Genomic DNA, 136,690 nt, shown 5'->3' with positions numbered 1-136,690 from the left:
AAACTTGTTGGGCCTCTGCTCATGAAAAACGCAGAAGGCCCTTTAGACCATCCTGGTTTGGGATGGAGGTGAAAAGGAATTTAATATCAATGGTAGGATGAGTCTATTAGGACCAAGGAATTCGCAATAGTCAAAATGGAAGAAATAAGTTTGATGTGGCAAGAACAGGCTGAAATAATGGGCCTGAATAACTGCTGAATATTTCCAGCATTTTCTTTTTTTGTTTTAGATTCCTGGCATCTACAGTTTTTTTTTAGACTGAACATTATATGTATCTTACCGGGCCCTTTGAAAACTTTCCCACTGCTAGAGCCCTGTCCAAATGTGTCCTTTTCACCTCTCCTTTAATTCACTATTCCACCAGCTATATTGTCACAATTTCCCAAGCACAGCCTAAGAACTGACATACTAATTTAGCTATTCCCACTACTCCCTTCACCATCACTCCTGACTATTCATCAAATTCTCATCCAAATGCTTATTCATAATTGTCTCACTCCATTCCCAGCCCTCCCGATAATCCCAGAGCTTCTTCAAAACTCTCCACCCCTTTCCATTTATAGTTTTCCCTTGTCCCTAATTCCAGCTCTCATATGCCCTGCACTCATTGTTCCATTATTGTCCTCATTGAAATCATTGCTTCACAACCCCTATTCATTATTCCCATTCTAATCTTCCTTGAAGTCTTTTTCTATATTTCTGGAAATGTATCAGGCAAGTAAAGTGAGTATCAGTGGGAGAGTGTCTCACAGTGACTAAGTTTGTAACGAAGGTGAGCAAAGAAAGGCCATAAATTAATGTCCACCCTCCACTGAACCCGATTTCTTTTTCCCTTCCTGCACTCACATCTCCATAGCTTAGCTTTCAATTAATCTCAATATCCTTTATTCCAAATAACCTTGTTGGCTAATATTTTTAAATGGTTTACTAAGCAGATTCAGCAAAATCTGTGCAATACTCTTGGTACAAAAAGATGGATATAATCCTCAACTTAAATCAGAATCCAGGTTTATTGTCACTGACATATGTAATGAAATTTAAGGTTTTGTGGCAGCATTACAGTGCAAGTCATAAATACTGTAAATTACAATAAATATTGCAAAAGGGAATTTGCAGACAGTGTTCATCAGTTCACAGATCATCCAAATATCTGATGGTGGAGCGGAAGAAGCTATTCCTAAAACACAACATAGGGTCTTCAGGTTCCTGTACTTCTCAATAGTTGTAAACAGAAGAAGGCATGTACCAGATGGTGAGGGTCCTTAATATGGATGTTGCCTTCTTGAAGTGCTACCTTTTGAAGATGTCCTCAGTGGAGAGGAGGTTGTGCCAGAGATGGATGTGGCTGAATATACAGCCCTATGCAGTGTAGTTCAAACCTGTGCCTTAGAGTCTCCATACCTGCTACTGATGCAACCAGTCAGAATGCTCTCCACCTTACACAGAAAACCTACAGCGCAATACAGGCCCTTCGACCCACAAAGCTGTGCCAAATATGTCCATGTCTTTACCTTAGAACTACCTAGGCTTACCCATAGCCCTCTTATTATTCTAAGCTCCATGTACCTATCCAGAATCTCTTCAAAGACCCTATTGTTTCCACCTCCGCCATCACCACTGGCAGCCCATTCCATGCACTCACCACTCTCTGTGTAACAAACTTAGCCTTGACATCTCTATCTACTTTCAAGCACCTTAAAACTGTGTCCTCTTGTGCTAGCCATTTCAGCCCTGGGAAAAAGCCTCTGACTATCCACACGATCAATGCCTCTCATTATCTTGTACACTTCTATCAGGTCACCTCTCATCCTCCGTTGCTCCAAGGAGAAAAGGCCGAGCTCACTCAACCTATTCTCATAAGGCATGCTCCCCAATCCAGGCAACATCCTTGTAAATCTCCTCTGCACCCTTTCTATGGCTTCCACGTCCTACGTGTGGTGAGGCATCCAGAATTGATCACAGTACTCCCAAGTGGGGTCTGATCAGGGTCCTATATAGCTGCAACATTACCACTTGGCTCTGACACTCAATCCCACAGTTGATGAAGGCCAATGCAGTGTATGCCTTCTTAACCACGGAGTCAACCTGCATAGCAGCTGAGAGCTTACATCTGTAGAAATGCTTTAGTGACTTTGCAGAACTCCTAAACTTACAATGAACGTATAGCCGCTTACGTGCCTACTTCATAATTGCATCAGTATTGTGGGCCCAGGATAGATCCCCTGAGATGTTCACTCCAAGGAACTTGCAACTACTCACCCTTTCCACCACTGACCCCTCAATGAGGATTAGTGTGTGTTCTTTCAACTTCCCCTTCTGAAATCTACCATCAGTTCTTTGGTCTTACTGACATTGAATGCAAAGTTATTGCACTACTCAAAAAGCTGACCTACCCCCAAATGTGGGATACTCGACTGCATAATTTGTGGTAGTGGGGGCCTGCGTTCGTGCACTCCCCTTAAAAAGAATTTAAAATTAAAAACAAAAAGCTGACCTACTTCGCTCCTCATCGTCGTCTGATATTCTGCCAACAACAGTGGTGTCAGGTGAATATATAGTTTTTGAGCTGTGCCTTGTCACACAGTCATAAGTGTAGACAGAGTAGACAAAAGGGCTAAGGAATTGAATCAATGTAGTGAGCCCAGGATAGATCCTCAGAGATGTTGATACTCAGGAACTTTAAGCTGTTCACCTTTTCCACCGACACCTCGCTGATGACTGTTGTGTGTTCTTCCAATATCCCTTTAAGTTATAATATTCTGCCAAGAGTTAAGTAATTGAATTTAACATTTCATTAAAACTAGTTTTGTTAAATCTAATGAAATTATTAGATTGTTAATATAAAATATGTGGTTCACTCGTGTCCCTGCCACAAGTCATTGGCCTGAAACCTTAATTCTGCTTTATCTCAGAATTTCCAAATCGTATTGCATTCTCAAAAGGAAGAAACGTAAGACATAGGGGCAGAATTAGGCCATTCGGCCCACTGAGTGTGCTCTGCCATACCATCGTAACTGATTTATTATCCCTCTCAACCACATTATCCTGCCTTCTCTCCGTAACCTTTCACACTCTGAATAATCAAGAACCTATTGACCTCTGCTTTAAATATACTCAATGACTTGGCCTCCTCAGCTGTGGAAATCACTACCCTCTGGCTAAAGAAGTTCTTCATCTCCTTTCTAAACAGACAAACCTTTATTCTGAGGTTGCACCCTCTTGTACTAGACTCCCCCACTATAAGAAACATCCTCTCTATATCCAATCTATCTAGGCCTTTCAATATTTGATAGGTTTCAATGAGATCGCCCCTCAATCTTCTAAACTCCAGCATGAACTGAACAAGAGCTATCAAATGCGCATGTGTTAACCCTTACATTCCCAGAATCGTTCTCGTGAAACTGCTCTGGGCGTTCTCCAATGCCAGCACATATTTTCTTAGATAAGGGGTCCAAGACTACTCACAATATTCCAAGTGCAGTCTGACCAATGTCTCATAAAGCCTTAGCATTACATCCTTGCTCTTATATTCTCGTCCTCTCTCAAATTGTATACTAATATTGCACTTGCCTTCTTTACCACTGACTCAACCTGCAAGTTAACCTTTAGGGATTCCTGTAAGGACTTCCAAGTTACTTTGGATCTCTGTTTTTTGAATTTTCTCCCCGTTTAGGAAATGATCTATCCTTTTATTTCTTCTACTAAAGTGCAAGACCATACACTTTACTATACTATATTCTGTCTGCCATTATCCTAATCTGTCTAAGTCCTTCTTGCAGACTCTCTGCTTCCTCAACACTATCTGCCCCTCCTCTTAAATTTGTATCATCCGCAAACTTGGCCATAGAGCCATCAATCCATCATCCAAATCATTGACATACAATGTAGAAAGAAGTGGTCCCAACACAATTAGTTGGAACACCACTAGTCACTGGCAGCCAATCAGAGAAGGACCTGTTTATTCCCACTCTTTGCTTCCTGCCAATATTCTGGTCCATGCTAGTACCTTTCCCGTAATACCATGGGCTCTTGTTAAGCAGCCTCGTGCAGCAACTTATCAAAAGTATTCTGAAACTCCAAGTAGACAACATCCACTGACTCTCCTGTATCTATACTGCCTGTTATTTCTTAAATGAATTCCAACAGATTTGTCAGACAAGATTTCCCTTTAAGAAAACCATGCTGACTTTGGCCTATTTTATCATGCACCTCAAAGTACCCAAAAGCTCATCCTTAATAATGGACTCCAATATCTTCCCAACTACTGAAGTCAGGTTAACTAGCCTATAATTTTCTTTTCTTCTGTCTCACTCACTTCTTGAAGTGTAGATTGTCAATTGGATCGACTATAGCTCAGCATTTAATACCATTATTCCCACAATCCTGATTGAGAAGTTGCAGAACCTGAGCCTCTGTACCTCCCTCTAAAATTAGATCCTCGACTTCCTAATTGGAAGACCACAATCTCTGCAGATTGATGATAACATATCCTCCTTGCTGACAACCAACACTGGTGCACCTCAGGGGTGTGTGCTTAGCCCACTGTTCTACTTCCTATATAGACATATCTGTGTGGCTAGGCATAGCTCAAATACCATCTATAAATTTGCTGACAATACAACCATTGTCGGTAGAATCTCAGTTGGTGACAGGAGGGCATACAGGAGTGAGATATGACAACTAGTGGAGTGCTGCCATAGCAACAACTTGGCACTCAACATCATTAAGACGAAAGAACTGACTGTGGATGAATTGTGGGTAAGATGAAGGAACACATACTAATCCTCATACAGGGATTAGAAGTGGAGAGTGTGAGCAGTTTCAAGTTCCTGAGTGTCAAGATCTCCCAGGATCTAACCTGGTCCAACATATTGATGTAATTATAGAGAAGACAAGACAGTGGCTATATTTCATTAACAGTTTGAAGAGATTTGGCACGTCAACAAATACACTCAAAAACTTCTATAGATGTATTGTGGAGAGCATTCTGACAAGCTGCATCACTGTCTGGTAAGGGGGGGGGGGGCGCTACTGCACAGGACCAAAAGCAGCAGCAGCAGAGTGTTTTAAATCTGGTCAGCTTCATCTTGGGTACTAGCCTACTAAGTACTCAGGACATCTTTAGGCAGCGGTGTCTCAGAAAGGCAGCATCCATCATTAAGGGCCTCCAGCACCCAGGGCATGCCCTTTTCTCACTGTTACCATCAGGTAGGAGATACAGAAGCCTGAAGGCACACACTCAGCAATTCAGGAACAGCTTCCTCCCTTCTGCCATCCGATTCCTAAATGGACACCGAAACGTTGGACACCACCTCACTTTTACTAATATACGATATTTATTTTTTTAAGCAAACACGAGGAAATCTGCAGATGCTGGAAATTCAAGCAACACACACAAAATGCTGGTGGAACACAGCAGGCCAGGCAGCATCTAAAGGGAGAAGCGCCGTCGACGTTTCGAGCAGAGACCCTTCGTTGAACCAATCTCTTTCACAACCTTGGGGCGTAGTCCCGGTGTTCCAGCTGACTTACCTACCTTCAGATTTTTCAGCTTCCCAAACACCTTCTCTTAGTAATAACGATTACACACACTCCTGCCCCGACACTTTCAAATTTCTGATGCTGTTAGCGCATTCCACAGTGAAGATTGATACAAATAATTATTAAATTCGTCCACCATTTCTTTGTCCCCATTACCACTTCTCTAGCATTATTTTTTCAGCAGTCCGATATCCTCTCTCGCCCCTCTATTTTTCTATCTTTAAGAACTCCTTAAAGGGAATTTATTACAGTATCTTTTTGTATGCGTGGTATCATTTCTTCTGTAAAATGGAGGCAGAAATAGGCGAACTGAACCAGCATCATCACTAAAGATTCTGTAAATGCAGGAAATCCAGAGCAACACAATAAAACAAATGCTGGACAAACAGCATTATCAGATTCTTTATTTTTTAGCCCTTTACCTTTTCCACTTATCACCTTCCAGCTTCTTAATTCCCCACTCATCTATCTGGTTTTCAACTATCACCTGCCAGTTTGTACTCCTTCCCTTCCCCCACCTTACTACTTCTCCAGTGATGAGGAAGGGTCTAGAAACGGCTCCTCGTTATTGCGCTGAATAACGCTGTCTGACCGCTGACTTTTGCCAGCTTTTCGTGCCCCTTGGACTGTTGATGACATCTGGCGTTTCATGCCGAACGCAAATAACCAATAGCTTTGCTCTTGTGGCGTAATATGATAATTTATGCATTTTGGTTTGCACCTTTTCCTGCTACAAATGTGCAAATATGATTTTGATTACAAAGTATTTTGCTCAATATACTATTTAATAACTAATATTATACTAATATATTGTGGTCTAGCTTTGCGGAAAACTCACCCTTAATAATAAGTGGTTCCCAAATTAAATACTTATATATTGCTCCTGCCAGCGCTATCGCTGTGTGGGGGGAAGCTCACTGTAGAGGTCACGTGCTGAGTGTCTAATCACTCATTCGTTCCTCGGGGAAGGTCTGAGACAAGAGCCAATGACTGCCCTAGCAGGGTGTCACCTGATGAGGGTGAGGAAGTTACCAGGCATATGGTCTGGGTAGCAGCAGAAAGCAGGAGAAGCAGCTTCTAACGGGGCTGTGGATGCAGCTTCTACTCGGAGTGGGAACGGCTTCCGGCTGGCTACCTGAGTTCAATGTGTGAGATGAGACAAGCAAGTCTCACAACCCAATTCAGACTACTCTCTCCCCACACAACTTTTGCTTTATCGAAATAATTTCAGTTTTTAAATATATATTTCAATTGGGGATGGAGGATTCAGTAATATCTGTAGCGAAGAATAATTTCAGGCCAAAACCCATTCCTTTTGGGAAACTTTTGTCTCCTTATCACTGGAAAGATGTTATTGTTTTGGATCAGGAGCAGCAAAAGCTGTTGGGGAGGAGAACTATATTGTGGAAAAAGTGGTTAGAGATTACCTTTGCCGAACTCATTTAGCCAGCTGGAAGCCATTCCCAGACAAGGTTGGAGTTATATCCACAGCCAAATGTGAATTCCATCTGATCCCTTCTCTCTTCAGACCTTAGTCTTTATTCTCTGGTGTTCAGAAAACAAAAGGTGACGACATAGAGTTGTAGAAAAGGACAGCACAGAAATAGTCCCTTCAGCCTTACTCCCGTTGACCTGCACGGAGACCATAGTCCTCCATACCCCTACCATGCATGTACCTATCCAAAACTTAACATTGAACTTGAGCTCTCATGCACCACTTGTGCTGGCACACTCATTCCACCCTCAGAGTGAAGAAGTTTCCCTTAGACTTCTTACCTTTCATTCTTAACCCATGGCCTCCGGTTGGAGTCCCACCAGCCCCAGTGAAAAAAACCTGCTTGCATTTACCCTATCTCTACCCCAATAATTTGTATATATCTTATCAAATCTCCTCTCAATCTTCTACGATCCAAGGAATAAAGTCCTAACTTATTCAATCTTTCCTTATAACTCAGGTCCTCCAGACCCAGCAACATACTTGTATATTTTCTCCGTACTCTCAACCGTCTTTCCTGTTGGTAGTTGACCAAAACTGCCCACAATACTCCAAATTAGTGCTCACCAATGTCTTATACAACTTCAACATAACATCACATCTCCTCTACTCATTGCTTTGATTTACAAAGGCCAATGTGCCCAAAACTTGCTTTACAACCTTATCAACATGTGACACCACTTCCGATGAATTATGGACCTGTATTCCCAGGTACCTTTGTTCTACCATTGACTGTGTAACACCTACCCTAGTTAGTCCCACTGAAGTGCAACACCTTGCACTTGTCTGCATTAAATTCCATCTGCCATTTTTCAGCCCATTTTTCCAGTTGGTCCAGAACCTGTTGCAAGCCAGGTGGTCTTCCTTGCTGTCCACTACACCCCCTATCTTTGTGTCATCCACTGGTTTCCAGTTATCTACATGATCATCCAGATAGATGACGAACAACAATGGATTGGCACTCCACTAGTCACAGGCCTCCAGTCAGAGAGACAACCATCTACAACCACACTAGTTTCTTCCACAAAGCCAATATCTAAACCAATTTACGTCCTTATCTTGCATGCCAAACAACTGAACCTTCTTGACCAACCTCCTGTACAGGACCTTATCAAATACTTTGCTAAAGTCATTGTAGACAACATCCACTGTCTTATCTTCATCAACTTTCTGTATAACTTCCTCAAAAACTCTGATTGGTTAGACACGACCTACCACACACGAAGCCATGCTGACTATCCTTAATACCTATCCAAATACTCATAAACTGTATCTGGTCCATAAGAACACCTTCCAATAACTTTCCCACTACTGATGTCAGGCTCACTGGCCTCTAATTTCCTGGTTTATTTACGGAGCCTTTTTAAACAGCAGAACAACATTGGCTATCATCCAGTCTTCTGGCACCTCACCTATCACTAAGGATGATTTAAACATTTCTGCTAGACTTCCAGCAGTTTCTGCACCTGCCTCCTGCAGGGTCTGGGGGAACAACTTGTCAGGCCCTGGGGATTTATCCACCCTAGTTTCCCTCAGGACAGCAAACAGCTCCTCCTCTGTTTTTTGTATAGGGTTCATGAAGTTGATACCCCGTTGTCTTACTTCTATGCACTCTGTGATGTTTCCAAACTTGTTTCCTTTGCCATAGTCTCAGATTAAAAGATTAGAGAGGATTCTACTTTCCAGAGAGGCTTACATGCTCAATCATTGAGGACATTCAAAAATTGAGATTGATAGTTATTTTGGAATTGAGGGATGTGAACACTGTGTTACAAGGTACAGGCAAAAGGTCAGCCATGCAGAGCAGGCTCAAGGATTATGTGATTTGTCCCTGCTTCACTCCTCGTCTAATTTAATAGTCTATGGAGGATCTGGAAACACAAGATATGAGCCAGAACCCACAATTCGAACAAATTAAGTGGTCCTTTCTTCTGTCTCATTAATTCATTGCCAGTTAATATGCTGGTACTGTCTCTACATATGCCTTGGGAAGTTGGAGGCGGAGTTAAGATGGAGCTAAACAGCGACTCGTTTGCTTGCATTTTTGGAAACACCTCTATTTCCATCTTTAATATCTTTATTTTTCACTTTCAGGATTGTTTTGAAGACCCTGACCTGGAGTTACACGCAGACTTTGGTTCTTTGCGGGTATGGGACCCGTTCTCAGGGTTTCAGGACCGGCTGTTGTTGTTCGGCATGCCAAGTGTTCTGCCTGAGAGTCAGCCTTGTTTTTGGAAGCCTAAGATCTCGGGGCTCTGGAGGCGGGCAGATTGAGGGTCACTGTCACGGCAGGAGACGTGTGTCATTGGGGAGGCCAGAAAATCTTTCGCTGTTGGCCCTAAGACCTGAAATCTTTGCGATCTTCAGGCACAGAGCTCGTAAAAAGTAACGGAACGGACTTTTTAACACCGTAAACCAGCAGGTTGTTGTTATGTCTCCCGCTCGGTGTGAAAATGGGGGCCACCTCCCTCTCCCTGTGTGTTGCCGAATGCCGGATGAATTGCAATAGTCTTTGGGGTAACTGCAAGATCTGTGTCTTTGCTATCGTTTAGCTCATGCTTGTGCTCGGTAGCGGGTGCACTTTTTTTGCTGGAGGGAGGGGGTATCATTGCCTTCCTGCTGCTTACGCGCATGAGGGGGGGACTTTAGGGTTCTCACGTTTAACTGTTTTTCATTCTTTGGGGCACTTCTCTGTTTTCGTGAATGTTTGCAAAGAAAAACCATTTCAGGATGTATATTGTATAGATTTCTCTGACATTAAATTAGACCTTTGAACCTTTGAAGAGAACTGGGCTAGAATCACACCATAAAATATATAAGTAAAACTGTCTTTTTATTCTGTATGTTCAAAGGAGAAATGGACTCAATTATATTCCTTCATTAACCTAGGCCTTTCCTGTGCTTTTCTTTATCACAATAGATTACACGACTATAGATGGGAAAGAAGTTGTTTGCTATAACACCACAACTATCGTGGTGAGGGGCAGGTTTGATGAACCAGTTCTTTTCTCTGCCACCATTTTAATCCAGCTGCATGTTCATGCATGGTTTCAATAGTCATCGGCCCCCTGGGAACGAGTGAAACTGCTGAGCTGACTGCTGTCTGCACAGGACAGCATGGGAAAGCCCAACATGTCCGGTCTGCCATCTCATCTGAATGCTACTGCCATCGCCATAATTGCGGTACTTGCAGTTGCAAAATATATCTTACCCCTCAGATGAGAATGAAAGCTGTAAATAGAGCTTCAGGAATGTAATTTCATGCATTAGAGAGCAGGGGGAGACATGATGAAAGGCAAGAGTCTAGTTGGCAGAGGAAAACTCCACATTGTACTTTACTCACAGAGAGTCTACACATCTTCAGATTTTTTGCCTGATGGTCTTTTTGGGATGTTAGTGAGAATATCAGCAAATATATGCAGGTATATGCCTTGGTGGACAAATAAACAATTCTAACTTATGCCAAATCTTATTCACTGTCATATTTCAAAGATTTTAGTTGCAAGATGATGGTAGAATTTCCAAAAGTCCCTATTCTCAGTGGTGAAAATGATCTGAGAGAATAAAGTTAGAGGTTATCAATACCCAGTCACCTTCCCCCTTTAATGAATATATTATGCCAGAAATTAACTAAGGACAGGCTTCATTTCATTATTACATGGCCAAACAATCTTGGAGACATACTCATAGTAGCTATGAACCTCTCAGATAAACTAAAATTTCAGTAGCCTCAAAGGCATGAGTTATGAGGCAATACTGAGATTAGCACCGATGATAAACAAGAGAAAACCTGCAGATGCTGGAAATCCAAGCAACACACACAAAATGCTGGTGGAACTCAGCAGGCAGCATCTGTGGAAAAGAATATAGTCGACATTTCAGGCCAAGGCCCTTCATCAGGACCGGTGAACGTGCCTTATGAGAATAGGGTGAGTGAAGTTGGCCTTTTCTCCTTGGAGCGACGGAGGATGAGAGGTGACCTGATAGAGGTGTATAAGATGATCAGAGGCATTGATCATGTGGATAGTATTGGAGTATAAAAGTTGCATTGTTTGCTGTGTAACCAAAACTATGTAGTCAGCTTTGAGCTTGCTATTTGCTATGTATGTATCCGATTTAGTAGGAGAATGAAATCTTAAGAATGTAGAAGATAATGGGGTGTTAATGAGAGGCTAGCTAAGAGATGTAGATTATAATGGGGTGTTAATGAGAGATAGCTAAGAGATGTAGATTAGAACATGATTAAGTGAATGGGTAGAAACAATAGTGGCGGATGTACTTGTGATACGCAACTGTAGACCGATTGGATATGCTAATACAACTAAACCAGGAGATTGCTATAAAAAATGCTATGTACAAGGATCGGTGGGCAATCGGCTACTAGCTCAATGACTGTCTCAGCTTTGATTTGCAAATTAATTTGATTTCAAATTAAAGTTTAACCCTTCTTGAAGAATCTTGTGCGTCTCCTGGTCGTTTGTGGGGCACGAGAAACCACGACAATAGCCAGAGGCTTTTCCACAGGGCCGAGATACCTAACATGAGGAGGCGTAGTTTTAAGGTGCTTGGAAGTAGCCGCAGGGGGGACGTCAGGGGTAAATTTTTCGCACGGAGAGTGGTGGGCATGTGGGATGCACTGCCAGTGTAGGTGGTAGAGGCAGACTAAACGGGGCTTTTTACAAGACTCTTAGATAGGTACATAGAAAAATAGAGGGTCTGCAGTAGGGAAATTCTAGGCAGTTTCTGGAGTAGGTTACATGGTCAGTACAACATTGTGGGCTGAAGGGCCTGTAATGTGCTGTGGGTTTCTATGGTCTGTGTACACTTTTCCATAGATGCTGCCTGGCCTGCTGAGATCCTCCAGCATTTAGCACCGTATGAGGCAGCCAGCCATTGACAATGCTATAAAAAGGGCTTGGGCCTGAGGTGGATCTTTAAATGTAACCGTTTTTCCTTTAATGTCAGCTGCAGACCATCCCTCTGGAATCAGTCTATTTATAGTTGTGAAGAACTGACAGGGTGTCCAGAAGAGAAATACTATGAGCAACTTAAAGCATTTCTTGTTATTTGAGAAGATAACCCCTTTATTATTTTTTCTGCTTACTTCCTCTGGCATTTTGGAAGACTACCTCACCTGTGGCTCTGGAGTAACATCTAGACTCGGTAAGAGTGAAGACCTGCTTCACGCAAAGGCAGCAGTAATGCACCAGATGAGATTTATGGCAATCTGGTAACCTCTTATAGTCACCTGATTGATACCAGCTTTTGTTTCAGATTTGTGTAATTTCCTGAATGATAATTCCTCAGCTGCAGGAGTGGTTTAAGAAATCATCAGTCCAGTCCTTATTGTATTTGCCCAGTAAGATCCATGGCTAAGTGTATGGAGACAAGACTGCTGCTTATGTGTCTCCATAACTGGTTATAACCTAATTGTAACTTTATGATCTGTCTTTATGATATGAATCCATTCTGTCCTATTGGGACAGAATAATAGATGTTCCTAACTATTATAATACTGTTCAAGCCATTCGATGATTTTAATAGCAAGCAAAAATTTTCTTTTTAAAATCTGAACCAGTTTAGCTTCATTGCTTTCAGACAGAGAGCAAGTGCCCACATGCTTTGATATCTCTTATCCCCTCAGATTATTTTCACATTTCTGGAATTTTTAGGATTTACTGCCTTATAATGAAAATTTGTTTTTTCCAAAAATACATCAAAATGAGCACTATCACAAAGAAGGACTGTTTACTTGGTCACTTCTGAGAATAACTGAAAATGAAGACGTTCAATGTACTTGTTGCTCAGATTGGTACCTAGAGAAAGATTTTTTTAGATAGATAGATAAATAGATACTTTATTCATCCCCAAGGGGAAATTCAACATTTTTCCAGTGTACCATACACTTATTGTAGCAAAACTAATTACATACAGTATTTAACTCAGTATAAATATGATATTCATCTAAAATCACCCTCCCAAAAAGCATTAATAAATAGCTTTTAAAAAGTTCTTAAATAGTTTATAGAACTTTCTCTCTCTCTCTAGCTTGAAGAACTGGCCATTGGTCTTGCATATGAAGGTGATCACCGAGCCATGTACCAGATAGAAAAATTACCTAAAGAGCCATCGAGTCACCGTAAATTCTTGTTCAAATGGAAATTGCAGTTCAACATCTGGCACAGTGCACTGTGGCTATGGTGGGTCTGCACGCTCAGCTCCTTGAAGTCAGGACTACCCAACTGTGGAAGGCCCCACAGCCATACCACTCTTGTCATCGTCCAATGTCATATCATATTACACAGAAGTCACTGGAAAATGTTCACTACCCCCTTCTCAATTCAACTAATTTAGTGTAACTGCATGGAATCAGCTGACTCAGAGTGACCTGGAAATCAGACAATAAGTCTATAGCCAGAATGGATTAGCATTATATTCATGTAGCATCTGAGGTGGTACACTTTTTGAGATGATACGATTTCAGAAGGTAAAAGTTAGAGGAGGAACTTTGTTGATGTTGGTTAGCACTTCTGCAGAGTATACTTGGCTTATGTGGTGCTAACACGCACCACCAGAAAACCTACCAGAAATTATTAACTATGCACTTCTAATATTGTCAAATCAGGTCAATTGTTATATGCATAAAGGCACATATACTCCTTTAATATTCATTTAGTGAATAATCATGTATCACTATACAAATTAATATCACATCATAGGAAATTAATGCTGCAATGTTGAATTATTTTCCCATCTGGTTTATTTGGTTATGTCAGGCCCACACTGGCAGGCACCTCCCAGTCTCCACCCAGCTAACAGAAGTCACCTGCCACTCATTTCCAACTCATCACCTGTAGCTCCCACCCACAGTACTTGTTCAGCCATCGAGCCAGCCAGCCTCAACCAGTTGCTCCTAGCCTTCAGTTACAGTACCTTGTTGCCTGTGGCGTTTAGTATCTGTTCTCTCTTGATTTGTGGCCCCTTATGGCTTGTTACTTTCACAGCAGAGTTTGCTCTCCTGAAGGAAATTGCCTGCTGACATGGCCACACGATCCAGAATGAGCAGAAAAACATTGACTATCTCTGTATACTACAGATCAGGCCTAGGTTGCTTTCATCAGCTCTCACTTGACTGGGCAAGCTTTGACCTGGGCCGCTGTTAACTGGGACAATAAAAACCACCATTTTATGTAAATTGAATTCACTGCTGAGATGTGCCTGGTTGTTGACCATCCAGGAAGTGGAAGTGTGGTAAACCATGTATGTCTGTCTGGACACCCCCCTCTGCTGACTGCTCCTGTGGCTCCTCCCACAGACCCTGGGATCAAGGTGATTGTGCCACTGCTCCTCCCACCGTCATCCGGCATGGGCGTGCTCCATTTTGCTTCTAATAAAAGCCTTTCAGTATTTCCAGTCTTTTGGAGTTATTGATAGTGCATCAGAAAGGGAGACAGCAGATCAGATAACTCGCCTGCATCAAGGCTTGCTCGGTGCTGGATTACACTATGGAATTCAGGACCCTCTCGGTGGAGTGTGGCTAGAATGAGAAGCATTGCTGGACCATTACCATCGCGGCCCCTCGATTGCACAAAAGACAAGCTGCCTATCTGGGAGATATCCACTGACCTCAAAAGCCTCACCACTCTGGCCTTCCAAGTTGACAAGTGTCTAATGGAATGACCCTCCAGATTACCAGCCAAAACCCCAGTTCCAATCCCAGAACCGTTCCAGGCTGCAGGCCCCTCGTAAGCAACACCTTCAGTACCCACTTAATTAAAGGAAGTTCCCTTAACCAACTCCTCCCCCACTTGTGCACTTACTGCAGAGCGGCCCACTGCATCTGGGAAGTGACACTACCAGGTAGAGACGAGAGGCCTTCTATCTGGTAGGTTCTGTAGATTCCGGCGCAACAGGCAGCTTTCCAGATTGGACTTTGTGTGTGCAGTTTAGACTCCCTACGGAGCCTGTCTCTCACCTTCTGCATCACAGCCACTGACAGACATCCCTTGTGTCTGGGATGGTCAAAGCATGCACACAGCCCGTACACAGGAGCATTAAAGAGCACCATGAACCCATCCAATTCCTCCTTATCGACTCACCCAGCACTCCTCTTATCTTAGGTTATCCCCGACTCTCCACTACTAACCCTCACTTCACCCGGTCATCTGGATAACTGCTGAGTTGGGGACCCGCCTGCCTGTAATCACAGTTGACGTCAGCCCGTAAATCCACGGAGATGGAGGAAATCTTCAACCTCACCAAACTCCCACAGGAATGCCACGACTTAGGCATTCCCTCAGCGAAAGTAAAGCCAGCACCCTGCCGCCTCAGCCTGTTTCCAGGCACCAGCCCTCCCTGAGATCCATCTCTCCTCTCCTGAAACACAAGCAATGAATGACTACATCACCAAAGTGCTACAACATGGCTTTACTCAACCATCCCAGTCCCCACCTGCTGCAGGATTCTTCACTGTCGAAGAGAAAGATGAGGGACTTTATCCCTGCATCGACTACCGTGGGTTCAACAGAGTTACCAGTAAGAATTGCTACCCTCTCACCCTGATGGATAGCACATTCAAACACTCCATGGGGCCCAAACTGGATCTACAGTTGGTGTACAACTTGATCCACATTCACCAGGGGGATGAGTGGAAGACAGTGTTCATAACGCTCACTGGCCACCACGAATACTTGGTGATGCCGTTTGAACTTTCCAACAGTCCAGCTGTTTTCAAAGCCTTCATTAATGTAACACTTGCCCAACAGGCTGGTATATGTCTAGGGGAAAAAGAGATCCAGCCACACACCAATCCCACCTCCCGTACACGCAGGTGCTGTGAGAATCGAGTTTATGCCTCGCGCCCGCCCACAGTATCAAACCCACAACAAATACCGTTATGAAATACACTTTAAAGAGTTTACTAAAATTAAAAGAGTATTAGGCAATACAATACATATGCAAGGGAAAAAAACAAAAAGGCGCCAACTTATCAAAGTTCAGTCAGTTTAGTGCACATCGTTGGAGCTCAAACATCGAACCATTCAGCCCCTCGTCGCTTGCCTCCGACCTCCACGTCTTCGCACCTAGGACCACGCCCAATGGTCTTCCGAGCAGTGCAGCGCACATCCACCTTCCTCAACGTCCTCCTCCTGGCTCTCTCCCAAAAGCCAGCAAAAAACCCCTCCCTCAAGTTCCCAGCCTCTCAAGACAAAATAACATTCCCCATTGGTTAACAAATGAATACAATTACCATATCAACAAGTATAAAGCAAAACAACTGAAAGAGAAACACTTATTAGACAAAGAAGCATTCCTACTCTTAACAAACCAAAAAACCCATTTTGAGTAACATACACAGGACATTGTACATTAATGAGACCCCCTGAGACATGCTACACAGGTACGTGTTCTACCACAGCGACATCCTCATCTTCTCTATGGATCTCCAAGACCACGTCTGTCAGGTCCTTTCAGTCCTTCAGCGTCTCCTCGAAAAACAAGTCTGAATGCTCCAGAGGTTCACTTAAAGCTTCTGCTGCCCCACTCTGTCTGATTTTGTGATGTAATCAGGTGAACACCAATGAAAGAATGAGAATCCATGACAGTAAACTTTAGCTCATTTCAGTCCAAAGCCCAAGTCAAGGAGGGAGCTTTAAAGATCTGTTCCACTACCCCACGCTGTCTGATTTTATGTGGAACTCCAATAGAAAAATGAGAATCTGTCAACATGGAGGTGAAAAGTAAAGGTGTCTTCACTTGGGTCAAGGTGGGAGCTTTAAAAATCAGTGCTTCATAGCCATTTTTTCAGAGCCTGAACAGCAACCATTCAGACTTTGGGATTCACTAGCAGGTTCAAATAAAGATAAGGTGGGGGCAAGTAGTACAGCCATTGTTGGAGCAGGACAGTGTTAGAGTGGGGAGGCTTTTGGCTTTGGCTCAACAGGCTTGGCCGATTACAGGCATAGGTGACATGTGTATCCAGTAAGCTTTTTCTTGCTCATTTTTCATCTGTTAGTGCATAGTTAGGGCAGTAAGAGTGGCTCCTGGGGTGGGGGGGAAGGGAGGGTATTTGTTCTGTGTGACGGATGTGGGGATCCTGAAAGATCTGCAGCCTTCCGGACAACTACATCTGCACCAGGTGCACCGAGCTGCAGCTTCTCACAGAACGTGTCTAAGAACTGAAGCTGCAACTTGATTTGGCTCATAAGGAAATGACAGATCGGCGCTACAGGGAGATAGTCACCCCTAGGTTGCAGGAGGCAGGTGGAAAAGTGACTGTCAGGAGGGGGTATGGAAATAGGCAGCCAGTACACAGTGTGCCATCCCCCTCAATAACAAGTATACCGTTTTGAATACTATTGGCGGAGATGACCTACCGGGGAGGCACAGCAACAGGGTCTCTGACACTGAGCCTGCCATTGTGGCTCAGGAGGGAAAGGGCCAGAGGAGGAACACAGCGACAATAGATTCCATAGTTAGAGGAGCAGATGGGAGAGTGTGTGGACACAATAGAGAGACCCAGATTGTATGTGGCCTGCCATATGCCAGGATTAGTGACGTCTTGGATTGTGTCCATGACATTCTAAATGGTAAGCAGTCAGAAATCTCGGTACATATTGATACCAATGACAAAGAGAGGGGGTTCTAAAGAGAGAAATTAGAGACCTAAGTAGAAAGCTGAAAAGCAGGACTTCCAGGGTAACCATCTCTAGATAGCTGCCTGTGCCATGTGCCAGTGAGGGCAAGAATAGGATGATTTGGCAGGTGAAAAAGTGACTGAGGAACTGGTGCAGGGGGCAGGATTTCAGATTTATGGATTATTGGGCTCTCTTCTAGGGAAAGTATAACCTGTACAAAAGGGATGGGTTACACCTGAACCTGAGGAGGACCAATGTATTTGCAGGCAGGTTTGCTAAAGCTGTTGGTGAAGATTTAAAATGATTTCCCATGAGGATAGGAACTGGAGTGATAGGGCTGAGACTAGGGAGGTTGCTTCACAAGCAGAAGTCGTGTGTGGTGTGGCTGTCGGGAAGGACAGGCAGATTGTAGGGTAAAATGGCAGCCAGTGGAATGAGTTGCAGTGGAAAAGGGGGACAAAATTGAAAAGGGTGACAACTACATGACTGAAGATGTTATATCTGAATGCACACGGTATATGAAATAAGGCAGATGATCCTAGCACAGGTCGAGATTGGCAAGTATGACATCATAGGTATCATGGCAAAAAAACAATTATAGTTGGGAGCTTAATATCCAAGGATATATAATCTATTGAAAGGACAAGCAGGTAGGCAAAGGAGGAGGAGTGGCTCTGCCGGTAAAAAATGAAATCAAATCTTTAGAAGAGGTGACATAGAATTGGAGGATGTGGAATCCTCGTGGGTAGAGTTAAAAAACTGCAAACTGCAAGAATACCCTGATGGGAATTATTTACAGCCCTCCAAACAGTAGCCAGGATGTGGTCTACAAATTAGAGTGGGAGATAGAAAATGCACGTCAAAAGGGAAATGTTACATAAGGGATTTCAAGATGCAGGTAGATTTGGGAAAACTAGGCTTGTGATGGACTGAGTTTGTAGAATGTCTCCAAGATGGCTTTCTGAAGCAGCTTGTGATTAAAACCACTAGGGGATCACCTATTCTAGATCGGATGTTGTGTAACAAATCAGAAATGATTAGGGAGCTTAAGGCAATTGGACCCTTAAGAAACCATGAACATAATATGATAGAATTCACATTACAATTTGAGTTGGAGAAGCCAAAGACAGAAGTATTGGTACCACAGTGGAGTAAAGGGAATTACAAAGATATGAGAGAGGAGCTGGTCTAAGTTGATTGGATGGGAACACTAGCAGGGATGATGGTAGAGCTGTAATGGCTGTAGTTTTTAGAAAAAATTCAAAAGGTACAGGATAGATACGTCCCCAAGAAGATGAAATATTCCAAAGGCAGTATGATACTACTGTAGCTGACAAGGGAAGTCAAAGCCAACATAAGAGAGAGGGAATATGATAGAGCAAAAAATAGTGGGAAGTTGGAGGACTGGGACATTTTCAAAAACCAGCAAAAGACAACTAAATAGAAAACATAAGGGGAGAGATCAAATATGAAGGTAAGTTAACCAATAATATCAAAAAATTTTCAATTTTTAAAAGATATATCAAGAGTAGATGCTGGATCACTGGAATATGATGATGGAGAGATAGTAATGGGGGACGAGCAAATGGCAGATGAACTGACTTGGTATTTTGCATCACTATTCAGTGTGTAAGGCTGAAAGTTTGAGAGTGTCAAGGGGCAGAAGTGAGTGCAGTTGCTACTACTAGTGAGAAGGAGCTTGGGAGGCTGAAAGATCCCAAGGTTGATAAATTACCTTGACCTGATAGACTACACCCCAGCGATCTAAAGGAAGTAACTGAAGAGATTGTGAAGGCATTAGTAATGAGATTTCAAGAATCATTAGAGCCTGACATGGTCCCAGAGGACTGGAAAATTGCAAATGTCACTCTATTCTTTAAGAAGGGAGAGAGGCAGAAGAAAGGAAATTATAGGCCAGTTAGCCTTACCTCAGTGGTTGGGAAGATGTTGGATGCAATTATTCAGGATGTGGTTTGGGGGTACTTGGAGGCACATGACAAAATAGACCATAGTCAGCATAGTTTCCTTAACGGAAAATCTTGCCTAACAAATCCGTTGGAATTCTTTCAAGAAATAAAAAGCAGGATAGACAAAGGAGAATTAGTGGATGTTGTGTACTTGGATTTTCAGAAGGCCTTTGACAAGGTACCACGCATGAGACTTCTAAACAAGATACTATTTTGGATCAAGTATTGGTTGATTGGCAGGGGGGAAAGAGTAGAAATAAAGGCATCTTCCAGATTAGCTGCTGGTAACTAGTGGCGTTCCACAAGTGTCTGTGTTGGGATCACTTCTTTTGACATTGTATGTCAATGATTTGGATGATGAAATTGATGGCTTTGGGGCAAGGTTTGTGGATGATATGAAGTTCGGTGGAGGAGCCGGTAGGGTTGAGGAAGCAGAGAGGCTGCAGAAGGACTTAGATTACGATAATGGGCAAAGAGGTGGCAGATAGAATACAGTGTCAGGAGGTATATGGTCACGCACTTTAGTAGAAGGAATAAAAGCACAGACTATTTTCTAAACAGGGAGAAAATTCAAAAATATGAAGTGCAAAGGGACTTGGGAGTCCTTGTGCAGGATTCCCTAAAGGTTAATTTGCGGGTTGAATCATTGGTGGTGAAGACAAATGCAATGTTAGCATTAATTTCAAGAAGACTAGAATCTAAAACCAAGGATGTAATGCTGAGGCTGTATAAGGCACTGGAGAGGCCTCACTTAGAGTATTGTTAGCAGGTTTGTGCCTCATATTTTATTTAAGTAAGAAAGTGCTGACATTGGACAGGGTTCAGAGGAGGTTCACGAGAATGAAAGGTTTATCATATGAGCAGCTCTGGGCCTGTACTTGCTGGAATGGCTACAAGGTGAAGGAAATCAATTGGGCCCTTAAAAGGGCCGAAGGAAAATACAGGAAACTGAACAAGGAGGAACCCATCACTACCGCCTGGTTTCCCTATAATTTCCATGGTTTCTGGAAGGATCACCAGGATCCTGAAGAAGTACCAGATTAAAACCATCCACAAGTCCGTAAGGAAGCTCAAATCGCAACTTATATGGGTCAACAAAGACCTGGGACTTAGGACAGCTGACATTTTCAGGATTCCCTGTGAATATGGAACAGTGTATATCAGCCAAACAGTGCACATGGTGGAAACCCGCATCAAGGAGCACAGGAGGTGAATATGTGTGGATTACCTAGTAGCAGAACTTTGCATTTGCAATGGCTATAGGATTGTCTTCAGCACCAAACTATTGTGCCGTGCCAGTGGCTTTTGGGATCGCCTGGTGAAGAAAGCCATTGAAATTAAACTAGAGAAAAATAATTTTAACAAAGACTAAGGTCTCGCTTCAGCTGGAATTCGATTCTAAACAAGGTGGACAGTGGAAACCTGATGAAGATGACAGAGCTTGTCATCGAAACTTTAGTTAAAGTTGATACTTGTACCCGGCTGGAAGCCTAAGAAGAGTTCATTTGTAACTCACTATTGTCTGTGGATCAAGGTTGGGACATTCTAGTACCTGGACAGTACCTTCATTGCAATCAACAGATAGCTGCTTTAAACTGATTATGTTTCAAACCTACTTTCCTGATATCTTTAACCTCTTGCTTCAGCTTTCTAAGGCACCCACCTTCTTCAAGCAGACTTCAATTATACCGGTGCCTAAGAAGAACGTAGTAACCTGCCTCAATACCACCGTCCAGTAGTACTTAGATCTACTGTGATGAAGTGCTTTGATAGGTTGATGTTGAAACATATCAACTCCTGCCTGAGAAGCGGCTTGAATCTGCTCCAATTTGCCTACCGTCACAGCACATGAACAGCCAGATGCCATTTCATTGGCTCCTCACTCGATCCTGGAATATCTGGACAGTAAAGGTGCACACACCAGGATGCTCTTCAGTGACTATGACTCCGCATTCAACACTATCATTCCCTCAAAATAAATCAATAAGCTCCAAGACCTAGACCTCAGTGCCTCCTCATGCAGACTCCAGTCAGCTTGGATTGGCAACATCTCCTCCACAATCACTATCAGTGCACGTGCACTACGAGACTGTGAGCTTAGCCCTTCGCTCTACTCACTTTATGCTTGCAGCTGTGAGGCTAAGCACAGCTCTAATGCCATACTTATGTTTGGTGATGACACCACGGTTGCTGACTGAATCAAAGCTGGTAACAAATCAGTGGACAGGAGGGAGATCGGGCTCAATGGTACCACAACAACAGCGTTTCACTCACTGTCAGCAAAACCAAAGAGCCTATCATTGACTACAGGAGGTGAAAACTGGAGCCAATCATCATCAGGGAATCAGAGGTGGAGAGAGTCAGCAACTTTATATTCTTCAGAGTTCTCATTTCAGAGGATCTGTCCCGTGTCGAGCACGTACAGTAAGTGCCATTATAAAGAAAGCACAGCAGCTCCTCTATTTCTTAGAAGTTTGCAAAGATTCAGCACATCATCTAAAGCTCTGACAGACTTTTATAGATACGTGGTGGAGGATATACTGAATGGTTGCATTGTGGCCCGATATGGGAACACCAATGTTCTTGAACGGAAAAGCCTACAAAAGGTAGTGTATACAGCCCAGTCCATCACAGATAAAACTTTCCCCATCACTGAGCACATCTACAAGGAGTGTTGTTGCAGGAAAGCAGCATCCATCATCGAGGACCTCCACCATCCAGGCCATGCTCTTTTCATGCTGTTACCATCAGGAAGAAGATACAGAGGCCTCAGAATCCACACCACCAGGTTCAGGAACAGTTACTACCCACAACCATCGTGCCCTTGAACTAGAGGGGTCACCAAACACTGAACTAACTTACAAAGTCCTTGAAAGTAAGTCCACAACCTACGGACTTACTTTCAAGGACTCCTCATGTTTTCAATATTTATTGCTTATTTATTTATTGATATTTTGTTTGTTTTCATTCCTTCTTGTACTTGCACAGTTTGTTATCTTTTGCACATTGACTGTTGTGTTGACTGCACATTTTGTGTGCGGTTTCTCATTGATTAAATTGTGTTCTTTGTACTTACTATGAATGCCCGCAAAAAAGTGAATCTCAGGATAATATCTGGTGACATGTATGTACTTCAATTTATTTCAACTGAGAGGATTCAGTTCACTTTTCAGACATCAGATCCTCAAGTAAAACTGGCAGCAGTAGTTGATTATGTCATGTTTATTCAACAAATTCTTGGAATTGTACATGACCATGAATTTCTCAGCATGATGAATGTGCTAGGAGAACAGGGAACCAAACAAAATAAGAATTCCAAGAAGTCAAATACTTCAAGATATGAGCACAGCTCTTGAGATTCTCAATGTCAAGGGACATCAGCTCGTACTCAGTTTGCATTTCATTTCTTTCTCCCATCTCTCTACATTTTTTTCAGGAATTGATAAGATACTTTTATCTAAGCGAGGAGCCTTCTTTCTGTATGACTCACTGTATAAAAATTAAACAAGACTAAATGAAGAAGTGGATTAAATGGCAAATAAAGGGAAGCCTAATCTGGATATTTGTAGAACGGAATATAGGGCTCATTGAAACATTTTCAACAGTTTTGCTGACACTATTAATTCAGCAACATATGCTATTTGTGATCCTGAAATCTTCAGCGTTGTCTAATTGAGACATCGGTTATAATTTTAAAATTTACAAATTCCAGTGAAAAGCCAAAAGACTAGAGTTAGCCTTTGACTAAATTTTTATTGTGCTGGATGCAAATATATATATATAATTTTAAATGGCAGAAATTTAGTGCAAATAATCTCAAAAGATGTAAGATACTTTGAAAACATAGTCATTTTACAAGTTTCAGGAATACTGATATCCAAATGGTGTATCACATTGGATACAAAATGAATTTAAGATTCAAGATTCAAGATTCAAAACCTTTATTGTCATTCCAACCATACATCAGCCCTGCCAGGCAAAAATGAGACAGTGTTTCCCAGGGACAAGTACAATCATAACATAACAAAAGTAAAAATAAATAGTAAACACAACAATAAATAGTAAAACACAACAGCCAAATGTCGGTTAAAATCAAGTTATAAGTATCCAGTGCAAGTTAAAAGTGTCCAAAGCAGTCAGGTAGAGCATCTATTTAGTAGTCAGACTGCCAGTGGGAGGAAGCTGTTTAGTAGCCTTGTGGTTTTTGTTTTCATACTTTATAATGTTTTATATGGAATATTGACATTTTCCCTGTCATTTACCATCTCATCATTGATCACTTCTCGGTGATCTGTTTTCCCATTGCTGGAAAGTATCGATCCTCAGGATTTAATGACTAGAGACCATTCAATCGAGACCTTTCCTCCACTGCCTCTGCACATGAAACTGTAAGAGCTCTTTTCCATTCATCTCTGTTGGAAAATCTACCGGCAGTAGCTGCAAACAAGATCTAGTTTACTGGCAGATGGTGAAACTCAACTGGTGACTACCTGAGAAGGAGATCAGGCTCACTTGCATTCTTCGCATAGTACTGATTATTTATTCTCATAAAAAAAGAATAGTTACCTGGAGGGTAACTGTACAGTGTTACCACCAGGTGGCTTCTGCGATTCTTATGACAACATTTGATTCGCTTCCTGGATTTACAAACCAAGGCTCTGAAGTTGAAGGCCACAATTCAATCCCTGTATTTAATTTTATCAACAGCCTTATCAATGTTCAGCCTTATCAAGCAATCTACCGAAATGATAACCCCACTCTTGTCAGATAAGTATACACCTGCAGCTAGATACTTGTCCTTATGATCAATATTATCAGGGTTGATATAGGCATCACTGAACTAAAGAGGAAAATAAGTCCTGAAGAAGGGTCGGCCTGAAGTGGCAATAGTTTATTCACTTCCAGTGATGCTGCCTGACCTGCTGAGTTCCTCCAGCAGTTTGCATGTTCTTGAGGAGAAATTGTACAGGTGGAGGGTGGGGCAAGAAAGCAGATATGCTTGTGCATTTTTATCTCTCTGTAATTTTAAGACATGATGTACTTTCAGGAATGTAAACTAACTCTAACAAAGAAAATTCAGCACCACCTTAAACTCATCAATACAAATAAAGCTGTGTGGTGTTAATGATGTAGCTAAAACTTAAATCTGTGTTAATGCAAACACAAGGTGTTAACGGGGTGTGGAGTACCAGTCAATCTGCATTTGTTCTCCTATCCTGAATCCTCCCTATGCCAAAATTAATTATTAACTAAATTAATCAAATCCACCGTCTGAGAGTTTTGATCTTTTTCTATTTAAAGTTTTCTTAACTGTGTGATTAAATTTATATCTCTTTAACTTGAACTCAGATTAAAAGCAGTTTGCTTTCCATGTAATTCACTGTTTATACTATCTTCTAAGGTCACCTCTCAGACATCCTCTTTCTAGCTGGCAGTTAGAAGTTGAATCAATACTGGGTAGAGTTGAGTGTGGTTTGCTGTGCTGTAGTCTGTTTAGGGACTGGAAGAATGTGTTGAGAGTCTGAATGGGGGATAATTAAAATTTCAATCCCAATCTGAGGTGCTCAGAAATCCAATTTAGGCTAGCAGGGATGTGGTGGGTTTGAATGCAACAGCATCTTGCTAAATGTGTACTTTCACCTCACTGGTATATACCAATTTAGGCTGGGAAGCCAGATCTGCATACAATATTAGAGGTGTGGTTTCAGCAGGGCTTGACTGGCCTTTAAATTCATGGCACCTCTGTATCTTGTACTGTGCCTCAACCCCACAGGAGGCATTTTTCCCACTTAGCCTTTAGACCTGTCGATTTATACAGTGCAGCAAAGAGATGCTCCATGAGTTTAGGGTTATAAGTATATATAGAATGATAACAATGATTGAAATGTTCCTGCTCAGCACTTCTCCTCCCCAACTATCTCCGCATCATTACAAGACAAATCCACCAACATCAAAGCCTGAAGGTTGATCAAAAGTTCAGAAGCTGAGGCCTGAAGGCCAGAGCCTGTGACTGCAAATTTCTATGAATCCACCAGGGAAGTCGGGGTCCATTGTTCATGGATCCATGAGACTGCTGGAGGCTGGAGAAGGCAGCCTGTCTTGGGGTTAGTGGACTGTGCCTAGGGACGGATAGATGGGCCTCATTTTGCTGCTGGTGCTTGTTGTATTCTGTTTTGTTGTGTTCTGTATTGTTCTGCCAAGCATTGTGGGTCTGCTATGTTGGTGGCTGGAATGTGTGGTGACACTTAAAGGCTCCACCCAGCCCATCCATGGCTGTTGTTGGCTGTTAGTGCAAATGACACATTTCACTGTGTGTTTCAATGTACATGTGATAAATAAATCTAAATCCACATCAGCTTTCCTGCAGACCAGCAGGATACCGTATTCTGCCTACCTAAGGAAGGACTGGACAAGCAGCTGAAAATTCTCCTAAGGTTTCTGGCAGAGGTTAGGAGTTTTTGGGCTGACTCCTGAGCTCTGGGCATTGTGGTTGCTGGGACACCCAGAGGCGTGTTCAATCAGTAATCAGGAGAGACTCTGGGAGACAATGAGCAGCTAGCAAAGGCAGTGAATGAGAGAAATTTTATTTCCGTCAGTACAAACATAACAAAAAGCATCATTTTCAACAATCTTTCAAATGATAATTTCATAAGACAAAACTAAATAATAAAAACCTTTAAAACAGACCAAAAGGGTGTAGGCGTAAGCTCCAGCTTATTATGCCTACCCCCTTACTTTAACAAAAATATTTGATGTCAATCATCACATCAAGACAAAAAATTTAATAATCTTTTAACACAAAATCCAATTCTAAGCATAATTTATTTACATTACTCCCATTCATTTTAAATCATGTATTCTATATTTGTTCATTAAATTATTTTTAAATAATTTTTTTAACTTGTTAAGTGTGGTGCATGTTTTTAAATTCTCACTACAACTGTTCCATAGATTCAGAGGGGACTGAAATACAATGATTTGTTACATTTGTTCTTACCCTTTGTTTTTGAAATATATATGTTCTTCTCAAATCCTGTTGACTTTCTCTCATTTTAAACAACCTTTGGATACTTTGTGGTAACTGTCCACTTTTTACTTTTTACATAATTTGTATTTTAAAATCTATGAAATCTCTTAATTTTGAAGTGTTTAGCTGAATAAATGGTGGCTTGTTTGGCACATAATAACTTGTCTTATTTACAATTCGTATGGCTTTCTTTTGGAGAAGAAAAATCGAGTCCGTATTTGTTTTGTATGTATTTCCCAATACCTCAACACATTAAGTCATGTATGGGACTATAAGTGAATAGTATAATGTATACAAAGATTCCTGATTTATGAAATCTTGTGCTTTGTACAGTATTGCAACAGATATTGACATTTTTGCTTTGACATAATTTATATGTGGTTTCCAGCTTAATTTACTATCTATTACCACTCCAAAAAAATTTGTTTCAGATACCTTATCAATTTCAACGTCATTTATTCTGAGTTTACTATATGAATTTGGTACATGGTTTCCAAATACTATGAATTTAGTTTTACATAGATTCAGTGATAATTTGTTAGTATCAAACCATTTCTTTGTAATTTTTAGTGTGCTGTATTGTTCTTTGTTCTTTAGTTCTTTCTCCACTGTACCCAAAAGTTGTTTCAGATGTTCCCCGCTATAAAATATAGTTCTATCATCAGCAAATAATATCGTTTAATACAAAATGAACAGCAATGGACCAAGCAATGGTGAGAGTAGTGAGGTGGAGGGATGATAGAAAGCAGGGAAATTGAAAGGAAGGGGAATGCTCAGGATTGGTACAGGGGTAGGAGCCTACAAAATGCCGGTGGGCAATAACGTGCGTGTATCCACATACATATTACACTGAATTACAACAGAGCTTGATCTCGGACTGTCACGTACCTTCTTGCCAAAGGACCAAGATCTCAAGTGCGTGAGTTAGCTGCTATGCTGGTCAAAAGTACTCCTGAAATACATGACTGAAAGTGCCCTGTCTAATTCCCAAATTGATGCATTAAAAGAATTCACAAAACTTCAGAAATGGAAGGACTATTTATGAAATGAACGCAGTATAATTGCAGTGAGTGATAATTTGTATTTGAATCATCCTACAATAAAAGACAAGACACTAATTCATAAATTGTACTTACACATTAAAGTGATTTGTGTAAACTATCCACACTGCTCTGCATGCCAGTACCTTTCAATACGTGCAGTATGAGTCACAAGATGAACCTGCTTCAACACGAAATGTTAAACCTGTTTCTTTTACCAAAAGTACCACCTGACCTGCAAAGTGCTTCCAGCATTCCGTTTTTTTTATTTAATCAAAATAAACTTCATTCATAATTTTAAAAAGTTTACAAGAGGAAATGCCTCTTTGTTCATTGCATTCTAGTCAATGCTTCCAATGCTGTTCTTTAACATTAATTACATCAAAAGCAATGTTGCCACTCACGTGACCTTCTGGGGCAGTCTACCACTACAATAATTGAGAGGCTTCTTCCCACTGCAGGAGTTGCAGTAAAGCAAGGATTAAAGACAACATCCAGGTAAGGATGAATGAGGGAGGTGGTGTATAGTCAAATCAAGACAAGGGAGATCTTTGAAGTGAGATGGCTGAAGCCAACCATGCCATTGCAGACAAGTAAATGAGAATGACAGTGGTGGTGTGCAATCAACCTAGAAGAACATAGCTTCCCTTTACACAGTAGGGAGTGTGAAAGACAGGCGAGATTGCAATAATGGAAGGATGTGAAATTAACTCAATAGCTAAGTAATAATTGCTTTACTTCCTCCAAAATATCATCTGGTGTCAGCCTGAAGTTTTGATTTTGTTTTTGAAGGTCTTGATATCACTCCTTTCACCATGCATATTAGAGTTCCACAACTCAATGGAAATGGGACCTTCACAAAAACATTTTGGGAAACTCAGACACGGACATTGGAAAACGAACGTGGATACTCAATCAATAAAATCTATCACAGAATCAGTAAGAAGAATTGTTAGGAAATGCTTTGCAGCTTCTTACCTTGTACATTTGATGTTAACATTAAACCAACAAAAACAACAAATTACATATAAAAGAGAATCGGTAAAAGGATGATATTGTAATTCTGTCTCATATTTTTTCATTGACATCTCATGACTCTGGTGATTCATGTTGAAACAAAGCTGCTGATGAATTGCTGCAACACTAGAAATGTCTTAGAGCCTGACAGAGAATCAGTGATGCCTTTGTCCTAAATCAATGCTAAATAAGAACTAAGAGGCAACCCACAGTTAGAGAAGAGAAAAGGAACAGATGAATAATGCCTCCAGAAGCAATAGCTTGCAAGCTGATTTTCATTTAGCTTTCTGGTGTGAGATCAGTCCAGAGCTGCTGGACATGTACAGCAGATCAGGCCTGTAACGTACCTGGCAGGAAAAGCCTGATCAGAATCCGATCTATTATCACTGATTTATGTGACAGGCAATGTGTTGATTAGCAGCAGCAGCAGCAGCAGCAGCAGCAGCAGTACAGTGCAAACATAAAATTACACTGCTATAAATGACAAAGGTAAATAAATAGTGCAAAAGAAAATCGATTAATTCATGGACCGATCGGAGATGTGACAGCTTTGTGCTACTCCAAAAGGGGCAGCTAACAAAGACTTGTGGCAAAAATTCTCACAAACACAAGATGGAAGAGTTCTTCAAAGTGGTGTTGGGAAGGAGAATGGACATTAGTAGTTCAGTCAAAATGAATGGGTGTGAAATGCAAAGCCGAGACTAAGTTCTCAGATGCCTTGTTTGTGTGATGCATCAAATTTCTAGTGCAGTGTAAAAGGTCAAAACTACCCATAACATTGGGGTCTTGTGTTTGGCTCTACCATTAGTCTGCAGAATGACGTTTGAAACTGGCCTTAGGAATTAAAGTGAACAACAGCTAAACTATGTTTTGTCAACTGGTTTCTAACCAATCCTTTGTTCTGAAGGATTTTTGATTATGCTTTAGACAAGCTGGAACATGTACCAAGAACTAAAGGGAAAATGTAGTATGATGAAACATAAGCTGGGATGATGCTTGTTCTTGCTGTTGTTGTATATTGCACAGGTGTGTCCCACATCTTCCTCCTCTGCTGCTGAAGTCTCTGAGACACTTTCCATTCCACCTGGGTATTGAAAATGGATCAAGTCCACAGAGATGTGATGCACAGATCTCCAAAGAGAAAGAAATGTATCCATTGTGTTGTGCACTTAATATTTCAGTAATATTGTAAATTAATTATGGGCTATATGTATGAAGTAAGTGAATGGCATACGTCATTACATCACCATGCCATGTGTGCGCACCTTGCTTAAATTAAGAACAAAACTATGATACGAATTCCCAGCTCTGTGTTTTTCCCCACAATTAATTTTATCTTTTAGAGTTACAAAGCATAACACTGGCAATGAGGAAGTTTTAAACAAGCCCAAGATGACTACCACAATATGTTCGTGTTAAAGAAAAGCACAGCAAGACGTTCAAGATAAAAGAATATGGCAGCTCCTGCTCTTTGGAAGGGAAGAGACGATGGAGTTTTGAAAAAGGCAGAAACAGGTGAATGCATGCGTTCATAAACAGTGAGTACCAGGGATAATCATAAATTTTAAAAAGAGCAGAAATGGCTGGTTTGATTGGAAAGTTAGATGCATTCAATTGCTCAAGAGATAATTAGAATATGTATACTAAAGGAATTAAGCAGTATTTTAAAGCAAATGGGAAACAAGCACTAGTTTTGTTGAGTGCATTGGGTGGAAAAGCATACAGTTTGCTTAGAAGTTTGACTGCTCCAACCAAACCAGCTGAAAACGAGCTTAGCTTATGTTGTGGAAGTACTACAGGAACATTTAGAATCAAAATCATTGTTGATTGCAGAATGCTTTAGGTTTCATAAATGGAATGAAAAGGAAGGGGAAGCCCTTTCAGTGTATGGGGCTGAATTGAAGAGATTGGCAGTTCAGCATTGAGCTTAATGATGCACTGAGAGATCATCTAGTTTGTGCAATCTCACAAGAAAGCATCCAAAAATGGTTCCTAACTGAAGCACAACTTGCATTTAAAAGAGTGGTTGAAATAGCTGTATTAGTAGAAACAGCAGACAGACATGTGACTAAATTGCAGTCGGAAATGAAAGTGAGCACAAACAAAACTGCATTGTCTAAACAGAAACCAGCCTGGCTGAACAATTTGTGTTATCATTGCGACAGGGCTCAAATCCATCAGACCAATACAGGTTTAAAGCCCAAAACTTGCAGAAAATGCAACAAAGTAGGAGACATACAAAGGGCATGTGGGGCAGACATAAATAAATGATTGCACAGGGAAGATAAAGATAAAAAGTCAAGTTGCAGTCTCAAAACGAGCACTAATCTGCATGCTGTTGATTAATTAATGATGAGAGTAATAGGATTGAGTAGACTTGAGATTTACAATGAGAAAACTAACAATAGACAAACAATATGGTTTACAACAGAAGTCAATGGCAGATTAATAAAAGTAAATTTGGACCTGGCACGGCTGTTTCAGTCATTTCACAATATGCATTTCAGCAGCATTTCAAAAATATTGAACTGATGCTTGCAAATACCCAACTAAGAATTTATATTTAAAAAAGATAACTCCTGTGAGAATGACATTCATAATAGTGAAATATAACTACCAACAAGCCACTTTGGGCTTGCGTGTGGTAAAAGCAGGGGAGCAGGCATTGTGGCAGCATGGGTGGCTGAGACAGCTACAATTTCATTGGAGATCCAGCCACAATTTGCATGCCACATCCCCTGCAGCAGAGTCAACTGAAAGCTAATTAAGAAGAGTACAGGATGATGCCACAGGATGTTCGAGGGTGACATTGGAAAACACAAACATAACAAGAGTAAAATAGTGTTAAATGAAGATGCCACACTTGAGTTTTACAAAGCCCATCTGGTTCCTTATACCATCCATGATAAAGTAGCCAGTGAGATAGATCACATGGAGGCTGAAAGGATTCTTTCCAAGGTGAGTGGAGCCCATGGGCAACACCAGTGGACCCAGTAGCTGAGAAGAATCTGTGGTGATTTTAAAGTCACCATTAACCCAATATTGAAAGTAGATCATACACTCTACCCTAGATAGAAGATATATTTGCAGATCTTTTTGGAGGAAAACACTTCAGCAAAGTGGACTTAGCTGAGGCCTAGCTACAGAAGGAGATGGAAGAAGAGTCCAAAGTGTTTCTCACCATAAGCGCTCGTAACGGGGTTTATCCCTATAATAGGCTTATTTATGGAGTAGCATCTGTACTTGCACTCTGAAGGACCAGGTGCTGCAAGGCTTCCCAGGCACTCAATGTTATGTGGATGACATTATTGTTACTGGTATAGATGACGAGGAACGTCTCCAAAATCTCTGAGAAAATTCAAGCAGTGGAGGATGCCCCAAGGCCAGAGGATGTGTTATAGTTGGGATCCTGTTACTATAACAGGTTCCTGCCAAATCTGGTCTATGTGCTGCATTCCTTGAACACATTACCACAGAATCACAAAAAATGGCAATGGGCAAAGCAGTGTGAGGGGGCTTTCCAAAAGGTAAAGGAAATGGTGACATTAGATACTGTACTCACACATTATGATCCACATCTTTATGGTTTAGGTGCAGTCATGTCACATGTTATGAGTGATGGAAGTGAATATCCTGTAGCCCTTGCATCATGTTCCCTTACCACAGAGAATAATTATGCATGGATTGACAGAGAAGCCTTGAGTCTGGTTTGGGGTGTAAAATATTTCAACCGTTACTTGCATGGGAGAGAGTTTACCCCATTGCTACTCATCAACCACTGGCATCCATTTTCAATCCACAAAAAGGTGTCCCATTATCAACAACAGCACAAATGCTCTGCTTCTTGGAGGGCACAATTACACGATCAAATTCAATCATGCAAATGCTGGCGGATTGTCCCATTTACCTTTGTAAAACAAAATACCTGAAAAATTTACAAAAGAGGGCACTCCTCTTGACATATTCCCCTAATGCAAATCAAAAGTCTCCCTATTATGCCAGAGGTGGCAATGCAAAATGGCTGGAATGTACAGCAGAAATTCAAGATCCCCATTTTTACCAGCACCAGGATGGACTTGGTGGGGGTTGCCTTATGTGGGGATTAAGAGTTGATGTACCATCCAAGCTGAGAACTAAAATGTTGAAGGAGCTACATGCCAGTCACCTAGATGTGATCCAAATGAAAGTGTTGGCTTGAAGTTTTGTCTGGTGGCCTGGGGTTGATCAGTAGATTAAGCAGCATGTTTCAGGATGCCAACAAGTACAGTAGAAGGATGCCCAGAGCTGTCAGAACCACTTCTGGCACTCCCAGAGTCAAATCCTGAACCCGCCATCAGGACGCCCCAGAACCTGAGAGTGTCCCACAGCAGAGTAACCTCACTGTCAGGAAAGACCTTAACCCACAAGTATAAGAAATCTTCCAGTGATTTAATGTTCACACCTGAATTTATTATGCTGTTATGTAGCTGTATTATATAGATAGATAAGTGTGTGTGTGTGTGTGTGTGTGTGTGTGTGTGTGTATATACGCACGCGCGCGCACATACAAGTTGAGCTGCATTCTATATTGAGTTGTTTATATTTAAGCAGAATGCAGAGGCATGTAGTTAATATTTCAGTAATATTTGAGTAATATTGTAAATATATTATTTATTGAGTGGTCTTTGTTCTTTGCATAATTCATTATGGGTTATATGTATGAAGTATGTGAATGGCATTCATCCTTACAACACCAGTTCATATGTGTGCTTCTCACTTAAAGTGAAAACGTATCTAATACACACATTCCTGGCTCTGTGATCTTGCTTTCAATTAATTTATACTTTGGAATTACAAAACAGAATACATGGGACCCTCAGTCGCTGTGTGTGTATGAAATCGGGTGGCACTAGGCTCTGAGCTGCCATCTGTCCTTGATGTTATGAAGGATAGAGCCAACTGTGTGGTCTTACAACATTTAATGCAGTTGGACCTTGAGGTACCATGTCCCTGTTGGAAATGCTTGCGTAGTAGAACACCTTTGAGCATAAGTCAGTGTGTTAGTGATCTGCATAGGATGTCCTCAGGGCCCTGTGAGAAATGGAAGTGGTAGATCCTGTCAGGTGGTTCCATAGGCAGATTGTCAAAACCATTTGAAATAATGTCTCAGCTCCAGAACCTACAGCCAAGCATCAACATTTTCCTTGTTTGGCTAATAGTGAGAAAAGCTCTCCACATCCAATTGTTCAGGCACAGCTGGAGTGTCAGCTTCACTGCCTCGAAGCAGCTGCAGTGTGATGAGAGCATCATCCGTTTACTGCTAGGAAGAGCTGGACTTTATCAGTGGTCTTTGTCAAGGTTCAAGCCGAACAGCTGAAGTTAGTTTCAATAGCTGCAAAGTTTCTATGGTGAAGAATGACATGTTTGGGCTGCTCTGACATTACACAATGAATAACTGAATCCTATACAAAATCCTTGGACTTTATGCTCAGGGACCATATGCAAAAATAAAAATTGGAGCTGTGATATAATGTAAATCTTGTAAGAAAATGGAACAGTATATCTGCAACTGAGATTGGTATTATAAAAATATACTGTATATTGGTAATTTTAAAATAAAATAAAACCTTAGGGGGAAAAATAAGTCAATGGATCTTTGAAGAATGGGAGGTGATCTCTTTGAAACTCTGCCGTTTGAGAGGAAATGACAATGACGTATTGGGAAGCTATTTCCCCAATCAGTACAGAATAGAGCAAGGGAGGACATCACCTGCATGAAGGGCTGATGTGAAATCTTTGGAATACATTGTCCTTTGAACTGTTCACATATTCTGGATAAAGTGGATAGAATTTGGCTCTTTGAGGCAACATAGGATCAAGTGGGGAAGAGAACAAGGCTGATAGGGAATGCCGGGGCACACCTGAGGGACATAGTGGCCTAATCCTGCTTCTATTGCTTCAGTGATTCAGTTATAAAAATAAAAGGAGTTACGTAGATACTAACATCAACATGTCAGGTTGAGTGCTAAGTAGTTTCTTTACCCCAATTGCTACAGTACTGATACAGTGCCTATAAAAATACTCAACCCCCCAGATGTTTCCATGTTATATTGTTTTACAACATTGAATCACAGTGGATTTAATTTTACTTTCTTAACACTGAGCAACAGAAAAGACTCTTTTGCGTCAAAGTGAAAACAAATTAGTCTAAATTTATCACAATTATTAAACACAATTTCCCCCCATTCTTCTTTACAAAACTTCTCAAGCTCTGTCAGATTGCACAGGGATCGTGAGTGAACAGCCCTTGTCAAGTCCAGCCACAAATTCTCATTTGGATTGAGGTCTGGATTCTGACTTGGTCACTTCAGGACATTAACTTTGTTATTTTAAGCATTACTGTGTAGCTTTGGCTTTATCTAGGGGTCGTTGTCTTGCTGGAAAACAAATCCTCTCAAGTCACAGTTCTCTTGCAATCTGCATCAGGTTTTCCTCCAGGATTTCCCTGTGTTTTGCTGCATTCATTTTATCTTCTACCTTCACAAGCCTTCCAAGGGCCTGCCACAGTGAAGCATCCCCACAGCATGATGCAGTCACCACTATGCTTCACAGGAGGAATGGTTTGTTTTTGATGAGGTGCAGTGTTTGGCTTAGGCCAAGCATAGCGTTTAGTCTGATAGGCAAAAAGCTTAATTTTGATTTCATCAGACCATAGAACTTTTTTCTAGCTGACTTCAGAGTCTCCCACATGCCTTCTGGCAAACTCTAGCTGAGACTTCATGTGAATTTTTTTTCAAATTTGGCTTTCTCATTGGCACCCTCCCATAAAGCTGTGACTGGTGAAGCACCCGGGCAACATTTGTTGTACGTGCAGTCTCTCCCATCTCAGCCACTGAAGCTTGTAACTCCTCCAGAGTTTTCAAAGGTCTCTTGGTGGCCTCCGTCATTCGTCCCCTTCTTGCACGCTCATTCAGTTTTTGAGGACGGCCTGCTCTAGACAGATTTACAGCTGTGCCATATTCTTCTCATTTCTAGATTATTGACTTAACTGTACTCCAGGGGATATTCAGTAACTTGGAAATTTTCGTGTATCCATTTCCTGACTTGTGTTTTTCGATAACCATTTCGTGGAGTTGCTTGGAGTGTTTTTTTGACTTCATGGTGTCGTTTTTGCCAGGATACTGACTCACCAGCAATTGGATCTTCCAGACACAGGAGTATTTTTACTACAATCAATTGAAGCACCCTGACTGCACACAGGTCTCCAAAAACAGATCTCCATTTATGTGACATCTAAAGCCAATTGGCTGTACCAGGTCATATTGGGGGGGGGGGGGGGGGCGGGGTGAATACTTATTCAGTCAATCATTTTGTGTTCTATATTTTTAGTTAATTTAGATCACTTTGTAGAGATTTGTTTTCACTTTGACATGAAAGAGTCTTTTTCTGTTGATCAGTGTAAAAAAAAGGCCAAATTAAATCCACTGTGATTCAGTGTTGTAAAATAATAAAACATGAAAACATCTGGGAGGGGGGTGAATTCTTTTTATAGACACTGTATGTTTGAACAAGTAAGGAAATTTAAAATTGAGTTACACAGCTGCCAATAAGCCCACATACTAGCACAAAGATTTGCAAGACATACACATCCAGAGTACCTTTTTTTATTTATTTCGACAATCTGTTTTATTAAGCCTACCGTAATGTATTATATTGTTAACAGACCAATTTCTACCATATACCAGAATATTAAAATCATTTCTTCCTAACGTACAGTGAGTAATCACCATGAACAATGATGATTTCCCCTGCCTGTTACATAGATATTTCCTCTTTCCATTCATTATAAATGTCTGGAACACAAAGCAATCATTTGGAGGAACTTTGCAGCTTGAGCACCATCTGTGGGAAGAAAGGAACTGGTAACTCTGGATTCCAGCATCTGTCACCTCTTGTGCCTCCATATTAAGTGCATGTGCAGTTCCTGTACATTTTGTTAACTATTCTGCTGAATGTTTGAGTTAGAGTGATTTGGAATAACAAAAAGGAACTAAAAACAATACCTGTCTTCATACAATGCTTTTCCATCTTCAGGATGCCTCAAAGTGTCCCATAGCAATTAAGCATTTTTAAGTGTTGTCAACACTGTAAAGTAGTTAATATGCAGCTTGTTCTATCAAAAGTGCATTTCACTGTTGTCGGTTGTTTCTGATGATGAAAGACAACTGAAAAAACAAATATAAATTATTGCAAAAAAAGATTCCTTGTAAATTGTTTTCAACCACATTAAAACTGTAAAGTACAACACGATAAAGAAAAATATATTTTAAAAATTAACTAATCTTTTAAAATAAAAGAATTGGTAACCCATTCAAATAATACACAAATTCAAGCACACCCTGAAATCAATGTAGCCAATCAGCAGTTCCAAAAGAAAACATCAGCTAACGCCTTCCAGCACTAATTATGTTGACTGGAGGAAATATTTGGATACACCACTGTTGAGTCCTGCTATTGTTCGATGAAAGTATGTCAAGGGATATTTTGTTTCATCCTGAGCTGATAGATAGTTTGACATCCCAAGACACAAAATAACCAAGAAATCTGCATGAAGAACTTGGTGGTTAACTCCTACACAGAGATCCCTCGCTACTGTGAATACAGTGTTAGATTCCCACCATTCACTCCATTCAATGGTCCTTTTCCAGAGTATTAAAAACTATTGATGATAGTATTTATTAAGGTAACCTAATACACCCATGAAAGTAGCAAAGGACAGTCATATGATCGTATTAAATATTCTTCATAACATTGGCAATAACTCTTGAGACAATATTCAATTTGGACCCTATTAGATCATGTCAGAGTTCCTTGGATATTAGATGCAGTGTTGAATTACTGTAAATGTATTAAACTGTGTTAACTTAATTACTGCCTGTTTGTTTGATGGTTTTACATTAAACAGAAGCATTGCTAAATTCTTTTGAGATTAATATCAATAGTGATAAGCAAATTAAATAGAGTATCTGGGACAAACAAACTTATTGAATACAAAAGCAAAGATAAATTCTCACGACATTTGATAATAGATAATGATAAATCCAATAAGATACAATCACGTTAAATAAGGTGTGGCAGTTACATCATATTTAACTGAGTACCGTATTGGAAAACCTTAAACCTCAGTATAAACTGGTTTACAAATTTAATTATGTGTAGTGTCAGATAATAAGGAACTGATTAAATATATTCATTTCCAAACATTTCTTTGGATACTTTGCAAAATAAAGACATCAATCAGATGTCGATCAAAGGTTTTACATTTCATTCATGTGAAAGATCAAATTAACGTTGCAATAACCAGGTTCTCCTTTTTTCCTTGTGAACAGGTCTCATGCCAGGCAGTTTCATCACTATCAGATTTTCTAAATATTAATTTTCAGAATTTGATTGTCACTGGCAAGATCAGAGTTTATTGTCCATCCCTAATTGCCCTTGAGAAGGTAATGGTGAACTCCGTCTTCAAATTCTGCAGTCCATCTGGTGAAGGTATTCTCATGGCACTGTCAGTCAGGGAGTTATGGTATTTATATCCAGCAATAAGACCATAAGACATAGGAACAGAAATAGGCCACTCAGCCCATCAAATCAGCTCCACCATTTCATCATGGCTGATCCCAGATCCCATTTAACCCCACACATCTGCCCTCTCACCATATCCCTTGATGCCCCGACCAATCAGAAATCTATCAACTTCCATTTTAAATATACCCACAGACTTGTCCTCACCCACAGCCTGTAGCAGAGCATTCCACAAATTCACCACTGTTTGGCTAAAAAAATTCCTCCATACTCCTGTCCTCAAAGGTCACCCTTCAAGTTTGAGACTGTGCCCTCTAGTTCTGGATAACCCCACCAAAGGAAACATCCTCTCCACATCCCCCCTATCTAGTCCTGTCAACCTTCAGTAGGTTTCAATGAGATCCCCATGCATCCTTCTAAATTCCAGCGAGTGAAGGCCCAAGGCTGCCAAACACTCCTCTTATGTTCACCCCTTCATTCCTGCAATCATCCTCCTCTGGACTCTCTCCAATGATAATACATCCTTTCTGAGAGAGAGGGCCTAAAGCTGTTGACAATACTCAAAGTGTGGCCTGACCAGTGTGAGGGACCAACAATTTATCTTCACATTAAATGCAGTATGATTTAAACGACATATAGGCCGAGGTGTCCTGATCTGCATGCTTCCTTTGTTCTTAATGATGGTAAACGTCACAGACTTCTGAATAAGGAGGGTGAGTAACACAGTGCATTTCGTAATTGTTACATACTGTTGGCAGTGGAGGAGAGAAAAATCATTGATGAGATATCAGTCAAGCGGGTTGTTTGGTCTTGGATGGTATCAGACTTCTTTGGAGTTGTTTGTATTACCATCACGCAGGCAAGTAGAAAGTTTTCCATTATGTTACTGTTGTGCTTTATGGATGACGGGATGGTCAAAGGATGTCAGAAATGAGTGGTTCACTTCAGGATGCTCGGCCTCTGTCCAGTACATGTGATTACTATATTTAAGTTATGTTTCTGGTTGACAACTCCTCTCAGAGTATGGATGGTGGCAATGGTCATGCCTTTGAATGTTAAACATTTGTAATAAGACCCTCTTTTATTAGAGATGGCCATTGCATGGTAAAATGTACATGCCATTTATGAGATATCTAGGTCTTGCTGCATATATACATGGGTTTGTTCAACCTGCTTATTATTTCTTAAAAGAATTCCAACAGATATGTCAGGCAAGATTTCCCCTTGAGGAAATCATGCTGACTTTGGCCTATTTTATCATGTGCCTCCAAGTACCCCAAAACCACATCCTTAACAACGGACTCCAACATCTTCCCAGCTAATGAGATCAGACCAACTGGCCTATAATTTCCTTTCTTCTGCCTTTCTCCCTTCTTGGAGAGTGGAGTGTCATTTGCAATTTTTCAGTCCTCCGGAACCATGCCAGAATTTATTGATTCTTGAAAGATTGTTGCTAATGTCTCCACAACCTTTTCAGCAACCTCTTTCAGAATCCTGGGGTATAAACCATATGGCCCTGGTAATTTGCTTATCTTCAGACCTTTCAGACCAAGCATCTTCTCCCTAGTAATGCAGCTTCACTCAGTTCTATCCCCTGACACCCTCAAACTTCCGGTATACTGCTAGGGTCTTCCACAGTGAAGACTGATGCAAAGTACTTTTTCAGTTTGTCCACAATTTCCTTGTCCCCCATTACTAGCTCTCCAGCATCATTTTTCAGCAGTCTGATATCTACTCTCACTTTGTTTTTACTCTGTATATCTCTGAAGAAACTGTTGGTATCCTCTTTGATATTATTGGCTAGTTTACTTTCATATTTCATCTTTTCCCTTTTTATGACTTTTCTAATTGCCTTCTGTTGATTGTTAAAAGTGTTCCAATCCTCTAACTTCCGACTAATCTTTGCCCAATTATAGGCCCTCTCTTTGTCTTTTATGTTGGCTTTATCTTCCCTTATCTGCCAAGATTGCATCATCCTACCTTTAGAATACTTCTTCTTTGGGATGTATCCATCCTGCACCTTCTGAGTTGCTCCCAGAACTTCCAACCATTACTGTTCTGCTGTCATCCCTGGTGGTGTCCCCTTCCAATCAATTTTAGCCAGCACTTCACTCATGCCTCTGTAATTCCCTTCACTCCACTACAACACAGATACATCTGACTTTAGTTTTATCCTCTCAAATTTCAGGGTAAATTCTCTCATATTGTGATCAGTAGCCACAAAGAACTCCTTTACTTTAAGCTCTCTAATCGATTCTGGTTCATTTCTCAACACCAAGTCCAAAATACCTGATCCCCTACTGGACTCAACTATGAGCTACTCTTAAAAGGCCACCTTGTAGGCATCTTGCAATTTTCCCTGTTGGGATTCTGCACAAAACTGATATTCCCATTCTCCCTGCATATTGAAATCCCCAATGACTATCGTAACATTGCTCTTTTACATTGCAACTTATCCCATTGACTGAAAATTTGGCCAATCAACAGCCTGTCCTCACTAACTGTCTCCCTATACACAGCCTCTGTTTGTAAACCAACTGCCCCATCACTCTGGATCCCATCCCCCTGCCAAATTAATTTAAACTATCCCAAACAGCTTTAGCGATCCTGCCAATGAGGATATTGGTCCCCCTCTGGTTCAGGTGTAACCCATCCCTTTTGTACAGGTTTTGTACCTTTCCAGAAGAAATCCCAATGATCCAGAAATCTGAAGCCCTGCCAGCTGCACCAGTTACTCAGCCATGCATTTATCCACCAAATCTTCCTATTTTTACCTTCACTGGCACATGGCACAGGGAGCAATCCTACCCATGAGATCCTGCTTTTCAGCTTTCTACCTAGCTTCCTGAAGTCTCTTTGCAGGACCTCATTGTTGGCAATGTGCCTCCCCCTGTCATATACTGTGAACCTAATCTGAGACATCCATGACCCTGGCACCTGGGAGGCAACATACCATCTGTGGGTATCAATTGTATCCACAGAATCTTGTCTCTATTCCTCTAACTATGGAATCTCCTATCATTGCTACAGTCCTCTTCAACTCTCCTCTTCTGATCCACAGCTCCAGACCTGGTCACTGCTGCTCCCCCAATAGATTATCCCCCTCAACAGTATCCAAAATGGTATAAATATCATTGAGGGGAATAGCCACAAGGGTATTCTGCACTGGCTGTCCATTTCCCTTCCTTCTCCTGACAGTCACCCCACTACCTGCCTCTTGTAATCTAGGGATGGCTGCTTCCCTCTAGCTTCTGTCTATCACTTCTGCAGTTTATGTGCTGAAGATCATCAAACTGCAGCTCCAGTTCCTTAACATATTCTGTGAGGAGCTACAGGTCAGTGTGCCTGTTGTAGATGTGGTTATCTGTGAGGTTGGGTATCCACATCTCACACAAAGAACACAACACTGCCCCTGGAGCCATTTTCACTGCACTAACTGTGACCTAACAGACTAGGAATGAAGAAAGAAGAAGAAGAAGAAACTTAATAGATACTTACTTCACCTGAGCTGGATCTTGACTAAGCCTGATGAGCAAAAGCCAATCTAACACTGCCCCACTCATACAATGGCTGCTCTGTTCGCCCTGCCTTATTTTTATTCGCCTTTGCTCATGAAGACTGTTCTATGATTGGGCAGTTTTCAAACTCTGAAAACTGTTAAGATGCACTTTATTTTTTAACCTTGAATCACAAACCTGTGTGAAGTTGCCTCTTCTACTCGCACTCCCATTCCCTGATTGGGCACAGTTCCAACTCCCAATGACTAATACCAATTCTCCTCAAACTCCTAATGAAATATAACTGCTCTCATTCCTTTCTCATGATTGCATTACTATGTTGGGCCCAGGATGGACCTTCAGTGTCACCCAGGAAATTAAAACGGCTCACCCTTTCCACTGCTGGTCCATTGGATTCCCCTTCCTGAAGTCCACAGTCAATTTCTTGGTCTTAATGACATTGAGTTCAAGGCTGTTGCCGTGATACAACTCAACCAGTTGATCTATCTCACTCCTGTACCCCTCCTCATCACTGCCTGAAATTCTGAAACAATAGTTGTGTTGCTGCAAATTTGTAGATGGGGTTTATTCTATGCCTAGCCACATCATCATGTACGTAGAGAGAGTAGAGCAGTGGGATAAGCACAGATCCTTGATGTGTGCCAGTGTTGATTGTCAGGGAGGAGATGTTATTTCCAATCCACACATTTTGTGATCTCCCAGTGAGTAAGTCAAGGATCCAAATGCAGAGGGAGGCACAGTGGCCCAGGTTTTGAAGCTTGTTCATTAGAACGGACAGTATGATTGTGTTGATGCTGAGCTACAGTCAATAAACATCAGTCTGACGTGCATTTTTCTATTGTCCAGGTGATCAAAGGCTGAGTGGAGAGCCAATGAAATTCCATCCATTGTAGACCTGTTGTGGCAATAAACAAATTACAGGGGTTCCAGGTCCTTTCTTAGGCAGGAATTGACCCTAGCCATGACCAACCTCTCAAAGGACTTAATCACAGTAGATATGAGTGCCACTGGACGATAGTCATTGAGGCAGTTCACCCTGCTCTTCTTGGGCACTGGTATGATGTAGGTGGGAACTTCTGACTGCAGCAGTGCAAGATTGAAGATGTCCTTGAACAGTCCCGCCAGTTGGTTTGCACAGGTTTTCAGAGCCTCACTAGATATACCTTCAAGTCCTTTTCTTTTTAAATCTTTTTATTAATTTTAAACAAACATAAATGAAACATGAATACAGAGAGTTTGAGAGTACATAGTTAATAGTTTAAATAGACATTCAAATATATAATAATCAATATATAATAACCTCCCAAACTCATAGTATTTATGAACAAAAGAAATTTTTTAAAAAACCCCCCCAAAAAAGAGGGGAAAAAAAACACTAACCAACATGGGCCATTACTTAATCAGAATCAGAATCAGACTTTAATCGCCAAGTACCATGTGCACGTACAAGGAATTTACTTCCGGCAGGTGGTGTCTCTCTGCTCATAACAATAATAATGATAAATATAAATGAAAATATAGATTATACATACAAGTAGTGCAATCCAAGTAATAGTTAGCCGACAGTTAACTGGCAGTTAACTGTACAGCAAAGTGACCGCAGTAGGGAAAAAACTTCTCCAGTACTCAAAGCAGTCCTGTAGGCATTCCCGTAGGCATTCCCCTGCCTCACCTTCTTGGTCCTCACACTGATGCTGCAGTCTTTAGTTTCTGCCTATGCGCTGGGTGTAGAAGTACAGCCAGGTGATCAGACTTTACAAAGCATGGGCATGGGCTGGCACAGTAAGCATTCTTGATGGTGGTATAACAAGGGTCAGGAGCATAGGGTCCTCTGGTTTCACAGCTGATATGTCCGTTGTAATTGTTTAGAGATGTCTTCAATCTGGCCTGGTTGAAATCTCCTGCAATGATAGGGAAGGCATTAGTGTGCACAGATTCGTGCCTGCTGATTACACTGCTCAGCTCCTCCAGTGCCTGCCTGACATTGGCCTGAGGCGGAATGCACACTATTATCCGAATGATGACAGAAAACTCACTTAGCAGATAAGGTATGTAACATTTTGACTGATAGATGTTCCAGGTCAGGTGAGCGGGACTGAGACATAAAATGCCATGTATGTGCACCATGATGAGTTAATCATAAAATATACTCCACCTCCTCTGTCTTTAAAAGACTCTGCTGTCTTGTCTTTGTGAAGAATTGTGAAGCCATTGAGCTGCAGCACTGCAACCAAAATGACGGGGATAGACACGTTTCCACGATGCAAGGTACATAGCTGTCCCTGATATCCCTCTGGTTCAGCAACTTTGCTCTAAGATCTTCAATTTTATTTTCCAGACATTCCAGACTGTACATTCGCCAGCAGGATAAGTTGAGAGTGGGGGTCTAAAGCCTTTGCATTTCAATCATACTTGTAGACTGGCACAGCATCCTCACTTCCATTTTCTTAATGAACATTAAGGTCCCAGGGCCTCATAGGATATAAACCAGGTTATTGAGAGTGGCAAGCAATGAGATAACTAGGGCTTCACGTCCTCTCTAGTCACAGGCAAGGCCCTGGAGAGATGCCGAGTAGCTAATGTTGTTCCATTGTTCAGGAAGAGAGTAATCATGGAGTTGTAGAATAATACAACACTGAAACAGGCCCTTTGGCCCAAATGGTCCATACCAACCACCACATCCAAGCCCTTCCCTATCATGTTCCTATCCAACTACCTCTTAAATGTTGCAATTGTACCCATCTCGACTACTTCATTTTGTGGCTCATTCCATGAACTCACTACCTTCTGTATAAAGAAGTTACCTCTCAGTTCTCTTTCAAATCTCTCCCCTCTTATTTTGTATCTGTGCCATCTAGTTTTGGACTCCCAGTCCTAAGGAAAAAACTATGACCTCTACCTTATCCATGTTGCTCATGATCTTACAAGCTTTTATAAATCATCCCTCTTCTTCCTATACTCCAAGGAATAAATATCCAGTGTGGCCAATGTCTCCCTGTAATTCAAGCTCTCCAGTATTGGCAACATCCTTGTAAATCTCTCAGCATCCTCTCCAGTTTGACAATGTCTTTCCTCTACAGGGTGACCAAAACTGCATTCAATATTCCAAGAGAGGTCTCACCAATGCCTTATATCACTGCAATATAACGTCCCTGATCCTTATATTGCTGCCTTGAAATGAAATGAAAGCCAGCATGCTAAATGCTTCACCATCCTGTCTACTTGTACAACCACTTTCAGTGAACCGTGCAGTTATAGTCCCAGGACCATTTGTTCCACAATACTTGGCAGTGCCCTATCCTGGTTTGAATGTTCAAAATGCATCAACCATGGAAACTACAGACCAGTAAGTCTCATGGCAATAGTAGAGAAGTTATTGCAGAGGGTTCTTAGGGGTAGAAGTATGAGCATTTGCAAAACAATGGCCTAATTAAAGACAGTCAGCATGGCTTTGTGCAGGACGTTATGTCAAGTTTTTTGAGGAAGTTATGAAGGTAATTAATGAAGATAGAGTTGTGAATGTTGTCCACATGAATTTTTGTAAGGCACTTGACAAGGTTCCTTATGGGAGTCTCTTCCAGAATATTAAGATGTATGGGATCCATCATGATTTGTCCTTTTGGATTCAGAATTGGCTTGTCCATCGAAGGCAGAGGGTAGTGGTCAATGGGAGTTACTCTGGCTAGAAATGTTGTGAATAGTTGTGCACTGTGTGGATCCATTCTGGAACCTCTGCTGTCTGTGATAAATAAACTGGATGGAAATAGGTGGAAGGTTTAGTAAGTTTGCCAATTATAAAAAAATTTATAGTGTTGTAGATGGTGTAGAAGATTGTCAAAGGACACACAAGCTTTGTATCAGTTGCAGATATGGATGAAGAAATAGCAGATGGAACTTAATCCAGAGAAACGTGAGGTTTTGCACTTTGGGAGACTAAATGTATAGGGACAATACATTGTTAATGTCTACTGCCTGTTATGCCACTGGTGTTTAGGGCAGCATGAAGGATCTTATCATTGTTGTTTCTGGAACTATTTTTGATTTAGTCGGGATTGTTAGCCCTGGCTGAACCCTGAACCCAGAGGACCGTGGGCTACTCTTTGTCTGGCCTCTACTTATTGGCCCGTTTGGCATGGGTGACCCTACCAAGAGCCAAAGCACAAGGCCCCGACTCCAGCGAACATAGTTCTCCGGGTCAGTGAGGCATACAAACCTCCAAACACTACAAGATTGAGGTCCTCTTCCAGCTATATAGAACTATAGTTAGGCTGCATCTGGAGTACATTCAATTTTAATTACCTTACTATCAAAGGGATGTCAGGCTTTGGAGAGGGTATAGAAGAGATTTACTAGGATGCTATTGGATTAGATGGCATGTGCTATAAGGAAAGATTGGACAAACTTGAGTTTTATCTGGAGTGGTGGAAACAGAGGGGAGATGTGGTGCAGTCAGGTTTATAACATTATGAGCTGCATTGGTACAGAAGACCACTGGTATCTTTTTCTTCCCCAGGATGAAACACAAGGGCACGCATTTAAGGTAAGGGGGGTAAGTTCAAAGGAGATGTGCAAGACAAGTTTTTTTCCCCACAGAGGGCAAAGGGTGCCCAGAAGGTTCTCCTAGGGGTGTTGGTCGAGGCAAATACAATAGAAACTTCTAAGAAGCTCTAAGATAGGCACATTAATGTGCAGAGAATACAGTGATATGGACACTGTGCAGGCATAAGAGAGGAGTTTAGCTAGACATTTAATTAATAGCTTATTTAGATTGGCCCAACATCTACCACCACTTCACCCTTGGCACACATCTCCAAGGACACCGTGGAAATTCATTTCTCAAACTTCTTGGTCTCTGTTGCCTTCAGGACGTTCATTGGTACCTACTTATTTTACCTTTATTTTGGCCACTTGACTGAACGTTTCTCTTTCTGTGACCCGTGACGAATTTTGTTCGATTCTCTTCCATTTCCGACCCCCCACAAGCGTCTTGGGGAAATTAAAGATTCTGCATTAATGTAAGCAAGCTGCGAGTGCTTGGTTGCTTGGTAGTGTTCGATACACAGACAAAACCCGGCCGCCCGTAGTTCCACCACGCAGACCTCCTGTTAAGTACTCAGTGGCGGATTTCTCCGTGACGTACAAGCCTGTGATCTTTGCTAGGCTGTACCCGACCCATTCAGCTTCATTCAAAAGGACACGCGGCGAACGGGACTGTTCTCCCTGGCTACTTCATCCGAAAACATCTAAACAGTGAGTTCACGACTGCTTCCAGTATCATCCCGCTAGACCCCGGGCTGATTATTATGCTTAATTTTATCCTAAAAATGTGGCGGTCAAATGAGATTTCAAAATGCGCGGAAAGCGGAATTGAAGCGCATTTAATACTTCGCCGGTTGGGTCGTGGCAATTATTAATGATTTCGTTTGCTGTAATTAAATATTTAAATCTGATCTCGATTAAAATACTGTATTACTGATCCATCCGCTTATGAAAGCACATTCGTTTTAGGTCAGGCAAGAGTGCGGTTTGGGAGGATGTTGTGCGTTTGGCGCCTAAAACGGCGATTTATTCATACCTCATGATTATTTGCTAGTCGGGATAACTTAGCATTCATTTAGTACAGAGAAATGCATTGATCGTCCGGGAGAATTAGAAATGTAAGCTAAAACGCGTTTTAATTGAAGTCGATGCCAGGATGCGAATAGAGCTGAAATTACTCTCGTCCATTTTCTAGTACTCACTCTTTACAGAGTATTTGAATCGACGGGGGTGGCGGGGGGGGGGAACATATTCACTGTTTTAAGGGAAAAGCCAACTAATTTTACATTATGAGGAAGCGGGCTGACTGTTGGGCAATTGTGTTCGCAGCATATGCTGAAACCAATTTGTTGCATCAGCCTGTCTTGTCAAAATCCAGGACTCCTTTTCCCTCGCTTTCCGTGATGAGCATCGCTGCCCAAGCCAGTGATTACAGTTTTATAATTCGGATCAACTGATTACACATACAATTTAAAAATGGCCAGGGAAATTGGCGCGGGATGGGATTGCCGGATGCCCTTGTCTCCAAGGGAGGTTGGTGTCTGATGCAATAATTCAAACAAATGGTTAACATTCAGGGCAGCGAATTCCGAGCCAATTCTCGGGGCGAGCAAAAGAAGCGTCTGAAAGGACCGATCAAATAATCTTAAATGTTTATCAGACCCAACACGAAAGCGTAGAATCACTTCCTACATAACTTGACGGTTTCACGAAGAGGGAGGAAGCAGTTGTATTTCTAATAAAGAGAAGAGCAGGAGAAGGAAGTTGATGAAAGTCGTGGGCGTGGGGTGGGGGGTGGTGGCCAAGTTGTCTGTGATGCGAGAGCCCGCCGGGTTTTCCGGACGCAATCGGAAAATTACACAAATGTACATTAAATCTACAGCACGGAAACGAAACGAAATAGCCTCACCTAGTAAAGTGTTGGTCTTTCTAACCGGTCACGCCGGAATTCCGGCATGCCTCTGAAAGCACGAGCAAGGAATTGGAGTAAATTCTCAGGCGTGTATTCATTTTTATGTCGTCTATCACACCTCCAATTAATATTTAGAGCCCTCACATCTAATATCCAAGCTAAGCACAAAAGCTTATGTTATTATATTTTAAATACAAATCAATCTTTTAGTTCTGATGTTATAAAAGACACATTTCAGAATATAGTACTAAAGCAATAAGTGAGAAATCGGGGGCAAAAAAGATAAGCTGGTTCTGCCATTGTTGGATACCTCGTGAGTGACGGTGTTTTGCCGTTCGCTTTGCAGGAAAGCTTGATAATAGTTACAATGTAAAAAGAGGTAGCCACCGGTGTCCGAGATTCATCAAACTTTAGTACAGAAGCCCTACATTAAAATTGTACTGATTGGACACAAAGAGAGTTTGAAGGGAAGTTGGGCACTGTAGGGGGTGGGAAGAGTGGGATTTCTTTGTGCAAGTATCAGTAATGAATATTTAGTTTCTGATACTGGAGAAGAGGTCAAACAATAAACTAACATGGCAGGAACTGAGCGGTGGGCCGGATCCCAGGTTAGCTTTGTTTCTTCGTGCTGGTTTTTCACTGATAATACATCCGGAACCGTGTGAAGTGATACGTTTTGAAAGGTTGAATAGGAAGGCAGAGTACAAGGTTAATGGCGGGATGCTTGGCAGTGTGAAAGAACAGCGAGACTATCTGCGGGATAGTCCGCGCCCGCGGCTCCCTTGAAGTTGCCGCACAAGATGACAGGGTGGTTAAGAAGGCATATGGTGTATTGTTGTTCATTCGTTGTGGGTTTGAATTCCACTCTCGAGATAATTTAGCAGTTCCGTAAAATTCTGGTGAGACCACATTTGGTGTATTCAGTTCTGGTCACCTCTGGAAAGGAAGGATTTAGGGGGAGATGCAAAAAAAGATTTACCAGGATGCTGCCTGGATTAGTGAACACATTAGAGGGATAATATTAGACAGGCTGCCTCATGGCCTCCATTTCTTGGCTCTGGTCTCAGTCTCTCTGACATTGGACCTTCAACTTCCAGTCCCTGGTTTGGACTCACAAACACCAGGCCTCTGCCCTCCAGACAAGCCGGCCCAGGGGCTTTGACCTTCGGTTCTCTATGTCCAGACTCGCCGGCTTCCGTTTTCGTCCTTCGGGCTTCTGCCTGTGTACTCAGTGGCCTCTGAGTATTGATCCCAGGACTCGCCAATCAGGGGTTCGACTCAAGAAGGCCTCAACATCTGGACTTGCATGGACTTTAGATCCCAGTGACTTGGGGAGAGATATTGGCTCTTGTAGCTCCCTCCCCATCTGACTTCCAACCGGGACTCACTGTCTGCCAACCTGATCTCCAGGGTTGCTGACCTTTGATTGTAGAGCACTCTGATCTGGACTGACCCTGAGTTTTCAATTACTGTCTGACTTCTAAATCTGCCTTATTACTGTCCCTAAACCCTAACCCCAAAAGGGAATTGTAAGCTTGATGCAGGGTCTCAACTCAAAAACTTGACTACACCTTTGTCTGCTCAAATGCTGCTTGACCCACCCCTCCAGTATTTTGTCTTGTGCTCCAGATTCCAGCTGTTCTGTGTTTCTAGTGCTGGCTTGGAATGGGAGGTCAGATCTCATAAGTGAATATGAGAAAAAAATATCCAGTCTTATCTTTAAAGATTTTGCTTCCTTTTTTTAGTTGTTCATTTACGGGATGTGGGTGTCACCAGCTAAGCCAGCGTTTATTGCCCATCCCAAGTTGCCCTTGAGGAGGTGTTGATGAGCTGCCTTCTTGAACCTCTGCAGTCCCTGAGGTGTAGATACACCCACAGTATTTATTTGTCTCAAGTACTTCAAAACATACAGTGACATGTATTGCTTTTGCATCGATGACCTACACAGATAGAGCATTGTGCTGGGGACACACCTCAAGTGTTGTCACGGTTTAGAAGCCAACAAAGCATGCCCACTAATAATTAATTGGAATGCAGGACGAAACCTGTGCAGATGTGCAGATAGCCACTGCCCTCTGTGAATACATGGCTGCTCTGTAGAGAGAGTTAAGTGTACCAAATTCCTGGGAGGACACATCATGGATGACTTCACCCAGTTGCTTAATATCACCTCCTTGAACAAGAAGACATAGCAGTGTCTCTGCTTCCTAACAAGAATGAGGAAAACAAAGCTCCCCCACCCCCCAACCCCATCTTAACTGCATTTGATAGGAGCACCATAGAGAGCATCCTGTCAATCTGCATCTCCATCTAGTAGTATGGGAGCAGCCGAGCATCGGGCTGGATGTCCCTACAAAGGACTGTGAAAACAGCTGACAGGATCATAGGGGTCTCCCTACCATCTATTGTGGACATTTATCAAGAGTGTACTCGGGTGCTTAGTATTATTAAGGTTCCCACCTATCCATCCAGCAACCTTTTTGACTTTCTACCATCAGGCAGGAGACTGATGCATAAAAACGAACAGTCAGGATGGGAAACAGTTTCTTCCATCAGGCCATTAGACTTCTGAACTCCTGGCCGCATTGCATTCAGTGTATCACCAGTTAGTCTGTTCTGTAGTTAACAATATTTAATTTATGCACTTTACTTTGTTTATTTATGTGTAATCCATCTGTAGATTTCATCCTTACTTTCATAAGTTATTGTGTGTTATGTATACTACAATGCTTTAAACCCTGGTTCAGAGAAATGTTGTCTCATTTGACAGCATACATGCATATAGCTAAATGACAATAAACTTGACTTAACAAAGCAAAAAAAACTATGATTAAGAAATATTAGCATAGCCAAGACTCAATTATACACACTTGTTGAGCTGAAGACATGTACAGCTTGTTATAATAAAATATTTTCCATCTCTTAAGAATATCCCTGATGTTTGACTTGGTTTATTATTGCAAAACATATGTTTACAATACTTAAGATAAATTAATTTTATTATTCATACGAATTCTATTTGTACATCTGCATACAGTAATTCATTTAGTGTAAATATTTGATCAGTTTGTTACATGAGAACTGTGGATTGTTGATACATTAGATATGTCAGGTTAGAAAATATCCAGGACGTTTCAAGTACCAAATCCAACTCCAGCTTTAGACAAAAACCTCATGCATAAGTTATACTTTGGTGCAGATTTTCAGGGGTTCTATAAAATACAGTACTTAAAGTGTAAAATTTAATTTTGACGAACTTGAGGGTCATTGGTGGAACAGGCGATGTTAATGACTTTGAATCAAAGAAGAGACAAATATGCTTGATTTCCACAGCTTTTCAATGTCTCCAAGAAAAGAATGTGTTAGTTGACATTGACACAGGAAGGAATTAGGAGCAGGTTTGTTGGTTTCCATTTGAATAGCCTGGAGCATTGAAGGGATAGGATAATAGCTAGATGTTTTGTTTGGTCCCATTACTCCATATCACACTTACCAATGTTTACCTAGTATGGGGATTTCCAAATTCAGTATCAAATGAGAACATTGCACAAAGATGAACAGTTGTAAGGTGGCCTGCTTTATGTGAGATTAAATAAATCCGGTTTTACTTAGAGGGAAAACAGTGTAGATTCAGTATGCACACAGACTACCATGTAAAGTTTTGGTCAGACTTGGAGTGCTGTGCACAGTTTTGGTCACCACACCCAAGGAAGAATATGCCTAGGAGTCAGCATAGTAACTTGATTCCTGTAATGAAGGATTCATCTTTGAGAGTTTGACTGGGACTGCAGAATGGTAGGTAACTGATTTATTAATGACAAACTGTGTGTACTGAGGTACAATGAAAGTGTTTTGCTGGCAATCCACACAGATCATTTCATCACATCAGTACATTGAGGTAGCATGAGGGAAAATCAGTGACAGAATGCAGAATATGGTGTTCCAGTTTGAGGGAAAGTGTAGTACAGGTAGGCAATAAGGTGCAAGGCCAGAACTGTCTTTGTGTGCAAAAGCTCTGTTCAGTGGTCATACAACCGTTGGATAGAAGCTAATTTGGAGCCTGGTGGTAGGTGCTTTTAGGCTTTCGCATCTTCTGCCCAATGGAAGGGCGGGGTGGGGGGGGGGGAGAGAGAATGTCTTGGTGGGTGGGATCTTTGAATATGTTGGCTGCTTTACTGAGGCAACAAGTGCAGGCTTCATGGAGGGGAGGCTGGTTTCTGAGATGTGCTGAGCTGTGTGCACACTCTCTGCAAATTTGGAATCTGTCAAAAAAAAACAACTGCTGGATCATGCATCTGCGGATAGGCTGAGATTGGCCTGTGCTTACTAGTGTTCGGCAGAGTGAGAGGTGATCTCATTGAGACAGGTAAGGTTCTGAGAGGGGTTCCTCAAATTTACATTTACATTTGTTGAGTCCAAGATGGCGGCGCGACGCAGCTTTCAGTGGCCACTCCGGAACTGATTATTTGTTATTTGTGAAGTGGGGTGCCGTGCGCAATCATAATCGGTTGAAAACAGACGTGGGAGCACGGAGGAACATCGGGAAATCTCCAGGAAGACCTTCTTCATTGCTGCTGCTGTTTTGAGGTCCGGGTCTCTGCTGGGAAGAACAGGTCCCCAGTCCTTGGGGTCACGTTGCCGATGGCCGTTGGCGGGGCCGTCTTAATACGCTCAGCAGAGGATGGTGCTCGGAGAAGCTGTGCTGGAGGGGATGGTCGGAGGCTCAGAGGTTTGACGGACTTGGAGTCCACTGCAGTCAGGGCTCTTTCACTGTGTGCTGCGTCTGCGAGGCTGAGTCGGGTGGCGCCGTGGAAGTCCATAGCGGGGTATTCCCTTCTGCTGCCGGTGTAGGATGACGAGTCAAATCAGGACTCTTGAGGACTTGTGGAATCTGTGTTGTGGTTTCTTTCAAACTTATAGTCTTTTAACATCTTTAGACTATTTTTACTGTGCCCATGGTCTGTTTTTTTATCAATTATGCTATTGTTTGCACTGTTGTAACTACATGTTATAACTATATGGTTTTGTGCAGGTCTTGTAGCTTTAGTTTTTGGTCTTGTTTTGTCTGGCGGTTTTGGGTCTCCTTTCCAGGGAACGCGCTAAGATATTAATACGCGTGATATTAATACGTAGCAGCCTCTCCGGACTCTGGATTGGGGATTGCCAAACGTTATGTGGATTTTCTGGTGTAGTCTATTTTGTCATATGCTTTTGTGATATCATTCTGGAGGAACATTGTCTCATTTTTTAACTGCATTGCATTTGTGGTTTCTAAATGACAATAAACTAAATCTGAAATGAGAGAATCTGGAACCAAAATTGGAAGTGCTTAAAGGAGTGCAGATGATCAGATGTTGAACGTGGTCAGGGCTGAGGGTAAATTAATCGGAAAGTATGAGAATGAGATGACGGCTCATTGAATGTTGGAGAAGGCAGTGTGACTTCAGAATCAGAATCAGGTTTATTATCACCGGCATATGACGTGAAATTTGTTAACTTAGCAGCAGCAGCAGGTCAATGAAATACATTATCTAGCAGAGAGAGAGAAAAAATAATAATTTTATTATGACGGACGCTGCCTTTCTGAGACACTGCTCCCTGAAGATGTCCTGGATACATTGTAGGCCAGTGCCCATGATGGAGCTGACTAGATTTACAAGCTTCTGCAGCTTCTTTCGGTCCTGTGCAGTAGGCACCCCCCCCGCCCATACCAGACAGTGATGCAGCCTGTCAGAATACTCTCTACAGGTATGCTCATGAACGGGTAAAGACAATGTAACTCTTTTTGGGTGGCATCTACTTTTTGGATTTAAAAATAATATCTAAACAAAAATTACAAAGTGTTTTTGTCCATCCAAAATCCACATGGTCTCAGAATTATATTTTCTGATCTTCGCTGGCCGTTCTTTACTGATGGCAAAAGAGATGGAATCTGGAATAACAGACAAGGCATTGAAAGAACTCAGTGAGTCAAGCAGCATCTGTGGAGGCAAATTAGGCAAGTTGATGTTTGGGATTAAATGCAGATATAAATAAATAACGAACATTAAATTAACAAGAGTCCTTAAGTGCGTGTAGTATTCCCTTTTGTTCAAGACTTTGATGGCTGAGTGGTAGTAACTGTTTGTGAACCTGGTGGTGCAGTACCTTATACTGAAGGCAGCAGTGAGAAAAGGGCATGTTCTGGGTGGTGAGGATCCTTGATGGATGCTGCTTTTCTACTGCAACGTTCCATGTCGATGTGCTCAATGGCTGGGAGGGGCTTACTCGTGAGGTACTGGGCTGAATCCACTACCTTTTGTAGGATTTTCTGCTCAAAGGCATTGGTGTTCCTGTACCAGGCTGTAATGCAGCACACTTCCCACCACACGTCTGTTAGAGTTTGCCAAGGTTTTTGATGATACGCTGAATCTTCCCAGATTCCTGAGGAAGTAGAGGCGCGGTCATGCTTTCTTTGCAATTATATTTATATGATGCGTGCAAGGCAGGTCTTCCCACACATTCACATTCATAGGAACACATTCCCTGTGTTCCCCACATACACCTGGTTTTCTTCTCCCATTTGTTCATCTTTCTCATCTCCTCATCCTACCTGGTGCACTTACCCATCATCTCTTTCCCATCTCACTTGCAAGTGTCTATATCCCATCCCGCTGCCTTCACATTGCTATATATTAACGAACATATCTGTTCCCTCCCAGTCCAGATGCAGGGTCTCAACCCTCTTGTCTTCGCTGATGTTGCTTGACTCACTGAGTTCTTCCAGCGAGCTGTTTGATGTCTTCTTGAAGGCAGTGACTCATGCTGGTGATTAGTCTTTGGTACTTCAGCTAATTGGCTGTTCTGTGCGGGAGCACTCAGTTGCTGTCAATCACACAGTCTACGTGTTACTGCTTTCTAATAAGATATTAGCTGCATCCAGATAATAAAGTATTCTACATGTTCTGGCAGAGAGCTGCTGTGGTTTAGGAGTTTATGAATACTTTTAAAAGTAAAAAGATCACTTAGACCTTATTCAGAGTCAGGAACTGAAAATGGGCAGCACAGCTGGCATTCAAGTTAATTTTGGTATTATCTTTTGCTGGATTTAAATATTAGTCACACTGTTTCCTGTGTAACTATTCAGGGCTGGAGTTTAATCAGCATGGTGACCTTGTATTATGTTTCAAATCAAATTTATCTTGACAAATTACATCACAAAAACATTAGACCTGAGGTTTGTCTTTATTTACCCTGCCAAACCATAGCCATATCAGTCATGCAATATGTTGAAATTAATTTACCGTCCCTCTGCAGACATTCTTGGCTCAAAAACTGGAACATTCCTGTTTAACTAAAATTAGATTTGCCGGTGGCATTCACAGCTGAGTTGGCTGAAGATTACTGGTACTGAAACACAGATGCAGAACTGCTCCTTGTCTGGAACATCTCAGCACTGTTTGTATGATGGTCATTCCGCAGGAAAATTACCAAACCAGTAATCCAGAAATCTACACTGCAATCCAAAACACAAGAAAACCTGCAGATGCTTGAAGTCCAAAGCAACTCACACAAGTTGCTGGAGGAACTCAGCAGGCCAGGCAGAATCCTTGGAAACAAGTATAGAGTCCACATTTCAGGCTGAGACCCTTCATTGGAATCCAGATCCTGAGTTCCTCCAGCTTTTTGTGTGTTGCCTTGCAATCCAGAAGCTGGCATACAAATCCCACTTTGGCAGTTGTGATTTTAATTAATAATTAGCAAAGTATGCATTAGAAATAATGACCACAAAACTACTAGATTGTTGTAAAATCTACCAGATGGTTGATTCAGAAAACATTCTGGTTTGTTACTAATCTTCCAGGGTTGAAATCTGTCTCTGTCCTTCCTGTCTTGGATATTGCATGACTCCAAATACATTTGTGTGCTTTGAATCTAAAATGCCTTGACATGCTCCAAGTAATCGCTCAGTTGGATGGGAATGAGGAATAGGCTTTCAATGCATGCAGATCCTTATTCTGGAAATTACTAAATGGAAAACATTACAAAAGCTACCACAGTCTGAACATCACACACACATCTCAGTTGAGGGTTATTTATTGTCTGTGTGATAAAGTGGGCCATTGAAATGTAACCTTTTGTCAAGTTTGTTCTCCCACTGATTGTTGCTTTTGTTGTCACTGAATTCTTTTATTCTCTCACTTGTAGAGATTCAAATTAGGATAATATATATATTTCTATTTTAGTAGTAGAGTCAAAGTAAACTATTTGCGATGGTCAGTTTTTTCCAATTAAGACATACCTGTATATGGATTAGTTACTGAAGAGATGCTAGCTGTACTGTTTTCAATACTGGGATCTCTGACAGTCATACATATTTATTTGTGGTAGGAAATGATTCAGAAGGTGTAATTATAAACACAAGAGATTCTACAGATGCTGCAAATCCAGAGTAACACATGCAGAATGGTAGAGGAACCCCGCAGGTCTGGCAGTATCTATGGAGAGAAATAAATAGTCAACATATTTGTCCTGGCCCAAAACATTGACCTTTCCCCCCGCATAGATGCTGACTGACCTGCCACATTCCTCCAGCATTTTGTGTGTTACTACAGAAGGATAAATTGTTCTAGATCGTGTAAACTGCAGCAATGATCCTGTTGCATAATTAGGAAGAATTTAAAAAATCTTTACAATAATCGCGAGTCATTTTGTAAACAATAATCAGCTGGATCAATCTACCCATTCTTAACCCCAGCTAAAGCATATGTACCAAAGTGCAACTCGCGTTTCTGAAGGAAAGCAGATAACATTTTGAGACTGCCGGGCGTAGTGTGGCTATTGATAAAACCATTCTCCTGATGTCAAAACTTCTGCACAAACCAGTTATTCATAAGTATACAAATGCTTATAATGCACCATGACAGGGAGATTTTGAGCTGAAATCACACCGAGCAGGACAGCAGTTAGGGGTATCAGAGGAAGAAAGGGGATCAGAAGAACAGTGTTCTGGGAGCAATTTCTCCCCCTGAACCTCAGTGGGAAACAGTGAGAGAGCCAAATGCACTTCAATGAAGAAACCTACAGAAATCTGCTGTTACTGCTTCCAGTACAACTGTAACATCATAGAGTAGTAGAAATACTGCATAATTACATCATGGCTATCAAGGTTGAAGGTCAATAATCTCAATTTTCAGCTCCTTCAACAATGTCCTTCCTTCCCTCGCAAAGACAGCATTGGGGATGTTTGCCAATGATGCAAAATGTTCATTCCTCTTTACTAGTCTAATTAACACTTAAAAGCTCAACATCGTCCTGATTAAGTTTAAATTGTGCCCTCCCCACCTTCACCCAGACCTTTATTTCCTTCAGCATCAGTGGTTGCAGTGTGTACCACCTACAGCATTGGTTTACAACTCAGCATTGGTTTACCTACACACCTTTCTAACCCTTGACCTGTACCACCAAGAAGGGTGCGGATTTCAGGTTTATTGGAACAGCTGCATACTCCACCAAGCTTCCTCTCTCCTACCTGAGCCTCATGTCATCCTGCCTTAGAAATATTTCACCATTCCTTGATAATGGCTGGAACTTCTTAACCCAACCGCATCATGAGATTACCTCATAATCTCATGAGTTATTCAAGAAGGCAACAGGCTGCCTCTTTCTCAACTAACGGTGGGAATAAAAGCTTTGCCAACAATGCTCAGATCTGGAAAAAAAAGATCTTATAATGCACCGTGATACCCTTGTGACAGCAGAGCTGTTGGTTGGAAGTAGGCACTGTAAGTAGCTTTTGCATGTTCTCTCAGTTCAGCATTAATCCCTCCAACTGAATGAAACTAGTCAAAGGCAAACTGACCCAAGCCCAAAGGAACTTGCAGTTCAGAGCTGGCTCAGCATTAAAACAATTTTATGTCCATCGGATATGGTCAATTGGATTAAGCATGTTTGGATCAGGTTTCAGGTTTTGGATCACCTTTACTTAGAGGTTATGACATCCCAGCATCAGCAGATCTGGAAATAAATGCCAAATTGACTATTTGATTCTTCATTCTGTTGATATGAGAGGTTCTAATCTGGTGCTTCTTACTAGTGATTAATGAGTAATGAAAAAGAAATCCACATAGTTCACTTACTGGTGAGACACCCTGTTTTTAATATAATCAGATAGTGGATTGCATTGTCTGTTGTGAGAATACAATGTAATGTACCTTTTGTTTTGATTTAGAATAATAGAAAATTAGATCATGGAAAGAAGCAATTTGACTCAGTGACACCACGCTAGCCAAAGAAGAGCCATTTAACCAGCGTTTGATGGTGCTGGGGCTGTATCCACTGGAGTTACGAAACCTACCAAATACTGAAAGGCACAGAGAGGATGTGGAGAGGAGTAGTTGGAGAGTCTAGGATCAGCGTGCACATACTCAGAATAAAAAATATGCCCCTTTACAATGGGGATGAGAAGGAAATTCTTTAGCCATGGGGTGGTGAAACTGTGAAATGAATTGATACAAGTCATTGTATATATTTAAAGCAGAGGTTGATAGGCTCTTAGGGTGTCAATAGTTATGGGAAGACGACAGGAGAATGGAATGAGAGAGAAAAATAAATCATCCATGATCGAATAGCAGAGGAGACTTGGGCCAAAGTGACCTAATTCTGCTGCATGTTTTATGGTCAAGTCCCACACTTGTGTACCCTTGCAACTTACAGTTGGCCAAGTGTTCACCTGAATGGGATGGGATGAATGTTCCATAAATAGTGGAATATCCTTAAATAAGGAAGGAAACGTGCCAGAAATAAACAACGATTTCTCTAATTTTTTTATCAGTTAATTGAAGAACACAAACTAATAATGGGCTTCTTTGGTTAGAGGATGGGGTGTGGTGGCATGATAGACAGGGGATCCTGCCCACCATGAAGAAATGAGATAAATATTACAAGGAAAGAATATAGTGCTGTCTCTAGTGTTCCTCAAGTACAGTAGCTAGACATTATTCTGGATTCCTGCTTTCTATGGTATCTAATGAGCCCCCTACAAATGGTGGTTTATATGTGAATAGTAAGTCAAAGCAGGATTAGAAATTAGCTATGATTTGGGGTTGTAGAAGACCCCCATGGCATTGTATCCCCAGTAGTCATCAGCTTGAGACAACATGGGTAATATACATTCAAACCTGGTGATACGTTGGGGAGGGATGATTTGTCTTTCCTAAAAAATAGTTCATATCATTATCTTCTATAGTGAAAGGCCACATCATATGCACACACATCAAGAAACATGATTTGAAAGAAAAATTGTGCTTATTTATCCTTTTCACAAATTCTATAACAGCAAGTTTTATTCCCTGGCTCTAATATTTAGGTCATGATTTATGAGGGCGACTTTCTGTAGACCTAATGGCTGTAATGCAATGATTACCAGTGTTCACACTGCAATATTTATTTTTAATTCAGGGAATAAAATCAAATGCTTATATGTAAAACAGTTGCAAATATCATCTCCATTTTTTTAGGTGAGTGTTCATCCAATATTCTGTGAATGACTGTTTTGATCAGAAGGTTGTTTTGACCTGAAGGTACTTATGATAAATCGGCACTATGTAATCAAATGTTGAAGAGGAAGTACAAACCAAACTTTACAGTAATTGAAAAACCCTTATTGCACAAACTTCTTTTTAGTGAACTTCCTTATGGGAGAGAATTCTTCATTCATCCTTGCACAACCTGACATCATTATTGCTGAGTATCAGTCTGTTAGGAGAAGGATTTAGGTGCGCAATTTGATCTTTGACTATTGAAGTACAGAATTCTTTTCAGTTCCTGATTTCACCATTTCTGGTAAGGGACAGCTATAATATTGTACCTGGTGAAAAGGTAAAGAGGAAATTCTTGGGGGGAAATTCCATAGAAGCTTAGACAGAGGCACAGCGTTTGTGATAGGGTGATAAATGTTTTTTAATATGTGCAGGTTATTAATTTAAGCCTGGATATTCCAAGGTGAAGTATACAATTAGAGCAATGTTTAATTGCTGTTCTGCAGCCTGTACTCTTGAGGTGTATGTCAATGAGACCATAATTCAGCTTGGTTATAATGGCCGCTATACCTTAATTGGCCCATTAGCAAATAAAAACTTTGGTTAATGTGGCAGAGGCCCACACAGAACTGATATAGCCTCTGGTTTCACTACAGAAATAGAGATATTTTAGTCAAGGAGCTAAAACGTTGACATTTTGTGTGCTTGTGAGCCTTATTCAGAGTTTGTGACTGTTCAGGGAACTCAGGAATAATTTTGACACCAGCATGTGCTTCAGATCACACTGAAAGTTTCATCAAAACTGAAAAATACTGATGGAAAGTCATAGGGCTGAAATGTTAAACCTATTACACTTGTTTCAGAAGCTTGCGTTTCCAGCATTTTCGGTTCTTCTTTTAGATCTCCACTCTTCTGATTTTTGATTCCTGGACTTTATCATCTGAGCACAGAGGACAGGTTAGCAAAAGCATTCATAAAAGCAGGTACAGGCAGTCCCTGGGTTACGAACATCCGACTTATGGACAACTCGTACGTATGAACGGACTGCCAGAAAGCCTGTCCATCTCTGCGAACACATGCTGCCTCCAGCATTTTGTGTGTGTTGATCGGTAAATCCGCTCTCCGTCCCGAGGATAAATCTCGGGGGTATACTGGTTGTCCATCTGCTGTAGTTAGATAAAACCCCGGAAACAGTTCCTGTTGGCTACCTGACTGTGCCTGAGGATCAGCGGCCTTCTCCCTGGTCCCGTGGGTCGTGCTGCCCAAGTCTTCCCCCCCCCCACCACCACCAATCTGTCATCCTGGATGTTGAAACGATGCATCGGGAAATTGAGGTGTCTGAGGGTCAAAGGAGTGTGAAATGTACCAGAACACAAAGGGACCTCACTGGGAACAGATTCATAAGCTGGGCTTGTGTACTGGGATTGGAGGCATTCAGATTGCGGAGACATTACTGGGAGGTGGAGGTGGCGGGGAATCGGCGCTGGGGTCTAATGCATAGAAACGTAAAATATATACTATACACTAAGACAAACATTTGACTAACTGACGCTAAATAAGACTGGATGTACTTGTTCTGACTTAATGTACAAATCTGACTTAAAGACAAATTTAGGAACGGCTCTCATTCGTAACCCAGACACTGCCTGTATATGCAAAGACAAAGCTCACAATTCTAGCATTTCCGCTCTTCAACTCAAGACTGTATTTTTGCAAGGCTTTTGGTTTTTACCTCCAATAACAACTCACATGGCTTGCTGTCAGATGTAGCTTGATTTGATTCCCTTGAAGCACCATAGAATGCTTTGCAAAATTAAAAGATGTGTATGTATACAAGCCGACGTTATTAGCTTAAAGGCTACAAGACTGGTAGTTGCTTGTGCATTCATTTTGCATGGGTTTCTCTGACTCATTGCTCAGAAATCATTTTTGTTAAGAAATAGCTACTGCATTAAACAACGACATGTGTCTGTGGGGGCAGGAGGGGAGTTACAATTTTGTTGCAGAAACACAGGAATTCTTGGCTCAACTTTTCTAATGTTATTTTATTGTGGAAGAGAATGAATCTTGTGATACTGGGGTAAGTTACAGCTTGCCCAAGCTATTGATTTGGAATTGATGAAGGAGAGATAATGCCGCCAGTGAGGCCGCCATTTCCTGTGTGGGTGTTAATAGTGAACTAGAGGGTTGTGGTACCAAGATGGAGACTGTCAATCGTAAACAAATAGTCAAGGTAATTTATGTATGCTGCTTTGTTTAGAGATGTGGCTTCCAAAGTAGGTTATATTGCCCCTTCTTGTAATAGTTGTTGAGAAGCAATATGACTCTTCTGTTTGTGGCATATGACGAGAAATCTGGACTGAAGAAATGGTGTTATTTCTGGGCCCACGCTGCATTATTGCCATTCATTGCCGTAGTACAATGTTGGCTAGTATGATCCCTAAACTCTAATCGCACAGTGACGCATTCCTATGAGTTAGGGTATGACATTCATAGGGTAAAGTTCAGAATCTGCCCTTTCGGATCTGCCCTTGACCTCATTTTTCTAGCCCACGGCCCAACCGAGATCTTGCTGTCCCACTTTATGTACCTTCAGGCGAAGAGTCAGGTTATGCCTGAGCTAAAATGATGTCATCACTTTCCCCTTTATTGTTGGACTTAAAGCAATAAATGCTTGTTTGTGGTCATTAATCCATAACAAAAATGGCAGAGCAGACTAAAGGAAAAGGAAGTGCAGACAGTATAGTGTGGAGTACCTGAAATACGGATTTATACCAGCACCAAGCAACCAATAGCAGCCAATGAGTCTGTTGCGTGAAAAAGTTTTTTCAAATGAGGCAATGAAACCACCCAGGCTCCTTGAACATTTGAAGAGAACACACTCTGATAAAGCAAACAGGAATTTAGCTTAATTCCAGCTACTTCATGAAAACTTACAGAAATGGAATGCACTTGAAAACAGTGGTGGGTTGTGGGCTTCATACAACATTTCATTGCTCATTGCTGAATCTGGAAAGCTCCATACAATGGGATAAGAACTGATTCTGCCAGCAGTTAAGGAGGTTCTAAGTACAGTTCTGCATAAGTCTAGTTAAGATTAGTTCAGAGAGGAATATTATTTATTCATTTATTTCTCCTTTCAAGTTTTGTTTTAGCTTCTGCTCCAAAAGTGAGGTAATACAAATTACAGTAAAAACACTTCCTTTATAAGAAGCTATTTTCTGCAGTAACTATTTGGAAACTTGCTTGCCCAATTGGTAGTTAAAGGTTTCTGTTTTCATTTTTCCAACTTACTCATAGACTTTACATTGACCCAAGGTGTTAGTTCTCTGGTGAATTCTGCCAAACAAAATAGCAACTTTTTGATGCAGAAATGTTCAGAAAAAATAATTCCTGCTTATTTTTCACAAATTTCTATATAGACTGATATGTTTTCTCTTTTAAAATTATTGTTACTGTGGATCAGCATATCCTTTTAAGAAAAGAAATGCATTTTCCAGGATTGACCAATATTGGAAAACATTATGTTGAAAACACATGCTGATTCACAATGACCACAGGATTTATTTTTCCTTAATTCCGACAGTGAGAGTTCTGTCACAGAATGACATTGATTGCAGCTCTGAGTTTCAGCCCTGTAAAGCTACCTCATCAAACTGGTAGCAATTGTCTGCCTGTTGAAGATTATGCAGTTGCAGGCTAAAAATATTTAACTAACAAGATCTTTGTGATGATAGATATCCAAAATAGATTTTTCCACATTTGGGTTAACATTGACAAGTGTGTCGGAATGAAACATAAAACAACTGCTTTTTATTCCATTTACAATCTAGCATCCTCCCATCCTTATTGATTTGTATTAAGCCAGTGTAAGTAAAAGAGAACCTAAAATACATTGGCTGGCACACTGTGATTTGTCACAATAATGGGGTTAAACGGCTGTGGAGCTTCCAGTTATGCTTTGCTGTCATGCATTCAGAAACACTGTTTTCTTTGTTGAGGACTGATGGTAAAACAGCTTCAGTGTAATCCGATCAACGTGAAAGTAGTGCACCGATAAAGATTAAGGAAGTTTTGAAATATTTCTCAATCATGTGTCCTCAAGTATTGCAAACAGCTTTCTTCATAGAGGGGTGGACTTAATTACTCAGTACTCACTTCCTTTTACTAGAAATATAAACAAGCTTCCAACTTCACAATTATTTGGAAACGTCAAGGTAAGTAAGGTCAAGACAGCGGTGGAATCTATGGACTCATTATAAGCTGCTAAAAACAGTTGTTTGAATACTGCAAGAGAACTGTGCAACGTTTGACAAGACGGTTGGTCAGGATGTGCTCTACAAATTTATTGTGAATTTAAATCTTATGGAGAGTTACAGGGTGGTTAGCAGGATCAAATTACACAAAATGCTAGAGCAGATCAGACAGCATCTACAGAAGTGAATGAAGAGTTGACGTTTGGTGCCAAGTCTCTTCATCGGGACTGGCTAAACGACTAACGGAAAGCTTTACTGATGTCCTAAATACTGTGAGGAAACCAAAATGCTCAATGGTCATTTTTAGATATGACTCAGGATTTTACTGACTCACCTAGAAGAGGGTCTCCTTAATCAGAATTTGTAGTCAAGTCAGATACTCTTGGTGTATATCAGAGAGCAGTCATCTGGAAAAACGTTGGTGATAATATCAAATTGAAAGAAATTGTTGAGGAATTTGAAAACTCATTAATCAAATAGTCTAGCTTTGTTTCGTATGTGTAACCTCTGTATTTCTTGGAGTAGTAGTTAAACAATGTGTGAGACATTGCTGATGTACAAAGAATGTACCATGATATATGTTACTGAAAGTGCATCATACAGAGTCTTGAACGGTATAATTGCTGAAACTCGTTTTTGGGTAAAGAATTTTGGGTGTGTGGTGTTGGGAGGGCTCTATACAAACATTGCATGTTTCTAGACACTACTCAAAGGTCCAGAAAGAGGAAGATTTATTTTTATAATTGTTAATGTTACTTGGGTTAGTTTGACTTGGAAATACTATACTCCTGCATTCATAACCTTCATATTTAGAAAGAAAGATGACACTTAGCATAATGGCTTGCATGTAAACGTGAAACCCGGATTGGTTTTATTGGAAAGATGCCCTTTGAAGACTGTTCATGTAGAATTTCCTTGGGCTTATTGTACAGCTGGAGGCCTGTTTATCTTTGGCAGACAGAGAAATGGGCAAAATCTAATTTGTTTGTTATTTGGGAATTTTCATTTTGAAAGTAAATTAACCATGGTTTCTGCTAGCATTGAAATATCTGGTTACTTACTCTAGTATTTACTAGATGTTAATGATTAAACCGAATCCTCCCAATTCCAGCAGTTGCCTGGTAACATGGACCTGTTTGTCCTTAGTATTTGTAGTTAAAACACTGCATATCTTGTGTTAATAGTAAACATTATCAATATTAAAATAGCATGAATTTTAATTTATCTGAACTTTTTAACACAGGCCAGCCCTGAACAATGGAAGTTAATAGAAGTGAACACTGTCAGACAAGAAGGATCTTATTTGTTGTATTAAACCATAGTAATTCTTGTCTCTCTTTGCTTCCTCCTATCATCCCTTACAACTTCAGACTTCGTAAATGTCTAAATTCTAGTTGTTCACTCTTTTAATGTTGAACTTTGGTGGCACTACTCATCCTGAACATGGACTGCTCAATGCAAAATAAGATGTTCAATAATCTGATGTTTTTATACCAACTCCTTCCTAGATACATTGTTTTCAATCCATCTGTAACACTTTTGCACTGTCTGTCTTTATCCGTCACGTATTTTAGAATTCTTGACTTTACCCTTGTGCTCTTGGGCGTTCAGCCCAAAATGAAACTCGATAAATGTCAATTGCTACCTTTTGGATAACGTCATCTATTAATTTTCCTAATCCTGCTTAGACCATGAGCAGAATCTTTCTGAAGTGTTTTGAGAAATTTTATGTGTTGTGGAAACTGCAGAAGTATTAAGTATTTTATAACAGATTATTTTTTAATGCAGCTCACCCATCAAAATGGCAAACAAGATCTTGGGAAATTTTGGAAAGAAGTTGATTCGTAGAAGAAATGTTGATTGCAGCACAGACGAAACTCGTTTTGTCAGGTGCCTGACGACGTTGGACCTTGTTGCTCTGGGGGTCGGCAGTACTCTCGGGGCAGGTGTGTACATTTTAGCAGGTGAAGTAGCCAGGGACAAAGCAGGTCCTGCTATTGTCCTGTGCTTCTTGATCTCTGCTCTTGCCTCTGTACTTGCTGGCCTCTGCTATGCTGAATTTGGAGCTCGAGTCCCCAAGACTGGATCTGCATACCTCTACAGCTACGTCACTGTGGGTGAAATATGGGCATTTATAACAGGATGGAATTTAATCCTATCATATGTACTAGGTAAGTTTCAGTTTATTTTTGACTTCCTCTTCAAACCAAAATAGGGCGTAAAGCTGAGATTTAGTGTTTAGCTAATGTTTTATTTTGCGCCCCTATCTCCTATAATCTGTGAAGGATAAAAGTATTGATGGGGATTTTCCTGCTATCCATTGTAAATTGAACTGAAGTGGTATAAGGAACTATAAAATGTTAACGGTAATCAGGGAACTAGCACGGAGAATGAAGATGCATTCTTTCCAAAAAAGGCCTAAAACAGATTTGTCTGCCCTCCTGGATGAATCAAGATGCCACTGTAAGAGCAGAAAGTTCTCCCGAAGCAGGGTTCAGTTAACAAACTCCAGAAAATTTAATTAGAGTATATAATGGTCTGTGTGGACTTTGCAGTATGCACATTTCTTGCATTGTTTGCCTTTGATATGATGACAATTACATTTAAAATGTGTGTAATTGGTTGTAAACTGCTTGAGCCATCCAGGAAAATTGAAGTGGGTTTTCTATAATGAAATCATGGGAGAGGTGGATGATGTAGTGGAGTAGATGCTTAGGGGGTGTGTACATTACAAGGGGTGTAATGAGCTTACACTAAATACCAAGTTGCTTTCTTTGGTGCACTGTTTATAATAATACTCAATCTAGGTTCATTTTACTGTCAAAGTATGCATATACAGTGCAACTCCGATCATTGTCCTCTCCAGATAGCCACAAAATACACATGAAAAAATAATGAAATAAAACTCACTGACCCCCTGAACCCCCCCCCCCACCCTGCTCCCAGCATTAAAAAAACAATGACAATAAAAATCCTTGACTCCCTCCTCTGCGGAAAAAAACAGCAGCAATGCGATCACTGACCCCTCCCCGCAGAAAAAAAAAACAAAATAAAAATCCGTGAACACTCCCCACAGAAAAAGCAGCAACAAAACAATCCCCCCCACCACTGCCACAATGAGGAGGAAGGTAAGCTGATGGAAGATGATAATATCCATTGTCTTGGAAAACAGATCTGGAGAGGACTTACTGTTTTTTTTTCTTGATTTGCTGGGATTTACTTCCTAAGATAGAGGGAAAGTATTTAGTAAGTCCCAAGAATTATGATACTCAAATTTAGAAGAGGAAAAGTATGTAGCTGGTTTAGAATTAAATATTTCATATAGAGCTAATTGACCAGACAAGCAGTTGAAGTCTAATGATAAAATGATTGAAGAGACAGTATTTTTGACTTTGGGTCTTGGGAATGGCATGTCATATTAAAACCTGAATATTTTCATACACCACACACAAAATGCTGGTGGAACACAGCAGGCCAGGCAGCATCTATAGGGAGAAGCACTGTCGACGTTTCGGGCCGAGACCCTTTGTCAGGACTCTTCCAGTTTGGTGCAATTAATGACATCGTGTGCATTGGAGATGAACTTTGTGTCATTCACACAGAGGAAGATCACTGCTGTAGAATGGAACACTTTCCATTTCTGCCACCCACTGCTTTAGTGTGGTTATTACTAAGAAAAGCAAAGGAAAAGAAAGAGTTTTTGAACCTGTGCTGACCTTGCCTCTTGTCTTCTCAGGTACAGCAAGTGTTGCTCGAGCATGGAGTTACACTTTTGACAACCTCATTGACAGTAAAATTTCTTCTTTCTTTGGAAAATACCTGAAAATGAACTGTCCTGGCGTGCTTGCTCGTTATCCAGATATATTTGCTGTCATCTTAATTTTGCTTCTCACAGGTAAGACACCAGTCAAGATAAGTAGTAGTGCGGTAGTCAAAGAATGCTCAGTGACTTTCATACCTAACATCATTGCACCCATCTTGTGAGTTGAATGGGTGGTAGCAATAAACATTTTGGCACTGCAGAGGTCTGTACCCAAACCAAACAAACTGTGAAATTTGCTTGAATCTTGAATGATGCAAGATTCATCTCAGTATTAAAGTAGGGCTAGAGTTACGTCATAGATGCTTGAGATTTATTTTCTCTAACCATCCTGTGTTTTGCATGTCTTTAGTGACCTAAACTGCAGTTTTCAGGGCATGGCTGAAACTAGCTCAAAGAAAGGCTTAATAATTTGGAATTCAATTTGCATTTTTTTGGAATCAAAAGCTATTAGAGTCTCCCCTTCTAGCCTTGCCCAACCAAACCTCACTGCAGAAAACAAACACTGATATTGACCAGCCCTTTCTTTGTGGTGTTCTCTCATATGCGCTTCCTAATCATAGCTCTGGGTTTGTGTACAGAGTGAATTTCTCAAATATTTCAAAAATAATAAAGTTCTTTAATTTTAAAATAATCATGTTGGTAAATATTATTCAGTGAATGGAAAACTGAAACGCTTCTTTTGTGCTTGCATTTTTAAAAGGTCTTTTGGCATTTGGGGTGAGCGAGTCAGCAATAGTGACCAAAGTATTTACTGTCATAAACTTAGCTGTTCTGAGCTTTGTTATCATCTCTGGATTTGTGAAAGGAGACACCAAGAACTGGCAGTTAACAGAGTCTGACTACAATGAAACCTGCCTCAAAAACAGGTGTGTGCGTAGGATACTTATCCATTGACACTCTTTCTTCACATGCCCGTGATAAAAAACCCGATCCTGATTTTGGTTTTCTCTCCCCCTTTTCCTCCTCTACAAAGTGATGATTTATTTCGGGAGAGTCGTGAGGGCATAGGGGTTCTCACAAAAAATAGTCAATTGATAATTTAATTCTGTCCTTAATATGTTGATTGTAAATGTGCTAAAACCCAGTGTAAACCTAATATTAGTGGTTTTTGAGGAGTATCATGTTTCTAGAGATCTATTCAGATATATTCTCTCCAGCATTAGAGGTGTATGGTGGCCAAGCAAATGAAAAACATACTTCTATACTTTAGTAAGGTTTAACAGTGTTGTGGCTACAGCTACATATTAAAGTTATCTGCAACTGAGTTTCCATTTTCTAAATGTGGTAATGATGAAAATACTTGTATTAAAATATAATGGTATGTTATTTTCAGTCACTAGGCCCTGTGTGCAATATATGTGCATTGTGTTGCAGAATCAGATTTACTGTCACAGACATTAGTCATGAAATTTGTTGTTTTGTGACAGGAATACAGTGCAGGTATAGCAAATGACTAAGTTACAATAAAACTAACTAAGTTAATATTGCGAACGAAGGATTACCAGGTAGTGTTCATGGATTGGACTGTTCTGAAGTCTTATGGCAGAGGCAAAGAAGCTGTTCCCAAAATGTTGAATGTGAGTCTACAGGCTCCTGTATGTCCTCCCAGATAGTAGTAATAAGAAGAGAGCATATCCTGCATAGTAAGGATCCTTAATACTGAATGTCACCTTCCTGAGTCTCCACTTTTTGAAGATGTCCTCTTTAGTGGGGAGGCTTGAGAACATTCCTAAAATCAGTGAAATTTATTTGGATGTCTTTTAACATTTTCCACTTGATTCCTGTCTGACTTTGGGAGAAATAGTACTGAGGAGAGGTGCTGCACAGACTTTTGGTCCATTACAAGTTGGCAGGTCAGAACTAGAGATTATATTCCTGATTTTCCTTGAATACAAACAGTGCTACAAAGGCAATAATTGGATTCATCCTGCTGACCACAGCTGATTTTAATTAAAAATCATGTTAATGCAATGAATGCAACCTCCTTTAATAACATTAATAATCAGCTCCCCACCTGAGAGGTAACTCGTCATCCACCATCTCTATTAGAAACAAAAATGGGATTGAGTTTTAAACTTTTTATTATCTTCCCACCCAATGCAAGCTAACCTTTTCCTGGTGGTTCAAATATATTTATGTGAAGGAAAGATACATACAGATTTTTGTATTCAGTATTTTTTTGTTTAATTATCCAGTATTTTTTCCAAAGGTTTCTGGACATTATTAATATAAGTATTTTGTTTGTCTGCTCCTCAGTACTCATTGTGAAGCAGGAAGCTTTGGCTCTGGAGGATTTGCCCCTTTTGGACTTTCTGGAATTTTCTCGGGAGCTGCAACGTGCTTCTATGCCTTTGTAGGATTTGACTGTATTGCAGCTACAGGTACAAACCAAAGTTTATGCAACTAAAATTCAAATTTCGGAAGGTGATAATGATGAAAATTTTCAATGTCTGTTTCGCAGGAGCATTAATTGTCTTTTATGTAGCTATAGTAATGTCCATGCATTCTGTGTATCGAGCCCAAAGCATATCTGGTGCCACTTTGATAAGGAATTTAAAGTCTGTGAAAGTAAGTGCCCAAGTGTGCAGAGCAGCTTAGTTGGCAATAACGTGTATTATTGACCGTGTATTAGCACAATTTATCTTCCTCACAAATGTGCAACTGTGCCCAGATTTCAAGCTCCGACATGGAACTGTGTGACTACTTTTGTTTTTGTTTAGCTAGCCAACACCATAGAAAATAGTGGATGGGCCTGTTGTACAGTAGAATGTTGCTGCATTATGATTAGGTCTATCGGTATTGGTCTTCCTAAAACACCAAGAATTTCCATTTCCCCTGCCCCAGCATGCTCAATATGCATGCCTCTCTCAGTGCCAATTTCTCAGTAGGTGATGTTGACAGATCGTTCTTCGTCTGCTTTCAGTGTCTATAGAGGTTGAATATACTGAGCATTTAAAATAACCCAAGGAGAGGATAGAGAGGAAAGTTGGCAATGCATATTTACCCCATATGCACCTTCAGAAATGAGCAGTGAGATGGAAGTGAAAGCAGTAGGACTGAATAAGGACTTTTAGATCATCCCCAAAGCAAGTCAATAACCTTAGAAAATTCCTTCCTCACCATTTCCCAACTGTGGTTAGACCATGTTGACCCCCCCCCCCACCTTAATTTCTGCTGCACCCAGTTGTGTACCACCTTCTGCAAGACAGATCGCAATGTGCGAGTGAGCATCACTGGGAGAATTTTGGAAGGTTAGGAAGAGCAAGAGGAGGAGCATTAGTCATTGAGGATGAAATTACTCCTATAATGAGATAAGTAAACAATAAAGACTTTTCATTTAGAATTAAATAGAGTAGGAATTAAGATCTGTGGGAAATGGAACACAATCTCGTGATTATCAACTGTAAAATGCTAGAATATATCAACATCAGACCTAGGAAAGTTTTTGTAGCAAGATCAAGCAAATAAACTTCTGTCTGAAAGATGGTAAGATTGGCCAGCCCTGTATTTTCATCACTTCTTGGTTTTGTGCCAGATTTTCAACTCTTTATTGTTCTGCCATTTTACATCTCTCTCTTGTTTGTTGTTTCCAGGCGAAGAAGCAAAAAATCCTCAGAAGTCAATTCCTATTGGGATTGTTGTTTCCCTGTTGATCTGCTTTGTGGCCTACTTTGGAGTGTCTGCTGCTCTCACGCTCATGATGCCATACTACACCCTGGACGATGAAAGCCCATTGCCAAAGGCCTTCCAGTATGTTGGCTGGGACCATGCACGGTACCTTGTGGCAGTTGGCTCTCTCTGTGCCCTCTCCACCAGGTAACAGAACCTTTATTCAGGGTAACTACTCATATCCACTAGGCTTCAGATAATGTCTCCTATACAGTTCAGTGACAGATCAGCCACAGATCAGGAATAAACTAAAAAGAACTGTAGAGCTAGGAAAGTCAAAAAAAGAAGTCAGAAGAATTCATCAGAGTTCTGATAGGTCATCAGTCTGAGCTGTTATGTCTCTTTCCACAAGTGCTGGCTAATCTGAAAAGTGTATCCAGTCATTTCAGGTCTAGAATGTGCTAGTCAGGGCATCTGAAGTGTTACAATGCCTTTGGTCTATGAAGGAATCTCTGGGAGTTTCAGCTCCTCTCTCCTAACCTGGGGTTTGCACACTGTTTTGCCTCTTGCCACTGCTCATTGTTAGAAAAGTGCCCTATGATTACCACTAAAGCATTCCAGTTGCACAGCTTGTCAGCGGTCACTGTCAGGAATAATGACCACCAGGCCTGTTATTGGAAGTTGGTTTTATGTAGTGAAATAAAGATTTGCATTTTCAGAAGGTGGCATGGGAGAAAGAGAATGACTTAAATAATATATTATTAATTTCTAAATAGTGCCAGTAGCTCTGATTGCATGTAGCACAAATTGAATCTAACCAGAAGAAACGCAGTAAGACATAAATTTTTAGGTAACAAGAGCACACATATAAGAGAGGTGAAGTAAGTTAAGCAGTTCTTAATCTCATTTCCACTGTCTTCTCTAGTCTGTTAGGCTCCATGTTCCCTATGCCACGTGTCATATATGCTATGGCTGAGGATGGATTGCTCTTCCGCTTCCTAGGGAACATGAACAAAAAAACCAAGACACCGGTACATGCGACCATTGTTTCTGGTGTTGTGGCTGGTGAGTAGAGTGCATAACAGGAGTTAGAAGCGATCATTTTCCAGTGAAATACTGCTATCCTGGGAGTTTTGTCAATTAATTCCTTGTTCAGTAAATAAAGATACAAACGTGTATAATAGTCAGGTGAAGAAAGCTTGTGTTATGTTTTCAGGGTAATTCCACTCAATGGCCTGCTTAATATCAAACTCCCTCTCATTCTCAAATGAACAATTAGATGATTTAAAAAAAAATTCCCTCTAGATCTTAATCTTATCACACACAAGTAACTTGCAGAACTAAGAGAGTACTTAAGCACTTTTAATGACTTAATCCCCTTTTAAGAAAGACACATTTAGATGTTTTTTTTACTTGGAGGAAGGAATGACCATATAAGTGAAGAGTGTATGAGGTTGACAGTGTAATCTACCTTATGAATATACTCAAATTTGCTTCTATTTTATTCTAGCTATCATGGCATTGTTCTTTGACCTAGACGTCCTAGTTGACCTCATGTCTATTGGTACATTACTTGCCTATTCTTTGGTGGCAGTTTGTGTTCTTATCCTCAGGTGAGTTGGTTTGTACTTTCTGATGTCATTCTTCTCCAGCCAATGATTAGCATCTTATTGCAATATGTGCAATTGTGAAATGTAGTTGATATGCAGAGGATCCTTGGAAACAAATGTTTTATTGTTATTCATTAGTGTGATAAAGATCAGCATTTTTTGAAATCCTTGCTTTTAGGAAGCTGGCAATTCCATCTTGATTATTGCAAAGGTATTCCTGAAGATAGTTGACATATATTGTTTACATCCAGCAAAGTTGAAGCAACAGCAATATGCTTACAGATCACAGTAGTGTTCAGCTTCCAAGTGGAGACACAAAGGGTTACTCTTGGCTTTATTCTGTTTGCAGATATCAGCCTTGTCAGCTTGTTAAATGTGATATGTACGAAATGACTCCATTTGGAGAAAACAAAGGCAACCTGGAAAACCAAACCAACAATGAGGACAAGACTTCATTGACCATGAAGCTGCTATTTAACCCAAAAGAAAATCACCCCACTAAAAGTTCTGGATTAATTATTTACATAAGTGCTGGAATTTTGTGTAAGTTTCTTTGTGACATTTTTGTGGAACATTCTGTGTGAATGATCGTTTGATTGGTTATGATATCACTGGGTGTCGTCATAACGAGTTTACACTCAATATGCCTATGAACATAATAGAAATTGTAATTTATGATGCATACATGGATATGGTAGATTTAGGATCCAATAAGGAATGAGATATGATCATGTTATTTCACATGGAGCTTGGTGAACAGCCAGGACATATTTTTCTCAACAATGAACTTTTATTCCAAAGCTATTACTACTGTTGGTGGGGGGGGGGGGGGGGAACGGGACACAATCTTAGATGACTGGGGTAAAATGTTGGTTGAGACCAAACAGTTATTTTCTGTATCTAACGTGCACCACAGAAAAGGATTTTAACTTAGTCAGCCCTGGTTCATTAAACACTAGCTCATTATTTTCATTGAATAACAAAATTTGAGTATTACCTTGCATCTTTAAAAATTCCTGTCTTATTCCATTCCAGCATTTGTCTTGACTTGTATTTCCATTATTATTGCCAAATATCATGTGGAAATACTGAACGTACAAATCTTCTGGGTGATGCTGCTTGGGGCACTCTGCCTGGTGGTTGTAGTTATTACATTTGTGATGTGGAAACAGCCACAAAGTAAAGTGCAACTTACTTTTAAGGTAAATCTTCCAATCTCCTTTTTCTATCAGAAAAGTAGCAGTGATTCCTATCTTCCTTGGTTATACTTAAGTTATTTATTTCCTCTAGTTGAATTAAGACACACTGCAGTGAATAACAATAATATCTAGGTTACCTTTTGCTTATCTTAATCAATGCCAAAGTTTGGAATGCGTGTGTATCATTCCCCAAAATCTCTTATCCTTGAGAATACACAGTTGGGGTGACTTTGCACCATGTTTCAATCAGTAAGGAAGAAAAACTAACTTCTTCTTGAGTATTAGAACATAAAGCTGTGATAAAATAGAAAATTATGTAGAGAAAACAAAATATTACTTACTCCACAGCTGCTATCTGACCTAAGTATTTCCATCATGTAGAGTACTTAGATTTTGTGAAACATGCTATCTTCATAGTTTAAGCAAATATTGATCACTGCCCTTTGCCTTTTTAGGTACCACTCCTCCCCTTTTTACCTATCGCCAGTGTCTTCATAAATGTTTACTTAATGGTGATGATGAGTTTGAACACTTGGGCAATGTTTGGAATTTGGATGCTTATCGGTAACTATAAACAAATTTGTACTTCTTATATACTCAGTGTCTGATAAGCAAACTATTAATATCCCTAAAAGCACTAGATCCTTTTTCATTAATACCTCGTTAAAATAGTAATAGAAATTCATTGTGGCCAGCTTTTGCTTTTGAAGTTAAATAAAAATTGCAGATGCTGGAAATGTGAGATACAAACAGAGAAATTGCTAGAAATACTCAACAGGCCAGGCGGCATCTGTGAAAGGAGAAATGAAGTTTATGATTAGTATTTTTTGTCAGAACCAGGAAAAAGAGAAAACAAGCTAGTTTTAAGACATTAAGTGGGAGGTAGGATTGGTTTGACAGAGGGGCAATCTCTGATAGGGTGAGGCCATGATTGCCATGGGATATGTTGTCAATGGGCCTGTTAGTGATTGAGGAAGGAGGGAGAACAGGTTTATTCAAAACTAGTGATTGCAGGAATTAAAGAATGAGGATGCAGACAAGGGAATGTAATGCAGGGTTGTATGATATACCAAGCAGTTGAGGCTGTACTCATGGATAGAGAAATAAAAAGCTAAATTTGGAAAATCTTTTTTTTTGCTGTAAATCATCTATATGTGATATTATCTTGTAAAAAGCCCAGGAAAAAAAAAGATTTTGTCCTTTATTCTGCTAAGTATGCACTCTGTCAGATCAATCACCTACCTTTTTAAGATAACAATGGATATCTACAGCACAGAAACTGGTTATTCATCCCAAACGCTCTATTCCAGCACTTATCTTCAGTAAAGACTTTGCCCATCATTCTTCATTTAAGTCTGTCAATGTAATATTTTATTCCCTTGCTTGCTTGCCCAGTCTCCACTTATCTGTGTCTATGCTCACCTCACATCTCTGTGATTGCAAGTTCCGTCCTCTCATCACTCTTTGGGTAATGAAATTCCCTCTGAATTACCTTGCTTATTTTTGGTGACTGTCTTACAATAATGGCTTCTAGATGTGCTTAATCCCACAGTGAACATGTTCTCTGCATCCTCTCATCAAAACTGTTAACAATTCCTTCTTGCTGTGATGTGTTAGCATGGTATTATCAGGAGCTCTATCTCAATACATGACTTTGACTATAGCTTAGACAATTGAAGTTGTTGATATACATATCTAGACTAAAAAGGATTTTTTTGGGCTTACATTACTATATCTATTGTATATGAGTATGACAGCAATATCTTGGCTTTCTTTTTCTATTTTATAAAATATGAGTTATTTCCTGATGAGGATAAAGCATTTTGGGGCATTTTCTCTGAAAACTATGAAACATAAGTTGCTATAAACTTGCACTTATCTTCTAATTTCTCTAGGATTTTTGATCTACTTTGGGTATGGAATATGGAACAGCTCTGAAGGTCGTAGTCCCTATGATACACCTATTGACTCCGGAAGCCAAGAGAAAGTGGACACAATGCTAGAATGCAACACTTTAATAGGTGTTGAAAAAATTAAAGAAGTAGAAACTGCGTGAATACAGAAAGATCTATGAGAGGAAGTTCACTGAAATGTAAACTTCATTCCTGGTTACATTTAATGATTCATAGTTATTTCTTGTGTGGAACCAGTTATGTCTGCTGGCCATTCAGGCTAGTACTGGCTCTTAGTAGAACACTTAAGTGTACTTGGGAATAGCCTTTCAAGAGTCCCTTGTCAAGTGTTCAATTACACTGTTCAGTTATCATAATCTATTAAAAAAGATATTTAGCTTCTGCAATTCTGATCATCAGTGTACACTGTATAGAATGCATAACATACATTTTGCACAGTGTTGAAGTGGTAACAGAAGAGATTGAAATGTCATTTTAGTTTCTACAGATGATACAGTTTCCTGAAACATGTCTTATTAAATGAATTGGCATTCAGGCCACTACAATAAGGATCAGTGGTCTGTTTAGGTCTAGGGCCACACCATTGATGAAAATGATAAATGTCTCAGACATTTGAACTAGTATTCTATGACAAGACCCTCATTTTTGAACACAGGTGGGACTTCATCTGTACAACCAACTTGGATTTTCTACTTTATTTTGGGAAAAGTCAATGGCCAGATTGTGATATAAATGCACACTTTGTTAATATCGTGCCTTGAAAAAGTATTCAGTCCGCACAACTATTTTCACATTTTACTCTCATTTTCTAAATTTAAAATATATTGAAGTCTGACTTTCTTGAGCTAATCTACAAAACATTGTGCATCATGTAAAATCAAAATCAAAAATAAAAATCCAAAACCTGTAAACAATTTGCTAAAAATTAAAAACCAAAATTGTGAAAAAATTACATTAACTTTCCTCAGGTGTAATATATGTATTACCAACTCACCCAAATTTGTTGATGTAGAGAATTGGAAATCACTTGTTTCCAATGAATAAATAACCCCTCTCTCTGTAAGGTCCAGCAGTATGGTAGATTTCCATCAAGCTAAACCAAAATTAAGACTAAAGAGCATTCAAGACAAGTAAACAATAATAAAGAAGCACAAATCTGGGGAAGGGTATCAGACCACCTCAAAGGCACTGAACATACCTTGGAGTTCAGTGCAGTCCCTTGTGAAAGTGATAAAAAATATGAAACTAGAGCCACATTGCCTAGGTCAGGCCACCCCAAAACTTAATTGCTGGAGAAGAATGGCAATTGTAAAAGAGGCTAGCAATAGTCACTTGTGAGTGAGCAGCCGAAGTCAGTGGCTGCAACTGAGGATTAAGTTCATGGCTCCACAACCTCTTAAGGTCTTGTGCAAAAAGGGTATTTATGGAAGAGTGGCATGGAAGAAGCCCTGCTTTTTTTTTTAAAAAAAAAGCACATCCTAACCCGCCAAGACTTTGCAAAGTGTCACTTAGAAGATACTGTAAAGGTGTGGAAAAAGGTCTTGTGGTAAGATGAGACTAAAGTGGAACATTTTGGCCACGATACTAAGCAGAACATGTAGCATAAATCTTATTTCTGCCCATCAGTCAGGTAACACATTTTTATCTTTTCATGCTTTACAATTTTCCCTGATTTTTTTGGGCTCTACTGTCGGGGGGGGGGGGGGTGGAGAAATGAGTACGTGATTCTGTTAAATTGGTTGTAATACTCAATTCTGTGAACAAGGAGTTGGGGGCAGAATACTTTTTGAAGGCATTGTATATCTTGTGCCTATGCAATGGATCTGGGCTTGCTACATTAGCTTAGTATCACGTATTATCTTCTCAGTCCATTGGAGAGTTTTTGAATCCCATTAGTCTGTGCTTTAGAGAGGATTTATTAGCTCGTGTTTTAACGTGTTCCAACTGGCACAGATGTTACATCATTGCTAATTAACATTGAGGACTACCAGAGTTATTTTCTGATGTAATATGTGAATGTCTTTGTGATACAAAGTTACTGTTAATATGTTTTAACTGCCAGAGTTTAGATCTAGTTATTGCAGATGTATGTACCCTCTGCCATTATTGCGATTTAATTAAGAAATGTACTTGTATATATTTAATATAGATTGTACAATATATACCAGATAACATATTTTGCAATTCATTCAAAAGTCATGATATGGAGAGATCTCATGGGGAAGTAATAGACACGTGTGGAGCGACTGAGCCTCTTCAAGGTTTATACTTTGAAGTACGAGGTTGGAAGTTAAGGTTAAGAATGTGATAGATTTTTGAATTTGCCAAAAGGGAGTTTAAGTGCTGGTTGATTCTTACAAATTATTCTTTTTTAACTTGCATTGAAATAATGACAATTTAAGAATTTCTAGCGGACAGTTAATCTGCAGTGCTTGTTTTATATCCTCCCCAAGGTATCAAAACAAAAATATACTTGAATAACACTCAAGGGAAATGACCCTTTTTAACACTAAAAAGTGTTTTATTTCAAAATGGCTAAGGTGATTACACAGTAGGGTATCCCATGAGAAGCTGTATTTAAATTAGCGCTGGCAAGCCAGTATTTTAAAATCCATAACAATGCTTATCACTGTGAAATTTTATTTATTTCACTCCAACTAATCATTTTGCAGAGCAATTTTATCTGAACAAATTATATGAGATGAGTTGCTTTCATTTTGAAATGCGGTTATTTAAGTATTTTTGTATTTTAAAAGATGAAAAGTAGATTTAAAAGTTAACAGTGCTAGTCATTTGTTAAATTAGCACTTACTACAATTGTGCTAATTAAATATTTCCATGATATTAATCCAGATCATGACCAAAGAAAATATCCTCAAAACATGATTTTGCTTGTAAGCTGTATTTTCTGCAATCCTATGTTTATCTTATAAAACTGATTATTTTCAAAACATGATTTTGCTTGTAAGCTGTATTTTCTGCAATCCTATGTTTATCTTATAAAACTGATTATTTTCAAATGTAGTATTTGAAGTAAAAGATTAATGATTACCTTGAGGCAATTACTCAAACATTTGCAGGTAATTTTAAAATCCAGTTAAGATGGTTTGTATATATTTCATGCTTAAAGTGTTTATCACAAGTATAAAAACTGGAAATATTGATTGTGATTAGTTCACTTTGTAAATATTTTTGTAGTGGATTTGTTTGTCTAAAATAATGGATTCTTTTAATGTCAGGATTTATTAAAATGACTTGAAAACTACTTAATTTTTTTTCATGTGCCCAATTTATTCTATTTAGTCTGGAAGCAGAGCCGACCTCAAAAGATGTAGTCCCACATCACCAGGAGAAAACTAGGCTAGTTAAACAAGTGGTGTTTATATATTCAGACTGTCAATTTTTTGCCACTTAGTTTAGTGCTGGTAAGATGTTACAAGCATGGCCTTTAACCCTAACAGCAAATTTATCAGTAGTATTAACAAGAAACATGTAAAATCATGTTAAGCTTTGCTATACAGGATTTCACCAAGAAGAATCAAAAATGAGTACTAATGACCTGCTACAAGGAACTGTAGCTCATTCACTGTTGCATTTTGTTCTCCAATTATGATTTAGGTTATTCTTGTCTTTGGCTCAATTGGTAAGCTTCCTTTTATCAAGCAGACCATAAACATTAGACATTAAAGATGAAAGACCTTTGTAGAAATTTTTCAATCAACAACCCCCTACTTGCAGAATTTTGCATATTTCTCCTTTATTTCTATTTTGTTAATAACCCTATTAAGGCACCTTGGCATGTTTTGCCACATAAAATAAGATAAACCTTGTTCAAGTATGTTACAGAAGTAATGGTTTGCTTGTTACACTGCACCTTGATGCAAATTTCTCTTTTTTGAAAAGTAAACAGAATAAACTTATTGGGTCTCTACCATTGTTCTGGTATCAAACCGAGTCCCCGTTTCCCCCCCTCAAAATCCTGCTGCTTTCTGATGTTAAAAATCCAAATGCAGTTAAACACATTGTGTAGTTCATTCCCATGGCACTGCTACATCATTTTTTTCTCTCCCATGGGCAAAAGAAATTCCATTGGAATACCTCCAACTAAGGACAATTCTACATAATCAACTGAGTTACCCTTATCAAAAAGTACTGGGTGGACCACCTGAAAGCAGAGCCCTCTACATGAAAATACACAATATATGACAAAAGCTTTTCTTATTGGTTCAGGTTAATTCTAAATTTACCAATTTAGATGATTTGAGCCAATGCATTACTTGGTCCTTCCATTTGGTTTTGACACACCAAGGCAAGAGATAATAAGAAAAATCATTGAACTTTTGCTCACTTTTTTATTAGCCAGAGACGATACTTATGATGTTGTAAATTAGTCTTGGTTTTGCTGAACTACAGGCTGAACAATACACAATCTAACTTGGTGGCACCTTGGACAACATGGAAATGAGCAATTGACAACTAAAATGATGGAAAAGGAAATTCCTGGAATACTACTGGATAAGGCTTCTAGCCTATACAATGGTCAGTAATAAAATATGTTTAATATATCCAAAAGATATTACAAGACAAATCTTATTTGGAAAAAAAAATCAAATATTACAGAATGTGAACACCACCATTATTCAACATTAATAAAAGTAGGGTATTTTATTACATTGTGCATTTAAGTAGGTCTAAGTAAATAAAATCAGCAAATCACCATTTAAAAAGTATAAAAGCTACTAACTTGTTTTATTGAAAACTGCAAGGCAAAACCAAGTTATAAAAAATATACGGATTTATGCAACTAAATTAAATACTAAATAATACATTCTCTAAAACTGAATTAAGGCCAGAGAGTTTTGGTTCAACAGCATCCAAGGGAAGTGAAACAGAATTAATTAACTAGCGGATTGTCAAAAATCGGTTCTGACAGATGATTTCTGACCTGAAATGTTAATTTCTCTTTCTACAGAAGCAAACTTCCAGACATGACAGTGGCTATATTTAGTTAGGAGTTTTAGGACATTTGGTATATCACCAAATACACTCGCAACATGGAGAGCAATCTACCTGGCTGCATTGGCTTCTGGTATGGGGAGGCCACTGCACAGGATAGAAATAAGCTAAAGAAAGTTGTAAACTCTGTCAGCTCCTTCATGGGCTTTAGCCTGCCCAGCATCCAGGACATCCTCAAGGAGCGATGCCTCAAAAATGCAGCATCCATCATTAAGGGCCCACATTACCCAGGGGATAACCTCTTTTCATTGTTACCATCAGGGAGGAGTGATAGGAGTGAAGGCACGCACTCAATGATTGAGGAATAACTTTTTTCCCTCTACCATCAATTTTTCTGAATGGACATTGAACACATGAACTCTACATTACGACCTTTAAAATGTTTAATACATATACATACCTAATATAATTTAGTGTTTATTATGTACTGTTGTCAACAAATTTCATGACATATGCCAATGATATTAAACCTGATTTTGATTCTGATTTGTCAGTGTTTCCAGCATTTTCTGCTTTTATTTCAGTTTTCCAGCAGCCACAGTTCTTTGATTTACGCATAAGTCAAGCTTGATCCAAATTTCTTTACCCAGGGACAGTCTATAATTGCAGATAAGAGAACTGGGAAGTTATTTACTCATTTGGAGAAATAATTGCAGAACTGCACTGCATTTATATCAGTAAAGTTTATGATGGACAGAATTCCTTTTTTTTATTATCCCTATCCTTTAATACATATATAGTTGCTAGGATTATTATCCCATTTGCTATAATCTTATTAAAGCAGATAACTAAGCAAAATGCAAGAGGATCATCTGTATCCAAATACAATGTTGAAAACTTGAGGGAAATGTATATATATATGATATAGCACTGAGAAACTCCTTGCCAGCAACATCTGTTCATACAAATAAACATTGATTAGATATTTCATTCCACAATGCACATTTAAATTAAACAATAAAAAGGTTAAGTAGACCGCTTGTTAAGAGTTTTTATATTTCCTTAGTGGTAGAAGAAAGGTAATAGCTTTCTACCGTCGAGTTTTATGCCTCTCCCTGCGTTGGTGTCTGTCTTCATCTTTATATCGATCTTCATCCCTCTGGCGTTTATGATCCCTTTCCCTGCTTCTGTATCGCTCTCTATCTCCATCATGCTTTTCTCTTTCCTCGCCCCTCTCATCTCTTCTCCTTTCTCGATCTCGACCTCTCTCCCACTGCCGGTTATCCCGTGTTCTATCCATTTTGTCAACTGGTCCCTCCGTGTACAGTTCTGCTTTCAGTGCTGGCAGGCTGAAAGGCTTCCTAAACGGTCGATCCCGCCCACCAAACCGAAGCTGGCCAGATTCCTTTTTACCTCCTAATCCTCCACCAAATCTCCGTGGGACCCATCCTTTTAAAGTCCGTTCCAATTCAAAATCAACAAATATTTCATTTTGGTCCACCACTAATTTATTGCTATCCCGATGTGCCTTTAATAATGAGCGTTCATCTTTATATTCGATGAAAGCATAGCATTTAGAAAACCCAGTGACAATGTCCCGCACAAGCCTCAATCTACGGATATCTCCGAATCTGGAGAATGTGTCTTTTAACTTTTCCTCTGTTGTCTGAGGATTCAACCTGGCAACAAAGAGTGTCAGGTGTGGATCTCCAATGACACCCTTATTGGGTCTATATTTGGCTGCAATTGCTCTTGAGACAGCTCGGTCGTGGGGTTCCTCATCTGTCCCATCAATGCTTCCAGCTTTTAATGGGTTGTATTGTTTTGCAATTGGAGTCCATAGTTCATTCATCATGCTGAAACACAAACAAGTATGGAATTAAACCAGTGAAAGACAGTTAAAAAAAAATCAGCATCACATACAACTACAACTATAGCATCCATGCCTCGGTCCCAGAAACCTGGTACAAATGGATGCAATAAGCACCAAGGTGGGCATTAATTGGATTCTGCTTTGACCAGCTAGCACATAAATGATAACAAACCTATACTGATGCATGGTATTAACATCACAGCTCAAAATGACCTTTCTTACACACAATATTGACAGTTGATCTTGATCACTGCAATAAACAGCAAAATCCATGAGCACTTTCCACTCCAAATAAAATATCAAATGCAATTTTTAATTATTTCCCAACATAACAAGGAACTCCAAGATTGCACAGTTCAATCCTTGCCTTAAGCCTTTGCGCTGAGCTTGAAAATTATGGATTTTGTTGACTACTGTTTCTGGTCATTTCAAATTCACGTCACTGAATTCACACAAATGAAAGAAAGGGATCACGTACATTATTTACAGAGTGATATACCATATGAACAAATGTACTGAAAAACATATCTAATGACGTGCTACAAACTCAACTTTTTTTATATATTGACATCCTAATTACCATATTTGCTCACCAGTTCTAATCTTCGGACTTGCATTTTTTGGTCTGTATTAACAACTGTATTAACAACTAGGTGGCAGTGCAGCTCAAATGACAACAATAAGCACCGACGTATGTCCGCTACCAAATAATTTCCAGCAATATTCCAATAATTGCTTATACCAAAGCAACACACACAAAATGATGCAGTAAATCAGTAGGTCGGGTTGCTTTTATATGAAAGAATAAACAATCGATGTTTTGGCCCGAGACCCTTCTTCAGGACTGAGAAAGGAAGGAGGAAGGTGCCTGAATAAAAAGATGCTTAAAACCTTCTCTTTTCTCCCCTCTGATGATGCAGAAGTGGGAGTCTATTCCCATAAGAGTAAAACAACTCTGGTCAAATGAAATCCACAGTCATGCACTCTACAACAGAAAAACCACCAATGACTGCCAGGAAGTGTACACATTGATAGCAGAAGGCGATGCAGGAGCCAGCTGTGGCCATCTGGAAATTCAACACAAAGACTCAGACCCAGAATGTTCTGCCTTGTGTATTTATCCGCTGAGTTTTAGGAAAGTTTCTTTACAAATAAAACCGCGCCTACATTTTTAACAAGTGTGACAATAATTTTAAATTAGATGCAAAATAATTTTCTGCGGAGTAGCCCTCCTGTGATTACGTACACAACGCTGGAAGAACTCAGCCGGTCAGGCAGCATCCGTGAGAAAAGAATAGCCGAAGTTTCGGGCCGAGACCCTTCATCAGGAATGGGGGGGAAGAGAGCGAGCCCTCCTGTGATGTTGGGCCACAGGCCGAGCGCGGGAGTGCTGTGATAGAAGCCTGGGGAAGCAGACAAGCTCTGCACAGTGCACACTTTCTCAGAAGAAATGACATGATCAGAGAAAAACTGACCTGGTGAAAAACCAGTGCGGCGAATGAGTCCGGGAACGGACTTCTCCCGAAAGCCCATCGGCAGTTCCGGTCCGACTGTTTTGCGCTCCGACTCATTCGTTTGCGACTGGAGACACAACATGGTTCCGGCCGGGTGCTGGGACTTGCAAGGGAAGGCAGACTAAATCCGTTTCTCGAGTTCAGAAACATTCTGTTGCTTCCTAAGTTTGCATTACCTGAGTGTCAATTTCTAAATAGCACATAAATTTCTAAATAGTCCAGGATAATTTTCTGTTTAAATTATTGCCGTTGCACCTTCAGATTCCAGTGTCTTTTTGTGTCAGTCGATGGGACAAGGGACTTCAGAGGTTGGATCAAACAATCTTTGTTGGAGGAATTCAGCAGGTCGAAGAACATCTGTGGAGGGAAGAGAATTGACGTTTCGGGTTAAAAACCCGCATCAGGATTTGATGGCTCTTCCAGCTGTTTGTTTGTTTGTTTGCTTTTGCATTGGTTTGCAGAAGCTGAGCCAACCCCGAACCCATTAGAAATACATTACGATTGCCAGTTGAAAACATGGCTGGTTACGTCAAAGTGATATTCCTTTCCTGGAGTACTGTAGGAAGAAAAAAATGAGGTAGTGTAGTGATTATGAGATTTGTAGATCTGGAGAAGGTTACTGTGACCGAGACCTTGCAAAGAGAATAGAGAAGTCATGTAGCAATTCAGGGATGTGGATAAGAATTTTAAAACTGAGGTATTACTGGACTTAAAGCAATTGTACTCCAGAAACTGATGGATGGGATGCAATATAGAATGTAAATCACTCACACTAGACTGTGTTGTCTTCTGAATTTACCTGCTTGAAACCCAAATAATTATAGGATGGCCATGCTCAATGGGATTTAAAACCTATTATCTCGATAGAGCTGCCTCCCAGGAGTCGTGATCTGCTCAGACTCTGCCTTATACTGTACTGCAGAGAATGGAATTGGCTTGATGCAAAACCCGTGTATGTGGATGACATATATGCGATGAAAACTATCTTGCTGGGTGAAATAATGCTAGAGCAGACCATTGGCATGCTGAAATAGCACATACTGAACGGCTCTGGGGAAATCCATCAGTATTCTGGAGAGAAAGAACAAGAACTGTAGTGGTCTGCTACATGCCACCCAGGCTGAACATCATGAGGGGTGATCCATGCTCCCAGTTTCATAGTGAAGAGCATGAGTGTGAAAGGAGGAGGAAAAGAAAAGGAGGTGGTGATGTCCACCAGTCCTTTCTTCCCTGCCTATCTTGAAGAAGTTCTGCATCACCAACTGCCCCTCACTTAGAAGAATGAGGGGTGATCCCATTGAAACCTATTGAATACTGAAAGGCCTAGATAGTGGAGAGGATGTTTACCATAGTGGGGAGTCAAGGACCAGAGAACTCAGCTTCAGAATAGAGGAATGTCCATTTAGAGCGAAGATGAGGAATTTCTTTAGCCAGAGAGAATTCATTGCCACAGATGGCTGTGGAGGTCAAGTCATTGGGTATATTTAAAGAGAAGGTTGATAAGTTCTTGATTAGTCAGGGTGTCAAAGGTTAAAGAGAGAAGGCTGGAGAATGGAGATGAAAGAGATAACACATCAGCTATTATGGAATGGTGGAGAAGATGTGATGGGCCGAATGGCCTAATTATGCTCCTATGTCTTATGGTGTTAATGTTACTGACCATCAGAGAATGTGCATGGCTATATGGCAAAAATAACAAGACACCAGAAAATAAACATTGCAACCGCAAGCAAGCTTTAACCACTGAGGTTGGTTGAGACTAGAACGAGAGGTCATTAGTTAAGGGTGAAAGGTGAAACATTGAAGGGAAGCATGGGGGGAACATCTTCAATCAGATAATGGTGAGAGTGTGGAATAAGCTGTCAGCGCAAGTGGTGAATATGGGTTCAATTTCAGCATTTAAGAGAGATTTGGATAACACATGAGAGAGATATGAAGGGTGTAGAATAATAACTCAGCATAAACTAGATGGGCCAAAAGGTCTGTTTCTATGCTATGGTACTCAATGGCTCTATTAAATTATAAACAAATGACAATATATTGGGTTTAACCTTCTATTCTTCAATCTGCCAGGGTTTCTTCTCTGTGTCACTGTCATTATCTAAGTACTCCTGTCAAATGCTATTACAGTGCTTCAAGCAAAGCTGATAAATAACTGCTGACAACCAGTGGAGGAGACTGTAAATGGCTTTAGAGGATGATCTTAGAGTCTAGACACTGTGCCGTCCAGGCTGGGAAGGACAATAGTCCAGAGCTGCCTGCAAGATGCCAAGCTATAGCAAGACACTGGAATAATTTCAGGAGGAGCACAAAAACTTCCTTTCTGAAAGGAATGCCAGACTTATGCTTTATTAAGCTCTTTCTCAAGACAGAACTTTGGCAATTCCAGTACCTGACGTTAAAGTACAGATTGCCGGTCATGCAACAATCATAATAATAATAGTAACTTATTTGTAGAGCATTTTTCATACAAACAATGTGGTTCAAAGTTCTCTACAATGGGATAAAGAGCAAACATAAAAATAAAAGACAAAATATGTCAGTGAAAAGCAAGCTTAAATAAATAGTTTTCGAGCTGCCGCTTAGAAGTGGCAACTGAGTCTCCATCCCTTATAATTTCCATAGTTCCATAGTTTAGGAACGTGGTTCAAATTGACAGCTGACCTGTCAATTACCTTTTGTGAGAGATTGTTTAAATTTAAGAGACCGACAGAAGAAGACTTGAGAGCTCGAGCAGGATTGTAAAAGAAAATAGATCCTCTGGTCCCTGATCATCGAGAGCTTTAAAAACAAGTAAGAGAACTTTAAAATCAATTCTAAAAGATCCAGGAAGCCAACGTAGACTTGAAAGGATGGGAGTGATAAGTTCCCTCGTCCTGGTTTTAGTTAAAAGTTTGGTGGTGGCATTCTGAATGAGTTGAAGTGTGTCAATAGATTCCTTTGGAAGGCCAGTAAAAAGTGCATTGCAGTAATCTAGTGTATTCAATATAAAGGCGTGAATTAGTTTTTCAGCATCATTACATGACAGAAATAGACTCACCTTGGCAATATTTCTTTAGAAATGCTGCTCAGGTTACTTTCTTTATGTGGTATTTAAAATTCAAATCTCTTCAAGGAAAACACTCAGGCTTGTTACTGCTGATTTTACAAAGGGAGCCAAATTCTCAAGTTTATCAAGAAATTTATTTCTTTTGGCTTTGGGATCATCTAAAATTATTTCACTTTTATCTTCATTTGGTTTTAGGAAATTATTGTTCATCCCTTTGTTTATTGCAAACATGCCTGAAGTCAAAGAAGATAGGATGTTATCAGGCTCAACCGAATTGTACAGTTGTGTGTCATCTGCAAAACTGTGGAAATTAGGTTTATACACGTATAAGGAGAAGAGTAGTGGATCAAGACAACTTCCCTGAACAACACTAAAAGGTACGTCATATCTCTTAGAAAAATGATCTCCAAGACAGACAAAAAATGTTCTGAGTGAGACCTATTAGAAAGGGCAACTCAAATCTCGAGTCAATCTTGCAGAATGTTGTGGTCAATTGTGTCAAAGGCAGCACTAAGATCGAGGATAATTAAAACGGAGACACTGTCGCTATCAGTGCCAAGCCTGAGGTAGCTAACAATTTTGGGAAGGACCATCTCTATGCTGTTGTTTGCACTAGAACCAGACTGAAACTTTTCTAGAATATTGTTCCCATTCAGAAAGAAGTTGCGTTGGTTGAAAATTACTTTCTCAATCTCACACATAAGGGAGGATTTGACAGTAGTTAGCTAGTACCTCACTATTAAGGTTTAGCTTTTTAAGTAGGGGTTTGACAGCCACTATTCTGAAGGCATCTGGAAAAACTCCAGTTTCATGGGATGTGTTAATAATTTTTCTAACTGAATTGAAAACACTCTTAAAAGACCCCTTAAAAATGTGGTATGGACTATGTTGAGACAGCAAGCAGATGGTTTATTCTTTGTTACAATCTTATAGAGTTCTGAATCAGAAATACTTCTACATTTTGACATGGTTGCCATCTTTTTACGAGGCTGATTGTTGAGGTTACCAGTATTTGAAGCAATATTCTCCCAAATGGAAGTAATTTGGTTGGTAAAAGAAAGTATTATAAACCTATACCCTGAGATTTTATGGCAGATGCTTGAATGAGGATATTATAGGTTGGGGCAGGGTTCAACAGTCGGTTTATATAACCATATAACAATAACAGCATGGAAACAGGCCACCTCAGCCCTTCTAATCTGTGCCGAATGCTTCCTCTCACCTAGTCCCACCTACCTGCACTCAGCCCATAACCCTCCATTCCTTTCCTGTCCATTTAACTATCCAATTTTTTTTAAAAAGACAAAATCAAACCTGCCTCTACCACTTCTACTGGAAGTTCGTTCCACACAGCCACCACTCTGAGTAAAGAAGTTCCCCCTCGTGTTACCCCATAAACTTTTGCCCCTTAACTCTCAATTCATGCCCTTTAGTTTGAATCTCCCCTACTCTCAATGGAAAAAGCCTATCCACGTCAACTCTATCTATCCCCCTCATAATTTTAAATACCTCTATCAAGTCCCCCCTCAACCTTCTACGCTCCAAAGAATAAAGACCTAATTTATAGTTGAGAACATTGTTGCTATTCTCTGTCATAATCTTGGGAAAATGGGCTCTTTTTGCAGAGTGTATGGCAGCGTTAAAACAGCTTAGTTTTTCCTTGAAAATATTAAGGTGGACTTCTAGCCCAACTTTCATCCATTTTCTTTCAGCTGCTCTGCACGATCTTGTGAGTTCACAGGCAGAATTGTCTAAGCATGGTGACATTTTACTCAGTGATTTCTTTTTAACACCAAAGTTGGGCCTTTGTGTTTAATAAATTGTCAAGTTATTGTTGAAAGAACCACTTACTGAGCAGTGTAAGTCATATGGATCAGATAACTGCAAAGCACTCCAGCGTGTGGTGAAAACTGCCCAGTGGATTATCGGCACGTCTACCATAAACACTGCCTGGGCGGAGCGAAAAGCATTATCAAGGATGCATCTCACCCTAACCATGGACTTTTTACTCTCCTCCCATCCGCTAGGCACTACAGGAACCTCCACTCCCACACCAGCAGGCACAGGAAGAGCTTCTTCCCTGAGGCTGTGACCCTGCTGAACCTCACATCACAGCGCTAAGCAGTATTGCACCCATATTGTACTCTCTCAGTACTTCTATATTTATGTGCTGTAGCACTTACTTTTTATCCGCAGTTATTTTGTAAATAACACTATTCTTTGCATTTCTGGTTAGATGCTAACAGCATTTCATTGGCTTTGTATCTGTATTCGACAATAAAGTTGAATTTGGTCTAAATCTAATCTAATCTAATAATCTAACCAGCTCAGGGAATTTATGTTGTGTTGCAGTACCAAGAAACCGTTTTTTAACTGTAGTTTCTTTTGTGGTCTTGGTTCCAGGCAGGAGGGCATCAGAGATAGTAGTATCAGACCAAGAGACATTAATAATATTTAACCCTTTTGTCATTACTCAGTCAAGTGTATTTCCAAGACAATGGGTGGGCTCAGAGACTCTGTGCTGGGTTAAGATCTTGGCTTTCATGGGCTACAAGGCCCAGCGCATCAGTAGTCCCTAGGAATTCTGCTCGTGGTCTAAACCTGTACTGAAACACTGCCCGGTGTCTGCTGTTTCTCTTTAATGGAAGCTGTATCTTTGATAGTCTCTAAAGTGCTCAAATGGAGATGACCAGCAGTTCTATACTGGAATGGATGGGCTCTGTGCTGCACACAAAAAACTCCTGAGCAATAAATCGCTGTTAAGCATCTCCATACCCCTTGGTAATGACACCAGCTCTCTCGCAGGCTTCGCACTGCATTTAATTCTGCATGCCTTCTATGCAACCAGCCCCACCAATTCCTCATCTGACTCCCCCTGCAGCAGAGCTCAAAGTGAACTCTCTCTCGAACATTGTTTTTGATTTTTACCAACAAAAATGATAGTTTGAATGAGGTACAGGAGTCTGAAGATGAACAACAAAGTAGGAACAGCTTCTCCCGCTTCTCCATCAGATTTCTGAATGGTGTATGTACACACGTTCCTATTTTGCATTATTTATTTATTTTAACTCATATGGCAACTTATACAGTAGTCATCTTTATGTATTGCACTGTATTGCTGCCACAAAACAACAGGTTTCATAGCATCTCGGTGAACCAGATTCTGATTCGGTATTTACAAATCCAATACCAATACAAAACAGGAGCCAAACTGGGAGATAGGAGAAACTTTAAAAAGCATCAAGTAGCTGTATAAATAAACAGAATTAATCTGACATTCAATAAAATAGAAATGCCTTTAATAAGGCATCCTCATTACCTCTGTGTAGAAATCCGATATTTAATGGATAATGGGCATTGTATTAAGTGTTTAATGGGTTTCCTGGCTCCTTTCCTGCTATCAATATTCACTCCAGAAGAAAACGAACAAAGTGCAAACGGCTCTCAGCAAGTGACAAGAGTGACCTTTAGAGACACACAGTCACATAAATGATTTTCCTTAAAGTATCATAATTAAAAACATAGTTCGATCAAGTTTTCTTGTGCTTGATATTATAAAAGTGAAAGTTTATAGCTGATCCTGTTCACAGTATTCTTCACAATGTTAATTCACTTTTTGAATTTCACATTAACAGAGTAATGAAATCAGTATTAATATTTGCCTGAACTAATGAATATCGCATATGAACTTTATATAACTGTTCACACTGTAATGATTTAGTTCAGACTTAGTATTTTAAGAGGTGATATTCACTCCAAGGGTTCATGCTTACCCAGGTATCATTGTTCCCAAGACTGGACAAGACGTATGAGTATTCTTAGAATTCTACCATGGAGAGCATCTCATGCAATACTCAGCCTGATACACCCTGGTGCTTTTCAGTTGATGAGTGCATGTGCATTATGAACATCAAATCAATGAAAGAAAGCAGAAAAAATATGAGAAAACAAAAAGCAGAAGCAATCAGATGCACATGATTTTACTTTTTATGGATAGACCGAGGAAAAATAACACTAATGGCAAAGAAGAACAGCATCCAAAATCTATCCAGGACCGGATTCTAAATCTCGATAAATTGAATAAGCGCAGGGTTTAAGAGATACAACATTTATAAAGAGGGATGTTGAAACATGTGATAGCTTATATATAAATATTTAAATGGGTATGAGGAAAGGTAATGTTTCATGCATAGTGCTTTTGAACATGAAGACTTAATTGTCCTGCCACCTGCCCCACATGACCATCTATGCCCTTCCCAGCTTGTTTATAGTGGTACAGCCTCAGAGGGCCCCGTTGCACCACAATCTCAACTTGTCCCAACCTATTTCGTTACCTTGAGTAAACGAGAGCTGCCTGAGTACACAGACAAATTTTAGGTGCAGACAAGTACTGAAAACTGAATGTCTGCGGACAAAAAAACAGCTCATGCTTCCAAAGCTCAGACTATGGTAATGTGTTACAAGGACTCTTTTTCTGCATGTTCCTGAGGTTAATGAACTCCCAGCTGTGTGTAGATCTCTGGCAAATGGCAGGAAGGTACAAAAGTCATGATGTAATTTCTAGTAGATTTTCATACTGCCTGCCCAAATTTATAAAAACGTCATTGGACAGTAACGGGTGATGGAAGAAAACCAACGACTATGCTTGAATGTTCAAACAGAAATTGTGATAAAACAGGATCCTTTATTGTTTTGGAAACATAGACATAATAATTGAGAGTATGGAGACTATAAATGATGCAAAATTATTTGAGCCCAAGTCATTTATATAGTAAAAATCATGAATGCTCTCTTGAACCATGCAAGAAGAATATTCTCTTGAGAGACTTCCTCATGACTTGCTGGTGTCTTATACTCATTATCCAAAAACTGATAAGATAGCAGCATGCTCAGATGCAGCGGCCACTCCAATCAAAAGCATATTTGTTTATCCTATACATCTTTTTTATGATACAAATCACTGCTGGATAGTAAGAACATCAAGTACTGCATGACTATCTCATCTGCTAGTTGCTCGGTACCATTGTTGCGTTGTTGCCTAGACTTGGTGCATATTGTTGTGTTGAATTGGTGTGATGTGACTGATTGTCTTCGATATTTTTATTAGATTGCAAGACCCTGTTGGACATCGGTAATGTACTATACTGTAAGTCTGGTTGGTGCTGTCCGCCAGTGGTTACTCAGTTCTGCCCTCTGGTGTTCATTCCAGAAAGAGTAGGCTGAATCAGGACTACAGTCATGTCACTCAGGGACTTGGGCTATATTACTTTTATCTTTTGTTTTCCTTGTGACCATATGTTTTTGGCAGAAGGCAAAGAGTAGGAATAAAAAAAAAGGCATCCATTAGTCTCGTGAGACCATGGAATTTGCACCTTGTAAGGTTTCCAGGGCACAGGCCTGGGCAGGGTTGTATGGGGGACTGGCATTGCCCAAGCTCCAAGCCTTCACCTCTCCATGCCATCGATGTTGTCCAAGGGAAGGGCACTAGGACACAAGCAGCTTGGCACCGGTGTCATCGCAGAGCAATGTGTTGTTAAGTGCCTTGCTTAAGGACACAACACGCTGCCTCAGCTGAGGCTCGAACTAGTGACCTTCAGATCACTAGACTGATGCCTTTATCCACTAGGCTACGTGCCAACACTGAGTGGGAATAAACGGAGCCTTTTCTGGTTGGCTGCCAGCGACTAGTGCCAGTGTTCCACAGGGGTTTGTGTTGGGACCAATACTTTTTACGTTACAGTATATGTCAATGATTCGAATGACAGAATAGATGGCTTTGTTGCAAAGTTTACAGATGATATGAAGATCGGTGGAGGGGCAGGTAATTTGAGGAAAGAGAGAGGCTACATAAGGACTTAGATTAAGAAAATTAGGAAAGAAGTGGCAGTTGGAATATTGTGTGTGGACGTGTATGGTCATGCACTTTGGTAGAAGAAATGACGGGTAGATTATTTTCTAAATGGAGAGAAAATTAAAAAAAAACTGAGGATTCCCTAAAGGTTAATTTGCAGGTTGAGTCTGTGGTGAGGAAGCCAAATGCAATGTTAGCATTTGTTTCAAGAGGACTAGAATATAAAAGAAAGGATGTAATGTTGAGACTTTATAAAGCACTGGTGAGGTCTCACTTGGAGTATTGTGTTTGGGCCCCATATCTTTGAAAGCACATGCTGAAAATGGAGAAGGGTTCAAAGGACAGTAACAGAAATGATTCCAGGATTGAATGGCTTGTCATATGAAGAGTGTTTGATGGCTTTGGGCCTGTATTCACTAGAATTCAGACAAATGAAGGGTGACCTAATTGAAATTTATCGAATGGTGAAAGGATGTGGAGAGGATGTTTCCTGTGATGGGAGAGTCTAAGACCAGAGGACACAGCCTCAGAATAGAGTGGTGTCCTTTTAGAACAGGGAAAAGGAATTTCTTTAGCCAGAGAGTGGTGAATCTGTGGCATTTGTTGCCACAGGCGGCTGTGGATGTCAAGTCTTGATGTATATTTAAGGCAGAGGTTGATAGATTCTTGATTGGCCAGGGTATGAAAGGATACGGGAGGGAAGGCAGGAGACTGGAGTGGAGAGGAAAAATGGATCGGCCACGATGAAATGGCAGAACAAACTCCATGGGCCAAATGGCCTAATTCAGCTCCTATGTCTTATAGTCTTATGGAATTACTATTTGTGCTATGTGCTGTTGGTAAAGTGTGTTGCACCTTGGCACCAGAAGAAAGTGGGCTAGCTTCATGTATGGTTGGATGTTAATTAAACTTCAACTTGAAACTTTCACCCATTTAAGGAAAAAAAGAAAGTGGTAGAAAAAAAAGTTTTTGCAAATGTTATGAAATCAAAAATGGGAATCTAAGTTCTACCACATAAAAACTAATGTCTCCAAAAGATTAATATGATATATTATGCGTGCAAAAAGAACGAGCATTGGTTTTGAAATGAAAGGTTGATTTATCTGGGTTGAATCAATGACACCTCTGTCCAAGATATAATGAATGAACAATACTTTTGCACACAGGATCATCTTTGTTCAGACACTTTTACTTTCAAATCATGTGTTACTTATATAATTTAAATGTACAGTAGTTAACATAATTTTGTGATATTTTTGTAAGCTGCTGTTTTAATACTGTGTTCTTGGCTCATTATTTGAATCTGCTAAAAGGCTTTATACTCAGGATAAATATATTATAAAATTATCATCTGTAATTAAAAATATTATTCAGATAATTGAATGAGTTGAAATTTGCCTTGTCAAAAATATAATCAAGAATATATAAAGATGTGCTTTGAGTCCCTGCAATTGAAAAGGATTGTAATGTTTATTGGTTGGATTCCATTAAAATACAAGTACAGTAAATTATCCGTCTTTAAGATGTTCTATCTATGATAATAGATAGTGGGTATGGCATGCTAATGAATACTGCATTTGTCAGCAAGAAGAATTGGAAAGCTGCATCATTTCTCTGCCTCTCCTGAAATCAGCGACTGAGCTAGTTAGCTGAACTACACATATCAGGGTTACTATTTGTTCTCTGATATCTCATTCAAGCAATTCTTCATCTGTTAACTAGGTCACACCTTTTCATGATGTGTGATGTCCAGGCAAACCTAAACCTGTGAAAGAGACAGAAATGTGGCCAGACAGAAAGGAATCTGGCCAGGGTGACCAGCGCTTGAGTTTGCTGTAAAGTCATTAATGCTCAAAATGCAATAGACAAAGCTGAAATGCAACATTGAACAAAAAAACTGTTGATAAACTAGAAACTGTACTGAAAGAAAACAATACCTTGCTTTTTTTCAGTTTCCATCTTTGAGATTTCTAGGCAGTTAATAATTAAGACTTTCTTTTTGTTAGCTGTTCACCACTGACCCCTGTCCTCAGCCACACAGCCTCACTGTTTTTCTGACTACTAATGCAGAATACATTTTCCAGTACAAGTGGCCATTTATAAAGCACAAGGACAATTCTTTCCATGTTAGAAAACTATTTCCACACTTCTTGTAGCAAGGATTATAATCAGTGAGGTGAATTCTGACCAATTTCACTCTTTCTGTCCCTGGTCATCTGAAGGGTTCTTCCTGTTCTATCTACTCATTGCATTGGTTGCAATGCATTTTGGGAATCGTACCAAGGCAGGACATACACACTGAATGGTAGGACCCTGGGGACTGTTGCAGAACAGAGAGACTTAGAGCTAAGGAATTAGTTCCCTGGCACAGTTACAGAGTATGGTAAAGGCAGTGTATGGCAATAGGGGAACTGAATACAAGAGCTGGGATGGGATGTCATTTTGTAGCCGGCATTGGTGAGACTGCACCTGGAATATCATGTCCAGTTCTGATCACCATACAATAGGAAGAGAGTGATTAAACCAGAGGGAATGAAGTGATTCAGCGAGGGTGCAGTAAAGGACTAGAACGATGTTGCTGGGACTGGAGGGCTTGAGTTATGAGGAGAAATGGATGGATTTGGATTGTTTTCTGTGGAGTGAAGGAGACCGACTGTTGACCTTGTAGAGGTTTATAAAATTGTGAGGGGCATAGATAAGGTAAATAGTCAGCAGGGAAGTCTAATTTTAGAGGGCACAGGTTTAAGGAGAGACAGGAAAGACTATTTTCTAAATGAAGAGGGGCAAGTTTTTTCCACACAGAAGGCAGCGACTATATAGGTTACAATACTGATGGGTACAATTATAATGTTTAAACACAATGTAGACAGGTCCATAGAAAAGATGGGCCAGATGTAAACAAATCGGATTAGCTTACCCAAACACCTTGGTTAGCATGGACAAGTTGAGCTGAAGGGCTTATTTCTGTGTTCTATGTGTTATTTATTTCACGTGAACATCTTGGCAAATATACTTGCTTCCAATCCTATTAATATCATTTTGGAGCCAACTAGGTCGAGGAGTTACCAGAGGAAATTATTAGATGAGTGCTCATCTGAAAACTTGCTAGATGAATTAACAAATAGTTGTATTACGTCAGGAAGTAAGGAATTGATCATAACCTTCCTGACCGGAGCGTGGTAACGAACATGATAGGTAAATCAGCCATGATCGAAAGGTGGAGCAGAATCGACGGAGCGAATGGCCTAATTCCTCTCCTAGGTCTTGGCCATTGACCTGAAAGCTGACCTCCGTTTCTCTTTTCGCAAATGTTGCCCATGTTCTGAGTTGGTTCAGCATTTTCTGTGTTTATTCCTAGTTTTCAGCATCTACATTATTCCTGTAGAAAGTCACGCAACTCTGCTCCCCCGAGATTCAGATGTTATCTTCACTGAGATAAGCAATTCAGCACAACTACATTTCCCAGTAATCACGCGTACTTGACCGGAAAAGAAGCGAAGTTCCGGAGTCGGCGACGACTATGTCGCTAGGAAGCCGACTCCGGCTCTGAACAGAACGGGCAGGCAGTGGGTGAAATAGGAGCGACCGGGAGGGTGAATATGTAGTTTATTCCCTATGGAGTCCAACCGCCGTTGGTTGTGCGGGAGAGCAGACAGTTATTGACAGGGTTTGGTGTCGGGACCTGCTGAGAGGGAAGGAATCACCCAGGCAGTGCTCGGGGCGGGGGGCAGTGACCGGGCTCGGGGAGGGGAGAACAAGGAGTTGCTGTATCATTTCTGTTAAGGTATATTACATAACCACTGCCGGCGCTTTTGCAGTGCAAAAAAAAAGCACGACCGATTAAGATCTAGCGTTGGCTGCGTTTCCAACGTCAGTGCATAGCTTCTGCCCATAAGCCTATCTTCAGTGTGCGCGTCTACAGTTATAGCCTTGCAGCCTGCAGAGTCGGTTCCTGTATTCAAAATCAAGGGCTTTCGCAGATCGAATTCCGGCCCGAGACTTGTCTCCCATCCTATCCCCACCCGGTCTCCAACGCCGCAGTCAATCCTCTTTCCTCCGACTCCAGTCTATATTAATTGCAGCATTTTAAAAGAACACAGCTGTTGCAAGATGTCATCTGCACCTATTGACAAGGTACGTTTCTGATTATGATTATTATATGGTTGGCTAAGTTGGCAGTCTTATTTTCACCGATTTGACAGCCCCCTTTTCTTGGGCGGGGTGGTTAATTGAATTTAATTTACTTTGGAATTATTCGATTGCAGTGAAGGAAGATGTAGCGTGTCGAGGATTGTATTTGCTTTGGTTTGGCAAGTGAGAGTGAAGCAAAGAATACGATTGTTCTGTTTATAACAGAAGACAGAAAGAATCCATTGGTAGATCCGACGTTTAACTGAAATTCGGAAATTACACTGAGTGAGCGTTGCAGTTTTATTGCTACAGCGACCTGGATTTGATCCTGACCTTGGTTGCAGTCTGTGTGGAGTTTGCGTGTTCCCCCAGTAAATTTGGTTTTCTTTGGATACTGAATTTCCTTTTGTATCTTAAAGATGTGCAGTTTATTAGGTCTAATGGCTCTTGTAAATTGCCTATTGTTTAAGTAAAAAATAAGTGGAGCATATGTGAAAATGAGTGGGGAAGTGAGATTAGGAGAGGGGAATAAACGTGGATCGGGATGGATGCATTGCTTTGAGAGCTGGTGCAGGTTTAATAAGCATAATGGTAGTCTGCTGCGCCTTAAAATACAAAGTAACAAAGCTCAATGTCAAATAAGTATTCTGGAATCAGAAAGAGGGTGGGGAATGGTTGATGTAGAAATGGTAGAATAAATGTGAAGATAGTGAAAAGATGTACTTGTTTCTGTTTACTGTGTTGCAGAAGTTTGTGCTGGGATTGAAAGAGGGAAGAAATTCCCAAGCAGAGGGTGCAGACTGTTGGTCAAAGGGTGTCAGTATAGTAATGATGGCAAAGGGTTTATTCTGAGAACAAATTTTCTGCATCAACATTCAAGTGATAGAGCATTTTTTGCCTTTGGGAACGGTGGTTGGTTTAGGAAGCAGGGTGGATAGAGGCTATGTCTTGATAAATGCAAAGCAGAAAGGAAGAAATTGAGAAAATGTTGGTGTTTACTTGGGATGAGGCAATGATAATAATCTTGACAAACCTTTGGAGATTAACAGATGCCATATTACTAGGTTTTCTCTTCCCTAAGAAGGGTTTGCTGTTGAGGCAATAAATTGGCAAGGAAGGGCAATGTTCTTATCTACTTGTTGGTAGACATGGAAAACATTTGAAAGAGAAGAATGTAACTGGTTTGGGCTCTTCATGCAGGTGCTCTGTTCATGCAAATAGAGACGCTGGGGATTTCGGCAATGTCGTATTGGGTACAGTGTTTCATTTCTTAATGGCATTGATGTGAATTGTTCATTGTTAAAATCTGAGGTCTATTAATGGAAGGACATTTAATCATATGACATCAGCTTAGTGTCCGTAAGTTCTGCCATAGAACTTGTTTGAATTCAAAGCATTTTTGACCCATGGGGAGGCTGTGCAGAATTAGAGCAGAAAGCTATGAGCCAGTGGAAGTCAAACGTATAATTTTACATGGGTCAAAGAGCATATCTTTGGAGCCCCTTAAGCACCTCCACAGGATGTGGGTGTTAATCTCGAGAGGGGCAGAATTGACCAGCAGGTTTCCAGTTGAGAATACTTTGGTCTATTTCTGTTTTTTCATAGCAAGATTCGTGATGCCTTAGGCATACTTGCTGCACTATTATTATGTATTCTGGGACAGAATACATGATGTTGGTCAAACCTCAGTTTGGGTGAAGGTATAGGAAAGATGTGATGGTGCTGGAGAAAGGTACATGGGATATTCATCTTGGCATGTTGCCTAGGATGGAGCAGCTCATTTATGAGGAGAAGCTAGGTCTTTTCTTCCTGGCGTGGAATAAATTGGAGGGAATGAGATTGAGATATAAACAATTGTGAAGTATATAGATAAGGTAGACTACAGGAAACTTACCAGAAGTAAATAAAACTAGAGGACATGGGTTTGAGGAAGCAAGGAATAGATTCAGAGGGAATATAAGGAGGGCCACCTTCACCCAGAGAGTGGTAAATATATGAAATGAATTGCCTGAGAGTGGTTCATCACAGCATTTAAGAAGTATCTGGATGAACAGATGACTACATGTGGACATTTGAGAAAGATCTTTTGTGATAGTACTGAGAATTTCCAGATCTATTCATTAGGGGCAAAGAAGTTCAGCATGAATGGCAAAGGAGAACCCGTTTCCCCATTAACCCAAACATTGGCCTCGTTCAACATCTTCTGTCCCACTTCTGAAGGAGCCTCTAGGTCCCCCATTGGGTTGACCAGTCACCTTAAAAATCCACAGAATTGGAGTGGAAGCAAATTATCCTTGACCCAACACTCTGTCCTAGGATTGGTTTTCTGTTTCTTCACCAGCTTTGGAGTTGGTCGTTGGTAAAGTGGTATCGTGTAAACTTTTGTCAGCACAACCACAACACTCCACGTGCATTGAGTGCTAGTCTGTAGTTGCCACAAAGATTAAACATGTGAAATTAAATGTTGCAATGTGTACAGAAACCTTTAAGTCATCTCTAGCCAGCCAAAAGCACTGGCCTGCTTTTGCAGGAAATATCCTCCCTAACACGCACCATGTCAATCTTTCCTTTGATTTTTATCTTTTTTTTTGTGTAAATACTGGCCGTTTTAGGGAAACGGGAATCCACATCCACACCTTGAGCACAGACCCATTATCTGGATGAAAGAGACTGAAGCTTTCAGTGCAAGCAGTAACTATTCTGCCGGGGTTTGGGTGACTTCTGGTTTGGTTATGTAGTTACTGTGGGTTACCATTTCCCATTTGTTCTGAGAGTTATCTCTGTATGTGATTCTTTTCTCCCTTGGCGAAAAAATGGATTGTGGTGATGAAAAAGATTATGCCCAATTTTTTTTTCATCAACATCTGTCGAACTGGCACAAAACTTATGAACCCTGCCCTATGTTTCTGAGATCTGAATTACTCACAGTAAACATCAAGAAATATTTGATCAAAGCTCCCCAAAATGTTCCTAGCTCTGTGGAAGGATGAGCAAATCAATGCCAGCATCCTTTCTCAGGCCTACATCCCCAGCATTAAAGTCCAGGATTTTCTGCCAGCTACGTTGGACTGACTATGTTGTTCAGCTGTTCAACGCAAGGATGTTAAGACATACTTCTTTTCTGACCTCTGTCGTAAAAGGTGTGCAGGCTGTTATAGAGGAAAACATTGGGATGTTTTCAAAGCATATTGCGTCATCTGCACTAACTCCTGGCTCATGACCTCTCAAGTGAAGAAGTAGCTTTTAAGATGAGCTATTGAGCGCCTTGATCATCAGGAACACTCAGAAGGCCCTTGTGAGTCATGGACGGAGGGAGCACCTCACAAGATACCCAGTTGCTTGTCCAATCAGTCACCACTTGCCCTCAACAATAATAAAGTCATTACCCACTTCAGGATTTACAAAACTGAAGTGGAAGTAAAGCTCCCTTGATTCCCTAGAGACTACCTAAGGACAAGAAGATGAGGGGACTAAATTAGTGCTAGTTGTGTGGAGGATGTAGAGGGGCTGCAACAAAAATATGTTGTTTGACTTTGTGAAACATTGAATTATAATCTAACCTTTTTGAAGTTTGATCCTTTACATCCTATGCATCGTGGCAGCACTTTTCCAGAACAGCTAATTGTGTGGTCAACGCATTCTAAAGTTTGCTGATTCCACTTGATGTAATTGCATACATTTGTCAATTAGTTACAGATGAAAGACGACATCACATCATGTAAGGTTATAAACTACAAGCTGACCAATTGCACCAGTAGGTCTGCCACTTCAACATTAACACCACATATTAGTGTTGCATAAAGCAAAAAGAAAGTACAATTTATGGCTCATATTTGCCTGACCTACTGAGTTCCTCCAGCATTTTGTGTATGTTGCATTGAAAAGGTGCTCAGTTTTGCTTGATTTCAACTTTTGAGTTAACTATGCAAAATCTGGCAACATTTTTTTTTGAAACTTTACTCCTGAATTAGTTTCTATTTAAAACCAAAACTAAAACGAAAAATCAGTGATTTTTGAAGTTTTTAGAAGTAGCAATCTTTGGAATTGTTAAAAGGGTTGAAGTTCCCATGTGTTCTGTATTCACTGTACTTTAAAGCACACCTGTGAGGAACAGCATTTCACCTAGGATTTTGAAATGCTTACACAATTTACTGTACAACGTTTTCCACACTTATAAGAACTAATTAGCAGGAAGAATTTGCAGACCCTGACAAGATTAAAATGAACAGCAGAAATAGTAAAATAAATTATTTTGGAATTTTTGCTTCAGCACATTGCGAACAATAACATTCCTTATCTTGTTTGGTTCCCGTTTCAAAAGTATTCACCTTTAGGTTGATGAAGTGCAAGATCAAGGAGCCACTTAAGTGTAATTGTAAAAAAACTAGTTTTTCTAAAGCCCAGAAGGCAAAACAGCAAACAAGTGAATATCTTAATGCACCTGGATGAAACCAGTTAAATTTCATTACTCAGTCTAGAATTTTATCTACCTGATTGTCATGTGATTGTTTTTCATTACATTGAATGATGTTTGGTTGGAGTTGTATTCATTATTAAATTCAATCCTATACCAGTGCTGGAAACTAGTAGGTATAAGAAGTCTTGAGTAATGAAACTTCTTTTAAGGTGTCATTTCAGCCATGAATTTAACAAAATGATACTTAATCTACTGTTGAAGTATGATTGGCTGTAAAACAATGTGTTTTTTTCCATAAGCTATTGAAAATACTAAATCGCTTTCTGATTTAATGCATGATATGTAAACTATTTGACATGCAGGAAAGAGGCAAAGGCAAATGATATAAGTGTTCCATATTGTTGTTTGCCAGATTTTGGGACCAACAATGCTTAATATGCTATGCAGTACTGCATAGTTTATTTAATTGTTAAAGTAAAACCTCAGGTGAAATGGTTAAACCTGGTTATCTGGTTAGACCACATTTTACATATAACTGCATTTTAGGCTGCTGTGTAATCATTAGAAGATGGAGGCTAAAAGTGCCATAGCCTAACTTCTGGAATCAAAAAAACTCTCCTGTATAGATTGAGCATTTCAAGAAGTCATTTTTTTTTTCTGGAGAGAACCTTTTTCTGCATATTATTACATTTCTATTGCATATTTAAAATTAAACTTGAGAATACTACAGTGATGTCAAATAAAAGCTGACTGATGGTAAAGTATTTTTCTTCCCTCGAAATGGCAGTGAGTGGCATGGTGCTGCAAGTATTGCCACTGTCTTTCAACTCCTGTAATCTCATTCTGTCCTCGCATGTTCACTCTGTGACCCTGAAGATGTGCTTGTTCTTTTGCTAACTATAAATTGCTCCTTTGAAGGTAGTTGGTTGCAAAATTTTGCATAATTTATTAATGGCCTTGGCTTCTAGGGAAATTAATGAGGGATTGGAATTGTTCTGAGGGAACATAAAATTGCTAGGTTAAGTGGTCATCTCCTTTGTCATATAAAATATTGTATATATAAGGCAAACCCCATACTCATTTTTAAGATAAGCTTGTTGAGGGGGAAAACTTTGGAATCATTTGGAAAGGATTTGATATACAGTGCTGGAATGTTAGGATCTTTCTCCATGCAAGTTATTCTAGGACAGAGCAGTCTGATTGCAGTAGATTGTTACGTAGAACGTTTACTGCTTCCATTGTCTTAAACAGATTGCCCTTGAAAGTCTGCATCTCAATGCTAACTTTGGCCTTTTTTTCTGGAAGGATATGTCATGAAGTTTTTTCATTTTCAATTGTGAATATTAAGCAATAAATCAACATGTTCATATAGGGGAAAATAGCAATTAGGCTTTATAATAGCAGTGAAAGTACAGGGGCTCTCTAGATTATAAATGACCCGATTTATGAAATCTGACTGCAAATTCTCCAATGCAATTTTTCAAGCTAGTAATGTCTTGTGTTGTTCATTACAACTGGGCACAATATACACTCAGTGGCCACTTTGTTAGATACACTTTGTTAGATACACTTTTAGATACACTGTGGTCTTCTACTGTAGCCTGTCCACTTCAAAGTTTGATGGGTCTTGCGATCAGAGATGCTCTTCTGCACCCCACTGTTGGAACACATGGTTATTTGAGTTACCCTCTCTTCCTGACAGTTTGAACCAGTCTGACTATTCTCTTCTGACTGCTCTCGATAACAAGGCATTTTCACCCACAGCACTACTGCTCATTGGATGCTGTTTTGTTTATTGCACCATTCTCTGTAGAGACAGTTGTGCATGAAAATCCCAAGAGATCAGGAGTTTCTGATCCCGTGTGGAACCAAGCTCTACACTGAAAGTTGCTTAGATCACATTTCTTCCCTATTCTGATGCTTGGCCTGAACAACTAAACCTCTTGACCATGTCTGTGTGCTTTTTTTTATGCATTAAGTTACAACCACATGATTGGCTGATTAGATATTTGCATTAATGAGCAGATGTGCCTAATAAAGCGGCTACTGAGTGTATTTTCCATTAGTTTAATTAATGTTAGGATTATTCAATGACATGAAAAATTGAAAGCAAATGTATATAAAGTGATTCCAGTTGATTACTGTAGAAAATTTGACATTTCTGATTTGCAGAGAAATTGGCTAATGTGCAGTGCTCAAGATGTTGAAGGGCAGGAGTTGTTTAAACAGACAGCCATGGCTAAAACTAGGAAATTAGCTCCATGCACTGGAATATACATATCACAGAAGTGATATGTATATTTGCAGTATTGTGGTTCATGACTTCAGTGGAGAAGTGTATTACTTTATTGTTATCTGATTTATTACAGATTTACATAGCTAATATGCTGCAAAAGTGTTTTTTTTTGATATTTCAGGAAGATGGATTCTTAGGCAATATATACAGTGGTTAACTGTAACATTCTGTTAAGCAATCCTGAGTCAACTTTATGGACTTAGTATGTGTTTCTTGCCTTTTTCCTGAGCTCCTGATTACTTTAAAAGGCTGGGGTGTAATTGTAAATAGCTTTTTGTTAATATACTTAGGGTTGTGAAACTATTAAAAGAAAAGTTAACCTCATGGTTTTGGCCATGGCTGTTTGTTTAAATCAACCTCCCTCTATAATGAGGCAACCAAAGTTGAATGCAATATTTCAGATATGACCAAACTAGATACAGCTGCAACATAACTTCCCAATTCTTATAGTTCCTTAATTAATGAGGACAAACATGCTATCTGCTGCCTTTACCACCCTATCAACCTGTGTAGGAATTTTCAGGGAGCTGTGGATTTGGATTCTAAGGTCCCTCTGTACATCAACATTTGCATCATACAGCAGGTGCTCTCTACAGTTACCCAATGAGGTAACCATAGCCTATGATCAGGAGCAGATGTCATCAGGTGGTGCCCAACCATCATAGAATGTTTTGACCCTTAACCACTACACTCTGCAGTTGGCAGGTCAGCAGTGGTGGCCAAGTCACTGCCCGTCTGCTCCTGACTTTCAGCTCAACTCTCACCTGCTCCATATCTAGCAGGAGGCTCTTTCTGCTTCCTCCCCCATCCTGTGAGCTGCTTGCTTCTTACTCTTTTTATCAAGGCCCAGCACAGACAGCAACCTCCATCCGACTTTGCTGGGAACCTTCTACAGCCAGTCTCCATGGGGAATAGCCACATCTGCCATCCTTTGTCCCTGCACTCCTGGACTAAGGACTGGTACTTCCTCTCTTCCTCTCTCCCTCCTTGTATCCTTCCTCCCACGGTACTGTGAGCTCCACCAGAATGATTTTCTTGTCTTTGAAGGACCACAGTATGATGTCTAGTCGAAGTGTGGTTTGCAGCTTCCACCCCACATTGACCGTCATCTCCCTTGATTTGGCAGTTTGCAGCAGATTGGATTTAGGGCCATCATTTTCATCATGCCAGTCGTATCAGAGGCCTGTTTGCCTCTCTGCCAGCTGGTCTTTTTTAACATCTGTCCTGCACTAGTGTGTCAGCATGAGACAGCAGGATGTTGTCAAGACGCCATCTGTACCATCCTTGTGTTAAAGCTATTTTGCATCCTGACAGTATGTGTGCCAGTGAACCCCGCTGACCACACAAGGGTATTACCATTAACAGTGTACTGTCCCTTTACATTTGATCTCCCAAATTGATTGACCATGGAGCTGGATAGTGTTGATCAGGACAGAACCTAATGCCTATTTTATCTGATCTGGTCCAAGAGGAAGTTTATGCTGTCACTTTCTGGGTGGAAAAGATGGTTCAGATATTTAATAATTTTTTAAAATTTAAAAATGAGGGGAGAACTTCATGAGTTTTAATCAGCCTCTCATTCAGCATGTTGCTGGGTTGTCTCCTGTGTACTCAACCAACTGATCCCTAAAGTACAAGATTATTCACTTGTCACTCCTGGCTCTTGCAGAATCAAAAATGTTGTGCTTGATATATAGATCTACCTTCCATGTGCTAGCTGAAACTTCAAAAATGAGGGAAGTGTCTTCGATTAGTGAGTATTCGCAATTGGATTTAGAATAACCTAGCTCTCTTTGGTTTGGATATTTAGGCAAGGCTGGATAGTCATTTGCATGTGATGGGGCATGTAGGACATGGACCCTAATTAAGATGCTAACTGCAGTTCCTCATTTACTGCTGCTGAAATATTTCAGAATGTGTCATTGTGTTTCAGTTTGAGATTCTTCCTTGTCTGGCTGTAACAGATGGTACTGCAAGGACCAGTGAAATAGGCTCCAGCTTCGCTAGAACCTATTGTTCCCAGATGTTTTGCTGATTTTGCTGTCTGCAGTCAGTGGCACCAGTTAGTTGCTTGGTGATGTAGTTTTCGTTTTTGTTTTATAGTCATCTGCTTTCACATAATTTTTTAATGCGTTAATTCTAAGCACTAAAGTGAGAGAAATTGGGTGCCTGCTTACATTTGGAAAATTCTTCCCTTTTGAATATCATCTTAGTACTAGAATTGTGCAGTACAAAGGCAGCCATTCAGCCTGTCATGACTGTACTGTCCTGAAAGATTTATGGAGGGAGGGAGATTTATGTAGGGAATTCAGCCTTTGTTTGCCCTTTTTTTTCCTGCAAAACCTAGGATGTTTCTTCCAATTCTCTTTTTGCCCTGTGTAATCAAATGTGCTGCTTGTGTTTTTCAGATCATGCATTATAGATCATGTTGGAAAGCTACCACATTCTTTGCATCCTGTACTAATCACAAGCTAAGGTCTCAGAATGCAGAGCCACTAACAGTGTGACAGTTGATTACTAAACCTTTTTCTCTCCTTGGGTTAATAGGACACTTGAGCAGACCACATTTGGAGTATTGTGAGCAGCTTTAAGACCAATCAGCTCATCAAGACTGCTCCATCTTTCCATCACGATTAGTTTATTATCCCTTTCAACCACACTGTGCTGCCTTCTCCCTGTAACCTTTGACACCCTAATCAAAACCCGTCAACCTCTGCTTTAAATATAAGGGCCGAGACCCTTCGTCAGGACTAACTTCGAAGGGCTCAGCCTGAAACGTCAACAGTGCTTCTCCTTATAGGTGCTGCCTGGCCTGCTGTGTTCCACCAGCATTTTGTGTGTGTTGTTTGAATTTCCAGCACCTGCAGATTTCCTCGTGTTTGCTGATCTTGCCTTCCTTACCCCAACTCAACCTTGCAAGTTAATCTTTAAGGAATCCCGCATGAGGCCTCCTGAGTTCTTGGGCATATAATTTTTGAATACCTCCCCATTTAGAAAATAGTCAATGCCTTCATTCCTTTTACAAAATGCACCACCATATACTGCCCTACACCAAATTCCATTGCCACTCCTTTGCCCATTTTCTAAATCTACGTCCTTCTACAGACATCCTGCTTTCTCAACACTATCTGCCCTTGCATCTAACTTCAGAAAGCCATCAATTCCTTCATCTAAATCATTGACATATAACAGGAAAAGTAATGGCCCTAGCATTGACTCCCACAGAACACCCACTATTCACTGGCAGTCAACCAGAAAATGCCCCATTTATTCCCACTGTTTGCCTCCTACCAGTCAGCCAATCCTCTATTCATGCTAGTATCTTTTAGTAATATCATGGGTTCTTATCTTGTTAAGCAGTGTCATGTGCCGAACATTGTCAGAAGCCTTCTGAAAATCCAAATAAACAATATCCACTGACTCTCCTTTATCCATCTTGCTTGTTTTTTCCGTAAAGGATTCCAATAGATTTGTCAGGCGAGATTTCCCCTTAAGGAAACCATGCTGACTTTGGCTTATTTTGTCATGTACCTCCAAGTACCCTGAGCATCATCCTTAAAAAATAGATTCCAATATCTTTCCAACCACTGAAATCAGGCTAACTGGCCTATAATTTTCTTTCTTCTGCCTCCCTCCCTTCTTAGAGTGCAATTTTCCTGTTTTATGGAACCATTCCATAAACCCACGGCTCTTTGTAAGGAGTTTGTATGTTCTCCCTGTGACCATGTGGTTTCTTCCGGGTATATTGGTTTTCTCCAGTTCAGACCTACCAGTTGGTAGGTTAATTGATCATTATAAATTGTCCTGTGATTAGGCTAGGGTTACATTGGGCTTACCGGGTGGCACAGCTTGAAGGGCCAGAAGCGTCTACTCCATGCTGTATCTCAATAAATAAATAACTCTAGTGATTATTGGTCATTACTAATGCCTCCACAATCTCTTTAACCCCCTCTTTCACAACCCTGGGGTGTACTCCATCTGGTCCAGGTGACTTAATCTACCATCAAACTAACATTTGCGTCATCGTCCCTTTAGAATACTTAATCATCTTTAGGATGTATCTTTCCTGCACCTTTTGAATTGCTCCCAGAAACTCCAGCCATTGCTTTTCTGCCATCATCCCTGCTATTGTCCCCTTTCAATCTACTTTGGCCAGCTCCTCTCTCATGCCTCTAGTTCCCTTTACTCCATTGTTACACTGGTACATCCAATTTTAGTTGGCGCATGGCCAAGTGTTTAAGGGATTCGTCTAGTGATCTGAAGGTCGCTAGTTCGAGCCTTGGCTGAGGCTGCGTGTGTGTCCTTGAGCAAGGCGCTTAACCACACATTGCTCTGCGACGACACCGGTGCCAAGCTGTATGGGTCCTAATGCCCTTCCTTTGGACAACATCGGTGGCGTGGAGAGGGGAGACTTGCAGCTTGGACAACTGCTGGTCTCCCATACAACCCTGCCCAGGCTTGCGCTCTGGAAACTTTCCAAGGTGCAAATCCATGGCCTATCGAGACTAACGGAGGCCTACTCTATTCTCTACATCTGATTTTAGCTTCTTCTCAAACTGCAGGGTGATCATATCCTAAGGATTCCTTTACCTTAAGCCCCCTAATCAAATCTAGGCCATTACATAACACCCAATCCAGAATTGCCATTCCCCTAGTGGGCTCAACCACAAGCTGCTCTAAAAAGTCATCCCAATCTACAGTGCCTGCATAATGAAATCCCCCATGACAATTGCAACATTGCCCTTTTCACGTACCTTTTCTATCTGTAAATTGTAATTTGTAGCCTACATCCTGGCTATTGTTTGGAGACCTGTATATAATTACTATCATGGTCTTACCCTTGCAATTTCTTAACTCCACCCCCAAGAATTATACATCTTCCGATCATATGTCACCGCTTCCTGAGAATATGATTACATTTTTTGCCAACAGAGCCACCCCACACCCTGTGGGGTGCCTACCTGTTTGTCCTTTTGATATAATGTGAATCCTTGGATGTTAAGCTCCAAACTATCATCATCTTTTGGCTATGACTCATAACATCATACTTGCCAAACTCTAACTACGCTACAAGATCATATACTTTATTCCATACACTGCTTGCATTCAAATATTACACTGTGGCGACCCATTTCCTAGCGTATCCGAACCGACTCACAATTAGATAGCCTACGGGGGTTTGCGAGCACAGAGCTTTGGAGCCTCTGCGCCATGGGGGGCCGGTTGACAGAGGCTTAAAAGTGAGGCTTAAGTTTTCGAATAAAGTTTTTTCCTTCGACTGCAGTTACCGACTCCGTGTCGTAATTTTAGCGCTGCGTGTAGCACACCGCTACAATTGGTGACCCCGACAGTCCAAACGATTTTTGGACCAGAAATGACCGACGCCGCCTCTGTTCATGCGGTTTCGTTGAAACTGCCAGGTTTCTGGACACAGCGCCCGGACCTATGGTTCCAGCAAGCCGAAGCCCAATTCCACGTTCGCCAGATCACCTCAGAAGACACCCGCTACTACTACGTGGTGAGCTCCCTCGACCAGGACACAGCGGCCCAGGTCGCGGAGTTCGTACAGTCGCCCCCGGCAGACGGCAAGTACACGGAATTCAAAGCCCTGCTCCTCAGGACTTTCGGACTCTCACGGCGCAAGCGGGCTGCCCGTTTACTGCACCTGGATGGCTTGGGCGACAGACCTCCATTGGCTTTAATGAATGAGATGTTGTCTCTCGCTGACGAACACACACCCTGCCTCATGTTTGAACAGGCATTCCTGGAGCAGCTGCCCGAGGACATCCGCCTGCTGCTGTCCGACGCGGATTTCAGTGACCCCCGGAAGGTGGCAGCCCGGGCGGACTTGCTGTGGAACGCCAAAAAGGTGAGCGGGGCGTCCATCGCACGGATCTCCCAGCCCCGCTCCCGGCAGCAAACCAGTCCAGGCCCGGCCGCAGAGCCTGCTAACCCCCGGCCCAATGAACACTGGTGCTTCTACCACCAGCGGTGGGGTGCAGAAGCCCGCCGTTGTCGCCCGCCCTGCAAGTTCCCGGGAAACGCCAGGGCCAGCCACCGCTGATGGCTACGGCGGCTGGCCATCGGGATAGCCTCCTGTATGTGTGGGATAGAAGGTCGGGACGCCGGTTTTTGGTCGATACTGGGGCTGAGATCAGCGTTTTACCTCCGACGAGTTACGACACCCGCAGCAGGGCACTGGGTCCCCCCCTGAGGGCCGTGAATGGCAGCACCGTAAGGACCTATGGCACCCGCCAGGTGCAGCTACAGTTCGGCTCCAGCCAGTTCACGTGGGACTTATGTGGCGACCCATTTCCTAGCGTATCCGAACCGACTCACAATTAGATAGCCTACGGGGGTTTGCGAGCACAGAGCTTTGGAGCCTCTGAGCCATGGGGGGCCGGTTGACAGAGGCTTAAAAGTGAGGCTGAAGTTTTCGAATAAAGTTTTTTCCTTCGACTGCAGTTACCGACTCCGTGTCGTAATTTTAGCGCTGCGTGTAGCACACCGCTACAACACCTTCATTCTGGTATTTGCCATCCTTTTCAATTTTGTCCACAAGTTACACTGCAACTCAACCCACTGACTTCAAATTTGCCCTATTATCTGCCTGTCCTTCATAGTCTCACTGCATACTGCAGGTCCCCCTTGGGTTCAGGTGTAACCGTTCCTTTTGCACTGGTCGTGCCTTACCCAGAAGAAATCCCACTGATTCAGAAATCTGAAACCCTGCCCCCCCCCGGACCAGTTCTTCAGCCATATGTTCATCCGCCAAATCATCCTATTCTTACCCTGACTGGCACATGGCACAGTCAACAATCCAGAGATTACTACCCTGGTGGTCCTGCTTTTCAGCTTTCTATCTAACTCCCTATATTCCCTCTTCAGGATCTCCTTCCTTTTTCTACCTGTGCTGTCGGTAACGTTATGTACCAAGTGTTCCGGCTCTTCACCCTTTGCATTTAGAGTGCTGTGGACTCAAATCCAGACATCAGTGACCTCAGCATCTGGGAGGCAACGCACCATCTGGGTATTTCTTTCATGTCGACAGAATCTGCTGTTTACTCCTCCAATATGGAATCCCCTATCACTACTGCACTCCTGTTCTCTCCCTTCATCTGTCTTCCCTTCTGAGCCACACAGACTGACTCAGTACCAGAGATCAGTTCGCTGCGTTTCCTCCGATAAGTCATCCTCACCCCCCCCCCCCACCCAGTAGTATCCAAAGCAGTACACTTGCTATTGAGGGGAGCGGCCACAGGAATACTCTTCACTGGCTGCCTATTCCCTTTCCTTCGCCTGACCACTTAGGGTGACTACCCCTCTGTAGCTCTTGTCAATCACCTCCTCATTTTTGCTTATGAGCCAAAAGTCATCCAGCTACAGCTTCCATTCCTTAACATGGTCTTTAAGGAGCGGCAGTTCAGTGTACTTAGTGCAGATGTAGTTATCAGTGAGACTGGAGGTCTCCCAACTGTCCCACATGTCACACCGTCAACTCTGGACCCATTCTCAGCACACTAGCAATTACTAACAGAAAAATGAACTTATTAGAAACTTGCTTACAATCTCCACCTGTGCTTGCCAAAGCCTGACCACTCTAATACTGTTCATTCACACAGTGGCCACTCTGTTTACTCCTCACTTCTTTTTATTGGTCCCTGTCAGTGCCTAATAGATTGTTATGATTGCAGACCACCGAAAAGTTCAGAAAGCACCCAGTCTCTTTTTAAACCTCGCACTGCATCGCCAATGAATGACTTTTCATGATGTTTGCAGCCCACCTCAGAAGTTATAGGAAGGATATGCTGGCATTGTAGACGGTTCAGAGGAGGTATATGACGGTAATTGGTGGGATGAAAGTGTTAATGTATGAAGAGCATTTTATGACTGTGTGACTCTGGGCTTGTACTTGGAGGTTAGACGGATGGGGGGGGGGGAGGTGGGAAATCTCATTGAATCCTGTAAAATACTGAAAGGTCTGGTTAGAATAGACGTGGCAGGATGTTTCTATTAGTGGGAGAGTCTAGGAACAGAGGGCTTCAGAATCAAACACATCCCTTGTAAACAGAAGTGAGGAGGAATTTCTTCAGCCAAATGTTGGTGAATATGTGGAATTCATTGCTGCAAATGACTGTGGAGGCCAAATTATTGGGTGCATTTAAAGTGGAAGTTGATATGTTCTCAATTAGTAAGGGTGCCAAGGGTTAGAGAAGGAGAAGTCAGGAGAATGGGGGAATGGAGTTGAGAGGGAAGTATAAATCAGCCATCATCAAATAGCAGAGAAGACGATGGGCCTAATGGCCTAATTCTGCTCCTATGACTTACAGCCTTCACGTTGAATGTTTACTCAATTCACTAGGAGAATTCTGGCTTGCTAAAGGCCTCGTGGTATCCCAGAATACTGCAACACCAAAATGTTGAAATGCTTTAAACTTGAAATTACACAATGAAGGTCCTGAAATTTTGGCTGTATCTTGTTAACTAATATGAGCCAGTGTAAAATGCACCTCTTGATTTCCCTTGATAGATGCTGCCTGCCTCTCTGAGTTTCTTCAGCTCTTTCCTGGGTTGCTCTCAAAAAAAATCACATGAGTTAAACCTTTAGGGTCGGGTGATTTTGCTGACCAATGTCTTGTCATTAATACAGAGCCACACCGCAATCCACACACAATACATTCCGAGGAAGCTGAATCAAACTGTAGTGTTGGTGGCAATATGTAGAATGGGTTTGAGATTACTTTAACAAAGAACTCAATCTTGAATGCATGACACTTTAAATGAACACTTCATGCCTTCACAGATGCCAGAAAGAATGCTTTGAAGACTTAGCATTAAAAGAATTGGGAACATCAGTTGACCTTACAAAGTGTTCCAGGGGGATTATATTCTGTCTGGCGTGATTCTGACAGTAAAATCAAAGTCCTGTCTTGCCCCCCCGCCTCACAGGCAGGTCAAAATCACCCAAGGTGACGCTATAGCGGGGGAGTGGGGGAAGCAGCTCCTAACATTTATTTTAATCTCATTGAAGTTTCATGGTATTGGGTCAAACATAAGCAAGCTCACCAGCTTCTGCTTGCTATCCATCAGCTGATACGCTGGTTCATGGAAACAACACTGTTGGTGGCCAAGGCACAAAGTGGGGACTTCATTGTCTGTCTATAAAGCAGCTTGGTAACAGTAGAATCACCTGCGATGACCTGAAGTATATTGTCTGTAGAAAGTAGTGAGGTAGGAGGGGCACCATGTGTACTTAAAACCAAATTGTCAGCCTGGAAAAGCAGAAATGTAGGATGATGTACAATGGACATAATCAAGCAATCTCCTGTTCAACCAGCCGTATGTCAGTAATGGTCATTGAACTAGCTAACAGGAGCAGGCATGAAGAATATCTGTATCAGGGTTTGAGATGAGAATAAAATATTTATGATAATGACCATTCAGAAATTGCAGAGTGGGTGATTCATCCTGACTTCTTCGGGAGGCGCCCATCATCTCTAAAAGTCAATCTTTTGTCAGTTCTCTCTGTCATAAGAGTTTGACCAAGTTAGTTTCTGTTCTCTAGAGTTTTGAATAATGAGAAGCAACTTTGTGAAAATGTACAGTATCAAACCCTCTTTTAACAAAAGAAATTTGCTTTTTTTTAATCTGGCAAAAAAAAAGAGGAAATGATTTCCCTGACTGATATGGTCTGAAACTGAGGCTATTTGGGACTAAAACAAGGAAATATGGCTGCAACAAATGAATCTGCGGCATTCTCTATATTGGAGGACTGAGGCAACAAACTTTTTTTCATGTTTGAGGGAGTGTGCCACTTCATAAAGAAGCTGATGGGAAATATTGCCTGATGTTTTTTTTTGGGGGGGAGGGAGTCAAGGGGCAAGTCCCTGAGCACTAGTTTCAAGTTTGCCTTTGTGCCACAGTCAAGAGGTGACTTCAAATTGTCACGGTGTTCAAGGGACTTCGCTCACAGCTGGATAAAGGCACTTCAAGCTAGAATGCAAGGATGTGATGATCTGTAGATGTCCCCTAATCAAGTAAGGAAACTGAATATTTGGGTTTGGTCACTCTGGAATCAGCTGTGGCTGTGTATGTCCCATACACTGATTTCAGTATGGCTACTCATAGGCCAATGCCGGCTGATGGTGTAGTGGCATCCGCACCAGACTTCAAGGCAAGTGGTACCAGGTTTGGGTCCAGCCAGCTCCTTGCACGCTTTCCATCCGAACGAGCAACTCAGCTTTGTTTAAAAAAAAACAACAGACAAATTCTAAAGGAGCAGAAAGGTTGCCGCCCAATGTCCCTCAAGGTATGGAAAGGAACAACAACAACAACTCACAGGCTGAAGCAGATGGTTTGAAGACTTTGTTAACCCGTCAGTACAACTCACTCTGCCCAGAAACGTCTTCAAAATATCCATTGTCTTCCTATATGACATTTAATGAAATCTAATTAATGTTGAAAATTTTTCATTGTTATTTGGAATACATTTCAGATCAGTGTGTCCTTTTGCACTGTGTTCAATAGGTTTCAATAGGTCCATTTAATGTCAGAGAATGCATACAATACACATCCTGAAATTCTTTTTCTTCACAAACATACGTGAAAACAGAGGAGTGCCCCAAAGAATGAATGACAGATAAATGTTAGAACCCCAAAGCCCCCCTCCCACACCTAAGCAGCAGCAAAGTGACAACTACCCCCCCCCAGCAAAAATCATCAGTGTCCTCCACCAAGCACTCAAGCGTGCAGCAAAGCATCAGTAAAGACACAGACTTGCAGTACCCCAAGGACTTCTCTTTCACACGGTAAATCAACATAGCACAGGCTCTCTCTCTCTCCCTACTAAGGGAAAAAGAGGTGCCCCATTCCACAGCGAGTGGAGAGACATAACAAAGCACCTCGCTGATTTATGGTGTTAAAAGTCTGTTGCATCGTCTTTTCCGAGCTCTGTGCCCAAAGAACCCGGATCTCTGGGCACACAGCCAGCAGCCAGCTCGCTGCTTTCGATCCTTTGTGTACTCCCAAGACACATCAGTTGGCACGTGGACCTCGAATCAGCTCGTCTCCAGAGCTACAAAAGTACAGCAGCCTGAAGGCGTGTTAGTCTTTGCAGGCTGTGTTCCTGGCATATCGAAAAGCAGCTGGTTGTGAGGCCCTGAGAGCGGGTCCCATTTCCACAAAGAACCAAAGTCGGTGTCTAACATCAGATCAGGGTCTTCCAAAGAACCCTGAAAGGGCAAGGATTGTGTTCAAGTGCACTTTCATAAATCTTTTGATGGCAAGTTCAGAATTCACTCCTAAACTGCTTCATCTTTCCAAGGATCAAGGGCTTTCTTGTCAGTGCTTTTAGTATTCTTTTACTCATTAGACTCTCTTTGCAGGGTTCCTAAAACACCATTAATCTTTAATATCTGAGTCATTAGATATTCTGCTGATGCTTGAAATTTTGAGCAACACTCACAAAATGCTGGAGAAATTCAGCAAGCCAGACATCTATGGAAGGGAATAAGCAGATGGCATTTCAGGCTGTGACCCTTCATCAGGACTGGAGAGTAATCTGGCTTCTGTCCCCTTTCTGAAAAGGGCATCGGCCTGAAGTGTTAACAGAAATAATCAGTAATATGCAACAATATTTACTGAGAACTAAACACTTGTAGTCAATGTGGATTATTGCTTTTGAGCAATCTTAATTTGCTTTATTTAGTGAACAGTTCATTTCTATTTCTTTCTCTGATCCACAGGTAAATCTGCGCCTTATTTTAGTTAGTGGGAAGACGCAAGAATTTGTGTTTTCACCAAATGATTCTGCTTCAGATATTGCCAAACATGTCTATGAGAACTGGCCTGTGGGTAAGTGTCCTAAATACTGTTGTAACGAATGTACCAGGTGTGGAGCTAACTGGAACAAAAAAAACCAAAAGGATTGATTGAAAGGGGCTGACGGCAGACAGCTGGAATTTCTAGGAGCAATTTGGAAGGTGCAGGATGAGTGCATCACAAAGGTGAAGAGGTATTCTAAAGGGAGGATGACGCAACTGTAGCTGGCAAGGGAAGTCAAAGACAGCATTAAAAGCAATAGAGAGGGCATATAATGTAGCAAAATTACTGGGAAGTTGGAAGATTGGAAATCTTTTAAAAACCAGCAGTATTACATGCAAGATACTAGCATGGATACAAGATTGGCTGACTAGCAGGAGCAACTTTGGTTAGGGAACCAACTTTGGTTGACTTCAGGTGGTGTTCTGCAGGAGCTGCTGTTGGACCGCTTCTTTTCATACTATATGTCAAAGATTTGGATGATGGCTTTGTGGCCAGGTTTGTGGATGATATAAAGGTAGGTGGTGTAGCAGGGTGTCTTTAGAAGGATTTAGATTTAGATGGATTGGGAGAAGTGGCAGAAATATAGTGTAGGGAAGTGTATAGTCATGCCCTTTGGTGGAAGGAATAAAAGCATAGACTATTTTCTAAGCATGGAGAAAATTCAACTTGAGAGTCCTTGTGCATGATTCCTTGAAGGTTAACTTGCAGGTTGAGTCAGTGGTAAGGAAGGCAAATGCAATGTTAGCATTCATTTCAAGAGGACTAGAATAAAAATGCATGGATGTAATCCTGAGGCTTTATAAAGTTATGGTTAGACTGCATTTGGAGTATTGTGAGCAGTTTAAAGTCCTTATTTAAGGAAAGGATATGCTGGCATTAGAGAGGGTCCAGAGGAGGTTCATGAGAATGATTCTAGAAATGAACGGGTTAATGTATGAGGAACATTTGATAGCTCTGAGCTTGTACTCGCTGGAGCTTAGAATGATGCAAGGGGATCTCAGTGAAACCTATTGAATATTTAAAGCCCTAGGGTGGATGTGGAAAGGATATTTCCTGTAGTGGGAGAGTCTGCGACCAAAGGACGCAGCCTCAAAATAGAGGGACGTCCACTTAGAACAAAGATGGGGAGTTTCTTTAGCTAGAGAGTAATGAAATGATGGAAGTTATGGCCACAGAAGTTATTAAGCACATTTAAAGTGGAGGTTGATAGGTTTTTGGTTAGTCAGGGCATCAAAGTTTACGGAGAGAAGGCAGGAAAATAAAGTTGAGAGGGAGAACAAGTCAGCCATGATGAAACAGTGGAGCAGACTCGGTAGGCTGAATGGCCTAATTATGCTCTGATGCCTTATGGTTATATGGAAAACTGAAGGTATTAGTAGAGAAAAGTGAAGTTAATAGAGAGATCAGAAATGTACCACCATATTTTGCTTTGCAGCAAAGGGGGAAAAACAATCATGTTGAGAAGTGCCTTGGTTTTGTCATCCATGAGTTTAAAATGAATGACTCATGAAGCTTTTCCATCTATTGTTGCCGAGCGAAGAGAGACCTATAGAAATATTTAACATAAGAAAAGAAGGAAAGTGCTAACTTTCCATAATGAATCTCCATTTTAAAACTAGGTGGTGAAATATTTATTAAATGGCTTCTACTGAAAACTGTTTAAAAGTTTTGCTTGTACAATAGAAAACTGAAAACATTTAAGCTGGGTATATTCACATGACTAATACATTGTTTATGAATGATCAACTAGCTTTCTTATTGAAAGAACAGAGAGACTTTGGCCTATTACTGGGCCTGAGAGTCTTCACCAAAATTGGCCTATCACTGATTTGTAGTTTTAGAATCATACCGTGGGCAAAGCCAGTATTGATTGCCCACCACTTTTTTCACTTGACAAGCTGATGGTCAGGAGCTACCTTGACCTGCTGAAATCCTTTTGATGAAGGTACTCCCATTGTGCAGTGGAAAAATAATGACATTTGTTTTGTTTTGTTGTCCTTGCCTTTTATTCTGAGAGGAATATACAAACTGTACTCTCAAAATTTCACCTTTGAAGTCCTCCCATTTACCAAACACATCTTTTCCAGAAAACACCCTGCCCCAATCCACAATTGCCAGATCCTTTTTGATACCATCAAAATTGTTGTCTCCTATTTAGAATCTCAACCCGAAGACCAGACCTATTCTTCACAATTTTCTTGAAACACTGGCATTATGATCACTAGATGCAAAGTGTTCCCCTGCACAAACATCTATCACCTGCCCTGTCTCACTCCCTAATAGGAGATCTACTGTTGTATTCTCTCTACCTGTGACCTCTATGTATTTCTTGATTAAGGAAACTTTCCTTAACGCATTTGGCAAACTGTATCCCATCTAGCCCATCACCTACTATCACAACCTTATGTTTCTTGCAGCAGTATGTGATGTCTGCAAATTTGCTCCTCTAAATCCCAGACTATTAGGTGGTCTATAATATAATCCCATTAATATGGTCATTCCTTTCTTATCCCACCATGCTTAACCTTTCAGTTTCTGACTTTGAATGTAGGCTTGACAACTTTCTGTCCCACAACCATTCCACTATCAACTCTAGTTTAACATCCCCCCCACCCAACCATGGAGCCTAATGATCCAAAAATTTGAAGCCGTCCCTCCTGCACCATCTCCTTAGCCACGTGTTAAACTGTATATACAGTAGGTATCTGATAGCAATCCTGAGATCACAACCCTGGAAGTCCTGCCCTTTCATTTAGCATCTAACAACCTGAATTCTCTTTGCAAGATCTCATCACCCTGCTTCCCCATGTCATTTGTACTGATGTGGATGATGACCTCTGACCACTCACCTTCCCATTTAAAAATGCTGTGGACTCGATCTGAGATGTCCATGACCCTGGCAGCCGGGAGGCAACGTACCACTAGGGAATCTCGTTCTCGTCCACTGAACCTCCCATCTGTTCCCCTAACCAATGAGTCACCTATCACTACAGCTTACCATCCTCCTATCTTCTCTCTGAGCCACAGAGACTGGCTTAGTGCCAGAGACGTGACTATTGTGACTTACCTTTGCTGGGACATCTTCCCCACAAACAGCATCCAAAGAGTACCTGTCATTGAGAGGGACAGCCACAGAGGTACTCTGCATTGGTGGCCTATCCCCCTATCCCTCTCCTGACGATCATACAGTTGCCCATGTCCTGCTCCTTGGGTGTAACTAACTCCCTGTATCACCTGTTGATTAATCCCTCAGCCTCCCAAATGATCCAGAGTTCATCCAGCTCCAGCTCCAATTCTAACATGGTTTGTAAGAAGCTGCAGCTGGATGCAGTTATTGCAGGTGTAGTCATAAGTGATGCTGAAGGTCTTTCTGCTTTGACCTGTAAGAAGAGCATTTCACTATCCTGCCTGGGATCCCCACTGCTCTAACTGTGCAATAAGAAAGAAAATTAAATTAAAAAGTCCGCAAGAAAATGTACCTCTCCTCATTGAAGCCTCACTGAGCCAAAGCCTCAACTCACTGGCCCACTCCTTCAATGACCACTCCACTTAAACCTAACTTCTTTTTATTGGTCCTTGCCAAATGCTTAATTACGCGCAATCCAACATCTCCTAGCGATGCTTGGCTCATCGACTGTCCTGACTGCCCCCTGCTCAATTATTTTGAAATCTCTCCTGCTACGTGCAATCCAGCATTTCCTAGTGCTGTGTGGCATGCGGGTTATAATTTGCAATGGCACTGCTCTCCTAATAAACATTGGATATGATACCCATATTTGTTTTGTGGTCTGATTTTATTTGCTCTTTTTTTTTGCAGATTGGGATGATGAACGAGTCAGTAGCCCCAATATTCTTCGGCTTATTTACCAAGGAAGGTTTTTGCATGGAAATGTCACATTGGGAGGTAAGGTTATAAACCTTGTATTTCTTGCAAAAGACTGTGTGGACTAGGCTATATTGATGCAGCATTTTCTGCAATAGGAATGGAAATCTAAAATATGAAAGGGTGGAAGTATATTACTACCTCTTCTAGACTATCAGGATCTTGAAAGTTTCTTATCTGGCAAGGGTGGCTATGGATAGAAATGTGTCATGGAGGAATGACTAAGTGGTCAATGTATCCTGTTCTTGCTATAACGTTCATAATCAAAAAATGAATTAACAATATCATTCAGAGTGACATGGAGTGATCTGTACACGTTGACAGCCATATCCATTTCCAGTCTCTGACTTGCATCTAGCATATGTGGACTTGCCCTAACCCACACATTTTTGTTTTTTTTTTGCTTTTGTCCATTTAGGTAAGTTACCTTTGTCTCATTTCCCTGCTCCCAGCAATACAGTATGTCAATGTGCAATACTCAATTTTTCAAAGTATAAGATAGATATGTAAATCTGAACCCTCAGATTTCTGGGAGTAGTGTGTGTGGCTTTAGTCTCCATACCCAAAGAAGATAATTTGTGCCTTGGAAGTTCATTAGATTTATTCATGGGTTCAGGTTATTGTCCTGCAAGGAAAGATCAAGGATGATGGGCCTTGCACTCTCTGGAGCTTATGAGTGAGTTTTAGTCTTATTGCAGCAGAGCACTGAGACCTTGACTGTTAACTGTCTGCATGAAGCTATTTCCTCTGACTGCAGAGTCTAGAATACTGGGTATGGTGTCTGGAGAACAGTTAAGCTACTTGGGATTAAAGTGAGATTTCTACAGAATTATGAATATTGTAAACTCTGTATCTGCCTGTTCAGAAATCCCGATGCTTTGGTATCTGGTTCCAGTGCTCTCTCCAAAAGTTCCCATTCTCCCTTCAAATACCTGGGTTCACTGAAAAATTTATTATACTATAATGTTTAACATAAGCGCTGGAGTAGTAATTGGAATAATATTCAATGGTCTTAACCCAGCATGCTTAGAACTTGGGTGGTGCCAGTCCAATGCCACCCAAGGGCTAAGCCTACTGAATTAAGGTTTACTATAATTGTTATCTGTACCTTGGAACTGTTGATCATATTTAGAATTGAAATTGGGACATTTTTAGGCATTAAAGGATAAGCAGGAAAAATGGAGTCGAGTTTATGAATCAACTATGATCTTACTAAATCAAGGGCAACTCAGATTTTATAACCTGCTATTATGTTCTCGCCAACTGTCATAGCTGCCAATCTTTTATCATACTCTTCTCTTTCCTTTCAACTCAGTTTCAACCTGCAGTAGAAGATTGTGCATGGATTTGACAGTTTTTTGGTATAAAATGCCTATAATGTTATTGTATTCTGTAAAACCCTCTTTCACAGCCCTTAAGCTTCCTCCTGGAAGGATGACAGTGATGCATTTAGTTGCCAGGGAAACATTGCCAGAACCCAATTCGCAAGGTAAAGTTGTCATTTCATCTGTACTTGTAACTGAAATTATTGGACTGGACTTTCAGTTATTCTTTTATTGAGAATTTATTTGTTCTTTAGCAGTTTCATCTCCTGGAAGCAATAACTCTTATTCCTTGATTCTAGGATCCTGGCAATTTCATTGAAGGTTTTGAGTGAGTCTTGTAATGAAGTCCTTGTTATTTGATCCTTCATACTCTATGGAAATTTGATCTTATAACCTGTGTCATCTAATGACCAAATTTATCAATTTACCATCTGTCGGTGAATAATGGAGTAGAATAATGCTAGCTAATTTGTAGCCATGATTAACTGGCATGTCTCCAGCTAGGGTTCAAACCAAAGACAACATGGTCTTGCTGGCTCACACCACATGAAGCAATTGTCTACTAACCTTTCTAAGAGAGAGCTATGATTAGATGGTCTTTCGTAACTGATGTTGAGGGGTGGAGGGCATTGAATGGTCAGTTCATCTGAAGTTTCATAACAATCTCTGTGTTGAAATTACTAGATTTACAGCTCTGGTCCGAACAGTTGGTTTAAAAAAAATACTTAATTAAAATTACTGAAAAGTCTTTAAATTGTTTCCATCTCCCACAATTGTAAGTTCCTTAAATGGGGGGAAATCTCATCATTTAGTGGGGCATGGTCAGGGTTTAGTATTTGGCAAAATAAATCACAACTTTGCTATCTTCTTTTCAGAATATGTATTATTGTTATTTGGCTCTAACTTTGGTAGTAATTGTATTGAAATTAAAATAAAGAGCTTGTCATATTTCCCCTAGATTCTCCCCTAGGTTGAAATTTTTGCTTCTGTTCAATTTGCTATTTTTCCAAAATTTTGGGGTTTCATTCAGTTTTGAGTTTGAAATTGCAATGTGATAGACGTTAATTTGAATACTGTACTGTTACGTATTCCATAACTGGATAACTCACCAGCAAAGATAGAGAGGTCCGTTGGAGTCTGATGGCACTATTTTCGAACGTTTTTATTCATAAAGGGGGGGCACAAAAGTAAGGTTAATACAAACATTCAGAACACATGTACATCGGCAAAACTCAATCTAAAGCGCGGGTATAGCAATAATCATCATTAAGAAATAATCTCGACGGTTGTCTAGGGGATAATATATTGTCCGTTGGAAATATAAAAGTCACTCAGAAGTCTGCAGGCTTCAGTCTCTTGGGGAATCGCTGGGTTTCACGTTTTTCAGAGAGAGTGAGGAGAAACGGGAAAAACTTGCCCGGGTCGTTGACGAAGCAATACCGTTGAATCAGGGGAGCGTTGTTTCCCTGGTATTAGTTCGAAGTCCTTCTCGGTATCATCAGCCACCCGCTCCCCAGGCAGAGAAGTTACGGAGCGCACGTGGCTTTTGACTGGCTTCCAGCTATCATGGGAGCGTTGAGCGATCGAGTCCTTCTGGTGCGTCTCTCTGGGGTACCGCCTCCTGCAGTCCCCTTTTATCTTGACTTGCAGAGTTGTAGATGTCCATCAAAGTAGGGTGATCCAATCCCCACCCCCACATTGCCCGAGGGAGTCCATATCTGTGGTAGCTGTCACGTAGCAGGGTCTTGCCCTTCGCACAGGTGTCTCTAAGAGCCATGGCCAAAACCATTACATTGTCTCTCATTTGCCTGGGTCCGAGACCCGAATTAATAGTGCTCTTGCGTTTCTCCGGAAGGAGGGGGCTGCTCCTGCCCCTTCGGCCCCTCAGAGCTGTGGTACATTCATAACAGTACATAATTAGACAAATTACAGTAAAACTCTGGAATCTAGCTAGTGTAGAGTTAGCATCTTTACCTGCTAATTGATTAGATATTACTCTATTAAAACCCAAACACTTGTTTCAATTTTTTTTTAAATGTTCTACAATAGTCGGAGTCTACAGTGAACAGGAGATGTACAGGCGCTCTGAATCCTGGCTGCATCTGTGAACCTACACACACTCCTGACTACTGGTGTTGCAAATCTTATCACTGGCCCCAGTTAACTCCAGACCCCAAGATCTTGTGGCACACTCCATTTGCACTTGGTATCCCACACATTCCAGACTGACGAACAAGCCAGATTGGAAACATTCGGATTTCCATTTTTTTGGTACTGGTTATTGGAGTTTTACTATTGATATTTGGAATTATCAATTCCATGGGACATTTCAATTTTGTTCCTGTGACTTAACCATTTTGTCATTGGAGGGTAAGGGAGCAAAGAAAGAATTAACATTTATTAATTTGTGAATTTTGCGAAGTATTACCTGGCTAAAATAATGACAAAAACCCCCGAAATTATTAAATAGGGCTTTAAATTGCTCAGTCATGATTACAAAAAAGTGACAAGTGTACTGAAATCTGTTTTTTTTGTTGTACAGGTCAAAGAAATCGGGAGAAAACTAGAGAGAGCAATTGCTGTATGATCTTATGAAAATGACTTGCCTTGTACTTTGCAAAGGCCAGTCGAAGAGCTGGTTTTTAGAGGAACTATTAAGAATTTGAGTCTTCACATCCAAGTGATTGGTATTGACTTGATTGGAGACACCTCCTAACTTGTGTATTCCTCATCAATCCATAGAATATTAAGGATTTATCCTATTGAAGATGAACTACTGCAGAACTTTCAGCATCAACATCTGTACAAAAGAGAATGTTCCTGCTTTGCAGAAGCAGCAATAACTTTGGAGCCAAATCTCTCTGTATTTACTTTTCCTAATTACCTTAAACTGTAGTTATTCAGTCTTCTTCACTTCCATTTTGGAAGCATTGATTTAATGGATGCAACCCCTTCTTGTATATTATCCAGGTGACTTCATTGTGTACAGGTCTCGGCAGTCAATTTTAACGGGCTGTTTGATCACCATGGAAACATAGCTCAGCCTGATGCTATTGTCACCTAATGTCCAATTATAAATCTTGCAGCAAAATCACTAGAAAATGATCAGGAGCGGGAACCCTGCTGCTAACATTTCCCCTATTGATTTTGGAATGATGAGGCCAATTGTAGAAATTCCTGTTCAATGGTATGAAGTGTCCATGGTGCTCAAATTTGGATTGCTCAGACAGAGATGTTCTAACTTTGATTTTGAATAGGAGGTTTTTAAATCTAATTTCCTCCAACAGTTACCTCAGATGGAGAACTTGGGATACTATTCTTACTCGGTATAGCAATGGTAAAAGTATAGTTTAACTAACATTGCAGCTATTTCAGCATGTGCTCTTGGTAATGGATCAAGTTTTTGAACAAAAGAAACTAAAATGGTTGTGAGTGTGGTTGGGTATTGTTCAACCTAAGAAAATGCCAAGAAGATACTGGATGGTGGTGGAGAAATGCTGCATTTTAATACCTGTTTATCATGTGCTGGTGCTTTGCAATGTTCAGTTTAGTTTTGTCAGAGTCAAGTAATCCATGCTTTTCTTGTTTATGGTTTGCATGCCTAAAGTTTTTCGAAAGAAAAATTGTTAATTCTTATAGAATGAGATTACTACTGTGCTAAATCTCAAAGATTTGCCCCACCCTTTCCCTCCACTCATATAGTTTAGAGTAGAAACGTGAATGGTTTGGATACTGCATCACTGCATTCCAGCTGAACTGCATGAATGTCTTACTATAGGTTCTTGGATTACTTAAGATAAGAAAATAATCGTGTAGCTCATATTTCAGTGGTTTGGTACTCCTAAACGAATGATTAATCCACGCTGCAGGATGACAAAACCCCAAGCTGGTGTGGGCTGAACTGTAAAAAGTAGTTCATGGCCCATTACATACTTGCAACATTCAGTTTGATCATGGTTGACTTGGACTTCGTTTACATAACCTAGTTACCTCTAATAGCAAAGAGCTATTAGTTTTAGTTTTACAGTTTCAGCTGACCCAGCAACGACAGCTAACTTGATTCCATTGCTCTGTTTGGTTATCACTTTTAAAGGGCCTGTCACTTATTATTTAAAATTGAATCTAGATTCCTCAAAAAGGACAGAGTGTGTCTTAATCCACATTGCCAATTCTTTTTTTTTCAAACATGTCGGATAATTTGCCTTTGCTCTTTCTAACAGCACTGATTAGAAATCAAATTTATGAAACCCATGTTCATAATTTAATCCTTAAAACCCAGTATCATTCTAATAAACCTACATAGCACCACTTCCAAAAACAGCACCTCAGCTGAGGTTCGAACAAGGCAATGTACTGCCTTGGCTTCTAGTTCTGGGTTCGGAAGATATGCTGCATGCCCCTGATGGTGCTTAGCCCACTGCTCTATAGTCTCTGCACCCACAACTGCGTGCCTAAGCACAGCTCAAATGCAGTCTTTAAATTTGCTGAGGATACCACCATTGTTGGTAGAATCTCAGGTAGTAGTGAACAGGCTTAGAAGAGTGAGATAGACCGGCTGGTTAAGTGTTATCGCAGCAACAACAACTTCAGCAAGCACAGCCTCTGAAGGACATCCATTTAGAACAGAGATGAGAAGGAATTTCTTTAGCCAGATGATGGTGAATCTGTGGAACTCATTGCCAAGACGCCTGTGGAGCCCAGGACATCGGCTGTATTTAAAGCAGAGGTCAAGATGTTATTGATTAGTAAGCACAACAAAGTTATTGGCTGAAGGCAAGAGAATGGGATTGAAAGGGATAATAAATCAGCTATAATGGAATGGCAGAGCTGATTCAATGGGCCAAATGGCCTATGTCTTATAGTCTTATAACATATATTTTCGAAGTCCAGTCCCCCTGAGATAAATGACAGTTTTCCATTAGCCACTTTGCATCTGTGTAATGTCTTTTGTGTTTATGAGGACAAGAGTCCAGTTCTTGCTCAACTGGTGGTCTTCCTGTTCAGAATCAAAATCCTTGGTCTTCCTATACCCACAATTGCTTGAAACTGGATGCAATAGATCTAATTTGCTGACCTAAAGTATCAAGCACTCGTACAGTGTGGTCTAGTTAGCAACAAGGCTTCCATTCGTTTCAAAATACATCAGTGATTATAAAATATTAAAAGTAAGGCAATTTAATATTCTTTAAATTATATGGAATCATCAAGAAAAATGAGAGAGCCACTTGCCAATCCTGACTTGGAAATGCTTTACTGTTCCTTTATTGCTAGAGGGCTTTACTCCTGTAGCTGCCTTCAGAGGGCTTAAGTGGCTCACCATCTGCACCTTGAGAGCAGTTGGAGTTAGCCAATAAATGCTGGACTATTGTGATGCCTGTTTAAAAAAAACTGTAAAATTATTACATTCTGAAACTAAACATTTATAATTATTTTGCTTTATACTTAGTCACTCCCCCTTTGTTTCCTAATTGAAATTGAGCCTGATTAAGCCTGTGCAAAATTTAAGATAGTTTTCTCTCCTAACTTCTGTCACACTTTATAGTGAGTTTCTTGTGCCTCCAAAGCCTTGTATTGTTTATACTAAAATTTTACACAGTGAAATAGTTTTACCTTTTTTGGTGCAAATGAGGCTTAAATACAAAGACAGAGCCTGCTGAACTCTAAATGATTCTAATCCTAACTTATATTTATAAATCATCTTTATCATTGGTAAGAAGCAAAAGACAGTTTGAACCAGTACCAAATTTGTAGTAAAATTAGCGTCAGTGATCATCCAAGTTGGCATTAAATTCACCTTGTTTAAAAATGATTTTTCTTTCTGGAATATTGCAATGGCTGAATGGCCAGATTGAAGTTTCAACACTGAGTTTTATATCTGGTCTGTGAGTCTGCAGCATGGATCATAGTAGAGATGATGCATTTGGTCTTGGTTGCTTTTTTTTAAAATGATAGAAGGGAACTTCAGTTGGCTTCTCACACCTGATCTTTCTGCAGCACAAGGACAGTGTTTATGTCCATTTCAAATAGGCCCACTAAAATTTTGTGATTGATTTGTATATTTGCAATAAACAACACTTTTATAGCAAGTGTTAAAATTTGGTAGTAATATGAATACTTAATCAGAAAGCATGGGGTAGGGGAGGAATAAAAGACCAATTGCTTTAGCTTTTACTCTTAATGCATCTGCATTTAATTGATTTATGCATTTTCATTACTTCCATTTTTAGGATTTTGTTCACATTTCTCTCTAATTCCCCACTTGAAGCCTGCCCTGCAGGTGGCCGTCTAATAAAATTCTTGCTGCATAATGAGCAAATGGAAAGTAGCTCATAAAGAGATTGCTTGCTGGAATTCAGAACAAGTTTTTCACGAGATAAGCTCTCAAAACCCTGAAGAAATTGAAATATTGAGGTGTTTCTACTCTTCTGTTATTCAGAATTCCTGAAGTAGAATAATTATTTAACTAAGGAAGGAACTACTCTTTAATTACATGATGAATAATGTATGACATTTTAGTAATTGATTCAATTTAACGGGTATGTGTTGGTACAACACTTATTTCTGTAGTTGGATATGCCTGCTTTTAAACTCTTGATTAAAGAATTTTTGGAGTTGTTAAATGTATAAAAGCTTAAAAATATAACCAATGTAAAACTTGCTCTAAGGCTCTGAATTGTCTGTACTGTAGTGTATGCTAAAGGTTCAAGCATATTTACTGTGATAAAAGTTTGGATTTTTCCTCCTGACCAAATAACTATTTGTGACCAATGGGTTCTGCTAATTTATAAAAACCATTTATCATTATGGACAAGATTGTCCTCATACTGATCTACCTGGGCCACGTGCTGCTCTACTGAAGTACATGGAGGCTATTTATTGCACTGCAAATGCTGCCAGTCAAAAGACACAAGTCAAAGATGGAGTTTTGGTCTGTATACAGATCCATCTTCACTTTGGTTTCAAGTTCAAGTTTATTATCATTCAACCTTATACATGTATACTGCTAAATGAAGCAACGTTTCTGTGGACCAAGGGGACCAAGGTACACAACACTGTACATATAACTCGCACACAACACACTTTAAGTAATATTACCATAAATAAATTAACAAATAATAAGATGTATTCCAGAAGATTGACATTTAGCATAAGGTGCATTCACAAGTTTAAGAAGTGGACATTATAATGCTACTGGTGCTTCGTATGTGATGAGACCTGGGTTGTGGCAGGGAATTCAGTACAGTAGTCTCCAACTTGGGGAAAGGAGCTGTTTCTACCAGTCGTTGTCGTCGTCCTGGGGGTGGGGGGGGGGGACTTTGGAGTTCTAACATTTAACTGTCGCTCTTTCTTTGGGGCACTCCTCTGTTTTCGTGGATGTTTGTGGAGGAAAAGTATTTCAGGATGTACATTGTTTACATTTCCCTGACATTAAATTGGACCTTTGAACCTTCAAAAATTCCCATAGGACAGTGATGCAGTTGTTCAGAACACACTCAGTGGTGCTTCTGTAAAAATGAGTGAAGGGTGGGGGAGCCTTACTCACCTTAACCTCCTCAGGAAGTGGAGACACTGCTTTCCATGGTAGAGCTATGCGTGTGCAGTGAGGAGAGGTCAGTCTGCACCTTCCTGAAGTCCACAATCATCTCTTTAGTCTTGTCCACGTGGAGACTCAGGTGGTTGTGCTCGCACTATTCTACAAATTGCTCTGCGCCATCTTGTGGTCATTGTTTATAAGGCCAGCCACTGCTGTGTCATCAGCAGACTTGATTCGGTCTGAGCTGGATCTCGTACTACAGTTCTGGAACTTGATGGTTTTCAAGTTACTCTGTCATCCCTATTACCTGGTTGTTTGATTGGCATAAATTTGCCAAGAAATGGGATTCTCCATGTAAAAAGTTTTCTTGAGATGAAAACCAAGTTTGAATACCTTTCAAGTACAAAGGAAATGTTAAGAAGTCAGAAGCCAATCCTTTAGAAAAACCTGATGTTTTAAAATGGATCTTATGAAGGACAATTTATCTCTGGTTGACTGGTTTAGTTTGTAGAGGGTGCCATTTTAATTGGGGAGTTGTATTTTAAACAAAAAAATCTTAACAGTTACATGAAGTAAAAGTGATTGAAATATTGACAGAAAACATTACTGAAGTAGGACCAAACTGCATTAAGTGTAATACCTGCCTTTCTAGAAAGGGAAGCTATACAGGGCCTACTGGATACATTAAATTATACATATTGAGTAAATTCATAACAAAGATCTGCTTATAATTTGGGCTACTTGATAGATATGTGCTGGGAATAGTAAATATTAAGGCAGTTGAAATGCAAAATGAATGCTGTTGAAAATGACTTTTGAAGGAAAGTGAAAGTCAATGCCAGTTTGACATTTACATTGGACAAATATGGTTATTCAAGGAGATTTAATGTGAGGAATTATGTGGATGTGTGAAGTTGTCTTTTGAAGTCTATGAACACAGGAATCTAGATCAAGAATTGATTGCGACAGATGGATAATGAGGCTGCTCATGTTTGGGTTACAAGGTCTGTTCTGCAGTTTTTATGTAGCTAAAGTCAAAACTCTGAAACTGAGGATTTTAATAGATCATTCAATAGTTATGAAAATAGCTGGCTGCCACTCCAGGAACAAACTGATTGTGCTGGATACAGTGCAGGGGGAATTTGTCAAAATGTTACCTGGATTGAAGGATCTTTTCTCGCCATGGGGAGAGATTAGCTAGATTTGATTGAAGGAATCAGAATCAAGTTTATTACCACTGACAAATGTCATGTAATTTGTTTTACAGCAGTACAGTGCAATACATAAAAATACTATACAATGAGAAATATATATTTAAATAAGTAGTGCAAAAGAGAGCAAAAATAGTGAGGCAGTGTTCATTGGTTGGTTCATTGTCAATTCATAAACCTGATGATGGAAGGGAAGAAGCTGATCCTAAGACAAATGTGTTTTCAGGCTCCTTTACCTCTTTGGAAGTAATAAGAAGAGAGCATACACGAGTGAATCTGCAGATGCTGGAAATAAATAAAAACACAAAATGAAAAATGCTGGCAGAACTCAGCAGGCCGGACAGCATCTATGAGAGGAGGTAGTGATGACGTTTTGGGCCGAAACCCTTCATCAGAAGTTTAAGAAGAGAGCATAACCTGTTGGTGGTGGGGTCCTTAATGATGGATACTGCCTTTTTGACATGCCTTTTGAAAGTGTCCCTAATGGAGGATAGGCAAGTGCCCATGATGGATCTGGCTGATTTTTCAACCCTGCACAGCTTTTTCCGATCCTGTGCAGTGACCCCTTCATACCAGACAGTGATACTGCCAGTTAGAATGCTCTCCACAGTACATTGGTAGAAATTTACTGCAATCTTTGGTGACATTCCAAATCTCCTCAGACTCCTAATGAAATACAGCCACTGACATGTCTTCTTTGTAATTGTATCAATATGTTGGGCGAGACTAGATCGTTGGAGATGTTGATGCCCTTTTGAAGCAGGTGGACACCTCCAACTGCAGCAGTGAGAAATCAATGTCCTTGAATACTCCTGTCAGCTGGTGCTGTCAAAAGAAGGCGGAAGGGTGGCCTGATAGAGGTATACCAGGTTTGAGAAGAATCGATAGTCAAAGCTCTTTGTAACCCCTCCCCCCCCCACCCCCAATGCATGGGTTTCAAGAAGGCATAATTTTGAGGTGAGAGCTAGGAGGTTTGAGGGGAAACTAAGGAGTAAGATTTTTGTCTAGAGAGGTTGCTATCCAGAACATGTTGCCAGAAGAACCATAGAACACTACAACACAGAGAACAGGCCATTCGGCCCTTCTAGCCTGTGCAGAAAATTTATTCCGCTAGTCCCATTGACCTGCACCCAGTCCATAACCCTCCAGACCCCTCCCATCCATGTATTTATTCAATTTATTCTTAAAACTTAAGAGTGAGCCCGCATTTACCATGTCAGATGATAGCTCGTTCCACACTCCCACCACTCTCTTGAGTGAAGAAGTTCCCCCTAATGTTCCCCCTAAACTTTTCCCCTTTCCCCTAAACCATGTCCTCTCATATTCATCTCTCCTAATCTAAGTGGAAAGAGCCTACTTGATTTACTCTGTCTATACCCCTCATAATTATGTAAATGAATTGTAGTTTTGTAGAAGAAATGGTAGAACAGATACAATTTCTGTGTTGGAGAGACTTTTAAACAGAAAGGTGTAAAACAGTGGTTCTCAGCCTTTTTTATGCCGTGGACCCTTACCACTAACCAAAGGGTCTGTGGAGAAGACCTGGTGTAGAAGAATATAAGCCTAGTGGAGGCAAGTGGCATTAGTACCAGGTGAGCAAAAAGACCAACAAGTGTGTGGTGGGCCAAATAGAATGTTTCTGTGCTACACAACAGCATGACTTTAATAAACCAATTAATAAACTGGTTTATCATTGTCACTTTTAGGGAAGTACAGTGAAAAACATGTTTTGCTTTCCGTCCATTTGGATCATTTCATCACCACTACGTCAAGGCAGTTCAAGGGAATCAATAGTGGAATGAAGAATAAAGTGTTACAGTTAGAGTGAAAATGCAGTGCAGGCAGACAGTGAGGTGCAAAGCCAGAATAAGGTAGACTGTGAGGTCAAGAGTCCATCTTATCACACTGGAAAACTGTTCAACAGTGTTATAGCGGCAGATAGAGGCTGCCTGCTGGCATGTGCTTTCAAATCTTCCACTTAATGGTGGCAAAGGGAGAATGCCTGAGGTGTGGGGTCTTGTGGCTGCTGTATGAAGATAGCAAGAAGTGCAGACAGTCCATGGAGGGAATGATGCTTTCCATGATGTGTGCACAACTCTCTGCCGTTTCTTGTGGTCACGCGCAGAGCAGTTGTAATGTGTCCAGACAGGATGGTTTCTGTGGTGCAGCATAAAAATTGGCCAGGGTCTAAGGGGGACAAGCCAGCTTTATTTGGACTCCTGAGGAAGTAGAGGCACTGGTGTGTTTTCCTACATGGTTGAATCAGGACAGGCTATTGGTGATGTTCAATCCTAGGAACATAAAGCTCAGAAACCCTCTTGACCTCAGCACTATTGTTGCAAACAGGAGCATGTGCCCCCCCCTCCCAACCTTCCTGTAGCAAATGGCCACCTCTTTTGTTTTGGTTACAGAGGGAAAGACTGTGACATGACACCATGTCACTGGTCCACTGGTCCTCTGTCTCTTTTCCTTTACTCCAACATGTTACTTGAGATTGAATCCCCTACAGTAGAGTCATCTGCAAACATGTAGATAGTGTGGGAGCAGAAAGCTGTCATGAGAATAGGGGGCTGAGGAAGCAGCTGTGTGGGGCACCAGTGTTGAGGACAATAGTGGTGGAGGTGTTGCAGACTATCTTTAAAGCTGCAGATCAGCCAAAGCCTCAGCCCAGATCACTAGCAAGCTTGCTCACCATGGCAAGCTGGCAAGCAATTAAAATTCCCTGTCTTCATCACATCATCATCCCTGAGGCCTGACAAGGTAATTCTGTCAGAAACCTGAAAGCGGATGCTCATGGTAAAACTGACAGTTTGAGAAAGCATTTAAAAGTAAGAAAACCAAATTCCAGGAGCTGGTAGAGCAGTGCCAGAGATGGGGTGGAGGACACAATGTGAGCTTATAGAGGTGGGGTGTAGAGTTTTTGTTGGCTGCTCACTGTGCAGAACCTACTCTCACCTTGGCATTACAGGGGCTGTAAAGAAAAGAGCCATCAGGACTGACACAGAGGCTGCTGAACGAGCCTCTAGATGGCTATGGATCAAGAGATGTGACCCATGGACCAATGCTGCTGGGACACAAGCCAGGGCCTGATCAACCTTGGATGGGTTGCCTGGACAAAAGTGCCTGATGTTGAAAGACCCGAGATACCCGATGACCCCAGGTTACATCACTGATGGTGTGACCCTGTACGTCACAGGATGCATCTCAACTTCAGTTAATCTGAAGCAGGTACCCAATCAGAATCAGGTTTAATATCGCTGACATACAATATGTCTTAAAATATGCTGTTTTGTGCCAGTAGTGCATTGCAATAAATACTAATAAAAACTATGAATCAATAAGAAATATATACTTGTATAATTAAATAAGTGGTGCATAAAGAGAGCAAAAATAGTGAGGTGGTGTACATGGGTTCATTGTCCATTCTGACATCTGATGTCGATGGAGAAGAAGCTGTTCCTAAAACATTGAGTGTGTGTTGTCAGGCTCATGTGCCTCCTCCTTGATGGTAGCAATGAAAAGAGGGCATGTTCTGGGTGATGGGGGTCCTTAATGATGGATGCCACCTTTTGAATGTGCCCTTGATGTTGGGGAGGCTGGTGCCCATGATGGAGCTGACTGAGGTTACAAATTCCTGTAACCTGCACTGGCCCCTCCATGCCAGACAGTGATGCAACCTGGTAGAATGCTTTCCATGGTACACCTGTAGAAACACACAAGAGTCTTTGGTGACATACCAAGTCTCCTCAAACTCCTAATGAAATAGAGCCACTATCAAGCCTTCTTTGTAAATATATCAATATGCTGGGCCCAGGAAAGGTCTTCAGATGTCCTGACACCCAGGGATTTGAACTGCTCACCCTTTCTACTGCTGATCCCTCAATGAGGATTGGTCTGTGTTCCACTGACTTCCCTTTCCTGAAGTCCTCAATCAATTCCTTGGTTTTACTGACGTTGAGTGCAAGGTTGTTGTTTCGACACCACTCAACCGGCTGATCTATGTCTCTCCTGTATGCCTCTTCATTACCATCAGAAATTCTGTTGATAATAGTTGCATAATTGGCTAACTATAGATTGTGTTTGAGCTGACCCAAGCCACACAGTCATCAGTGTAAACAGAGTAAAGTAGTGGGCTAAGCACGCATCCCCGAGGTGTACCGGTGTTGATAATCAGCAAGGAGGAGATGTTATTTCAGATCTGCACAAACTGTGGTCTCCCAATGAGGAAGTCAAGGATCAGTTTCAGAAGGAGGTACATAGGTCCAGGTTTTGGAGCTCGTTGGTTAGTATTTAAGGTGTGATAGTGTTGATCGCTGAGCTGTATTCAATAAACAGCAGCATGACATAGATATTGCTATTATCAAGATGATGGAGGTTAAGTGGAGAGCCTGTGTGTTTGTATCCACTGTAGATTTATTGTGATTGTATTTGAAATGTAAATCTGACCTCTTACAGATAATTGCCTTCTAAAAGGTTTAGTGCTACTTTAAAGTCCATTTTTAAAAGCAGTGTTTCTGTTGAATCAGTTGTATGGGCTGAAGATCGAAATTTAAAGCAGAAGTCCCTCCAGGCCTGTAATTGTCAAAAAAAAAGCATCTGCAGATCAGATGGGACTCCAACTGTGGTGAACTCGTGACAATTGTACTTCACTGTTTTCTTCTGTGCATATATATGCTGAATAATGACAAGGAATAATTTAACATTAGACAAAATGATATTGAATTCAACTCTACCTCTGATCATGCAGAACACTGCTAGGATTGAAGAGAATGAAATGCTGGGAAGGAAAAATTGTACAGTCACCAGAAATCCTTTCTTTGAGCAATTTACTTCCTCGTAAACCATAGAAAATAAACAGGTTGGATATTAGAAATTCAACAACCTGATCACTAGCATTGACAATTCTACTTTTTATATTGTATTTACTTGCTAAAAGACTGGAATTTGTCTTTTATTAGTAACCTGGCTCTGAATTGGGAGTGTAACCAGCATGGTTTCACTGTTTTGTCAGTGGAAGTTTGTACAGACAGTCGAGAGATGAAAGTGAAAATAATTGCACATCACTCGTGCATTTCAGTGTCAGAAATCATTGAAAAGACGTTGAAAACAGTTCTACAAGCAGACTTTTATCTGGAGCAGTTTTCTCATGGGATGGATACTAGGTGAACTAGAAGAGTGTGGGAGTGTGAAACTAATAATTCTGCTGTGGACAGCCCCAAGCCCAGCAGCAAAAGGAGAAGGGTTGGGCTTGGGACTACCAGCAACCCCATCCCATTAAAAGTCCAGTGCTACAGGAACCCAACAGAAGCAACAAAGACCACAGCTCTGGGAGAGGAAGGATCCTCGAAGATAGGCTACACCTGGGGATAACTTAAAAGACTGGCCCAGTGTTATGTTTTGTAACTCCAGAAACTAATTGAAAAAAATCCACAGGAGCCTGGAATATATGTCTATTTAGTTTTTCTTACTTCTGCTTCAGTGAGGCGCTTATATATGATGTGGCGTAATGACGTATACCATTCACGTACTTCTTGCATATAACCCATAATAAGTTATGTAAACAAAGAATGCTTAATCAAACAATATATTTACAATATTACTTAAATATTAACTACACAACACTCCTCCCCACTTAGCTATAAACTCCAATTCAATATAGAATGCATCTCAAATCAAATATGTAATGTATTGCTCTCTTTAATACATTTAATGCCATCATTCCCACAATCCTGATTGAGAAGTTGCAGAACCTGGGCCTCTGTACCTCCCTCTGCAATTGGATCCTCAACTTCATAACCAGAAGAGCATAGTCTGGGTGGATTGGTGATAACATATCCTCCTCGCTGATGGTCAACACTGGCGCACCTCATGGGTGTGTGCTTAGCCCACTGCTCTACTCTCTATAAACTATACACATGACTGTGTGGCTAGGCATAGCTCAAATACCATCTATAAATTTGCTGATGATACATCCATTGTTGGTAGAATCTCAGATGGAGACGAGAGAGCGTACAGGAGTGGTGTCCACAACTAGTGGAGTGGTGTCGTGTCAACAACCTGGCACTAAACGTCAGTAAGATGAAAGAGCTGATTGTGGACTTCAGGAAGGGTAAGATGAAGGAACACATACCAATCCTCATAGAGGGATCAGAAGTGGAGCGAGTGAGTCATTTAAGTTCCTGGGTGTCAAGACCTCTGGGGATCTAACCTGGTCCCAACATATCGATGCAGTTATAAAGAAGGCAAGACAGTGGCTATACTTTATTAGGATTTTGAAGATATTTGATATGTCAAAAAATTCACTCAAAAACTTCTATCGATGTACCATAGAGAGCATTCTGACAGGCTGCATCACTGTCTGGTATATGGGGGGGGGGGGAATTTAGTTAGCTTTGTTACGCCTGTGCCCCAACTCTGAGGGGCTGAAGGGTACAAAGTAGCCTCCTCCTTTTTGAGAATCACAAGATCGCTATTAATTCGGGTCTGGGACCCAGGAAATGAGAGAGAGACACGCAGATTCCTCAATGTTTGGAATGTGTCCTGGGCCTCTGAGAGACAAAGCCACGGATAACGGCCATTGTCTCTTGGAGACGGAATTGTGTATTGAATACTGTACTATTCATTGAAGCCCACAGGCAATAAAC

The 136,690-nt window shown here is 40.7% G+C and overlaps 3 protein-coding genes and 1 long non-coding RNA gene across 7 annotated transcripts; 2 read left to right on the top strand and 2 right to left on the bottom strand.

Moving 5' to 3' along the window:
• Window positions 1–36,802: 36,802 nt before the first annotated feature.
• LOC132398080 (uncharacterized) lies at window positions 36,803–46,890 on the bottom strand. Its single transcript, XR_009513539.1, has 3 exons — window positions 46,697–46,890; window positions 43,336–43,704; window positions 36,803–36,928 (listed from the first exon to the last, which is right to left on the bottom strand). It is a non-coding gene; the product is annotated as an uncharacterized LOC132398080 (long non-coding RNA).
• A 35-nt stretch (window positions 46,891–46,925) lies between these two features.
• On the top strand, window positions 46,926–79,461 carry LOC132398077 (cationic amino acid transporter 3-like). 2 transcript variants are annotated; one of them, XM_059977020.1, is made up of 12 exons: window positions 46,926–47,053; window positions 65,818–66,200; window positions 67,766–67,924; window positions 68,553–68,718; window positions 70,109–70,233; window positions 71,446–71,668; window positions 72,387–72,526; window positions 72,972–73,074; window positions 73,421–73,614; window positions 74,107–74,273; window positions 74,726–74,834; window positions 76,166–79,461. In XM_059977020.1, the coding sequence occupies exons 2-12, from the start codon at window positions 65,831–65,833 to the stop codon at window positions 76,324–76,326; spliced, it is 1,917 nt and encodes a 638-aa protein (XP_059833003.1). In that variant the 5' UTR covers window positions 46,926–47,053; window positions 65,818–65,830; the 3' UTR covers window positions 76,327–79,461. The 2 variants fall into 2 exon arrangements, with proteins under 2 accessions (XP_059833003.1, XP_059833004.1); XM_059977021.1 differs by lacking the exon at window positions 46,926–47,053 and adding an exon at window positions 63,859–63,990.
• Window positions 79,462–80,722: 1,261 nt separating this feature from the next.
• snrnp35 (small nuclear ribonucleoprotein 35 (U11/U12)) lies at window positions 80,723–96,827 on the bottom strand. Of its 3 annotated transcripts, none has more exons than XM_059977024.1 (2): window positions 96,344–96,827; window positions 80,723–82,995 (listed from the first exon to the last, which is right to left on the bottom strand). In XM_059977024.1, the coding sequence occupies exons 1-2, from the start codon at window positions 96,361–96,363 to the stop codon at window positions 82,230–82,232; spliced, it is 786 nt and encodes a 261-aa protein (XP_059833007.1). In that variant the 5' UTR covers window positions 96,364–96,827; the 3' UTR covers window positions 80,723–82,229. The 3 variants fall into 3 exon arrangements, with proteins under 3 accessions (XP_059833007.1, XP_059833008.1, XP_059833006.1); XM_059977025.1 differs by lacking the exon at window positions 96,344–96,827 and adding an exon at window positions 84,488–84,633; XM_059977023.1 differs by lacking the exon at window positions 96,344–96,827 and adding an exon at window positions 84,259–84,462.
• A 104-nt stretch (window positions 96,828–96,931) lies between these two features.
• LOC132398076 (ubiquitin-like protein 3) lies at window positions 96,932–128,069 on the top strand. The gene is made up of 5 exons (XM_059977019.1): window positions 96,932–97,560; window positions 116,015–116,123; window positions 119,911–119,997; window positions 121,388–121,465; window positions 123,844–128,069. The coding sequence occupies exons 1-5, from the start codon at window positions 97,537–97,539 to the stop codon at window positions 123,894–123,896; spliced, it is 351 nt and encodes a 116-aa protein (XP_059833002.1). The 5' UTR covers window positions 96,932–97,536; the 3' UTR covers window positions 123,897–128,069.
• Window positions 128,070–136,690: the final 8,621 nt, after the last annotated feature.

The sequence above is a fragment of the Hypanus sabinus genome, chromosome 8, assembly GCF_030144855.1.
Source record: "Hypanus sabinus isolate sHypSab1 chromosome 8, sHypSab1.hap1, whole genome shotgun sequence".
In the NCBI taxonomy this organism is placed as follows: domain Eukaryota; kingdom Metazoa; phylum Chordata; class Chondrichthyes; order Myliobatiformes; family Dasyatidae; genus Hypanus; species Hypanus sabinus.
The sequence above is the reverse complement of the archived record's forward strand: the minus strand, read 5'-3'. Positions and strand labels throughout refer to the sequence as shown.

Bases quoted from the DNA above. Each gene is read 5' to 3' on its own strand.
- LOC132398077 (XM_059977020.1), top strand. From the start codon at position 65,831: ATGGCAAACAAGATCTTGGGAAATTTTGGAAAGAAGTTGATTCGTAGA. The intron at 68,719-70,108 runs GTGTGTGCGTAG...TCTGCTCCTCAG, and splicing joins GAAACCTGCCTCAAAAACAG to TACTCATTGTGAAGCAGGAA. The intron at 71,669-72,386 runs GTAACAGAACCT...TGTCTTCTCTAG, and splicing joins CTCTGTGCCCTCTCCACCAG to TCTGTTAGGCTCCATGTTCC.
- snrnp35 (XM_059977023.1), bottom strand. From the start codon at position 84,293: ATGCTGCCTGACCGGCTGAGTTCTTCCAGCGTTGT. The intron at 82,996-84,258 runs GTACGTAATCAC...TTTGTGTTTCAG, and splicing joins CTGAGTTCTTCCAGCGTTGT to CATGATGAATGAACTATGGA.
- LOC132398076 (XM_059977019.1), top strand. From the start codon at position 97,537: ATGTCATCTGCACCTATTGACAAG. The intron at 97,561-116,014 runs GTACGTTTCTGA...TCTGATCCACAG, and splicing joins CATCTGCACCTATTGACAAG to GTAAATCTGCGCCTTATTTT. The intron at 121,466-123,843 runs GTAAAGTTGTCA...TTTGTTGTACAG, and splicing joins GCCAGAACCCAATTCGCAAG to GTCAAAGAAATCGGGAGAAA.